The 144,179-nt window shown below is 35.3% G+C and overlaps 1 protein-coding gene across 1 annotated transcript; it reads right to left on the bottom strand.

The window, feature by feature from the left end:
* Window positions 1-56,384: 56,384 nt before the first annotated feature.
* Window positions 56,385-143,526, bottom strand: DNTT (DNA nucleotidylexotransferase). The gene is made up of 11 exons (XM_064662981.1): window positions 143,309-143,526; window positions 139,881-140,055; window positions 133,117-133,239; window positions 123,251-123,421; window positions 121,900-121,971; window positions 118,621-118,744; window positions 117,993-118,125; window positions 88,689-88,791; window positions 82,196-82,459; window positions 80,680-80,763; window positions 56,385-60,429 (listed from the first exon to the last, which is right to left on the bottom strand). The coding sequence occupies exons 1-11, from the start codon at window positions 143,509-143,511 to the stop codon at window positions 60,343-60,345; spliced, it is 1,539 nt and encodes a 512-aa protein (XP_064519051.1). The 5' UTR covers window positions 143,512-143,526; the 3' UTR covers window positions 56,385-60,342.
* Window positions 143,527-144,179: the final 653 nt, after the last annotated feature.

The following is a 144,179-nucleotide window of genomic DNA, read 5'->3' as shown; positions in this document are numbered from 1 at the left end:
AATAAATTACAGCTTACAAGTATTATTATGGTGTATGAGGACTTGTCCTGTGAAAATTTCCTGACATGGATTAATTTAGCCACTTTACACATCTCACCTGCTGAGACAAATATATATAAATATTTGTCTAATATATTTGTCCAATTCAACCTAAGGAATTCTCTTACTACTGTAAAGTAGAAGTTTCCAATAAACCAGTAAAAGTTTAGCAAAAAAAGACTTCACAATGAAGAGGTTCTTTCACAAACTTTGATGTTATGTACCTGATGTTAAAATCGATTATTTTATTTAATTAATAAAAGTTGAAAAAAATTTACTTAATTCATAAAATTTGCAAATATTCTTCTGCACAAAACGTACAAACCAAACGTCATATCTTTGATGACTCATATGCATACATGATGTAGAATAGAAGCACACATTATTCCTGGCTGCTGCTGCCATTCATTGAAGAACATTTAGCACACTGTTTAATATTCAATTTGAACATTACATAAGCATTGGTCAACTTTTCTGCCTTAACTTTCCATCTACTCTTGACACTGTGTTTTGAATACTTTCTGAATATCAAGTAAGAGAACACTTTCTTTGTAGCTGTGTTGTAAAGGTAATTGTTGCCACAGGTTATTCCATTCATCAAAATAAGATAACTGTCTAGATATACTCTATCATGCAAGAGAGTCTAGGGACCAGTCAGTCAAGCTAAGGAGCCAATCTAGAAGAACTGCTCTTTTGGCATAATTATATTTTGTTTCTGCCTAGTTTTATCAAGTTCATTTTAACCTACAGAAGAATACAGAGGAACTGAAAGAATTGACAAACTACACTGGTTTTAAAAACTCTTAAGAATCCTAAAATACTTTTACAAATATTAATTAATATTCCTACAGATTTAATATTATTCTTGGACATCTCTCTCAAATAATAGAGGCCACTGGAGCCCATAACATTGGTATAGATAGTGAAGCCCAAGTGTGTTGGTCAGTGTGCTGAAAGACTGCTGAAAGTCTACTGTATTTCATCAGACTATTTTACTTACCAAGTCTATCGAGATTAGGAACTGTTTGCAGTGAAAACTCAGAGTTATAAATTTATGCAGCATGATTCATAGTAAAACTCCATTGCAGTTTTCTAAAAAGACAAATCAATACTCTAATGCACTAAGCGAGTAAATTAATGTTAAAAAGCGACATAGCATTGTTTAATAACATCAGGCATGCAGGCCAGGCTTGTGCAAAAACGTTGACCATTATATGTCAGCTACTGAATAGCTATGTTCAACATAAAAAATTGAAATCTATCTGAAATATTACTTAAGTGCTTTAGCTTCTTGTCCTTGAGAAAGGTAGTCTAAACCAATTACAATATTTGAGTATTTGAGTGTGGAGTTATATCCATCTTATTTCATTTTTATGTGAAAGGAAACCTTTTCTGACAACTTATTTTCAAAACTCTATTTCAAGCATTTGTTTATACTGTAATTAAGAAAATTAACTATCTGTAACAGTAAATTTCATGGTATTATTTCAAGAAAATAAAGAAGTTTTCAGTAGTTACTTCTGCTAGCAGTTATTCTACCAAATTATCAGTTAATAAAAATGCGGTAGAAGACTATTAAAATCAGAGAATAAATAACTGAAGAAACACACATGATGTATATGCTCAAACACTTATCTGATGAATTTTTAAATAACTCCAAGAATGGTGTTTTCACAATCCCTCTTGGCAATACCCCACAGCTTAAACACTCTGACTGTGATTTTTTTTTTTTAAATTATATTCAACTGGAATTTTCCTTGTAGTTTGTAATTGTTGCCTCTTGTCTTTTCATTGTGCATCTCTCAGAAGGGATAGACGGTGGGCAGTTGGCTCAGCACCTTTTTTTTTCGCAGCCTGCATGGTCTTATGAACTTGTGCGTGTCTATTTTGGTATTCTTTTTCTTCTTTGATCATCAAAACATTTTTTAGTCAAAGAGTAACCTTTATCCAGGTAAGTGGATTTAAATATTGCCATTATGCAAGCATTCAGTGGTAAGCCCATACAGGCATACTGCAACAACACACATATACTGGCAATGAGTGATAAACCATGGAAATATCTCATCATGGCTGGGCTTCGTGAACGAAGATTTGGGGAGGGCTCTTCCCACGTTTGTCACAAGCGTGTTGGTGGCTAAAAAGGCCAATACGAGACAGGCATGTCCAATTGCAAAAGGCACAGCAGAAACACTCCTTTGGTGGTAAATTCTAAAAGACACAATTCTTTCTGCGTTGCCTTTTCTCCTCAAGAGTGATCCTGTGTGCCTTCTCAAAGGAAACAGCAGCGTTATAGATGGTGTGTCTCCAGGCCTCCCGATTGGAGGCCAGAGTAGACCAGTTATGGTGATCAATATGGCCAAGGTTGAGATGTTGTTTCAGGGAGTCCTTCTATCTTTTCTTCAGGGCTCTCTTGCGGCAGCTGGCGGCAAGTTCACCATAAAGCAAGATCTTAGGCAGGCAGTGGTCCTTCATCCTGGAGACGTGTCCTGCCCAACAGCTGTGTTCTCAGCAACATGGCCTCAATACTTGTGACTGCTGCTTGTTCTAGAACAGACGTATTAGTCACATAATCTGACCAGTGGATGTTTAGGACTGTACAGAGACAGCGTTGATGGAAGCATTCTAAGAGTCACAGGTAGTGGCGGTAGATGACCCATGATTTGGAACCATATAAATATCTATATTTCTAGTAATTATCTCACTCATCTATTGCTTTAGAATTCAAAGTTTTATTTCATAGGTCAAAGTTTCATTTAGGTTGCAATTTCCTTTAGGTTTTGTGTTTTCTTAGGGCTTAAACCAAAACCACTCTCCTCCTTCCTTGTGATTTTAATGGAAAGAGAGTAGGAACTTGAGCTTTATTTCTGAGAATAATGAAGAAATTCAGGTAGACAAAAGTGTACATGTATTAAAGAATGGGGAGATTCTCAGTCTCCCTGTCTAGTACTGCTGTATTTTCTGGAACTTTGCCAGACAACATTTTGTTGCAGAAAAGCAATTCAAAATGTATGAAAACCTTTGCTATCCACGACTACCTTCACACTCAATCTCTATTTAAGTGCAGATGCAGAGCTACAAAAAGAAATCTAAATCTATTGCAAATCAAAGCAACAAAGTTGCAAAACAAGTCTAAAAATATGTCTGCTGTCAAGCTGAGTATGTAATTAATATCTTTATAAAAAGTATATATACTGATAGATGTAAAACCAGGAGATACTTATAAATCACTTTTCCTGGCATTTATTATTCTTTCGATCTTTCATAGTTTATTGATGTCTCATAGAAATCCAGTATAATATATGAAAATAGAATATATTATAACTATATTCCACTACATAATGTAAATGCATTCCAAATTCTGGATGTGATTGTCAAAAATATTTGATTTGTACTGGTAACGGTGTGAACTTGCAGGGAAAAAATAGAAAATAAAATATTTCAAGGGAACAAGAAAGATCTGCGAAGTCTGTAAACACCTTGAACTAAGCTCTGAATGATTCCTCTAAAAGATGTACTCAAACAAGATTAAAATTGCCTCTTTTCAGTGTTTCAGAATGGAATCAAAATACTGCAAAACTTTATCAAGTCTGTTTATTATTCTGTGCCTAATTTTTTGTAGAATTACACTTCAATTCCAAAAAAGAAATTTGAGCATAAGATGCAAAGAATTACATTGCATTCTTCTCTTTGCCACCTTCTAGCACTTACTGGCTTAGAAATACAGTGTCCTTATGATTAACATTGTCAGAGCTCTTTAAGGATTTGTACTCTGACAGTCAAACTATCCCTTGTTATCATCTTAAACATTGTTAGATTCTTCTGTCAAAAAAGTTATAAAACCCCAGAAGGCTGGACTGAAATAATTACATGGCATACATATATCACTCTAATGATAAAGAAATATGCCTCAGGATGTAGTTAAATGGAAACCTCTTGCACCGGTAGAAAAATGGCAATCTATTAGGTCATTCTTACTTCTACTTTAAGTGTATCAAGATCCTATTCTTCCATAATAAAGAATGCATTTTTGGTATTCTGAATGAAAATTAATTGCTAAACTACTTCCATACCAGAGCAGCAGATTTTCTATCATTATGACTTTAATGTATTTACAATTTAGGTTGCAAAAAGAAAAATGGATTAGTTACAATGGCTATAAAATGAACTGTGAGTAAAAGTTTTCCAAGTCTCTCTTTTAAAATCATACACCTTTCATTTGTTTTAAAACCACTTACCTCTTACTGTATTCTCTGTAAAAACAATAAGAATTAACTTTCTGTCAAGGAACTGGACTGTGAAACATAAAGACCAGTAAACAGAACGGTTTGATCAGAAAAGTTTCAGAAAAAGTTTGGAAAAAATTGTTATTTTCTTTTTAACAAGAATACTGGCAGGTTTGATGATTTTGCACAAGCTCAGTTTAGGGAAAAAAACCAAACTAAACAAATCAAAACACTTCTTCTATAACAGCAACATTTTTTGGATAGGACTTTTCATTTGTTTGGCTTTTTTAAGTACACAGCAAGTTCAAAAATTCAAAATCAAGGAACAATCATTTAACAAACCATAATGCTTTTACCCACATAAAAATTTTTAATAAATTTTCATAGGAATTCTCAATTGCTTTCTTTTATATTCCACAAAGAAAAGTTTGAAATAATAGAATAAAAATCTGAATTTCTTTTGGCCCTAGTTAGTGCCTACCTCAATAGTAACTTTGTGCATGACCTTGGGAAAACTTTTTAATCTCACTCAGGTCTGTCTGGGAAAATAATAGTTCCTCACAAGTGCTAGAGACTGTAAATTAATTGATTTTCTGAGATGTTCTTGTATTACAGTGGTATCAGCACACCATACCAGAAATCATTTGAGAATAATTCTTCAAGAATTCTAGTCCCACAGTTTTTTCAATAAAGCCATGTCGAAACAGGTCTCAAGCACAACATAAATGGAGCACATTCCTTTTTCTGGCTTTCTGCCAAGACTGGATTTCACCCTTGGTGAATTTTACTACTTTTTTCATGTTACTAAATCCATAAGACAACAGCGCTCTAAAAGAAAGAAACCCCCCACAATTTTTGCAATCTAATCATGCATTCACTTGCAAATTACTGAGATGATATTTGAAGGTAAGAAAGGATTGTTGTCATCTGTTGTCACCTGACACTTGAGTCATGTAACATAGTTTTACATAGTTATAAACATGTCTATAATCAATCCTGTAACTTTTAAAATTTATTTTAGTAAAAACAAACAAAATCAAACCAAAACATAAAACCACCCCTCTAGATTTAAATATTTGAAGCAGTGAAAATGCACTCACTGCTTTGCTTTCCCAAATTTCCCTGGTAAAATTTGAATTTTTCTAGCTTCAGATTCCAGCTACCAAATCTTCTGTCTTTATCAGCTAGATTAAAGAGCTCTTTACCATCTCTCCATGGGAATACCAACATATATTAAATTGCTTCTCAGTTTTGGTGGGGTTTTTTTAATAAAAATACTAGATAGAACTTCTTGTCTCTCATTCCCTGCCAGGTTTTCTGACCTTAAATCATTTTTGTGCCTCCTGAAGGAATATTTTCCAATGTTTCAGCATCTGTTTAAAAGCACAGAGGGCACAGCTGCAATGGTCTCATTAATGCAATGTAATACAGTATCACTTATTTCACTCAGTATTTGTCTACTTGGAAACATGGAACTTTGCTTGCTACAGCATTACTTCGGTAGATCTTATATTTCTGGCTCTGTGCTATGATCCCTAAGCTATTTTGGTACCAGTGCTTTCTCAGGAATAGCTCACAACCTTTAAGTCATTTACATTCTTCCTCATAGAATAACATGATAAAAAGGATTGGGGGGGCACTGGAGTGTGTGCAAGTTCTATCTGATGGCCAGGCCATCAACGTGGAGATTTGCTTTCTTGTGCCCGTGTAACCTTGGATATGTATCTTCAAGTTGAGATCCTTAACATTATTCACATGTTGCAATTCAAATTTCAAAGTCATGAGACTTGTGACCCAGGATTGCTGCTGAGACACCATCCCTGTGTAACTTGGCCCATGCACAATTGAAAATGTCTATGTTTGTCCACTGACTGCAGATTTCTAAATTCCTAGGACCACCACAACACATACAAACCTTCACACACTGCTAAATTAAATTCACAGAGTTTTTCAGATGTTATACCAGGGATTTATTGTTCCACTTCTGCACATCATGAAACAATGGTTACTGTGATAAGAAGTTGGAGTAATAAATCAGTATTGCCATCAAGAATATACTGGAGGCAGGTGTTTTATGTTGTATTTAGTGTAAATTAGGGTCTTTAAAAATAGTCTACAAAAATCTTTGATATAATTTCAATACAATAACAATTAAAAGGAGCTAAAACAAATTTATTTCAACCCAGAGTACTTTAAAATGAAGCCAGGAAAGATTATCAACCATGAAATACCCAAAGACTAATAATCAGCAATTTTTAAACTTTATGGACTAAATATGCCTATATCAGATCTCAAAGAATATCTCATTCTTTAGGAATTTTCTGTAACAAAACTTTTCATTATAAAAACAATCAAGAGAAAGGATTATTGCAATCAGATATTTTGTTCCTCTGCATCACACAGACAGGAGAATTTCCTTGAACTGATTCCAGTGAGAGCTTCAAAGTCCTTCATTTCCAATTTTATCACCACATTTGTGAGTCCTCTTTGAACTTCACTAATATTACAGCATTTTCCTCAAATTATGGGTTCCAAAAGTATTCCAAGAACAGCTATTGAACAGTATACAAAGGTAGTATCCATCTTTCCACCATTTTTTTTTATTATTCTGCTTTTATGACTTAAATCACATTAGCCCTTTGAATTTGGCATCACTACAGTGTTCTACTAGTTTTCTACACTGGCTCTAAATAATTTTCAGCATCACTGATTTCCAGCATGCCATCTCCCATGTCATAGGGGGAGCCAGCATTCCTAGTTTCTAGATGGCTTGACATTTGGACATAAGAAAATCATGTTATTTGCTTCTCTTGATAGACTAAGAAATACCATACAATTTTTTGATGGAGATGTTATAATTAGGATTTTTATAATTTTAATTAATATTTTATTACAATTAGGATGCTTATTATAATTACTCAATGGAGACTTGTGATTAAGAACTATGTAAGGAAACTAAAAATTTTCTTGTTTACATGTTTTGTTTTCTGAAGCAGTATAAAAATGATATGTAATTAAACAGTATCAAAAATCTTGCCACAAAGGGAGCATTTTGTGCATGTTATACAAGCGATGAATTAATGTCAAAGCAACCTGCTGTGCAGTTCCCTATTTTTTCCCTTTGTAGTTCATAATAGAGCCCAGTGACATTACATCCCTCAACAGCCTGAATAGGTTTAAAAAATTGTAATAGGAACACTAAATCAATTCAATTTGATTTATTTAAACAAGACAAAAACCCTGAGGTTTTCATGCAGTCGTTTAAATGACAACCTCCAGAGTTAGGACCTAAAATAAGCAGTGGGGGAAAAAAACCCCAAAACAACACAAAACCCAAACCCAACAACAAATAAAAGTAGTTTAAAACATATATCCAATATGCAAGTGTTTAATGTCCATTGTGGTTCATCTAGGACCATATAAAAATGAAAAGTAAAATGCAGATCAGTAAATACCAATGAGCTACTAGTTAAAAAAAATTATAACTAGGACCATACCTCAGAAACTTGAAGTCTTACTTACATGTAAGCATTTTTCTATAGATAAATCTATAAGTAAATGTAAACTAGTACAGATAAAATCCTCATATCAGCATAATCAGTGCAGTCTATGCATGAGTCCTTGAGGAAATCACAAAGGTAAAAAGCAAAATAAATCAAACAGAAATTTGGCACTCTGTTTGAATTTTAAGTAAAATGACTGAAAGTTACACTGTCTACATAATCACTGGAATGAATTTACAGCAATTAAAAACAGGACACTAACCTAAGCGTCTTTCATAAGAACGTCATCTCTTCCTAAAGTAGTTAAACAAATGCATCGAAAGCTAAAAAATAATGTCTATTATGAAACAAACACCATGAAACCCCTAAACCTATTTTCAAAAAAAAAAAAAGTGCAAATGGCATATTTTACAAAAAACATTTCAGCATTCAAAGTCAAGATGAAATAGAAACACCTTGCTAAATCCATTTTTTAGACAGTCAGTTGCACAAGGTTCAAAATACTTCAGCTGGAAGGTCTGTGACAGATGGCCCACAAACGCAGACTGCAAAGTCATCTGCATAAAAGCAACACTGTAATCTACAAGGAATCACAAGGGCCACTAATGTGTCTGAAGAGAAAAGAGTATTATAATACATGGAACCCTCTGGGGCACCTTGTTAATTATTACAGGGTCACATTTCTGTGTAATGTTTTGTTCTTTACTCTAGAGCTAATTTTCAGTCAGTTTGGTGTATGTTTCTCAAAGCCCAAGGCCAAAAAAGAAATTACACTAAAAACTTGTGAAGGACGATGCGATAGTTGTTATTAGTGGAAATTAGTTTGCCTTTATTGGTGGATAAGTAGAGACTGAGAACTTGTTCCAATTAAGAAACAGCAGATCATGTGAACCAGAGGGCTAAGTTCCAGTCCAGGAAAAAGGGGAAAAAAAATCCCATTCATGTTAATGGCAGTTGTGCCATTCATTCGTAGCCTGAATTCAGTCAGCAGCTTGAGATACAAAATTTAAACCTTATTATGTCATTCAGAGTTTTGATTTTAGGTCATGTGTTCCATGCTTCCAATCTAAACATTTTTCTAGTTAAAACAAATAGCTGAAGAGTGGTTGCAGTGTTCCATGTGGAGAGCAAGCAGTATCTGCTCATATTGTAATGACAAGATCCAAATACTCCACACACTCTTTGGGAACATCAGGGCTGACTCTGTTGCTGATTTCACATTGTGTTGTAACCCTTGAAAGTGTGTTCCTCTCCAAAAGCATATGTGCCCTCATGCCTTCAAACTGTGCCATACAAAAGGATGTAGGACATCCTATATATGCTGTTTCCTACAACAGGATAAGGAAAAATATGTGCACAGGATGAAAGGAGGGAAATCTTCAGAGTTTTCAGCGTCCAGAATTTTCAGCATCCTGAATTTTCAGACATTAACTCCTACTATCCTAGGAGTTAGCATTAAAAGTAATGTTCTCTCTCTTTTAGGTCATGGGGAGTTACAGGCACTGAGAGCACTTTGCCCCTCAGCAGGAGAGAACTACATTTATAGCACCCATCTGGGACCTTGACTGTAAATTGTTTCTTTTCCAGCCTCCTTAAGATAGGCAATAATTTTGTTGTGACAGTTCAGAGAATCCATATCAAGATAAAATTCAATAACATTGCAAATAAAATCTTTCTGAATATTAAGTATAAGACCAAACCTTCCTTATTAAACTGAAACCAATGGACCCTTATCACTTACTTCACTAGGAGCAGTAAAAGTCAGGTAAATCTGTTTCTACTAACAGGTAACTTAATTAGTCATCCAACTAATACACACAGTCTGATTTGTAAGACAAAAGCTACATGTGGCCCTCTTTTAAACCCCTCCAACTCCATTTCTTCACTTTCAGCTGTGAACAATTTTTCAAAAACGAGGTTTCTGCATGCTAGAGACAATATTCAACAGAAGATTATTCTTGAATCACAGTTGTCTTTCACCAAAACTTAGATAATTTTGCCTATATTTTATCACCATATCATCAAAATCAAACTCTACAAACATGGATCTTTGGAAAACAGAAAACCTGAATTTAGTTGTTAAATAATGATCATCTCTCATGCCAATCACTGGTATTCACTCATATCTTTCTCAGTTATTATTTCTGGATTACTGTCTGCAAGACAACGTTGGACTGATAACCTAACAGGCATTATTCACACAGATCTGAATGCAAAAAGGGGCCTTGAAATATTTTTCTTTTCAAACAGAAGTGGAGTTAGAAGTGACATTGTGCCAAGTTGCTTTGAACTAGTTGAGTCTGACCTCTCTGCTGCCAAGATGACAGTTGAATTGATGAAACTGCACTTTAAAGTGGAATAGAGAGCCAAACTGGAAACCTACCAATTGATAAATATGAAGAATATTAGCTACTCATATTAATAGTTCAATTAACTCTAATAAAATGAGTTGAAATGTTCTTCTTACCATAATCAAGAACAACGTTTAAGAGTATGCCTCTCTAGTCTATTATTGTATTTCAGAAAACCCTATGTCAATAGGTAATATAAATAGGAAAAAAAGGGATCAGTTTACTCTTTACTGCTCTTCTCTGGCAAAGATTAAGAGCTGAAATCTTTTAGAAGCAACATATTCTGTGCAAGTTCTCCTAAATTTGTGAACATCAGTGCTCTATTTCCTTCATTTTTCTCAAGGACTCTGGCAAAACCTGGAGTTCCTGCATAATAATACCATATGCAGCCTATGGCTTCTCAGGTTAAGAGCTTTGGAAAAGGCCAAAGTTCTCTCTTATGTTATTTATAATATCATTAGGTGTATTTTTAGTGAGACATTTTTAGCTTAGCTTTTTTTTTCTGAAGGATTAGAAGCAGTGAATAAAATGTACTATGATGAGAACTTTTAAAGGTCATTGCTAAACACAATCAACTGCACCTAAAAGAAAATTGTAACTGTCATGTTATGTATAATTTAAAAAGAACATCTACTAAACTATAATAAAAGACACTCTCCCTCATTATTTCTTTAAAAAGTGACTATCTGAACAGTTTCAAGAGTTATCAGTAGTTCTCTTTGATAAATGTTTTAATCCAGAAGATGAATACAGAAAATACTATCGGAAGATTAAGTGTGGCCAAAGCCATGAGTATCCACACATATATAATACAGTTTCTGGTTTATATTGGAGAAGGGAAAATTATTTGATTCCTTTTAAAATTTTTGAATAATGTGCATCGCACATGTGTTATGAAGGTGGAAAATAACAGGGTATTGCCCTTGACAGAGGTTTTCATTGAAACACTGTATATAGCTTGGAAAGTGCGATGCTGTCTATATGAAAAATTTATGCATGGACTACTAGGTAATAACAGTAATCACTGTTAAAATACAGAAGAGGACTGCTAAGAATGAAGAAATACACATTTCTACTTGGTAGCTGGGGAGAAAAAAAACCCTAGCTTTTAAGCAGTTAATCCTCTTTTGAAATAAATTATTCTTTTTGAAATTGCTGAAAAGGTTCAAAAACCTTGTAGTTGTATTTATGAATCTCAGAATAAACACAGGAGGTGGCTGACTTAAACTGGAAAGCTTTCATGCCTAAAAATTCTTGCTTATTAAAATAGTTAGTAGCAGACACGAAGAGTTAAGCAGAAGGAGGATGATCTTCTACTGATCTTCTACTAGGGATCTAACCTAGATGGAAAATGTGTGCATTCCCACTGGACTCCTTTTTGTGCTCTTGGGATGCCAAACTAATACTATCCCAAGTTCCAAAGACTCCATATCCCCAGAGGTGGAGCACAGCACAAAAACATATTCATGCAGACAATTCTAAGAAGCCCCAAGGCTATATTCCACAATCTGTGACCCCAAAACCTGTAAGGACTATTTCCTGGTACCCGTGAGCATAAACTCAACATTATTCTACTGCATTGGCTTATAAATTCACAAGGCGGTCTGAGATTCAGTCTTTGCACAGTGATTACTCTAACTAAGCAAGTTTTCTGGCCTTATGAATACTGAGTGAGAACGTCAGATGTTGACACAGTCATTAACTCCTTGCTGTAAATCAGGAACTTCAGCAGAAAAGGTACACCTCAGTAGTGAGGTGAGAGCAGATAAAATGTGCAATGCACCAGGGCTCCTGCCTCCACCCCGGCTTCTTCTCCCTAACAGTCTCCTGCTTGCTGGGCACAGCCACACAGCCCCAAATGAGTCCAGTGAGCACACCAAGCTTGCAAAGCTTTCCCTTATCCAGGCAGCCCTGGCATGGAGATGAGTCTAAGCACAGGATCCCTGCTCTGTGCTGCAACAGATGTACTGTCTGCCACCACATGTTCAATTCACTAACAACCTTAATGTTCTGGTAGTTTACTCAATATTTCTCTTTTCTATTATTGTACAAGCTCTGCATTTCCTTCTCATCTGTTCTTAGTATAAATGTTTAATAGTTTCAGTAAATTGTCCAGAATAGAATTAGGAACCCTTCTGCTTCATCATCTTATCTGACAATATTCAAAGCAGCTCTTAACACAGATATTACATTTATGTGCCTGAAGTTACAGTGTGAATACACACTTTAGCATTTACTCTCTGTAAAGTACATTTGAAGCAAGGATTGGAAATAAGCACACAAAATATGCTATTCATTCTTAGTTGTCTCTCTGTTAAAAAAATTCATTCATGGATAAAAACATAGCATGTAAGTGAGCCACAACATATTATAAACATTCAAAGTGAATATCCAACCAACCAGTGTCCTAAAGCTGTTCAACCCTACTGCTGCTATTTGCTGAACAGATATTATACCAGACCACATTCAATCACATAAATTACAATACAAGAATACTTATTAGAGAAAAAGGAGTACTTTTACAAGATTTATTACATTCATAAATAAGTTTTATTTGCCTCAGTTACTCTAACTGGGCAATAAGTATCTGAAGACAGTTAAAGTTAACCAGGAAATAAAATAATTTTGCAACAGGGTTCTGGATTGTCTAATTAAGGATGAAGTATGAAATTAATTTTTTGAAGGCATAGGGAAATAATTATTACATACTTGTGCAATGCAAAATTAAAATAAAAAAAAATAATCCCCAAATACCATACAAGTTAACATCCTGCAGATCTAAAGTGTCTTTAAAATGAATATAATAAAACATGAAGAGAAAAAACATGAACAAATCTGCCATACCAAGCACACCTCTCTTAAAACATACTTCTCACTGAGGATGTTGAAATTACAAATTATTGAAAGCTACCCAAAAAACATTCACCAAATGCACAGTAGGATTGAGGTGAGTACTCAGAGTCAAAGCACAAAGAGAAACTTAGAAATACATTCTGACACTGCACTTGAAGAAACCTAGCCTAGACATGTAGATTCCTGTATCAGTGAACCACGGAACAGCATTTGGAGGAAGAAAAAATAGCATTAAAATGCTTTACAATAAAGGACAAATCCCCTATGACAGAGTCAATAAGAAAAAGAGTAATTTCTCCCCAGATACAAAGTATTCAGAAAAATGCCATTCTTTGTCTGTGATGATGAATAGATTTTTGCTAGCTAGGAGAGAAAAGAGAGAAAATGAAACAAGGATGTTAAGTATAAAATGAAAATTTTTCCATGATTTTTTATATGGTAACCGCTCTACCTTTTTGAGAAGATCCTTCTAAGAATGTGTTATTGAGGTACCCAAATTCCTCGTGTATTTTATTTATCCCATTCGAAGGGGAATATTCTTCACATTCAGCAAGCATGTAGTAACTTAATGCAGATGTAAACCACTAATAAATGGACAAAATAAAAACCACACATGAATAGTCCAGCTGCACATTACAAAAAAGCTTGTGATAATTTCATGCTTAAGCAACCACTGTTTTCAGTTTGCCAATAGGCTACTATTTTTTGTTTAGGTAAAAGTATGGGTTTACTCTACCTTGCTGTAGGTAAACATCCTTTGGATATTCAAAAAGAAATTTTATCAAAGCATGTTTTAAAAGTCATATTGAATTAAAGAGTAAAACAGCTAAGAATATAAAATCCAGAAACGGTTTAACTGAGAAATAAATTACATATTGCTTTTAGCTACATAAGGTTCCTGCACCATCATCAAAACTGGTTTTCCCCCAAGCAGTCTGTCTCTAGGCCAAATAAAAGGGAAGACAGGAGTCCCTGCTAAAGAAGGAAGCACTTCTAAAAAAATACACCGCACACCACAACAAACACTTTGACATTGTGGTGGAACAGGAAAGAAAACACTCGGTAACCTCAGAAATAACTAATGCAACCATGAATAGAACAACTGGAAAAAAACAGATGCCAACTTGTCAGCCAAGCTATAACTGTTTTTCTAGAGTAGTCAAGTAAGTATCTTTAAATAAATAAATAAAGCATCAGTAAAGCATCATTGACAGCATTGTCTGAACATTCTGAGTGAGTAAAGGAGTTTCTTCATTAAAAAGAAATAAATAGGAATTTGCCATGGTGCTGGGGAATTGGGAGTTATTCTGATCCTTTGAGATCCCAAGCAAACCTCTAGAAGTTTAGAATTCTCTACATTAGAAGGAAGAAGTTGCAGAATATATCAGGTAAATGCAGTGCTTTTAAAAATATTTTTATTATTTAAATGTGCACTACCTTCTCTTGCCCCTTCCCCCTGAATAATTTTCTGTTTTATAGGTTATTTCCTGTATAGATTGAAATTAGGCATATTTAAGGTTATTTTTCTTATTTCCTTCTCAGAAAACAAAAAGGACTTTGCAATATGTGAAGTTATTGTCAACAAAACTGACAAAGAAACCTTTATGAACATAGGCTCATGTTCTCAAAAAATATTGCATTATTAATTCCCAAATTATTAAGAATTAGGCACTTGGATATAAATTCATTAACTACATCTTCAAATATGCTTTTTGCTCCTGAATGTACTACTGAATATATTACTGATTTAAGAGGCCTGTGAACTGAAATAACCTCACAGAAATTCAACCACTTCTGCAGGTGTTGGCTTCGAACTGGAAACCAATAATGTCAGGCTTTGCAGCAATGTAAAGTGGAAAATCACAAGAGAGAGGTATTATATTCTCTACCTTATAGACCTCAAGGTTGTTAGAGCTATATAGAAATCAGCTTTTCAGAAATAATAGGAGATTTTATGCTAACGTGAAGAGAAACTGCCCATTATTTTAGAAGACATAAAATAGCTTCAGAATATACTCCATACCTCTGTCAGATGAGAAATACATCATTTGCATTCCCAATAATACTGGTTTCTTTTAGTATGTTTCTATTGTGATTTTGTAACTTGTTAACTAATTTAAAGTAATTTCAGACCTTAGAATAATAATATTGTGCAAATATTCTTTAAATTCTTGGTACTAGACATACAAATGATAATTATGCTATTTGATATGTATGGTCTGGCACTTCATGTTTTAAGCAGATGAATGTGTCCTAGCCCCTAAACAGTATACACAGAAGAAATCAAATCAATGCAAATAACTGGGCAATGGGAAACACTATATAAAGAATGATCCTCACAACCTAACTTTTCTGCCATTCTCTTACTGCTATTCAATTTCAGCCAACTAACTGCAATGCTGTTTTATTAAAATCAACTGGGAGGAGATCAAAATAAATTTATAGTTAGATATTCTTGTCTTAGTTCAATCAATTTTAAATTTAATTCAAGTTTAGTCTTCTAGTATTTCTAATTGCCTCAGGAAGTACACTAGGAGAGAGTATAAAAGGCTATGATTTTTTTTTTCTGCTGGTGGTCTTATTTCTTGTAGTTTACCCAAAAAAAGGGGTTATTAGCTGTTCAAAAAAATTACTACAGTACCTTCTGAAAGGTACATAGTGCATTATCCATTTTCATTTTAGCTTATTGACCATTCATCTGCTATTTAGTCATTATATTTGTCTTTTGTTGAACTGAATTTAAGTGTCATTTAGTCATTTTGATTTCCACTTGGCACTGGTAGAGAAAATGACAGGTTTCATTACATAAGTAGAACTGTTATCCATATAGTTATCTGAAAATTACTGCAGGAAAAGCTGCTATTTCCATTTGCCTACTTTTCACACATGCTTCAGGAAAAAAATAACCCTCCAAAGACAAAGATTTTTGATGTTGTTACATTTACACATATTTAATTACATAATTTCTCTCTTGCTTTTTTAAAATAAATTCTAATCAGGAGAGGAGGAAAAATAAGTGGTATTAACTAAATCACACGATAGTGAGAAGGCAACTTATGGAACTGCACAAATCTACCTAAATCTGTTTGCTTCAGCTGGAGAGAACTTGCAAAAATTCCTGCTGAGTAGCAGAATAAATTTCACAAGATAGAAAGTTTGTTGTGTCTGAAAAAAAATCATAATATTATTGTCATTTTATAAAAGAATTACCATAAAGTGCTAAAAAAGCAGAAGCAGGTTGTGAAACATTCTTTAGCTGTGGCATTCATTCACACCTTCTTCCAGTTCCTATACATTAATGACTAAAACTAGGGACTGGGAAATGAGAAGCTATGTCTTTGTTTACAACTAAAAATGAACAGGATTGAGAATTAGAATTACCATCACACACAATAGTAGAATACCTGAAAAGATACTGATAAGATTTTGTTTAGAAAACCTTAATTCTCCTATAATTCTTACCAGTGAAAAATCCCCCCTTCAAAACCCAGCACCACATCATAAAAGCCCTAAATATCAGAAAAATCAAATAACAACAACAAGTCAAACAAAACCACCCAAACCAAACAAAAACAAATAAATAAAAACTCAACACAAAAAAAAACCAAATCCCTGAACTCACTGTGACTGAAACAATACATTTGTTCAAAAGCAATACTGTAGAAAACTGACATCTTTCATTTTACGAAATCTGTTCAAATCCACTCAAAAAACCCTTACCAATTGTTAGCTCTATTATTTGCTAGACCTTTAACAGAGAATCCTGGCAGGACTTCTGAAGCACTAGCTTGTGGAAAGTCATCTCAGGAGCATAAGGAAACTTATGGAGAAGTTGCTAAATTCATAGGAGTTTGAGAAATCTATTTATTTCCCAGAAAATGAAGATTCTCAAAGGAAGATCAAGATGTCTAAATAGAGCTTGCAGCTCACTAAAATGCACATTTTTTCTAGAAGAATATCTACACACATAAACAAAAAAAACCACCAACCAGGTATTTGAGGTGGCATCTCTGTGTCTTGCAGACAACCTAAAGTTAAACATGCAAACAATGAAATCATCATGCTACTCATTGAAGAACGCTTATGTGCACAAGTCTGCTGTAAAATGTTATTTATTCATTATTTTTAACCAAAAGAAGTGCTTTCGACCCATGAAAATAAACTGTGAAATGTCCTTTAATAATAGGAAAATGATTGCCAAAGCTTTGCATGGTAAGAAGCAGACCATGAAATTAAGAAAAGAGGAATTTTAAAGAGCTGGCCTTGAAGATACAATATCAAGTAGCCTGTGGAAGGCAGCCTTAGAAGAGAAAGCAGCATTGATCCAGGGAAAGTTCAGTTGTCAGAAGGCAGCACAGGCCTGAAGTTACAGCCCATGATGACGGTCCACTGATGTAGTAGCATGTACATCACATAGGGAGTCCTACAGGGTGGTATAACCAAGAATACAATTAAAAGATTTGAAAAAAATGCGCTTATATTTGTTCAAAACCCATCTATGCATACTGTATAGTTTCTCCATGCACTCTAGTGAGCTTACATTATGAATTCCAAGTTGTCCACAGTGGACATCTAGACAACTTTCACAGCACAAACCTTTGCTAAGAGGGCAGGCTTGTCAGAGAAAGAGAGGGACTCACTATTCTCTCAAGCAACACCTGTGTGGTTCAGCCTCACTGTACACACTGATCCACACTGATTCCAGGTATCCTGTGCTCTCCTGGGTAAAGTGGATAGACAAGACTTCAGTTCCAGGTGAACACAGTGGTTGCTTGTCTACTGGAAAGACTTGAAATACTTTAAGCAAAACATGCAATGAATATAATTAGTAATATGGGACCTTCAGTCTCTGCCTGCTGTACATCTGCAGGGCATCAAAGGGGAAGCATGGGTGGAAAATGAACACAATTGTGAAGGCACCAAGGACCTCACAGCAATACTCCACACAAATGGACAAAGAATCTGTTATACCTGATCTTCATCATTCATAAAAATTGTCAAGGCAAGGCATGGAAACAAAGTCAAGACTGATTTTTGAATATGCTCTGTTCTGATTAGCTCTAGGAGACGATTAAGATGTGGGTGCCTGAATATTTTGTAGGAGCTGTGCATAGGTCAACTTACAGTTTGAGCACTGAAATAAGCAAAGTAACACACTAGCACTTGTTAGTACAGTTCCCCTTGCTAATGATAGGTTTCTTCTGATCTACTTTTTACTTTCTGGTTCTTCTTTAAGTTTCACTTTAGGTAAAACCAGCTACGGAGTAACAAAGTAAGCACACGCTGAGAAGATATTGAAGTATGAATGATGAAATCAGCTCAGAGGTAAATATTTCAAATCAGCATCACCATATGAGCTTACAGGTAACAGTAACCAGTGAAAAAGAACAAAATGTTTTGAATGGCTTATGAATTTTGAGGACAGGATATAAGTTATTCTAAGGATTTATTTTAGTGTTGTTCTTGGCTAGTGTAATTTTACAAGATTAAGGATCACTGCAACATATGGAAAGCAGCAAATAAGCATGACAGGTCATATCAGACTAACACTGGTATGCACTAATAGGTGTAGTGACTAACTATAACTGGAATTTCAAGTTATCAGTTTCCAAGGGTTTACTATGGCAACCTGGCTCCTTTCTTTCCACAACATATTCCATTCTCCATTTCCAACCTTTCACCTTAGCTGGAATTGTCCTTTCTAGAAAATTCACTTTTCCCATAAAACTCAAGTGTTTTAAAACAGACTTCCTCTTCTAGATCAAGAATAGATCTTCCATTTCACCACGTCCTTTCCATAATACTTGTCAAATGCTCAGCCACTTATGGCTCTGCATCTCTCATTTAGTGCAAGACAGAGATGGTATGAAAATGAGAACACAGTAGACATGAACAGCCATACCAGCACCAGTTACCACAACATAGCATAGAATGTAGTTGAATTTTAACATTTATTCCACTTCTAAGCTGCACTAAACCTTTTTTCAGGAGATATAAATGAGCTGTGTCTTGTACATCATCTCCTGTGCAAGACATCAAGGTTGTTCTGTGTGGTCCTTGCTCTACCCTGGTAGAAAACAGACTCTCAATACTATTATAATTTCATTTGGCAGAAGGTAAATGACACAACATAATTTCATCTATAAATGTACTTTACATAAGTACCTTTTTTTACCCTCTCCCCACAAAAACATTTATGCTTATTTTGTGTATGTCACACTGTCCTTTGTTTTCTTCAAAAAGCAGAAACTTGCTGCTATGGCAACAGTACTTTTGGTAATAATCTGAGAAGAGCAAATTTGCAATCAGGAAAAAGGAAAAAAGGAAAAAGGGCTCTTAAATGTAAAATATTTCACCCAAATTACACTAACAGTTTGTCCATTAACATTAGATTGCCAGCTGTATTTTCTAAGCCTCAAGGTCTGCACAGGTGTACTAATCATGACAGAGTAATCATGCAGTTTTCCTTAGCTGTACATCAGTAACACATTCACAGTGAGCTGTATGAGAGGTAGGCATCTAGTTGAAGTTAACCACTGGACTCCCTCTATAGTCAGTGCCAGACACCTCTAGATGCATTTCATCTGAAAAACAGGTGGGATGAATCACTCTTTGGGATGCCTACCTTTTCCTCTGGGTAAAGAGGCATTCAGATAAAGTATGTGACTTGTAGAAAGAGATAGTTAAGTAATCTGAGAATCCCTCAGAGTCCATCTTCAATAATCACTGTCATTCACACAGGATTTTTGGTGCTGTCAGAAATAACAGATTTTTAAAGTTAAATATTTGTTCTGATCTCTCAGGATGCACAGTAGGTTTCCCTCTCATATTGTTAGTTAATTCTTCCTGAGCTATTGTTACCAAGTGTTCTTAAAGCAGTTTTGTTTTTGCTTAGTGGAATGTCAACTAAAAATTTTTTCTATGTATGTCACAAATACAATTTGTGTTACTCCAAGAGAATTGAAGCCTATATTAAACTGCTTATCTTCATGCATTTTGCTGGTAAGAGATTAATATACATCTTAGATGTTATTAAGTTGGGCTCCATTATTAGTGGCAACACAGAAGTATGAATTTCATTGGAATATAATGTTTTCCCCCCAGCCTTCACAATTTACAATCTTTCATGATTGTGGTATTTTGAATTTCAAAAAAAAAAACAGACGGCAAGAAATTCCATAAATAAGAGTTAAAACAATGGTCCAACAGAAAACTTTTTGGTGAACAAGCTACAGCCTATACACAAGAATCTGAGGGTAAGTGAGGGAGACAGGGCGAAGTCATCTAAGTTAACATAAAGTAGAATTTTGTTTAAAAGTACTATCCTTTTAGAAGATAGGGAATACTTAGAATGTAGGGCACTTGCTGGGTACATGAAAAAATATATGCAATGACTAAAGAAAAAGTATAAGTATATACTTTAACTTAAAAGAGATAATATGACGTACATATAATAATGAAAAATCAGTATCAAATTGCTGTAGACTTTAAAGTAAAAAAGAACTTTTAGTACTTAATGAATTTTCTGAGTAATACTGACATATGATATCTATGATGATGCCTTATGTCTTCATAGTTAGGAAACTTCCACTATGTCTCAGTCATGTCAATAGTACTATGAGGCTTTTTAAAATGGGTACAGCTGAGAAAGAACACCAGAAACTTGAAATGTAAAGCAAAAGTTTATAATTCTCACACATTTTTCTGTAATCTTATATTGCTGTAATTTTGCAGAATAAGTTGAGTGAAAAACAAAAGGTAATCTAGGGTAATACAAAAAAGTCTGTTTAAGAGTACCTAAATATGTATTATTGGACAGTTAGATGATGACAATATAACTAAAAAAAACACAGTTTATTGCATATTTTTTATTAAAATACTTGAATTACTAGAGTAAGATTTTTTTGTTTTTTAGAAAACAATAAATCACATTTCATGGCTGTGACTATGCAGTTGTCAAGAATACATGTTAGATGGTATTTTATGCACTATAATGCAGTATTTTAAGATGTTTACAGATACAGAACTAATTAGTTGATCAGCAAACATGAGAAATATATGTGTCTGTTTTGGAGGGATTAGTTTGGTTGGGTTTTTTTTACAAAAAGAGGCACTGAAGGCAAAGTAACTTCCCTGATATCACATACTAGGAGAAAACATAAAACAATTCAGCCTGTAACACAAGCTCATTTCCTTTATTCTTTCAACTCTATTCAGAAAGGATCTGTCTTTCCTTTAAAGAAATCTACAATAATTTCTGACAAAAACTCTGCATCTTTAATATTAAAACTATATTTCTGAGGAACTGTAAACATTAGAGCAAAAATTGTATTAGCATTGAAAAAGTTAAAAGACAGTTCCAAATAATCCAGATTTTTCAACAACAGAAAAGTGTCATAGAGGGCAAAGTCTGGACCTCTAAATTTGTGTGAGGGATTTTAAAAAAATTATTTTAACACTCATAATATGCATTCTAGTAATATGAATTCTAATGAGCTGATTAAAAATGAAAATAGCAGACCCACATCCAAGGGCAGAAAAAAATGATTATTATATCACACAAATTAGGTGTTGAAAAAAACCCAAAGCATAAACAACCTGCAAAGCCTAGGTGAGCTTCTCTAAAAATTATCTGTGACATTCTACACTAACAACATAATATGTATAAAAAAAGCCATTAATGTAATCACTAATTCTTTTTTTTTTTAGTAGAGTTCCACGAAACAAAATACTGTTTCTTTCTAAGTTTTATTCTTTGACAACATAATTTTTTTTAATGAAAAACTAAAAAGCAGACAACACAGATACCCTGTTTAAGCAAAAGTGTACACTGAAGTTTCTAACTTACCCTGAAGGAAAAAACCCAACAATAAACCCCACAATTGTCTGAGGTATATAATACTACCACATTCATAAGACAAGTCTGATCCATGGATTAAACAAGTTGAGTTGGATTGCTCTTGGATCAGAATTCAGCAGTGCAATTCTCCTAATTCTAGGATAGTCCTGGAGAAAACACTCTGTGTGTATGTAAGAATAAGACACTGTGTGTCTGTGTGTACACTCATGTATGTATGGGAGAATAGGACAGCAAAACATTTTTTGCCTCTAAACTCATGTCTTAACAGCCTTAGAAATTTTAGGAATATTCACTTCTAGGATATTGTTTTCCTTCTACACTGTCTGTACTATGTACATTCAGCTATTACTGGATGACAGAGTGAAAAAAAAACATTTTAACCAGTACAAACACAAAGGTTCAAAACTGAAATTAAATTGGCCAAGTACTTTAGTTGAGTGCACAGGTAAAAGTGGAAGCTTGCATGAAAGAATAAGTCTGTAAACAGTGAAATCTTTGAGGCACAAGCCATTGCTTAGTGAAACCACAGTGAAATCAACATAAAGAACAAGAGAGGTCACATCCATCACTGAAATTAAAATCTGATACACATGAAGCATCCCATCAGTCAAAAAGGGATTATTTTTCAGATTATACCAAGCAAAATGTATAGAAATGAAGAAAAACATTCAGAAAAATGTGAGAAGGAAACCATCAGGGGAACATACGGTGCCTAATACAATGGTACCTAGGCCCTACATAATTTTTAGATCCTATGAAGGTCAATGACGTACAATTATCATAATTGTGTTCGAGTATAGACAGCACATAATTCAGAAGCTTCCTCAGGACAGAACTGGAGAACCCTGAAAAATAAGACTGAGTCAACAATAGAAAAAGAACTTTCTTAAGATTTGAAGAGCAGTTATGGGGAAGTCCCACAGTTACTCTTTTTCTTTTCAACAAATTATGCTCCTTTCTTTAAGGGCAGGAACACAGAGTACTTTGGCTACCCCACAACTAGTGGGGTAGAAGATGAGAGGTTCGGAGCTTTGCAGTTCTGAAACTCTTCAGCCCAGTCTAGCTGCTCAATTTTTATGATAAATCCCTGTTGCAAAATCTAAAAAAAGAAAAAAAAAAAAGAAAAAAGAAAAATTTCCACAAGATGGCTAACTTGACATTAAAACTTGGCATTAAAATCTAGACTCATAGCTCATCTGTCAGAAAACTTCAGTCAGTAGTCAGAAGACTAGATTTTATCCCCAGGTAGGTCATGAGTCATTTTAGAGCTCTCTACCTCACACACACTCAAACTCAGAAAAAGATTACAGCAGAGTTGCATAACTATCATACCAGATCAAGCAAATACAGGCTGATTCTATTTCATTTTTCTGACTACACTTGACATAAGTGAATGGAAAGAAGGAATCAAAAGGACCTAGTGAGAAGAGCTCTGGAGAACTGGGGTTTTTTACTCTGAAGAAGAAAAGGCTAAAGAATATAGTTGTTGCCTTCCACTGTGTAAAGGAGAGTTGCAGGTAAGAGTGTAAAAGCTCCTCTAAGAGATGTACGGTGAAAGGACAGGAGGCAACAGCTATATATAATTATATATATTTAAGCACAGGAGCAGTTTCCAAGAGAAGCCACAGAATTCCCAGTTCCTGGAGATATTCAAAACTCAACCAGAAAAATGGCTGTGCAATGTAACCTGACTTGTAATTCAGCCCTGCTTTGTTCTGTGGCGGGGCTAGATGACCTTCAGCATATATCAGAACCTAAGTTTTTGTATGATTCTAAGTTGCAGCAGACTTCAATAATTCTATGATCAGGTATGAAAATACCTTCTAGGGGCAGAAGAGGGGAGTGCATGAAAACATTCTCCTGACTGAAAAATATATTTTGAATATTTCTTCAACTTCATTTACACTTACAGCAAATACCTTACAGTGAACTGTATCATCTGTGGAACAAATGATGTCTCTCTATTAGATGATAAACTCCATTTTAAAGACAATGTCATAACCAATACAGGGAGCATAATGTAGTTGTACTGTTTCCCAAGAGGGACAATGTGATTTCTGGAATCCTCCCAATTGTGCTGTTTCTGAGAGAAGGTGTGGACTGCTTCTCTTTGATATTTATATCAGTGCAGGCTTTAGATCACTGGGTGATAGCACCATTTCTACCTAAAAAATTCCAGTCAGCACTGATCAAATTATTTTTATGTTTTCTTCCCTACTATTTTTGGCACAGACAATGAAAATACCATACAAGAGGGGAAAGGAAGAATTGTAAAGTGAAGGGGGATTATGAGCCTGCTCCTATTACCACTAGCCCACAGAGTGGGAAAATAAATAAGCTGATCATAGCCCTGAGGAATGTGGAAAATGGGGTGGACACATGGCCTCCATAAAATTCTGTAGTAAGTGCAAGACAACACCTACTGCCATAAGCTTGTAGGCCAAATTCAGCAGGTCAGCAGTCAGCAGAATTTTACTACACAACTCTTGGTAGTACCCTTAGATCATTGTACTATTAGTCATCAGGTGAACAGGTAGTTTTAGCTAACTTCAGGAAGTAAGATAAAATAAAAATCAACAGTAGATGAAAAAAAAGTAAGAAAGAAAAAACAATGGTGAAGATGTATCATGTGGATGAGGCCACTGTATAAAACAAGCTGGCTGTAGCTCTTTGGCATTTTGGAGAGTTGGAATAAAGTGTAGATCTATGAAAGAGCTGAGACACAGTTAAACAGAAAATTTAGAGCTAAATACAAAATATTACAAAGTCCAGTCTTCTTTTAAAAATAATAATAATAAAAATTAGGTCTGTCAGCTTTAAAAGGACATAGGAAGCTTCAAAGCCCTCATTCACAACAGTGGGAGGCAAGCCTATTTGTCATGGTCCAACCAGCCACTGCATCATATCAAGCAATAAAGGCAATTCTCAAAGACAAGTGAGCTCGTGCTGCTGAGTTAACACAGTATTTTTTAGAAAATGAGTTATCAACCCTGCCCAGCATACCTGCAAATCTCTGTGAAAAAGTTTACTAATATGCAGACAAGCCACATAAACACTTTTCTACAATTTTGGCAAATTAAAAAAAAAAAAACTCTGAGTAATAATACTTCATAACTACTCAGGCTGGTTTTTTCTCATGTTATTGAGTACTACTGATGTAAATTTCTATTTGTACATGCCTCTTAATTTATAAGTTTGTATACCAAGCAGTACAATCCAAACAGTTTTTAGTATATTATATTCTATTTCTGCTTACAAAGATTCCAACTTTAAAGAGATTAGTAATAGGTTTAAAGAAGTAATTTTTTTCCTCTATTTAAAATTATAGCCAATAATATTTAAATTCTCAATGCTGCAAATGGTTACTTGTGTATTTCAAAATAACTTGGAAGCAGTTCTCACATCTCTTCACAGTTCCTAATTACCTGCACAGAGAAGAAAGAAGTAAGAAAATTCACTCTCTTCACTTGCCAGTCCATGCTACAGGAGCAGCAGAGTGGGTAACATAACTAGAAGATGGAGGTCAAGCAATGACCTTGCACAAAAGTGCAATAGAACATGACTACTGAATGAACATGAATGGCATAGTGCATTACAGCTGAAGTGGAAGTGTCCTGCCATTATCTCAGATGATGGTCTCTGGCCTGTCATCGTTGCCTTGATGGAGGTGGCAGTAGCTGCTGTTTGAGGAGCACACAAAGCCAAAGAACCAAATGGCTCCAGCTGGTTCACAGATCAGAATTTTGAACAGAGGGGTCTTTCACCACCTGTTCCTGAACAGTCAGTCACTCAGATGAAAGTGCTACTACATGCACCACCACACGATGACAGCTCTAAAAATGGTACTCAGCTTCCTTCAGAGAAGAGACTAGATCAGCCTATAGCCCACACTATACTGAGCAAAAGGCAACCAGCAGTGAAGATTCTAAGAGAAGATTTATTCTGCACTCTGGTTTTTGAGCCATCCACCACATTTCGGCATTTAGAGCGATCTGTAAAATTGAAATTAAAGTTCTATTGCAGAAAATGTGATCATCCAACTAGTCCTTCCTAGTTACAAATAAGTTTAAAGGTAGCAGTCACACCACGGCCAGTGGGACTAGAAACTCTAGAACTACTGTATCGTAGACCTACTCTAATGATAGGGGCAAGTCATCTTCAGGAAGTTTTGGCTAAGTCTTTGCCCTTTCTGTTTTATCTCTATTGAGGTAATAGTCTCTGTTTTGGATTTAAAAAATAATCACATTTTTAAGGTTAGTAATTTGGCTTTCTTCTCAATTTCAATATCTGAAAATAAATATACTGTATTGTTCTTAGGTTTTGTTTCTCAAGGCTGAATGTGCATTTGGTGTTTTAGGCAAGGGGACAACACGGTTAAATAGGGATGCAAGTTCATTGTTTCCCCAACTATTATTTGAGGACATTCATTATAAAGGTATGTCACATTAATGAACAGTGTGGTTCACACCACCCACATAGAAACGTTATCAGCAACAGCAGCCCTGCAGGTCTCAAAATTTCTTGTCACTATGGAATGTAGAATCAAATTAGCAAAGCTGTGCTCAAAGGTTGAGATTCTGTAAGTTTTTAAACATCTCAGACAGAAATTCGATTAAGATTAATTCAAGGCAAGCAAGCAATTTTAGAGGCGTTGGAAGCAATTTCCTTTCACATCATGGTTGTGTGCTGCTGACATGAATGCCTGGAGAAAAATGTGCTAAGTTACCAGAGACAAGATCTTACTATGGAGAGGGAACTATGTATGCCCTTGTAAGTTTAGCTTTAAAATAATAATACTAAGGTAACGAATCTTGTAAAGAAACACAGAATATTCTTCAGGCATCATAAATAATTGACTGTAGTGACAGGGCATTTCAAATACCACAATCACATTTTCAAGCTGGTTTGTGTCATCAACTTCTAAAGGTGAGACTCTTCAAAAGAATTTGCTGGATGAATAAGATTTAATCTAATGCCATTTTAGAAAAATGATAGCTGTGCTCATCAAATTATTAGTGCACTGGTAAAGCATTTTGAATCTAAATCCTTCACCACTTCCATTTATTTTATGATGTTGAAAAGGTTATCCTTCAAAAATTGTCAACCAATTCATATAAAAGATTTAATGTTTTAACGATAGATAAGACGAAAACATGTCATTATATCTTTGAAAGAAGATTGACTCTAACAATGGGAAAATTATCATTTTCAGAAGATGGAAAAAGAATACATGGCTTTTCACTTCAGCCTCAATTCAACACAGGCAGCCTAAAGCTATGTAATTATTTTCAAGACATAAAAACTTCAAGGAAAAAGAGACATAATTTTTCCTGTTGAAATAATCTTATGTATTTAAACCTAGAAATGCTTTTTAGCCACTTTCAATTAGTACTCCCTTCCCCATCTTTTTGGGTTTTGCTTGCTTTTGTGTGTTTTGTTTTTTTTTTTCAGCAGAGATGCAGAGTCCCACATAGCTAATTTAAAGGTACTAACAAGTTGTTCCATTTCCTTAGTACCATTCAAAAACTTTTTAAAAGTAATTGGTAGAACAAAATACAGAATGATGAATACAAAAACAACCTAACAGCCTGACAGTCACTCCCATACAGATATAAGAGACTGACTTCTAATGCAACAGGGAACTTGCTTTAAAGCAAAATAAGTAACCATAATAAGAATAACATTGTTAGGAAGTGAATATACAAAAGTGAAAGACTAGCATTAATAACATGTATGCACAAAATTCTGAGAAAATCTTGAAACACATACTAGTGCTATAGCCATACCAATTCTTTCGCATCTGTCCCTGCATAAGGATTAGCAAAGATATGAAATAGAAGTGTTCTCTTTCACCTTCATACTGAAATCATCCTAACAGTGTTTCCTAAGTGGTTAGACAAACAGGTAACACAAGCTAAGCACATTCTTCAAGGACAAGGTGGGACTTGCAGATTAATTGCTCCAGTTTGCAATGGTTGAAAAATTATAACACCATTTCTTATCAAACTCAGAAAACTTACCTTATTTGCCACAGGCAAAATTGAAGTGAGAGATTTCTTCGATCACAGTCTGTCAAACAGTGAGCAGTGGATTCTTTGTGTCCTCAATATTTTTAACTAGGAAAAATCTCTGTAGTGTTAAAATATAATTCAAATTGTTCTGATTTCTTAGGTCTTGCGCTAAGCTTTAGCCCTCACCACTCTTAGCATCAATCCAAAAAGTGCTTTATTAGAACTACAACAACAAAACCTCACAGTACAAGAACTGTAACTGGACAACATACCTTTTCAGACTTAAGATTCACAATTGTGGAAGAAATACACTGGTTATCTCCTTCCTAATTTACTCTTTTGTCCAATGAAAAGCAAGCTTTTGACACATGCTAAATCTGATAATTCTTATTGTCAGAAGGATGAGCATTCTAGTATGGTTTGATGGAAAAGATAACAGTGACCTCTGTCAAAGAAAAGAGGAGTGTTGACCCCTTCATGCCACTAGTTCTGAGTAAGACGGTCATAAGAGTCCAAAATTGAGTTAGCTAGCTCCAAATATATAGAAACATAAAGGCACACAATCATTTTGGTTGGAAAAGACCTCTAAGATCATGTGTCCAACTGTTAACCTAGCAGTGCCAACACTAACCATGTCCTAAGTGCCACATCTGCATGTATTTTAAATTTAATCCCTTCCAGGGATGGTGACTCAATCATTCCTTGTGCAGCCTGTTCCAATGTTTGACAACCCTTTTGGTGAAGAAATTTTTCCTCAGATCCAATCTGAGGAAAAAATCTGATCCAAACCTCCCCTTGAGGCCATTGAGGCACAACTTCATGCCATTTCCTCTTATCCTGTTGCTGGTTACTTGGGATGAGAGAGTGATTCCCACCTCAATACAACTTTCTTACAGATAGCTGTAGAGATCAATAAGGTCTCTCCTGAGCCTCCTTTTCACCAGGCTAAACACCCCCAGCTCCTTCAGCCACTCCTCATAAGACTTCTGTTCTGGACCCTTCAACATCTTTGTTGTCCTTGATGAACTATGATTAGACAATGGAGATGTATTAGATAATATGAATGACTAATAATGCTGTAATTATGATTTTCTAAAGATTGTCAGCGCCATCTAAAAATCAGCCCCATTCTTTACAACTTAATTTTAGTGATAAATTTTTCCCATTACTATATATGTCATCTATTTTCTACAATCCTTTGTCAGCATCTAGGAAATCAAATGGATTTTGAATTACTGGAATTAGCGTACAAATGCTAAAATGACAGTCTCATTCTTGGTGATGTGTAATTCAGATCCAATATCATTCCTGCAATTAATGCTTTTTTGAACCATGGACATAGAACAATTAAGTTTTCAAAATACAGAAATTGATTAGTTCAGATTATGAGGTTTAAAATAAGAATAAGTGGATAAAATTAAATGGGTTTGTGCTATATGGCACTAAATTATTGAATTAGTCCTTCTGGCTTCTATGACATTATGACAAGATTGGAGATAAAATGACCCTAAGCAGAAAACAAACAACAGCGTTTAGGCAGAGGCTGGAACATCATAGATTTACACACACACACAAAATTGGACAGGTTCCTTCTATAAGAAGAGCAAGACCAAGAAGATGAGAGTAACAAGCTTTGGATGCAAACATAACTGAAACAAGAGAAGGACACGAGTTATTTATTCATTTAAAGGACAAGTTCAGGCACTGGCTAAGGTGGGCAGTGTTGATCATCATACTGATGATCAACAAATTTACTGGCACAAGGAACAGAAGCAGGAGGATTCAGTACCAGGGAAAATTCAGAACCAAAAAACAACTTGAATGAGTCTGTTTATTGTTTGTATTCCCTTGAATTCTCCTCCATCTCGATTTGATAAATGCTATATGCTTGAACCCAATTTTCCTCCTAATTTATGGGAGTTCTGTACACTGATTCAACATCCTTCAGTTCTGAAATGTTATCTCTTCTTAAGCAGTGTTACGAGAGGTTGCCAACTCCAGCAGCCCCAGGTTCTCTTAGAAGAGTTTTTTTTCCTTTCATTTCTACAGAGCAAAGTAAGGCAAGGAGGAAAACTATAAGCAGCAGAAACAGAGAATGAAAGTAAAACAATTAAGTATAAAGTCTTAACTAAATAAGAGCAAGAATTAATTATATTCTTCCTTAAACACTTAAAGGTTGTGCACACCTAACAACGAAATCCAACAGTGGGAGAAACAGTATTCCTGTGGAAATTCTGATAACCTCTTGTGATGCTACTGATCAACACCATAGGAAATACATTCAGTTTATACTGAGGAGAACAATCAAAGTGTAAGGGAGAGCAAGTAGAGGATTTCCCGGTTCCAAATTTCTAAGTGTACCCTTTTCTAAATTCTCTGCATTTCCTTGTATGGAAGCTATTGCAACATTTTGATCGTTCTGCCTGTCTCTCTCAGAATCTTTTCCAGCTCTACTACATTGTTTTTGAAATCGGAGCAGAGCTATAGTCCCATAGTTACAGAGATAAAGCATGAATGTAGAGTCTAGTACTTCTATGTTCTTTGTTCCCTACTTCTCTCCATTTAATTCATAACACTTTATGGTCCATATTGGCTTGACATATTCATGGACCTACCATAATCCCCAGTTCTCACTCCTGTGTAGTAATGGCCAGCTCAGAGCCCATTATTTTGAATATGATATTTGGACTTTTCACTCTCCTGCACGATTTTGCATTTATCTGGATTGGATTTTATCGTTTCACTCTTCAGTCTCGTGTCTTGCGTCTTGCTGTATGCTTCTGAAACTGCTTAATAATTCACCTTTTTCTTTAACACCCTGAATAATCAGTAAACCAGTAAAGCCTTCAAAATATTTTCACCTCGTTGTTTATGCTTTTTCACAAAGCAATTTGTGAATACTTTTGAAGAGCACTGGTGCAAGCACAAACTTCTGAAGGATTCTGCTGGTGTTCTGCCTCTACTGTTAAAACACCTCAAGTGAAATAATGAGTAATTTCTACAATGCAAGTGAATTTTCAGATAGATACTGATTGTATGTATTTATGTTTGCATAAATGTTAGACTTGATGTAATCCAAAAACTTAAAACCTAAATATTATGCTCTGGTTGCATTTTCCTAAGCTTTTCACGCAGTCTCAGTGATGTGAAAAAGTTAACTAATACATGATTTTGACGTGTCTTTGCCTGTCAAAACAACAGAACAGCTCCACTCATGGAGAAGCTGAAACTGTTGATTGAAACTCAGATGCAGAATCATCTATGAGATAAATGATATGTAATATGTGGCAGAAATCTGTTTCTATTTGGAAACATGATGAGAAATCAACATGAACATCACTTTTCTAATCATGCAAAATTGCCAGGTTGATTTTCAAGTCATTATCCCTGTAATCAGATAAAAAGTTTTCAAAACCAAATTGTTCCCATTTGTGGTCTCTTGATCATAGTCTGTCTGGACTATTCTAACAATACATTCTGTTTAGAATAAATGCTTGTACCATCTGCACTGTAAATGAAGGGGAAAAAAAATTATTTTAGACCGGCTTTCATAAGCCTTGACTGACTGGCAGTATTCCTCCAAGAACTCAGCTTCCCTACAAGCACAGGGAAGCATTCCTCAGATGTCGGTTTACTCACTCATTTGTATTTGAGGCACAGACTTTGCTCACCACTGAGATAAGCAGTTTCTACTTTTATACAGGGAAAATACGTTCTCCAGCATAAATGATTCAAAGTGCACAAAGAGGATTGCTTCAAATATCTTGAACTTGAAAATAAAATCTCCCAATTGCTCGTGTTCCTGAATTCTTTTGTTAAACAATGACACACACCAGTAGATCCTGATCCCAGCTCGGGGGAACCAAATATTTCCTCAGTGGCCTGCATAAATTGTTTGCTTTTGTGTGAAAAATTTTAAACGAGACAGTAAGAATAATTCTTTGAAAGATCAGGTTTGTTTACAAATCATAGTTGATATTGTCAGTGAATATATTATTTGTAAAAAAAAAAAAACACAAGGAAAAAACCCACAAAACTACCATAAAAAAACCCCAACACCCATTTTACTATTATTTCAGAAGCAGCATAAATTTTTCTATCCATAGTGGATTTCATTGTAATAACTGCTCTCAGTGAATGATACAGAGAAAAGGGATCATTGAGTAAATGAACAAAAATATAAATTTCTCTTACATGTAAACTATAAATACATGTGTTTAAAAGTAGTTTTAAGAAGTCAAATATATTTATATACATTACAGATTTATACTATTGACTGCTTACATCATTAGTTCAAAAAACAAACTAGAGATGGCAGTAGTAGTGGTAACTGGCGATCAAGAAGCAAAGACATAGATTGTCCTAAGAAGCAAACAGTCTGAAAACTGTTTCAAATACTTTTTTCCTGCCTTTGGTCAGCCAGAAAGAGATGGGTTTTGACTAACACTTCATTTTTGGCTCAGCCTCTTTATCTGGGTACAAAACCAGTCTATTTTCCCTGGTCTTTTGAATTTTCCAGGTCTATTTAGTGCTATGAACTTTCTCATGTAGATATGTTATAGAAACCATACCTGTTAAGGCCTTCTACCAATTAACTAATAACCTAGTCTTGCAGTACATAAGCAGTTTCCCTAATACATCAGTGTAGCAAAGGCCCTAGAGCATATGTCAGAACTGTTCTTGCTTGCTTTCTTCATAGCAGCCTCTAGAAACAGATTAATTGAAAAAGTGTAGGTCAGAGAAATGCATTTTGAATTGCAGAGATCATAAAGACAGAGCCATGTAAGAATTCAATTCTGCAGATCAAAGCTTAATTCTTATCATTTGTTGTACACAAGTCAGAACTAAGAATCCAGCATTCAGCTTTATTTTGAGCATAATCTAAAGTTAGACGACAACTGATTTCTACCATTGGAAATAGAACCTCATGAAAGCAAGAGGTATCCAAGGAGTTAGGATGCTCAAATATGGTTCTAAACTCAAATTTGTCTTAAACCATTTGATATGAAGCTGATGTGGGACTGTGAAATATTTATAACACCTACATTGCCAAACTTAACTGTTTTAACTTTTTCATAAGAGCCATAGGGATTATAAAGAAAATAGTCAAGAATAATATTTTGCATGTAATTTAATATACTGTGGTACAGAATGATATACAATATATATACAGGGTAATCAATGATATGTAGAACATGAAATGAGTAGCTATGTTCTTATATGTAGAGACACACAACCATGACTATTTAGGATTATCCTGCTTATGTTATGCTTAAAATATAAAACATTAACAAGAATATGTCAGAGGCACATATGAAGTACTATAAAAACTGTAATGTGTGAAAATCTCTAGCCACATACAAACCATAATCGTGTTACTGAAAATTGTAACGTTTGTCTTTCCAGCTTTCATTATTAAAGCTGTGATTTTCTCAGCATGTCCAGTAGCAAATTGCACTGTTTTGAAACTAATAAAGTTAGTGACACTGCTATCTCTGGTATTACAGGAAGAATACTAAAAATACTACTAATAAGTAAACTCAGACACATCTGTCCAAGTGATTTCTGCCGTCATATTTGACATTTCTAGTGAGAAGGATTAGAAGTTTTGAACAAGGTAGATTTCATGTCTGCAAATTTCAAAAAATAAAATGTCTAATTAAATAGATGGTTAGCAATTATCCCATTTGCTTCAGCCAACAGAGGAAGTATTTACAGGTTTGTAATATGAAATATTTACCAAGGATAGAGAATTTGTCATGTCTTAAGAAAATTAGTATCCTCCACTGTACCACAAACCAATTTCTAGCCATACTTCTAACTGCAAAGGAGATTATTTTTAACTACTTTTCACATACAATATTTCTAAATATCTCTAGTACCTGCTGATATAATTTTTGGGTGCTTTTACTTCTAGAGAAAAATTTCTGTTTTAAATTAAACATTATGGTTGAGTATTCAAAGGCACAGAAAAATACATTATAATATTTAGTACTGCCCAAGCATTTCAAAAGAATGCATGCATAAGTCATGTTGTACAACTTCTAAGAAGCAGTAAGTCTCTCCTAGATCCTCTTCAAAGGAAAAATAGAGTGTGTAAGCCATATTAAATATTCTTTTTACAACAACAATGGATTTCTCCTCCTCTATAAAACAGTACTTTTTACTAATACCAGGATATTCAAGTTGTAACAATGCACTTATTCACTAATTCATCCAACCTCTATAAAGTCCAAATTAATCTCCGAACATGAAAGACAGTTGGACTACAACATTTACAAGAAAGTGTTCAAACATTTCCAGAAGTTAACAAACTATCACTTAAATGAACGTGTTTTGTGCAAAATTGCCTATCTCATTTTCTTCAAGCTGATAACCAACTTTATAATACTTCCAAATATAGTGGTCTAACACTCAATTTTAATTCTAATAGTATTTTAATTCTAATATCACATTTACAGTGGTGAGAGAAAGTAACTAAACGAATAGATCGATCAGACCATAAAACTTTGTTGAAATCTTTGTTCAGTTTCTGTATAGACACCTACAGAACTATTTCCTCAAATGCTTTTTTGATTGCTTAAAGATAGAACATTTTAGGCAATTCCATAGAAGTGGCTGAGTGAGCTGATGAGAGGCTTCCTATATAGTAGAGGCACTGAACAAAATTCTCTCAGAGGTTTAATTGGAAAGTTCATCTCCTTTTCCATCTGAAATGATCACAGCTCTGTTATGACTGGAAGCTTCCAATGGAGTTACTCTTTTTTAGCCAAATAGCTGCAGTTTGCCACTGTTACCACTTGCCTTCCCCTCATCTTCAAGATCACCTTGCAGAGTGTCAGCTCTTTGGGAAGCACTCCGTGGTATATTAAACCTGTTTATCTCAGCACACTGGTAATCCCAGATAATGTTCTCTTTCTTTCCCCTATTCTGGCCTTAGTAGAATTCCTTCAGCACTAATAGCTGTGGCCTCTCATGTTGTGCATATTATTTTCAAGCATGAATACAAACATCATTGCCACACCAACAGAAATCACTTTTTAAATTACTAGTGTTTACAAGCCTTCAACCCACCAGAATTGCATAAGATTTGTGGTCTTTGTAAGAACATAATGCACTACTTTGTGGCCCAGCTGTACTCATTCGTAATTGTAAATTGCTTCGTTAAGTTGAAAACCTAAACACCCTACCACCTTCAGTTTGTTAAGCAAAATACAGATTAAATAATGAATTCTGCTATGAATAAAGAAAGTTGTATTCTAAAACAAACAGAAATTTCAAATTATCTCTCAGAAGGACTCATCAGTACCTAAAACAGAGAGATTCTGTAAATATTACTAGTCTTAAATTGAGGAACAGATGAAAACAGAGCCTCCATATTTTTTAAATTGCAAAAGCTAATCTGAAATGTATCTTAACACAGGTGTGTTTTTACAAAATGACCTTATTTGTGTTAAAGAATCGTAAAAAAAAAACAACACAGAAAAGAAGCAGTGGTCCTAATAACCCTGCATATCTAAAAAAAGCATAACACACAAAAATATAAAACTTCCAGCTTAAAATAATCTAAGTCTAAATACAAACTAAGTCTAAAATACAAATTTTGTTAAAAGTTGACAAATCAAATGCAATGAAGACTATTATTATGTCCTCTTTGTTCTTCTTTATGACATTTTCATTGATGTTTTATCGAATCTGCATTTATAAATTAGTGTTAAAATTTTTTTAATGGTATTATTTGACTAATAGTTTTACATTGTCATGATAATAAATAGTTATTATTCTTTGTTATAGAAGAATTACAATCATACAATGGAAATTAACCTATGAAAATATAGAAAAGAAAAAGCTTCAGACTAAACATACACAAAGATTTCTCTAAGTCTAATTCTTCCTTTGAAAAAAAGCAACAATGACTTAATAATAGTAACTGTAAAAAACACAGAACAAAGTAGTATCTAAATGGGTGTAGAAAAATCACCCTCTCCAAGCATCCTAATAACTCAAGCCAGAACATTTTCAAAATTTTAAAAGAAAACAGATCTTTTAGATTAATGTTTCTGGTCTATTTAGAGCTTTGTGAGCTAAATGTGAAGAAAAGTGCTGAAAGTTTTAATATGCTAGCAATTTATCAAGAAAAAAAATAAAAAAACCCTAAATGAAACAAGTATTCTTAATAATGTATTTGCAGATTTCCATAGACCTTTTTCTGCTCAGGTGTTTATCTGAACCTTCTTCCTTTATTTCAATTACAGACATTGCCAAAGTGTGTCTATTTACATGCCAAAAAAATCAAACCACTCATCACATAGTTTGTATTTTTCACACACCAAATTTCAAACAGTGGTATGTGAGCCAATGTAGTACTTCTTCAGTCAGACCTGTCTGCAGAAGACAGGAAAACAACTGTATGACTGAAAGCATTTGCCAATAAAGGTCAAGTATTTGTGTTTGTGCAACCTGAACACTTCAACAGAAGGCTCTGTAAAAATCTGAATCCAGTCTCAAGTGTAAAAAGAAGTCAGCATGTATTTTGCTATTTGTCTCTTGCATACAACTTTATCTACAAAAGAACTGTAAAGCAATCATAACTATTCACTGTAACAACTATTTAATTTGCTTTCTATTTACATGGGAACAAAACCAACCCTTTAAAAACTGTCTTCTTTACAGCGTGACTCCAGAGATCTCAACTGAAAAGACTCCAACCTTCATCTCCAGGAATGTGGTAAGTATCATTTCCATAAGAAGAGAATATTTCCTAGTTTATTCTGCTAGTTCTAAATGTTCAATATTCATCTCTCCTACAATGATTATGCTTTCCCATATGGTCAGAAACATGTTTCAGAACCTCTAGTACTAAAACTTTCATTTATTGAGCTCCATAAAGAAGAAAAAATGTCAGTAACCTACAAGTGTAAAACTTCTTTCAGGTTATGCTTGTATAGATTACAGCCAGATAATCAGACAGCCCATAATCCAGCCTAAAGGTTCTCTTCATTTGATTATCCAAAATCATCTTAATTCTTTTTTTCAAATGCAACTTTCTCCAGAAGATAATACCTTTGTTGCTTCAAACTGGTATGACATGATTCCTTGTTAAATTTTCAGTAAATATAACTGGTTTTACAGCCTCTCTCTGCTGCCTCTAATCTAGCAATGATTCATTTTTCCTTTCCAATCATGGAAGAACTGTTTAAAATGTCAGTGTGACTTTTTTTTCCAAATAGAATGCATTGTTCTATACTTCATTCTATTTATCTACACAGCAGTGATAACAACATCTACTCAACTGTTACTCACTTATTAAGACGTTTTAGAGGCAGTGGAAGCTCTGCTGGTCATTGGTGTTACTGATTCTACTGCTGTTGGTAAGGGGAGGAGCTGCTAGCCTATCCTACAAGGAAGTGCCAAGTCTGCCAATTTAGAGAACCTGCAGCAGCTGGAAATAGTAATTATGGAGAAAGCAAGAAGGGTTTTCCATTACAAACTGTTTCCTTCTCATGGTCAATCAGCATTAGTAAATAAGTAAATACATATAAGCATGAAGTCTGGCCCATCTTTAACGCAAGGAGAGTTTTCTATATTGACCCACTGAATTCATTGAAGTTGTCATTTTGCCCAGGACACGATAATACACTGATGACCAAGAAATCAAAGCGGTGTTAAATTATGCAAGATAAATGTAAAATGCACCTTAAAATCCACCCAAGGCCCAGGTTTTAACCTACCCAATCATTTCATCTATGCACAGTGAAATCATCAGAATAACTTTTACCACCAAAAGCATTTGTTTTTACTTCTACCTTATTTCCACCATCAGATTTCCCACATGATAACACCCAATTTCCGAAAGATTTTTTTTTTCTGGTCTTTATTATGTATCACAGCTTTTTTTTACAGAATTTTTACAGAACAGTATGTGTAAGTATACACAAGAAACAAAACCACACAATTTCCTACAATTCTGGTTTGCAAAAACTTGCCTTTCTCCTCACCTGTGAACTCTTTACACATATAAGACTCATCAAAGCTAACTGATCTCAGCTCTGCTTACACAATTAACTCTAGATGCCTGAACAGAGGAGGAAGTACAAGGCCAAACAGTAGCATGAGGGAGAAGAAAATATGTTACTTGAGTAGAACAAAAGTAACCTGGCTGAAGGATGAAGAAATAATTTCTTGACAAGATCACAATTACCTCTCTAATTTGAAAAGGGTTTTTACACAATTTTTGAAATAATTTTCATTTTATTTTCAAAATTCTTCACCCATCACCTCTGCAAATTAATTTCTTCATAAAGGAAGTCAGAAACAAAACAGAAACAAAAGAGACAACATATTATAAATATCTTAAAAATAAATGAAGATGATTCTATAAAGTCTGCATTAAAAATCAGATCTAAGTTCTGAAAAACTACATCATTTTGTGGCATCACATGCAGTTCCTTTTGTCATTTGTTGGTTGCAGTTGGTAATTCACAACTCTTCTGGTAATTATATGCTGCATAAATATTTCATGCCAGAATAATTATGCAATCTCTATTTGTCTGACAGTGGTTGCCATGTATATAAGTACAATTTCCTGCTCTCTGTAGGCTAATTTGAACAACCCAGCGTACCTTGACCAGCATAGGAAATACATGTATTTTGTATGTATCCGTGATATAATTCCTCTCAAAACTTACAAATTTAAATTATCACATCTGTTGCTAGCCAGGCGTCTAAACAAAGCAGAAATCCATGTACATTTTATATAAATGTACACTCTGTCAAACACTGCTCTTGAAAATATATATTAGAATATTGTGCAAGTTTTGCAGTCAGTACATCACATTTGAAGTAGATGAATTCCCACCGAAAGACTTCATTATTTTCTTAATTTCTACTGGGAGTCACAGAGGTGCCCTTTTCTTTGTCTTTCACAAACAATTAACCTTTTGCCATGTATGCAATTGGTTGAGAGCACTCCTAAGTGGCTCAGAAAATAATTTACAGCAGAAACTGTACAAAGTTAATTAGTATTAGTCTAAGAAGGTTATTCATATATTATCAAACGAAGACAGTGGTCATCATGACCCTCATGGAAATTTAAGCTACAGCTGAGTTTTCTCATCATCAGCTGCAGACTAGAAATGCTAATCAGGCTCAAGTATAGACACAGGTCTTGTAACCATGGCCATTTTAAGTCTGAATGTTAAAACTTGTCAAAGTACAGGTACTTAAGTACAAGCATGTAAAGTAAATATGTTATTACTTTCTTCTTACATAGAAAAAACCAAACCCAAAACAACTACCCAACCAAAACCAGGAGTACTATTCTTTTATTTTAACTTTTTTCTTGTTCTCTTTTTTTAAGATCAGTCCATTCAGTTCTTACACATTCTTTCTGCCTAAAAATAAATACCCTTTAGAATTAATTATGAGCATGATTATTTCCAAAGGCAGAATCAAGGCATGGAGAACACAGTCTCAATTTTAAGTTTGGTGAGCCAGAAAGGGAGCTCTCAGTGTGCTTATTACACCACCTGGAGTGCACACTATTCCATCTCCAAATATCTGTACTGCTTGCCATGGAAAGCTAGCAATGTATCCACACTTCCTTTTGGTACCTATTGCAAGCATGACTATCAGCATTCACTGTATTATATGGTATCCCTTTCTACCACTGCATGCCTTATGAACTCATTTAAATTCAACAGACAATCTCACTTACAAAGTAGACTTATATTACCCTTTTGGGGACATACTTGTGTAAGTTAATGACTAATTAAAGGCCACTCAGAAATACGGCTACAATGGCCAACCACCTTCCTGGGCTCCATCCAGACCACAGTGTCCCCAAGAGGGGGGGATCTCCCTGTTTAAAAGGAGATCTGTTTTGTTTGCTCCCACACATGGGTACAATTTTGCTGGGAGGATTGAGACAGCAGCTGGTCTCCAAAGAAGAGCCACAGCCGGGCCAGGTCCTGACAGGGATTCAGTCATGGCCATGTCACCTACACCCGTGCTGTGAATGCTGTAAAGGTGCCAGCTCTGCCCTGGCACTGTGGGGCAGACAGGACAATACTAAAATCCTTTTTTCTAAGGGCAGGAGGGAGAAAAAAAGAAGAAAAGCATCTTCTGCATAGACTGCTCCTGTGCTGGCACATAGATGTGTGTGGCAGTAGACTGTGAGGCAGCCACTGGAGCACAGTGAGCCATTTCTTCATGGTGCCAAACACCATAGGCCAGGGTTGGCCTCCCTCACCCTCAGCCAGCAGCACCTGCTATTGCCATTGGTCCTGGCACAGCCCATGGAGACCCGGCCACACCATAAGCCTCAGCAGTGGGAGGCCATGGGCCATTAAACAGAGGTCTGTCCCAGAGCCTGTGAGCAGAATAAGCTCAGGGGCTGGTTTTAGGTGGTATAAAGCTTTAGGTAAGGAAGGCATTTGAACAGGGTAGCTAGAAAACACTGGGTCAATGGTACTCAAAGGTACAAGTCATCACCAGAGTTTTATAGAAATGGTGAAAAGACTTTTGTTCTTGGAATAGTGATTTATTCAGCAAAGGTCTCCAGCCCATGCTGGAGGTCAGCAGGAATGATCCCGATAGCCACTTTTGGTTTTATGATCCATCAGTCTGCAAAGTTCAGTTAAACTTCAGCATGTGATGAAGGGAATTTGGGTAGCTGGTCAAAAGAGTTCTGCTCTGCAGATGATGTACAGTCATCTTGTGGAAAACTTCTCATTGCTGATTAGAGAGCCTCCTAGACTCTTTTTGCAACTCACTTCATATCTCAAAACCATTTATATTACAGCTTAACTAATGCCTACTATAAACATTGTCAAGCTGAGTCAGTATCTCTGTGGTTGTTCATTACTTGAAAATAAAAAAAGACTGATCCCCAGTTACAGGAAAACTCAAAAGATCTGCCATATTAAATCATTGCTTTAGAGAAAGAATTAATCTCTTTTTAAAAGTAGCAAACCCTTGGAGATTTCCTTTCTGACTCTCCTGAGTTTTTAAAGATTAAGTATAATAAGGATTTTTTTTGTACTTTTCCCAGTTTCAAACTTAAGAGGAAAATGTGATTTTGAAAGTTAAACTCTGATTCTAATATAAGAATTACATTCCACTAAAGTTCAAAAACCAAATTAACAAAAAGACAATATAAAGGAATGAAAATCTAATATAAAATAAATCTTTTAAAAAATGGAGAGAAGCATAGTAGATCAGCAGAGTACAGAACGTGAAAGGAGAATAGTGGTTTGGAAAATTGGAAAAAGAAGATAAAATTAGGTCTTGCTTCAACCTAATACAGCTGTAGATTGGAGGTATTTGCATTTGGAATAATTTCTTTTCCTTTTTTTTTTTTTTTTCCTAAAAGACTTCTCACTTGTTGATCACCTCCAGAAGAATATGAACATTTTAAATGGTTTAACCATTTGATTTAGGTGGTATAATGGGCCCTGAAACTAGTAACCTGCTCTGAACTCAGATTAGGTAGTTATTTTTCTGGTTTCAGACAGTAGTTTCCTTTGTAACACCGAATATGTGAAAATGTGCCATTATACTAATGGCAGAGGACTGGCTAGTTGCAAAAGTTACATTCATAAGCAACAGGTTGGATGAACTAAGGAATATCTATTCAGGTTTCAGAATAAATAATTCAGGGGATGGTTAACAGTCCATTGTAAATTAGCACAAGAAATCCCACTGATTAGGGTGGCTTTGGCTCTAGTCCTAAGGCTTTAATCCTACCATTTACAATCTGTGTTTGGACCTCCAATCTCCTTATGTGTGTTCTAGCTCAGCCCTGTGAAAGCAATAAGACTTTGCATATGTCCATGCATTTTAAGATGAAGCATCACACCTAGTTTATGGGGTTTATTGATTTATATAGGTGTCAAGTTGGATACCTGCCTGTTTTGTCTGTCCTTCTGAGCAATACACCATTGCAGATTATGAGTAACAGTGTTATTACCCATCTAGAAATTTAGCAGGGGTTTAAAGCTTCCCTGGCTTTTCATGGTTGTTTTTTAACACTCCATCAAACATTTGTTTTGCCTCCAATTTATGTTAAGTGCACATTTCTATTTTATGTAGTAGTAAAAGAGAAAAACATTATTTATTTACTCTTAAGGAAATAACCACATATTATTTCCTGGCAAAATCATGGTAAATGCTCTGGATTAACAATGCTGGACTACATTGTTAATACTTAGGAAATACTTGTGAAGTCAATAAAAATATTTTAAAATGTTTGTTAAAATACTTACACATGCTACAGATCATTTTGTTCCACTGCATTCCATCTTTCAATCCATTCAAGTCCAGTTGAATCAGATGTAAGGAAGATGTACCAGGCTTTCTAAGTTACCTGTCAGAATGAGGGAAGAAGGCATTAGAGAAAGAGCAGCAGACAGGACATGACTGAGGTGTGTACTATAGTCCTTGGAAGAAGACCGAGGGCAAACTACTGAAGTAATTACCTGGATTAAACATCCAATATTGTCATGAAGAACTTGCTCTCTTTATTCGCTTAAATCAGGAGATGACGATAAAAATAGATAAGAGCTTTTTGGGAGAATGTCAGCTAAAACCTATTGGGAATCACAGAATCTACAGCATAAACAGAAAGAGTGCTAAATGGATTGTGGATTGAATGTTAAAAAATGTAAGAATTAAATGTTCTCATGTTTATTTTTAAGCATCTTGCAAAACAGATTTCATCATTAGTATTTTCTTTCATCCAGACAAATGCATTCTTGTGCAATGTGTTTTATGTACACACTTCGGCAACACCATGGGTAGCAAAAGGTACGTGAAGTATGTTACTGTAGAAAAGTTAGTGCAGAAACACTGAAAATGAAATGAAAGTGCAGATAGTACTAAGTACATCTTCAGATAGTCAAATCTGAAGGGAATCTATAGTTTTTCTAGTGTCTTTGTAGAAGGCACTTCAAATTTTTCCTTCATCTTGCCTAAGCAAACTTTCATTAAAATAGACCTTAAGCTGGGATGTCAGTTCCCAACAGGAGTTTTCTGTGGATTCACTAAAATAAATCTACTAGTTTTTAGGATTTTAAAGTATTAAGTAAATTAAGTATTGTAAAGGCTACACTAATTTTTAGGCTTTACTACTACTTGAAATCCATGTACTCATAAATTTCCTATTTGTGGTAACAAATTACAAGTAATGTTTCTTTCCACTTTTGGCTCTTCCTTTTTTCCTAGCTGCTTTAACATACAGGCATTGTTTTACCCCCTAAAGCCATACACATGCTGAAGTTAAACTTAGCATGTAATAGAAACAGAATTCATTGTAGCATTTTTAAAAGTAATATAAGCACCTGAATGACTTAGCAAAACAAAGCTCCAAGATTTCCATTTATAACAATGCACCAATCTGGGAATGTCATGCAAAAGGTTTTATGCAGAATGTCAGGAGCCATTTAAGCAAGCGATTTCTTGCCTGCACTTCATTTAATGTAAGACAGTTGCCAAGTAGGTCCTCATGTTCTGAAGTAGTGCGAGAGAGCAGGTTGGTCCAACTCCTTCAAAGCACTGGAGCATGCATACTTGATGTTTGACAGTATTTGTACCTCTCTGGTATTCTCTTTCCATCCATCATTATCATCAGTTCATTGCCTCCCTTCAAATGTGACAGAGTACATCTCTTGTCTGTTTGCAAAAAAAAAGTCACTATACAATGTATCCAGAGTGATTTATGAGGTCCGAATAAAATAAAGGCACTGAATAACCAAACACAGACACACGCAGCAATATCATTTAATCAATTACATTATCCACTTTTATGATACATTTGTGAATTGTGTTCTTTTTGCATGTATAATTAGAAGGCAGAACAGATGGTGAAAGCTTAGTTTAAAGGCCTTAGATAAAGTTTTAAAATAACCATTGCTCCCAAGTGATGTAACAGGATATATTTTTTGTTAAGCTATGTCTTTGCCATGGTCTAATACACTAGATGGTAATGAGGCTGTAAAAACATTGCTTTCTGGGGTCTTATTCTACCAGAGTTCATTGTAATGGAATGTGAACATGGAGGGGAAGATTGGGGATGGCTCTAAGGTGCATTGACATCTCTCTTTAACTGTAAGTCTAAGGAATGATGACTGAACAATCAAGAGGATCACCTCTGAGAAGCCAGCACCACTTTCAGAGAATGGAAAATTATATCCTAATATGTAAATATATTAATGTTTTAGGCATGTTCCATGATCACATATGGATGTTTATCAGAATGGAACAAAGGAAAATACCAAAAAAGGGAGAATTATACCCAACTCATTAGAGACTAGAATAACTAAGGGTAGAGCACAGTGTCAGCTCATCTTACTATAACCCTGTGCATATTTTCTTCTCTCATCACCATACAGCATAACCTGCATCTAGTTTGAAACATGAATCTCAAAATATAAAATACATTCTTAAAGCAAAACAATATCTGGGCACCTCTTTACGTGGATTTTTTTTTCCTGTTTTGTACATTTTCGGTTAAACAGAAGTATCAAATTGATTCATTTAATTTGTTTCCTCTTATCAGCTGTTCTTCACCAGTTTATATTACATTTATGCTCCCTGAAGGCTTTAGTTTTCGTACTTGCTTGTATCAGAAAGCATTCCTAAAAGAGATCTGGTGGCAGTTTAAAATATAACAGCCTTTTTCTCACTGGTTTCATTTGAAAGCAAACCTGTGCTTCTGTACGCTTGTCTTTTCATGTTTGTGTGTAGTTCACTTCCAAAGCAGGTTAAAGAAAGATAAATTCTTCCTAAGGAATAAGTAGGTCTAACAAAGAACCCATGTAAAATAGCTGTAAAATAAGTATTTCCTCATGTACAGAATGCCTAGGTCAACTCCTGACTGCTTTACACAGTCTAGCAGCATCACAAAAGAGACATAGTCTCTGCACAGCTTTTCCATTCCCATAGCACTGCAACACTGATGGACACACATCTGGAGCAGGGAAAAAAGAAGTAGGAAATGGTGATTTAGTCATTGTGGTATGTGACCTTGGCTAAGATGCAACTGCATCTTGGAAGGTTCAGCCACCATTGCAGATGCTGAGTAACTTGATCAATGTGCTGGTTCAACAGAAAGACGGCTCTGGGTGGAGAAATGAAATGTGTTGATTTTCAGGAAGAATTATTGGCTACCAATCCAAAAAGTGTACAAAAGTTTTTGCATGCTTACTTAAATCCCTGTGGTACATCTGCAAAATACGCTAATTTTCCTTTCAGATCTTTTTTAAAGTCTTACAAAACCATGAAAACAAACATAATACACTTGGGTGAATCCTCTTTTAAAATAAAGCCCATTATATCTTTGCACTGATTATAGAACTGTGAAAGCAGAACATTTGGAATTACACTTGCCAGTTTTCACAACTTACTGTACAAAAACTGGGAAGGTTATTTTAATAGTTATTTAAATATTTACAAAGATATGTTGCATATATTTATACAGTTGGCAGTGATTTACCTTTTGCTGTGTTTTGTATGCTAGCAAAGAAAAAACAAACAACAAAACAATCCAAGTAAAAACCAGCAGATGCTGATTCTGTCATTTTGTTATTTTTAGGATTATACTGATGACACATTCATTTAAACGGTCCTCAGTATATGTAAGCTCTGTTTATGAAAAGACCAATAAATAAATAGTCCTACTGTTTATTAATTTCACTGAAAATACAGTGTAGTGGTTGTTCATTAAGAGCCCAGAAGCTTCATAGCCTATAATAAACCAGGATCTTTCCAGTACATAGCTTTTCCTGTACCTCTTATACAATCTACCTAGTGAACAAAGACTAGCATATATCTTGATGCCATGCCTCCAATATGCTTCTCAGTCATATTATTCATTTCATAGGATTGCTGAAATTACAGACATACCAGATATTCTTGAAAAATGATGTTATTTTCATAAAGGTTTTTAATACTAACAATTATTAAGTAAAGGAATTCTTATCACCAGTTTTTGTCTAATTGAGCATGTTGTATATTCAATGCACTCATTCAGCTGTTCAATATTGTATTACCTAAATATCATGCTAAGAAAGCTCTACACGAATGGAAGAATTTTTAAGGGTGAAAAATAGAATATTTGTCTTACAAAAAACTCCAGTGTAGGTTTTAATTCATGGTAATTGAGATGTCTGGGTTACGAAACTCTGAGACCTGTCAGGCTTCTAGAATAATTTGTTAGCATTCTCCACATGCGATGGTCACAATAAATTCATGGTGGATTTCCATCCTGCTTTCTATAAGTGGAGACTACTTACGTCTCTGGAGGTCTTTCTACAAGCACAAGACAGATATTGCAGGATTAAAAAAAGAAAAAAGGCAACTAGATGTCACATCTTTGATCTTTTAACCCAATTAAAATGTTAGGGAACAAATTGTTTAACCTTACAGTAAAAGGATCAGTGATCTTGGAATTTTTTACAAGGGCAATCCTTGGCTTTTTGTTCCTGCAACAGTTGTTATAGAGCACTGTTAGAGAATTCCTTGAAAAAGCAAATATGATAGATTTTAAAATGTGCAACAGAGGTTCCTCTTGGGACGAAATTTTCTACTACTGACCTTAACAGAGTCTGCTTAACAGAAAAACTGGGTCTGTATTCTTTAAGTTTTAATTTATAGTTCTACTATCCGTGACCAAGAGCCTCTTTTCCTAAGATGAAAGTTACACTAACAGAACAGCCACCAAAACTTACAGAGAAAATAGATGCTTTTTGCAGACCTTTTCTACCATTCTTTCTTCTTTTTAAGATCTCTCATTCCTCTTTCCAGACCTATGTTTCAGTTGTTTCCAGGCAGCCTCTTTCATCTCATTGGAACTGCCTTGGTTTACCATCACAGCTTCCAACTCTCCTCCTCACATTAGACCCACCCTAGGACCATTGGTACATATGGAACTAGAAAATAGCAGATTTCTGAGGAAACTATACCCAGCATCTAATCCATGAGCTGGCTTCCATTGAATTCTATTGAAACCAAACAAATGTTTCTTATTACACATTATAAATTCATATTGTATTCACACTTCCTGGTTTCTTTGAGAGTGATAATGTTTACAAAAATTAAATTAGAGTGACCTGAAAATGTCTATAATTGACAGAGCAGTAGAAAAATCAGAACATAAACAGAGACGAAACAAGAGCAGACATGTAAGAAAAGCTAAAACCATATCTTGTGGACACCAGGTGAAAATAATAGTTTACCATAGTGCAAGATCTCTGTTAGAAATACAGTCCACTGTTAAAACCAGAAATCATGGTATTTCCTGTGACAACTAGAATGCCAAACAGCTTATAATAATTTAAATTTAACTGCTGGGTATAATAAACACACATTTTGAATACATATGTAATATTCTCACCACGATATCACAGTTTCTTCAAAATATCTTGGTAAATAGCAATTGATGTTCTTAGGTAACTGCTGCTCTGTTTCTTCACCAGTTGAAAATTATATACTTTATTATTTATGTTACATTCTTAGCTTTAAAAATTGTAAAAACAAAAAATAATCAACCTGCCATCTTTCACATTTGAAATATCCAACAGTTTATTAGAACCATGATGCTCTGAAAAAAAAATGTAAATTTTAAACATACAATTTTAAATTTTAAAAAATAAATTTTAAACATAGAAATCAAGGGAGGTAGCAGTACTCATGACTTTACTGTTTGCTGTTAGTGTAATACCAAGAAACAGAACTTGTTGCCACTTCTTAAATGGAGGGTTCTTGAGAGCCTTAGATCTACTTTGACATTGCAATGTGACATTTTTATCTTGAAACAGACTGAGAGAAGAGAAGGACTTTTGTGATCACAAAAACATGGCAATTTGCATCTCACCCTACACTGGAAGAGAATTCCTACACTGTCCTGCTTATTGAAGCCTTGCAAAAAAGACAGGTTGACTGCTCAGTGAACTGAGACCTAGAAAGTCATAGCCATTGCTTTTAATTCCTTACAAGTCTAACTTCACACTTTTATTTATAGCAACTAGCTTTATAGCAACTTCCTCTCTTCAGGCCTTATTTACTAAAGCATTATTTAAGAAACTTTTATTTCTCCAGCTCTTCTATATCCACTTTCCGCTGTTGTCAAACATATAGACAGCCCTTCAACTTGGCCTGTCAACTGCCAGCACCTCCAATCTCTCCTAGGAAAGAGCAGCTTCTTACAAATTCTATTATTGCCTCCCTCCTCACATCCCCTTTGCTTCTTGAAATTCACTCCCTCGTCTGTTTTCTCAGACTTTCCTCCTTCATTCTAAAGACTGTCAAACAAGATTTCTGACTTCTTCAGATTCCCAGTGATCAAGTTGTATTTTGCATCTCCACAGCAGTCACCAACACCTATGATTCAACATACACTTCTCTGTTTCCTGCCAAGTGTAAAAAACTGCCTAAAAAGGTCCCAGATTTATGGAGTGCAACTTGCATTAAACAGTTTTAAAAAAACCTGATCATATAGCTACAGTTTTATTTTTGTTTCCTTGAGATGAAGTACTGCCTTAAAAATTTACAAACTTTATTGTGGATAATTTTATATATCTTTTAAATTTTTGTAAAATGTTTCTGACTGCCATTTTCAAGCCAAATTGTTTTGTTTTGGTTGGTTGCTGTTAGGACAATCACTCTGTAAAATTTCAATCTTTGTAAGATTTCAACTCAATGTCTTTTGCCTCCAAAACTGTATTTCCTTTATATCTGCCTAGAATTATTATTTCAGAATTATGTGACTGAGCAAATATAAACATTTCAAAATACTTCCAATACTTTATGCATTTCTTTGTGTTCTTTCAGTCATCACTGTACCATGGGACTCTAATGAGGAGATTTAAAGTAGTTTTTTTCCTACTGCCTATATTAGCCTTGTCTGTAATATGGAGATCAGTGGTCAGTTGCTGACCCTAAGCTGTTGTGGGATTTTAAATTTCCTACAGACCATGAGACGAGCTCTGATGTCTCTCAGAGCATTCCATTCTTGGCCCAGTACTGCTAATCTACATGCTGGCACTTAAAGGACAAAGTAGCAATGTTTATGTGCCCCTGCATGGATGCTGATACTCCACTTATCTTTCTTTAACACCTTCTTCCCTCAGGCATTTTTATTGTTCTTAGAAAATTTGTCTGATCTCCACTACCAGATATGTTGTAACATTTTACATCTAAATTCAACCAAAAAAATAAAAGCAGATTATTCTTACTGGCAAAGGTTGGTAAGATGTTATTTTTCTCTTTAGTACATAACTAATCCTGTATTGAACATTCAGACCAAATACGAAAAAGAGAAGAGAGCTGCTAGTCTGGTGATTGATATTTAAAGCTTATGTCCATTCTGTTAACTAATCTTTATTTCAGCCAAGAAAGATAGACTGCATTTTAATTATCTTGATATTGATATCTTGGGCTATGCTTTTATTTGTTACAGCATGATATCTGTGAACCTGTCCATATTTCCAAATCTGCTTTTTGACAAATCGGAGCTTATTAAAAAAAAATGTTGCCTGTGTCTTCTCTGGAACTTTTAAAACTATTCATATTCAACAGTATAGTTCATCTCTAGTTGTACAGAGGAAACCTGAAAAACATATCTGCACCGCTATCTTTTAAAACAGAGCAGACCACAAGTTCCAGAAGAGAGTGACAGAAGGAAAACTTGAAACTAGGTCTACTAAGAGAAAACATATGGCTCACTTTTATCACATATGATGGGTTAAAATCAGGTACTCTTGCTAGAGCACTGGTTGTACAGCTGGGGAAACCATATGCAGCAAAGAGTTTAGTTCACACATTGATCTCTTTCAGTGTTTTGACTATAAATACATACGATATTTTTCTTGCAATGTAGCAATAAGAACTGCTACATCTACCCTTTTTTAGTGCTTATTTTTGCAAAGATTTTTCACTAAGTGTTGGGTCAGTCATTTCTGTTGCAGGTGACAAAATGTGCTACCTAACACTAACAAAAAGATTTGTGAGGCTCACTTCAGTTACCCTTCTTCAGGATAAAAGCTCTCTGATTATGAATACACGGAGTGAAGAGTACCACAGGTATTAGCAGTACCACAAAGACTGATGAGTTTGATCCAAACAAAGACTTAAAACATGTTTTGTCTACAGCATTCTTCCATTGCTATCTGTGGCCTGAAAATGAATGAGACCGTGCTGGAAGACTGAAGAAAAGAAACAAAGAGATGCAAGGACAGCACTGGAGCAAAAAGCTAAACAGCTGTTTGAAAGCAATGTGGAGACCAGCAATCAATGTTCTTGCAGAATGGAATTACAGAAGCCCAAGTCTTCTTGAGCAAGGGTTCCTATTCTTCTGGATTACTCCAAAATGGAGAAACACCAGCATTGTGAATACCACAGAAGAGCTTATATTCTGTTGTGAATAAACATTGTATTTTAAGATGCTCTAACAAACAGAACCTGCCAACTATCACTAGCACAAACATTAGTTTGACTTGTTTAACAACAGATGGTGATAAAATCCTTCTCACAATGTGGAGGGGAGGAAAAAAGGTTTAAACTGAAATAAAAATCCTGGCATTTTGGTAGGGTTTCTGCCTTTTTAGATATATGTTCAAATATGCATTTCTGCATACTTAACAGTTTGTTAAATATGTGAAAAGCTCTTTGTGCTTTCCATGAGCTGACAAGAAATGAATAGAGAGTTGTCCAGGAAATTTCCGCAGTACTCTTGGTGCTATCCTTTTCTATGACAGCATATGGATGCAGAACAGTGCCATTCTCAGACTTTTACCTCTGCCTCAGCTATTGCATTCAGTTGTGAACAGAAAAAGAATTTCTTTGTCTTATTGCTTAAAATGTATTGAAAAAATTAATCAGGGAAAAAAACAAAATACATTAGCTTTTACATGGGCTAGATTTTATAAGATTAGATTAGATTTTATAAGGGCTACCATGGCCCTTAGAATTATAAAAATAGTGCCAATTTTCCATTTTTATATCAGTGCAGCACATTAAAAATTATAAATAGCATCAACACAAGAATGTAACTATATTTTCAAAGATGCAACAATCTTTTTTATCATTCATACATGTGAAAATACATTTTTCATGTTCATTATTTTCATCATAGAAGCCAGAAAATATAGCCAATTCCAACAATGTCACAAATTGCAGTGTCATCACCATCATGAAAGTTCAAGCACAGAAACTTCTACTGTAGAGAAGTATATTCATCTATGTCCATGCTGTTTTAAAGCATCTCATAACTGTTGATGATGATTGCAGCAGCCTGTCAGTGACTGGCTTCAGCAAAAGCCATCTGGATAGGACATGGCACAATAATTTCCTCCATTTCAAAACATACTTGCAGCTGAGCTCTTCCTCTTTTCAAGACAAGAAAATAGTTGAATGCTTCTAACATAATATATTGTCAATGACCAATTTATTTATTCCAGACAGTATCTGAACATATTGCATACCACATAAGCTCCACAGTTTACATTTACCAACAGATGTTTTTCTTTCTGGAGCAGATGGTATATTGAGTGTACTGTGATATAATTCACATTTGCATTATCAGTGATGAATGCTAATGCATTCCATAAATTGAGTTTTGTGGTTTGATATTTTTAATAACCGTACCATCTTTGTAAAAATCAGTTAGTTTGATAATACAATCAGGGAGGCAAATTTCTTCTCTCAGTTGCACAGAAAGGTAAGATTTTTCTTATATAAAGGTAAGATTTCTTAAAAAAACCCACAAATAAAAAGAAAGTTGCAAGAGAGATTAACAGTTTGTTATTATCCTTGTTTGGTCTGCACATGCTTACTCTGGGTTTGGTGGCTAAATATTCAACTTCAAAGATGGAACAACTTTTGTAAGAATTCCTAATTTTCTAAGATATGAGCTAATTTTGAGTAATACATTCTCAGCAAGAAAACTAGATAAACTTACTTTATGAAGTCCTCACAGGCATTAATAAAGTGGAATAATTGCAAGTCGAACAATATGTTGCCAGATAATATTAGTAACTTCACTATTCTTAGGCATGGTGGGTTTTTTTTAATTTAGTATTCTGCTAAATTTAAAAAAATCCAAATTGTTTTGGATTTTATTCTCAACATAAATTATTTTTCCCATTATTTTAGGATTCTGGAATCTAGAATGTCACTAAGAAGTATCTGGAATACCCTGTTAAGTAACTTCCTGAAAGAGATTGATCAAATAAGATGTACAGGTCCCAACAGTATTCTGTTTTTACAGTATCCAAGGTATCTCAGATTCACATAAATGAACTCTCTCTTTGGTTACTTTCTATGATTGCAGATTTTCCTTGAGTCAAACAAACTTCCTATTGTCAGATTACTTTTTCATCCCACATAGATATTGCAAGCATAAAGCAGTTCTTTTACTGGCATAAACGAGGCCAGTCTCCTTTAAAGGCAATAACTTTTCATCAGTTTAAAATCAGCACAATGTAAGCTGAAACGGGTCTCCTGATCCAGAAGCCTCAAGTCCGGCTTGTGCTGGGTGAGAGCAAATATCTCTTAATAAATGTAAGTCAAACATTGCCCAATACTGTGATGCTGTTAGGTATCTTATATTTGGGTTTACACAGTTTGCTTGGTTTTGTACAGAAATGACTAATATGTCATAAGGGACTAAGGCAGTGTTATACAAACTGTGAAAAAACCCCCACAGATTAAAGAAAGGACACAGCAGTGAAAAGACCACTGGTTGGATGTGGCACGGCAATTCCTAAAAATAAATTTTTTACAATCAGAAATCCATACAACAGCAGGAATATGAATCACACATATAAAAAGCTAAGAATTTTAGGCTTAAAATTCTGTTCCCTTACAGAACCCGGTGGCATACTATGATTGATATATCAGCATAATCATTTGAGATTGCTGTCCCTTTCTGCTTTTAGATAAATTATCTGCAGTGAAATTCAACTAGTACTCAACATCATATGGCTGTTTGTGTGATCTTTTTGAAGAGCTAAAAAGGGAAAATGAACAGTTGTCCTGTTGCAATAAAAATAACTGTCAATCCTATTTGTTGCTTTTAAAAAGAATTGCTGAGATTATAGATTCTGGAAGTTGGATACTTTTGAAGATATTATTCCCCTTTCCTAACAGCAAGAAATTCTTACTCGTAATAATGGGCTCTCACAACTAGCCCATATGATGTTTTTCATACTGCAAGTCATTTGTTTTTCTTGAATACTATTCATTCACTGTAATATACTTAGCACTCAGGTGAGCCTCCATTATTGTTTTACAAATATTACAACCTTATCTTAAAATTTGTAACTCATAAGAGCTCATTATTACTAATTTTTGTTATTCTTTCCCATTTGACTGTGGTTAATTTGTCCTACCTTGTACATTGAAGTTTGTTTTTCAGGGATTTAGTCTGTACTCACCTTATTTGGCATGAAAAATATTTGCTTCTAGGGGGATTTACTACACCTCATTGAGGTTCTTATTTTGATTTCTCGGGGACTGGAATAATTGTAATATTAAATTCATCATTGATGGCTCTGATAATCTTCATACCTGTTCATCTCTCCCTCACATTAGAATAATGTTTATTCTCTGTTCAGCCTTTCTCCTTTTTAAAAACCTGAAATTCTTGATTTGCTAGTAATTTTGTATGATCATTAAACTTCAGTTCAAATGTTTCTTGGAGGCATTTTTTGTGTGGTTTGCAAGCTTTAATGAAAAGTCATTTGTCATCCAGTGCAGATTGTCTTAGAAGCCATCTGTCACTAAATTTCATAGTGGAGGGTCCCACTGATCCACAGTTTCTTTCTCACTTGGGTGCTTTTGAAAACCTTTCCCTGTATACACACAGGTACCAGTGAGGCTTGCAGCACATTTTAAAATTTTTACTATTACTTTATTTGCATCTGACAGAAATTTGCTTAAAGATGTTCAATATCCCCACTTCTGGTCATATGTGGCCAAAGGGAACCACTGGTGAATAGGCAAATAAAGGGGTTGTGAGTCCTTCAACAGGGAGGAGGAGACCACTTGTTCTGTGATTTACAGTGGAGTTCTTCAGATACATGTCCTCTTCCCCTCATAAAGTCAGATCTAATGGGGGGCAAGAGGTGAGACCTAATGGGAGAAAAATATACATATTCCTTCTGTAATTATGATGTCTTGCCCAAAAAGATACTGATAGTTGTGGTATTTGGCATCTTTTTTAGTGCTAGTATCATGAAGGATTCAAATTAAATCATCCATCATTTGTCAAGAGCCCTGCAACAGCTACAGCCCTGCAACTTGTCTGAAAGGGTTTCCAAAACAACCACTTCCCACTCACATAACGCCAACACAAAATATACCTTCTAGCAGACTTTAACACATTTAAAAGCATACTGTAAAAGGCCAAAAGGCAGAAAATTATGTCTCTGATACCTTAGTTTAGTTTAAAACATAGAACCCAAATTCATATATCATAAAATAATTTAAAGCAGAACCAAAGGACTTCAGGATCACTGGAAGCAGTAGATCCTAGCTATCCTCTCAACATTGTCTCTTTGATCTTTTGAGTGTCAGGGGAGCGTAAAAGCAAAATTTCTTAGCCACTGCACGTTGAAGTATGGGATTCATAGAGTACAGTTATGAAAGCCACAGGCCCAGATGGTCTTTCAACCCTTCCTTAGGCTACTAAAAATTGAACACTTTCAGACTTGTATCATCAGCAATAGTTTCCAACTGCAGAAACACTCCCACATAGTCACACAATTAAATAACCTCATCAAGCTCCATATTTGAAGTTATATGTACCCAGCTATGAAGACAATTTCAAATCATCTCTCTTTAAATGTTTAGAAATATACAAAGATTACTATTTTATTTTCAAAGTGCTGGGACAAGGTTTTTATTATTTACTCTTTTTTTCCCCCCAGTGTTGCAACCACCAACTTGGAATGCAAACTACACAACCCCAGCAGAAAAATCACTTATTCTTTAAAAATTGAGACCTTCCTTTCTATTTTCTATTTTATCTTAATGGACAGCTTTCTGAGGAGAAAAAGATACTGAAGCTAACAGAAAACTTAGGATAATTTGGACATACTATGTTCATGAATATAAACAAATACATGAAACAATGCTAGAAAATATTTCTTTATTTAATAAAAATGTTTCTGAGTTGGTTTCAATGTAAATGTTGCTACCTTATAACTTCAAATTGTGGCAAAGGATCTGGGAAGTTTCGTCATTTCCAAAAATCCCTGTGAATTAGCATTTTGATTTTGGAGAGAATGAAACACAAAAAGAAAAATACCATGTAGCATTATTTTTTGCTGCACAGTCACAAAGGAACTAGAATCAAATGCCTTCAACAATAATAATAATAATAAAGTAGCTTGTTTTTTAAACAAGTGTGTCTACTTACAAAAACACAGCAAACTAGGAGCCTTTGTACTTACCCTACACATGATCTCTCACCCCATGGTCAGTCACCAGCTGCAGGTATGATTGATTCTCATCAGCCAAGTGATATAACATTTCCCCAAGGCACCTGGGCTTGTGGGATATGTGGTTTGGTATCCCCCACCAATGCAACTCATATGGATTGTCTGTATTATCAATAGTATTTGAGAATGCTATTTGTTTGGAGGTATTAGCTGAAAAATAGTGTTAGATTTTATGGGTTGCCTATAATACACATTTATTGAAGAAGTCATTAAATACATATTTTTAATTAAGTATTCTGAAGGGGTCTGAGCAGCATTCATGGAGCCTTTTCCAGTTATCATTTGACATTGTGTGAAGTGATACTTCTGATTGGCTTTAGCAGAGGATCGTAGGTCAGGGTGGCACAACATACAATTCCATTGTATTCCACGTAACCTTCAAACAAGGAAATGTGTTGTGGTTTAACCCCAGCCAGAGCCAAGCCCCACACGGCCACTCACTCATCTCCCCACCAGCAGGAGCAGGGAGAGAATCGGAAGGGTAAAAGCTGGAAAACTCATGGTTTAAGATAAAGAGAGTTTAATAGAAAAGCAAAAGCCACATACACAGGCAAAGCAAAACAAGGGGTTAATTTCACTGCTTCCCATGGGCAGAAAGGCGTTCAACCATCTCCAGGAGAGCAGGGGCCCACCACGTGTAATGGTGACTTGGGAACACAAACATTATCACTCCAAATGTCACCCCTTCCTCCTTCTTCCCACCACTTTATATACTGAGCATGATACCATATAATCTAGAATATCCTTTTAGTCAGTTGGGGTCACCTGTCTCAGCTGTGTCTCCTCTCAACCTCCCATGCACCTCCAGCCTCCTCATCGATGTGGCAGCACGAAAAGGCCTCAGCTCTGTGTACACCCTGCTCAACAATAGCAAAACTTCTATATTATCAATGCTGTGTTCAGCACAAATCCAAAACACAGCCCCATACCAGCCACTGTGAAGAAAATTTACTCCACCCCAGCCCAAACCAGCACATCGTGCAAACCAAAAAATGCAAAGACCAGGGAGATGAGGATCAAACAGAAGTTGACAAATAGTTTGTGAGGTTCATGTTTTTAATGTTTAATGTTTAGGCTGACATTCTAGCTGAAAATCTCTGTAATGTCAAATACAGGAAAGAAGAGCTGAAATGGTGGAGTGAAATGAAAATGTGGAATAAATTATAGATGTAGACTGATTTGGGAATCTAAATATCAAGAGCAGGCACTTTTAGAGCAATCCCCTTGTAGACACCTAAGCATGATGTGAGGTAAAACATGCACAATAAAATTATGGCAGAGATATAGTACATCTGAAGATACTTCATTTCCTCATTCAAAGATCCAAATTTTTAGTTAAAAATAAATGGACCAAATCCAAAGTTAGAGTTTGACAGACCTAATACTACAAATCATACAAAAGAAGCTTTAAACAAACATCAGACTATTCATCCTAAATAAATTAACCACTAAAAAGGGAACTCCAACCATGTCTGTCAACAGACCATTTTTCCTAAGGAGCCTCATCAGCTAAACGAAGTTACATCTGATGCATCCTGATTAAAATAAAAGACACTTAGTGCACCCACACAGCAGGGATGCTTGGTCCTCCTCTTAAGGAGGAAGGTTTTCAGAGCTCTGTGTCTTCATTTGTTTATGTGGCTTCAATTAACCTTTCAGACCCAGGACTTGATTACTTTAACTGCAGTTTCCAAAGAGAACTGTATAATAGAAAGAAATAGCTGTTCAAAAAGGGAAAGATTGCATTTCATATTAAGGAATAAAATGGTCTCACCTAAGAAAGCCAAACAATTCTGCCCATAAACTGTAGAAAACACATTTCATTTAGGGATTATAAGGCATGCAGATCTTTGGGCTTGGTGGGTTTTTTTTAACATTCTGCAGCTTGTTTATATATAGTAGCAACAGTTCTCAGATTTCCAGTATTTTGTAGAAAGTCCATGTGGCTTCAGCTGTATTGAGTATTTAGGTTGCTTGGATTTGCAATTTTGTAAAGCTGTGTAGATAGAATTAGCTCTTCCTTCAGTATATTAGTCCTTCAGACATTAACTATATTACTACTCACCAATCTAAATATATCTCATTGCTTTTGCCTTAAGAGATTATTTGACAAATTATACATTACCATAAACCGTGAACAAAAAAAATAACGGTGGCTTTCTTTTTAACTTTTACATTTTTTCCCAGAGATAGAAAATATCAGAGATACTGAAAATTTTTAGAGAGTTAGTCTGTAGATGCCTATAAAACCAATGATCCTTCTCCACTCGCTACTTGCCAAATTGCCTTGGCATAAAGCAGGGGAGGAGGGACAGACATTTTAAAAAAACAGCCTCCAGGAACTTTATAACTGAATTAGTTTGATATGATTTGTTTCTGATTAACAAGTTATCAATAACCTATCACTTTATTTTCCCCTAGGTGCTTTAAAAATATAGTCTATTAATCATCCTAGCAATTTAGGAAATATAAACTGCACTGATCTAAAGTTCTCTTTTCCTTTCCTCCTATTACAAATACTAGTCTGTTCTTGTTACAAGTGTTTGCCCTTTTTCAGGCCCTGAGGCGTCACCTGTCCTTCATGAGTTCAGAAGTATTGTTACCATTGACTCCAACAGTTCCACTACACTGTAGGGAGTTTTCACTAGCTGATGGATTCAGACATGCTCAGCCGATAAAGGTTTTATTTCCTTTAACCTGTTTCATCCCAGCTCTCCTATATGACTTTTATCTTTTTTAATTACAGTCTCAGCTGACTAGCACCATCAAGAACCACTGAAATGATTACAGGGCTGAGACTGTTCAGAACTGCAGGACTAGATTTAATTGATGCAAGAATTGATGTTATGATTCAGAGTTAATTTACTAAAAATGGAGCTTCTGCTTTTCTGGTTCTGCCAGTCCATGCACGATGAGTTTGGCTGGTGCTATCAAGGATGATCCTGCATATGGTGCCTATAATACTAACTGGGGTACCAGCTTCTTCAGTGAAGGTATTCATAACAGAAACTATCTTCTTCGTGGTCAAACCAGGATGAAGATAGAAGAACTTTGTTCTTCTGCTTAACCCAACCCCTCATTTAACAGTTCCACAGTATTCTTTAATAGTTGACTCAGTGAGTAAGCTGTAAGATGTATTCTAACTAAAGCTCAGAAAAATTGAGGGAAATAAAAGAATAAAGGGATATGCTGTTTTCTTTCAATCTTGAAGGAGCCGCCAGAAGTTGTGTTGGTATCTTCTCCCCTATAGGTGGCATAATTGTAAGTCATGTATAGGCAGACAAGACGGAAGTTATTTATTTATGTGGAATTCAGAATGTTTCGTATTTCCTCTGTGGCTTGAAGTATGGAGAAACAGCACAACTGGAATGCATAATTTCTGATAAATGTTGGCCAGATAGAAAGAATATTCAGACAAGGCTTTTGTTCTCTTGCACTAGGATTAAAAAAGGCCACTGGCATGTAAGTGTCAGCACCCTGATGCAAAACACAGAGAAGATACTTCACACTTCAGCACCATAATGCAGGAAGCAATGCCAGTGCTTTATAGTTAGAGTAATTTAGAAAGTAGCATTGTATTTTCAGCTCAGTTAGCAAAACTGCACTTAAATAGGATGCTTTGACACAGGCAAGAAGAAAATTCCTGCCATTATCACATTTTTCTACATCCCTGACTGAGGTTTTAGAATAGTTTATGATGCAGTCTTCTAAAATGAGTAAACAAATTCAGTACATTTTTTCTAAGTATCAAATATTGTTTGAATATGGGAAGCCTTTACTGTAATAACTGTTGTGCATAGCCCTGTCACTGCCATTCTTTCCCCATCATTTCAAGAGGTGTAGTCAGCCTGAACTGAGAAAAAAAACTTTCAGACTTCTAAGAAAGAAAATTATTTGACCATTCTTGGTGTTTTTAATCACCTTTATTCTACAAATGACAATGACTTGTCAGTGAACAGCTTCATGTCCTAAAGCAGTAAATGTCCTTGTTCATTAAAGGATAACTGTATTACAAATTCTTCATTATCATTACAGTGACAAAAGCTACCTGGACATTTTCTGAAACCAAAATACCTTATAGGATTATTTTTATTTCACATCTCAGGTGAACTTCTGACTAAAAAGAGGGTATACCTTTCTAGAGCAGCCAATAGCCATTCCAATGCATATATATCTACTAATAAACAAATTTCCTGCTATCTAAATTGAGCACAGACAATGAAAAGCTTTCATCTTCGAGGGTCACCAGCCTGGCAGTTGAAACAGTTGTTTTCATGCAGGTTGTAATTCAAATTCCTGATTGAGGACCATCACATCACATAACCTGAATCATCTTTAGTCCACATCAGTACTCCAAATTTATAGTATTTTTCTGAACAATTGAAGCTTAGTACTGAGTACTTTTCTTTTCAAAATCCCTTTCTGTGTAATGTTTTTTTAACTGTCACTGAATTATCAACTTCTTTACAGCCTTATGTAGAAAAATATTACAGCTGAAGCCTCGAGTTGCTGAGACTGCAAAGTAGCTCCTGCCTAGGTCATTAAGCCTTATATACAGTAGCAATCTTACATATGGATTCAGTAAAATACTTAAGAAATTCAGTTAACGATAAGTATACCTTTCAGTAATTTCTTGACTCAGCTTAAATGTTTTGAATTATTTAGGTATTGTCACAGCTGACTATTTAAGAAGCAAGTATTGTTCACAGGAATGTTAAATTCCTATTAGAAGCAAAAATCTCACCAGTTTCAAATTTTACCCCAAAACAAGCCCTATCTTATCACTTCCACATCGTAACTTCAAAAACTAACACAGAAAAGACTGGAAAAGATTCTGAAAAGCTTGAACTCTTCTAGGAACATTAGCATGTGTAAATGACTTCTAATATATTTAAATTTTTTAGTTGTCACAGAAACACATATTGTATTATATATCTAAATTACACTGAGATATGGGCAGAAAGACCATTGATGTCAATCGACAAATGTACTGTGGCAAATCATTTTAAGCATTCCTTTCCCATGGTTCAACATAATCCAAGCCAAGATATGCAAAGATTTCTTCCTCACTTCCAGCTTTGAGAAAGATCCGCTGTGAAAAAAATTAAAAAGGAAGTCAATAAGGGTGTTAGACAGAAATTTCAATTGATGTTTTTTGCTGTTGAAAAGGAGTTAATTTTTGACAGCTCTACCCATGGTATTCTCTACAGAATACAGTCTTCATCAGTGTGCCAACCCTGAAATGTGAAAGCAAGTTAAAAAAGAATGTTAATGCTGCTTGATGTTTTCAGCTATAATGACTAGTTTAGAACTTTGTTTTGATTTAGTTTTTCAAGACTCCGTGCACAACTATCAGGACTAGAACTCAAATCCAACCTTCATTTCTCTTCCATGAGAGTAAATAGATTGACTTTCTTCATAAAATCATTAATTTTTTTTTTAATTAATACAGTAATGTTCTCTATAAGTGCATTCAAGCTGATTTGATGGTTACACTAAACACGTATAGCCAAGCATTAAAAGTGTAAATTTTTTTTTTTTACAAAAACACTCCTAATGAATGTTTTACAGGAAAATCTAGTTTTGTTTTTTTGTATCTGTACTTCTGATAACACAGGATTGTATTTTTACACGGGAACAATCACAAGCCTACCTTCCCTACAATGACTGATATAGTAAATCACACAGTCTTATGCATTCCTTTCATCACTAAAGTAAAATAATAATAAAAACATCTGCTAAGATAGGTGAATATTAAAACACTGTAACATCACAATTTAGAGGAGTTTGGAAGTAAGAAAGAATTCATTTCTATTGCAACAGAATACTTAAGTCTCAATCAGTGTTCAGCTTTGAACAATCTCAAACTCCAGCATCATAAAAACTTCAGGGTTAAGCTTCATAATATTCTAGATTTGCTTTCTACTGTGAAAGAGGATATGCTGTCTAGAGAACCCACTAAAAAAAACTTTTGAGTCAGGAAAATCTCTGACTGCTGTAAAGTATAGGAACACATGTTCCAGCACCTCTGCTTTCTCTGCTGCCAAGCAGTGCCTCCAGGAGGGCTATGCTGTCCAGCATACCCATGGGAATGGAGCAGGAAAAGGAGTCAATAACTAGATCAGAGCAGGCCCATGGTATGGTGGAACAACTTCTGGCACCAGAGATTCACAACTGTGAACTGACAGATCAATGTTGTGTCTGCAATACCAAAGATTGCTTATAAATCATAGATAAATGATATTCCTTTTTCCTAGGAAGTTTTTCATATGTCAGATTCTGGAATAAAAGGAACCTACAAATAGCATTGACCAGGGTAAAACTGATCCATTTTCCATATAGTAAAGAGCAGAAATAAAATAAAAGGAGAGAAGACATTGATAACTGCCAGTTGGATAACAGTACTGGGGATATTTTGTTTCTCAAATATCTCCTAGGGAGGACAAGATTTTAGGGATTTTTTTCTTTCTCTTTTGTTACTACTAAGAACAAGAGGACAATCATACAGCTACAGTACTGAAAAAAAAAAAGTAAAACAACAAAAAAAATCTTACACTCATAGATAGATGATATGGACACTCTTTAATAAAAGCTCCTCATATCTGTGGGACCCCATTTCTTTTGTTCTGTCCCTTTATGTTTTCCTCCAAGCTAAACTCATTTCATTTGCTTGACAGGGAAAAATTTTAATACAAAGTATCTGATGCTCAATACCATTCTCAGTAGCTACAAGCCGTGTTTCTAAGTGAATCTCTAGCTGATATCTGCACACTGCTTTAGTGATGTGTTATTAACGTTAATCAAAACCTATGATTTTCCTTCTATGTCCATCTATGCAGAGCTTATACAGTGTTTGCAAATACGATTATTGCGTTCACTACTGTTCCTTCTTGATTTTTCTTTTCTTTTTGCTCAAGAAAAGTAGTGAACTGCTTGTCTAGTTGTGATTCTTTTTCATCTTCTTACTAATATTCTGCAGATCCAAAACATGCCCCATCAACATCAATCAAATTTACAAAAAACAATGCTCTGGAGAAGCTGGTATTACTCTTCTCTTATCCCATTTAATCAATTCTGTTATTTCAATGGATGTAAATATTACATTTGTGGTTGCAAACATGACCATTAACTACACCTAATGGAGAACAGCTGCCATCTAAATGTTTTCTTATATTAATTTGCTACCTCTTATTTATCATTTTGGCATTAATGATCAATAATACTTTAGATGAAAGGAAAGCAGAGAGTAAGACACAGAAGACACCACTTTATGATGTACTAACTCTCATGGCCAAAGTTCAAACAGCTATTATACTGCTATTGTCACTTGGTTTCGTATCTCATTTTAATATGATGAAACCAACAAAACTAAACCATTACTTAATAAAGTAGAATTCTAGTTTTAGTTATATAAATCAGCAATGGCCAACAGCACAGCCCTCTTGAAAAGCACACATTTAACTGGATTCCAAGTAGACTGATATCCTACTGTTTATTACCAAATGACTTGGTAATAACAGTATGTTGCAAATGCCAAACTAAGTAATCTATTTTACTTGAATAATACTATAAATATCTTCCAGCCTGTCACTGTAGCATTTCATTACTATTTGTCCCACCTTGAGATGAACTTAAAAAATTTGTTTGAATACAAATACCTCAAAATAAAAGCTAGTACTGTACAGTATTCTTGATGAAATGGGATTCGATGGTTCTGAACCAGCAGAATCTGCTGAAGAGTGAAGTACTCCAGGTCGGAATGTACAATGTGTGCAGATGTGCAATCCATTGTTCTGAAGATGAGATATGTGGTGGAAATTTGGCTAAGTTCTTTCTCTAAATCCTTATAATCCTTGGTATTAGCTGAGAAACAATAATTAAGTATGAAGTTTCCTAACTGATTACTGACAAAGTTCTGCTTTATACACTATTTGAACATTTGTTCTTGAATAAGTCCCAGCCAAATTGTGCCCTTTTAAAGACAAATAATTTCTTTTCATACCCCATTTTTCCTACTCTTTTCTTAGTTCTGATTTTTACTAGCTTTACAGCTGTAATTCAGAAAGAATGCAGTCATACTTTAGTGGATTTCATTATCCTTTGGAAAACTATGACATTGTGTAGGAGTCACACCCCCTCCTTTTGCAAAAGACCCTGAAGGGCCATAATCATTAAGGACTGTCTGGACTCCTTCTGACATACTATTACATCAAATAAATTGGGGGAGGGAGGCGGGGAGGGCACGAAGAATATTGCCAACAGTATCTTGTTAACAATTTACAAAAACCTTTGATACAACTTTGCTTCTAGACAAGCATCTGGGATGTCATTAACATACACATTTATTCTAACATTTTCTTTGTTTCCAGGATTATGTCGCATACTTTAAAATGGCAAATTCTTACACAGGGTGTTTAGGGATGTTACAATTTAATTTTTTTGCCTTCTCTTACTGATTTTCATGTTGTTTTACATGTGACACCTATTCACATCAGTTTAATTACCTTAATATTTCCTCTTCTTTTTAAAATCATTAAAATGAAAATACAATGGCAAAGTGATCATATTTAACTTTGTAGTTCTTCCAGTATACTGAATGACAAATACCAAGCAGTCTAAACCCCCATTACTTTACACGTCTGAAATTATTACAGAGGCTGTAAGCACGACAATGATAAATGAGCAACAGAAAAGAAGAGGACAGACTGTCATTTGCAAGCTTGGAACTTAACTGTTCATTGTGCTTGGACAGAGTCCATTCTAAAAATAAGTTTTGTGGATAAAGTCAGTTGTAGATGAGTGATGATAATTACAGGACTTGCTTAATCAGCCATGGTAAAAAATAGTACAATGCACCTTAAATTTCTTACACATGTATTTGTCACTTTAGTGACATATTCACCAGTCATCACTTATGCCAAGTCAATTGAAGATTTTTAATTAAAGGTAATTGGGACTAATGAAGAGATGCTGCTGCTTAGATTCCTTGCAATAGCTTACAAGATGCTAAAGCCCTTCTTTAGATATGAAAGGCCAAGGCATTCAGTGAAGCAGTGCACCATAACACCAGACCCACAATTGATAGAGTATACTGTGATGGCTTATTAGATTGAAAGTACCATGATGGTTTATTGGATTAACAGTACAAAGCTATTAAATTGCACACACTCCCTTTTTGTCTAATCCCACTCACCCAAATAGCGTTTGTATCCTTGAAAAAATATCTGTTAATTAAATTAATAAAATGAGCTTGCAGAAAGAATTGTGAAGGCAGAAACATAAGTAATCCATGAAAAAACAAGTATTTTCCATACGATTAGCAGTGGGAATGTTCCTCTATGTTTACCTGATCCAAGTGTTATCCTCTCTGGTCTCTGTCCCTGGGCCATTTTCGCTATAACAAGTGTTGATACACCACCACAGCACACAGGTCACATCAGTACTGCAGAAACTTTTATAATGTATACTTTGCAATGTAGGTATGTGTTTCATTATTTCGTGACTTTCAGTTTATACTGACCTAAACTCCTGCATAACATGCCAAAAGTATTCAACTCTTGAGACTGTCTGATCATTGCATCAAAAATGTCTGCATAATCACACGTCCACAAAACAATACACTGAAGTCTTTTTGTTGTAACATTTCCTGCAATCCTTAAATTGACTGCAGCTATCTTCTGTACTCAATGGTCACATTTAATTGAGTCCAGTGCAAGATTCTGACAATAAATGGGTAGTGCATTAAATTAATTCTCATCTGTGAAAATGTTAGAAATAACCATATACAGAAATAAAACCAACGAGTTAGAATAGGTGCAAACAACCACCACTTTTCTGGCAGAATTTCTATGAATGCTATAACAACCATCATTGAAATTTTTCTAAACAAGTAGCTGTAGTACATAAAATTGTTTCCTAATATATGGTTATTAAATGTAATATGTGACAATAGCCCTAAGCAACTTCTTCTAACCCACAAAATACTGAGGCGAAACTAAATAAATAGACATTTGAAAGCTTAAAGTAGTCACATTTTCATTTATTGTATGATCAAATTTGCAAGGAAAATTGAAAATTTGGGGCTTGTACTATGAAATTCTTTAAAAACAGAAAAGTGAGCTGCCTGAAAGGTAAGAAAAGAAAGAAAGAACAAAGAGATCAGAAAGCAAAAAATATGTTGTTACATCAACTGTTCAAATTTTGAAAAGCTGAAAGTGTGTAGGCACCCACCAATGGTTTATACCTATACAATTTCAGTTGCTTCCTATTTTTGAGTGTTAAAAGTTCCTGTGACTGACAGTACACAAAGTCAGTGAGGAGAAAAGTAAGGTCTCAGTGCAAAATTAAAGATATCCTAATGCTACAGGCTTTTTCATTTGACTATTTTGAGCTGCATGAATTTCTGGTGAACCTTAGCAAACAAGCCTTATGGTATCACGCAAATTCACTGCTGCTTTCCACCTGGGAAGCCTGTTCTGCCTCACTAGCCTGAATATCTCCATTAGCTCACAATCAAAAGAAAACTTGAAAACACTGAGGTCACAAAAAAAGTCAACCTCTGGCAAGGAAAGCATAGTTTTCAAACAAAAACTGGAGTTCCAAGGCCAACCACGGAATGTGCTGAATGCAGATGTCTAGGAATCCTTGGATGTGACAAGTACAAGGACCATTGTCAAAGCAACTGAGTCAGGAAAGCCCAAGAGAAGACAATACAGACAGGGCGAACATATGTTCTGTTTCAGAAATCTTACATCTTCTCTCAGAAAGGTCAATCATAAGAGAAGCAATCAGATTATGTAGACTGATGGATGAAAAATTACCCAAATTCACTCCATGGCACAACTAATTGAAGATTCTATTTATTGACAATTAAGTTATTACAAGCTCTAAAATAAACACTTTGAGTTGTATATATCCTTGATGCCCACCAAATTCAATTAGGTCTATCTTGGACTCATACATATGGATATGCTAGCTAAAAATAAGTAAAAAAAAAAAAAAAGGAGGAGGACAAAATGGAGAATGGCAGTAACAGCTAGAAAAAGACTAAAACCAAACCAGCATGGAGGAGTTACTGAATGGTTAACTTGACACGACCTTCTAATGGTGCCTCCTATGCTAACACTTCTTACAATACTGAATATGCTGATGAGCTTCTGCAGTTCAGCACTTCACATGGAGAATGAATGCAGCATATATGACAAGACAGGGAGGGAAAACTGAAGAAAATACAGTGAAGAGAAATTTTCAGTGGAATTTTAGTTCAGAGATTTCTGAATTGATTTTTTTTTTTCAGGTAGATGTAAATTCAGACTCAAATCTCTAATATAATGAGTCAGAATATTTTAAAGAAAATTTACAGAACCACACAAATTTACTCCAACCACCAGCCAACCAAAAAGCAAAAAAGGAAGGGCACCTAGAATAGAAAGCAGTGAAAAGAGAAGGTGGGGGAAAAGCAATTGCCTAGACAAATTTATCTGGGTCTTAATAAAGACCTGCAGCAGATTGAGTGAAAAGTATTAAACTGTTTTTTAGCTTTTGTTTAGCCTGCAAAGTGATGCAGCAAAAAGAACAGCTACAGGGGAGGGTGAAGAAGAATGTTGCAAACTTAAAGTGTTTCAATCACTTCCTGTTCAAAAATTGTTTATTTCCAAAATATTCCCACCTTCCTCGTTATCAAATGAAATCACTTTCTGGAGTAATTTCTTGCAGAAAGATCTTATGGATTAACTGGTGCAGCTACTAGCTCTAAATAGTATAAGCCACAAGGTCTGAAGAAACCTATGAGAAAAACGCATAACTCCCCATAACAGTAGTGAGGAACTGATTTCAAAGAAAAGTAGCATCTTTCTGAGATAATTTTTATGTCATTTTGTCTATATTTGAGTTTACTAACCTAAAGACAAGCATCATTACTTGGTTAGGATGATTCATAATAATACAAGAGGTGTGAGTGAAAGGCTAGCCTCTGCCACGCATGTTTCTTTAAAATCTTCCCTAAACACCTAGCTCCATGCTATTTTCTATGCTTACCATGTAGAACTTCAGTCACTGAACATCACCCTAAATAGGAGTGGGCTGTGATTTATATGCTGCATGTCAAAAAGGAATATGCATGGTAATGCATAGAGATTTTTACTAAAATAACTAAGAGGAGCCCCGTGCTGCCGTCAAGACTTAAAAATTACTGACGTTAGTAACAGAATTTGGTGACATCAATGTTAAGCCACAGGGACCATGTATCTCTTTCTTTTCAACAGATGGATTTGCACCACCTCCATCCATCTATAAATGGGTGCAGCCCATGCACCAGGATTTCCATCTGTCATTCAGGTCTGTCATGCTGTGCTTTGCAGCCTGTATTCAACATTGCAACCAGCTCCATTCCTTCTTTATTGACTTGTAATGACCAAGATTGAAAATATGTTTTGCAAACACTGATCAGGAAGCCATCTAGTTTCTCCTCCTCCTCCTCTATGCTGCTGTTAACTTCACAAGAATGAATGTTGTACATCTTTGGTGGAAAACATAAATCTGCCTCTGAGCTTCAGTGTATCAAATAGCTTTGCAATTTTATACCCATTACAGAACCAGAATTTTGTAAAGCAGCTGTAGAGAAAGCCTTATGGAAGACTCATAAATTCCTGCAGTGCTCTGAGTGATACGAGGTTGAGTGCTTTCAATCTCCAATGAAAGTGTGGGAATACAGCATAACACCAATCCATAAAATAGTGGCTACTTCTCTGAAATCTCTAGCTGAACTCGTTAGGGTTGACAAAGTGATAACAAGAATCACTGTAATCAGTAACTTTCATAGTGAGCAAAAATTGTTTTATGGAGAAGGAGGGGAAGGAAGAGAGATGATAAAAAAGGCTAATTAAAGCAATTTCCAGATAATTATATAAGAGCTTTCAAATAATTGTATTCAGTTATTTTCTTGGGTAGTATGAATGCTGCCAGAAAGTAACATGGAAAAATGAAACTTCTTGATGGTCCTCCATATTCATACTGCTATCCAGCCTGAGAGGGACAGCACCTCATTGTTATCACTAGTCAGTCAGATACATTCTCAGCACGAGACATCGCTTGATGAAAAAAACCATGATAGAAACAAGCCCTAAGGAACTGTGTAGTAATTACCCATCAGTATTTAATTTCATTATGGTCAATACACATTTTTTACATTTTGTGGATTGCTATAATAACTGAGCATCTGTCTTCTAGTACTTTCCTAAAACAATATCACTAACAGCTTTCAGGTGTTCTTCCTTCCTTGTTTTTCCCAGTCTTTTTCATTTGGGTTTTTTGGAGAGGTTTGGTTTTAAGACTGGCTGATGGTGATTTTTGTTTTGCTTGTAATTAGACATTTTACTAAATATTTATGCTATGTTTATGAATGAGACTATCAACAGCACAAACAATTTTATTATAGGAATAATTATAGAACATGAATGCTGAAGTACTAATTGAGCTAGCAATGTGAAGTATGTCATCAAGTTCAATAATAATATTCCACAACACTATGTAGATGCTGTGCATTTTCCATTTGATAGTATCATAACAGTTTTCAGTAGCAAATAACCTGAAGTCCCTCTGACAATATATTATCTCCAAATTTTTTCTCTTTAACTGGTGTTTTCTGTAGTAATATTCACATCACCAAGACTGCTTTAAAATAAAAACTAATCTGTTCCTAATCCAGCTACAAATAAGATGATAAATAAATCAAGAGAGAAAAAATTACTCTTTGAAATGACATTATAACAAACCATGATTGAAAAAGCAGTATTGCAAGCATTATCCATTGACTCGATACCCTCAGGCAAAATCATGTGTAATGGTACTGATGCAAAATAATGCAGTGGAATTTATTCTAATAATTCTGGGCATGAATAATTTTTGAAGGTAATAGAAGCCAGAATCATAAATTCTCATTTCATTTTACCACTGGACATGTCCTGTGCTTTTAATCAGAAATACCAGACTGGAATGTTTCTCTTAAACTTGTCTCTAACTCTAGTTATAGGTTTATTGATATTAAATTTCTGAACAGTAAATAATAAATTAATAAAGTAAAAATAAAAAAATCAGGCTAATACTAGGATATTCTAGGGACTTATCCTATTACTATTTCATAACATGGCATAACATAATATCTTCATGTTTTCTTCATGAAATCTACTTATTCCAAGTAGTTTTGATGAAGGAGAAAGAAAAAGACCAGTGCTGAAGCACTAGCGCTTAAAAAAATTAAATATTAAAAGACATTATCTGTTGACTTAACATTACAAGCACTTTTTCTACTTGTTAAAATTTAGTTTGTAAACAAGACCATGCTGTACATAAAAAGGAACCATTTCCTGTTTAAAATGACAGATGTATGGTTACTTTTTTACAAAACACTACATTGTTATGCATCCAAGCTCCAATTACAATTTTAATAATTAAAAACATTCCACAGTAAATAAAGAGTATAATACATTCCCATCCAGACTACAATAATACGTTTTCAGTTTGGGGCACATAAAGTGAAAAGAAACTTGGAACTTCCTATCTGATAACCCAGGTAAAAATTTTAACATATTACACACTGTTGTAAACAAAACCAGAACAAGAACTTATTGCCCCCTGCAGTTCTCTGACAATCTCTGCACTATCACAAAGTCCTCAAAAATATTCACAGGGATTATTTCCTTTTCACTGTAGCTATACTCATGTTTTACTCTATGTTATTTGCAGTATCTTTAGCTCGTCAAATACTGTTAAGTTGGTTTATTGTATTTTGCCTTATAAAGCTTCACATGACTGAAGGAAACAAGAAAAATGCAGAATCCTGTTTTTTATGAAACTCAGTTGAGAATAATTCATATAGGATTATTATAAACAAACCACTCCAGAAGAACATTATTGAGATTGCAAAATCAAAGACATGCAATTTAAGAAATCTCAGAATGTGGTTGATTGAATTTTAACCTTAATTCAATTTTCCTATGTATATGCATAGAGACTTCTTTTTCTTCAAAGAAATACTGCTTATTTCAAATCCTGTAATACTCTTAAGCTTTGTTCACTAGGCAGGAAATGTATTGTGCTACATGGCTAACAAATATTTGCTGACAGCACTGACACAACCCTGAGTTGCAGGCCAATATGGGATCAATCGGTCTTAGGAAAATGAGCTTTTATAACCTCTATCTGTTCTAGCTCCCTGTCTTCACTACTTCCCTATACAAGTTGTTGATCTCTCCCCTCTGATTTCTAATGTTAATTCCAAGCTCTACTCATGCCATATTCAGAGTTAACTCAGTTATTTGGGGCAATTGAAAGTTTACCCATTTCTTCTTGCCAGCTTAGAGCATTAGCCTGATGAATTTAATTTATTTTTCAGTCCATCAAACTTCCATTCATATCTCTTTCCTGTAATTTTTTTTTCATGCCCCTTTTCAGTCTCTTCAACCAACCCAGATGCCTGCAGCTGCTAATTAAATATATCCTTTCCATTCCTCATAGCTTTTTCCAGCCACTCTGCACTTCCTTATCAAATCTGTACATCCACCACAGACTTCCCATTCTGACTCCCACTCCATGTGCCTTTTTCCTCTCTGGCCCTTGGCTCTTTCCTTTTCCAGCCTCCTCTCTACCTAGTTTCTTCTCAATTAACTTCATTTTTCTTGTAACAGAAAATATGAGATTATGTTACCTGCCCCACATTGTTACCCCGGCACACTCGCTGAATAATTGAATTAAAACAACTGAAAATTGTTGGCTCTGTACTGCTCTAGAAATTAAAATTAATAAAAAAGTATAGTCGAATTATTGAGGATCTGCATCTACTTACGCATTTTGAGAGAGCTCTTTTCATTAGCAATAAAGGTTTCACTGAACTGCTCAAAAAACACACCAAGCAGAGGAAACAACAATTAGGTATATTTATCTTTGTGTTAGATGTACAGCTTCCTATTAAAAAGATATTAAAGGTAGCTAAATATATGTATATATATATATGAATTACGTGCACATTTTGTAAAAGCAAAACAATCATATGCTGTATGTGAAACATTTAAAATACTAAGAGAACATTGAGGAGAAGCACAGTTTTGAAGAAAATGCATAATAATTTTTTTATTTAATTTAATAATTTTATAATTTTTTAATTTAAGGAAGAAAGTAGATTATTTTGATTCTTAAATTTAAAAAGAGACCAGGTACTAAAAAGAACAAATCACCCAAATCACATACACAATTTCCACTTTCCTGAGAGAGAGAAGAATTGGGACATAAATGAAGGTATGTGGAACTGTTTACAGTGACTCAGTGTTTAATTATAGTAATCACAGAACCAATTAGGTTGGAAAATACCTATGAGATCACTGAGTCCAAACTATGACCAAACATCACCATGTTGACTAGAACCACGGCAGCAAGTGCCATGTTCAGTCTTTTCTTAAACACCTCCAGGGGCAGTAACTCCACCATCACCTTGGGTAGCCCAGTCCAATATCTAATTGCATTTTTGGTGAAGAATTTCTTCCTAATGTCCAACCTAAACTTCCCCAGGAGCAGCTTAAGACTGTGTCTTCTCAACCTATTGCTATTTGCCTGGGAGAAGAGGCCAACCCTCACCTTGCTATAACACACTCTCAGGTAGTTGTAGAGAGCACACTGGAAATCAATATTATAAACTTTGGATCTTTATGTTTACTGTATCTTTAATACAGTCATTGTTGCAGACATCTAAAGCAAACTCTGCAGCTGCAGAATGTTTAATACATCAAGATGTTCCCAAGGCTGATTATATCACCATTATAACTCTATAATTTTAGAGCAGCATCTGACAAAATAAGACTATAACATCCAACTTTTAAAGAATCATAAAAAATGTTTCTTTAACTGTGCAAGTACTTTTGCAAGCATCTTTTTTCAATGAAAGATAGTGTGGAGTACACGTTCTTGGATGACACAAACCAACTTAAAAAGAGTAACTATTGAATAGACGGTTAAACACATGAATATTACACAACTTTATGTAATAAAATGAGGTTATAGAACAATAGACAGCTCTTCTTCCTGGTGATACATGTTTTTGAGAATTATCATATTGGGTAGTGAAAGAAAAGAATCCGTGCTTGGAAAACAAAGCTGGCTTTTTATCTGGAAAGTTCTGGAAAGTCCAGATAACTACCCGGCCATCTGCAATCAATTTGGCTTCCTCGGAGCTGTTTCCATCCTCTAAGCCAAGCCACCACATGGACATATGAACATAACTTTTCACACCAACATGGTCACTGTCAGGTAAGCCATGTTTCACAATAAAAGCCACTGGCTTGTAACTGTAAAAGCCACAACACAGACTTAGACTCAGCCAGAATAAAAATTGAATATCATGAGGGATGCTAGAAGATCGAGTAAGTTGCCAGGCATGACTGGATGGGCTACCTCCTGCAAACATTGTGGTTGTCTGTGAAGCAGCTACTCTGGCAAAAGATGGGCAGTAGCAGAACTCAGCATGCTTACAGACACTCTGAAGCCAGCTCATCAGAGCATTACAGTCATAAAATAGTAATTTACTGAGACTGTAATCACCACTGTAATTTGGCTTTAGAGATATATGCAAAGGCAGACAGGGTAAGCCCTGTCTGGAAAGTTAGTTAGGTTTTTCCTAAATAGGAATTCATTCTTCAGGCAAATGGCAAAAACTGTGCAATAGTGATGATGACTATTGAATGCACATGAGCTTCACAATGTGGAAGAAATCCAAAGATAAATTACCCCTTTCATGCTTATAATGGTTTCAGGAAGAAAAGTAAATATTCTCAGGAAAAAAGTAAATATTCTCTTAAAAAAGTTGGGATCACAGAATCTTACTATATTCAGTGTAATTGCACGGCAGTTAATAGCTTGCAAAGCTGGGTCCCATTACAAAGTTTTTGGTGCCCCTTGTGAGTTTGTTATTCAGAACAGTTATATAAACCACCTCTCTTGTTATTCAACAACTAAATAACATTTAATGACATTCAAATTCACACAAGGTTTTTTAAATGCAAAATTGTCATCAATCATCAATCAGTCATCTGTATAATGTCATATTTTTTCCAATATTTCTCTAGTAGAAAACATTAAGGGAGCTATTTTCCATCTTAAATTTACATAGGACATAAAATTAATAACTGCTTTCTGCTCCAATGACTCTTCAAAATAACACTGAGCTCATGACCCTTCTCTTACAAAAAAACATCAACCTACAATGTCAGTGCAAGAACATTCATATGCTAATAATTCAATTAGTCTATTATACTCTAGGAAACCCATCTATTCTTTTGCAAAAAAGCAATGTTAATTATTTACATCATTTCATTTTGCTGCCATGAACTGCATAAAATAATAATTGGACTTAAAAGTGATTTTCTGGAATATCGTGGAAATATATGGGTTTATATAAGATAAAAATCAGAATTTAGAAGACAAACTCAATCCTCAGAACCCACAACAAGTTTGAGGATCTCCAAGGTGAGGGAGAAAGACGCTTTCTACATGGCCATGATCTAGCCATGAAGGTGTCCCGTGTGCCAACCCTAGAAATGTCCTGCCACAAAACAGAAATTGAGAAAAGTACTTGAACCAATTTAATGCATCCAGCCCACCCCCCACCCCCCCATGGCTCATTCAGCTTAACTTACATGCTCAAAAGATAAAAATTTAAGGAAATATATCACTCAGAACTTCTGGAAAAATTGAAATAGTTCCTGATTTATGCAAAGCTGGCTCTCAGTAACTGCTGAATAGTAAATGGCATCAAGAAAAATAAATATACTCTGAATGAAAGGAAAGAGCAATAGGGAATCCCACTGCACCTGAAACCCTATGAAGTGAGGAAGTTTTAAACCACTTCCTTTACTCTGAGGAATAGTTTCCGAATAGTTACCAAAATGTAAAAACAACAACAACAAAAAGAAGTTTATTTTCATAGAGGTTCTGAAGTATTTGGAAATGGTACTAATTTTTAATTAATTCAGATAGAGGGTTTAGTTAGGAAGCAGTAGTAAAAAAGGTTGATAAATCCTGCATTTTAAAAAGTCAGATTTATCCACAGTATAAGTGGTAGGGTTGAGCTTTGCATAGAACAGTAGATCTTTCAGAAGCATCTTCTGTAGTTAAGTTTGGAGCATCCTCACAGCAAGCTGTACTGAGAAACACAATATATAGATTTTGCTCATTGAGAACCACTAGAATTCAACTTCCCAGGATTCCCAGAGAAAAACGGTTGTAGGGAACAGCATTTCTACTTAACACATGTATAGTCACACAAGCATAATATCCCATTACCTTTTGAACAGATGTAATCAGGAAAACACTAATGAATTTCAGTTTGTTGGAATTTTCCTACTCACCTAAACCTGGGTGTGCCATAAAAATGATGTAATTATAAAACTATTGCCCTGAAAAAAACCCCACAATTCAATAGCATCTAGTTTACCAAACACTTGAAAAAATCTAAGTGTATTTGAACTCCTGCCAGCTTGCATATCTTCTCAATAAGTTACTTGACAGGCTACTGGGAGTCTGAGTTGAAATAAGTCATTTTAAATACTTCAGAGCCAGGATCCCCAGAGTTTATTGGCTCCATGAGCCTGGAGCAGCCAGCCAAGTGAGCACCTCAGAGCTTGCAGCCCCAAGAGCTGTCTGATCTTTGGATGTTTGCAACAGTCTGATCTGTGGATTGTTTCCAAAGCTGAGATTCAGAAAGCAAATCCTTTTGCAAAAAGCGTCAACATATTGACTTTCCTTCTGATTAAGAGAACAAGCAAATTTTCATACTTGAAATTCTTCATTAAACATTTGTTTTTTCTCCAAGTTATAGGGAAAGGTAAAATGTTGAGTGATCAAAATCTTTTATCAGACTGAACTAGTTTATGCTGCGCTGGTCAACTACTTATTCTTACTGTCTCTTTCCATCATGGGAATTAGGTTTTACTGTCAGGAAATGAGATCAAGGAAGGCTAAATGATCTGCTTGAAACTACAGAGAAAACTTGGCTACACTGTGACAAAGTTGCAAGCTAGTAGTCAAATTTCTGGACCACCCTTCTTCCTTAGGCCATATCACAACAATATGTACACTCTCTTAAGCTCACACAGTCATCAAATGCCAAAATCCTTTCTCGTGTTGCCTTCTGACAAGCCAAATTCGGATTAAAAGAGGGATCAGAAATCATTCAGAGAACAGAGAACATGAAAGCCTGAAAGTTGTTTGAATATGCCCTCTGATGTCACACATCTGAACTGGTACGTGATTCTTTGATTGCCTGTAATCTTGCCAGTTTACCAGCCTGACACAGCACCCAGTTACAAAGTGGTTCAAGAAAAGACAAGTGTACCAGGCAAGGGGGGACCTACTGCAGAGTACAAAAAGGCGTGAGTGGGGTAGGTGGCCTCCAGCCATTACTTCCAGGCTGCACATGATAACATGCCTTCCACACATATTAGCAGCTGTTCTTGATAGTTTTCTCTGTGGATCCAAAACACTAGCAGTATGTGCAAAATTTACACAGAAGTATCAGAGTGATTTCGCTGTGCCCTTGAGACATTTCCAGGTTCAGAGCCCGGACAGCGCACAACCCTGAAGTACTGATAGATAAAACATCACATTGTTTCCAGCCTGCTCCTTCAACTGTATATATGCACACACACTGAAAACTGCAGTTCAGACGGGGTACTGATGGACACATTACATTAAAAAATGAGATCAGCATTTGCACTCTTACTAGCTCCTGATTAGGTCTAGACACAATGCATGTTGTAAAAAAAAATTCTTTATAGTGTGTTAAGGGATAATTGACCCTCAAGCCAACACGGAGGATTGTCAAAACAACCAGTGATCCCACAGTTTCCAGGTTAAGGACCTTAATTTTTCTGAGGAAGAAGCTACAGTTCAGCTGATGAATTATGGTTTGCATAGAAAAATTAAATTCTTTTTTCCAAAAGCACTTCTACTTGACTTAGAGAGCATATTGTTCATTCACGAACCAGGAAAGTTTTACAATGAGAATTTTATTGGCCTGTTCATAAAAGTGTCATGCCAATTGTAACAGCAATAATATTATAAGACATTGGGAACACACAATTTCTCTTTCTTCCTCATGACTGATCAACAAACTCCATTCTATAAGAGTGGGGATCATAGTAAGGTTTGACCCCCAGTTGATGTAAATCACAGAAACTACATACTTCAGGTTGGTATATACCAGTGCTGATTTCCACAGCTTTAGTACACACTTCTAAAGAGACACAGATTTGGACATCCACTCATCTGTTTATGTAAGAGAGGTTGACAGATAATTGATAGGAAATTTTCAATTTTTTTGCCATAATTTTCCTACCAAAGGAAGATCTACAAAATGCCCTTTTTACTACAGAACTGAAAAAATCATTAGTTTGATAATTACACACTGTCTTACAAAACCAACAAATATATAAAAAGAGTCACACTAGAAAGAAAAAAATAAATCAAGGCTGAGGAATAATTTCACAGTGTAACTTTGTAATGAGTCCCAGGAGAAAATATCTGTTCCTTTTGTTCCCCTCTGCAAAGCTACGTAATTGATTCCTAACTGTTGTGTTAATGCTCCCTATTCCTGTCAGAATCCCTTTGGAAATACATTAAAGTAACCAGGACTCTCTCCTGATGCAAGTCCCTTTGAACGCTGGGATCTGGGATTCTCTGACACACATCACATTTCAGGCAGTGGGCCAGTGCAAGCTTCAGTGCCAAAGGGCTGATAAATATTAATATAGAAGCATAAAGTATACTGAATTATATATTGGAATGTAGAACAAATCAGGAAACTGTTTTCTTTTATAACGAATGACATTCTCTTACAAACACTGTTACATTCCATCTGAAAAAACCTCAACAAAGTGTATTTGCTATAGCATGGTTTATTATCTTCTTATACCAGCTTGCAAAATTTTAAACGATGACAGGCAAGTATTTTCAAGTAAAGGATTTGGTCTTCATCAGGACCAAGAATTAGTTTGACTCTCCCTGACCTTTCTATCCCTTTTGCTGTACACACACACAGACTAATAAAAGAAGAATGAAGCAGAAAGGATTTGGCCCAGCTCCCAAATTATATCCCAGTCAATAGCCCAGTGACAGTTAAGAGAGTTGTGTGCAAAAGTTTGTCTGCCTGGACAGAGCAGGTGACATAAGGTAACCTCTCTTCAGCAAACAAGGAGAGAAATATGGAAAAGATGTGATTCAGTTTTTACCTATGGTGTCAAATTAACCTTAATTAAGACTGTGTTGAGGGATCTTGAGTAGCTTGCACAAGGGATATCTGCTTCCTGATTGTTTTTAGCTTCGAGAAAAGAAGATTTCCTGCCACGAGGAGAAATGTCCTTATGAAAGACATATGCTCATGTTCCAATCAAATTTTAAAAGGTGGTACAGATAAAACATCCTCTGTTTTAGTATTTTAATTTTTAAAGAAAAGCACTAGAATTACCATAAAGTAGATTCTCTACTCTTCATGATTGAAAAAAACCCAAAACCAACCATAAACATTTCATGATTTGGGCATATGTTCCCTTGTGTAAAATTGCTAATTATTTTTATCCCTTACTTTAAGCTTACTAACCTGCTGATGCTAAAAATTAATCAACCTTGGCAGCCACACAACTTACTGCAAACTTTTCCTCTTCCACTATGCATCATCATCTCAAATTTCACAGTTACAGACATCATAGCTGTATTCTGCACATTTCTGACTACATTACACACTGAATAGCAGTGGGGAAGGCTTTTTTATTAAAAATGTCATTTCTGGGACTAACGTAATACAAAATTGGAAAGCTTAAAATAATTTTTAAAATTATTTTAATTTAACACATTAGATTATAAATATTAGAATACTTGCTGAGAAATTGTGTCCCTGCTTCTTGTTAGAATGACACTACTTGATAAAAGATTGCATGTTAAGGAGATTATAACTTCAAGTCCTGCCTGGTCTGAAATTTTGCATACTGCATATGTGGACTTTCTTTGTGGAAAATTTCAGATAATGTAATTTAGCTATTTTTGAGACTGCAGCAGAAAGAAGAACAGCATTCTGCTGTGTCAACAGATTAACATGACTTCTTGTTTTGAAATCTGTAGTACATCTGTGGTTTACAGCAAAAAAATAAAATGTGGAAGTAAACTGGCTGCGTATGGGATTAAATAAGAAATAGTAGACTTAGATACTGTGTGTGTGTGTCCATGATGACAGATGGACATTCGAAAGCAGAGTCCCTCCCAGAAAGGGACAACTGAGCTATTCAAGTACTTCATTTGATATATGGAAATCCTAGATTAAGGATTTTATGGTCAAGATACTTGAAATTTGCCCTGAAGGTTTGGTCTGCTTTTGTGGGTTTGATTTAGTTTGAGTTTTGGGGTTTTGTTTGTGTTTTTTTTTTCTTTGCCCTTGCCAAGAACTCCTGTGTTATAATAAGGAATAAGGAAAATCTTTTAAGTTGCAGTTCACTGAGGAATTGAAGAAGTGTAAGCTGAGACTCAAACATGTAGAAGGTGTGGAGACTGAGTTAAAACTAGAGCTGATGGTTTGGGGAAACATGACATGGATACACATATTTCTTCGTATTTTTCAAAGTCACAAGACAGATACTACACAAGAGAAATTTCAGGTCAGGCACTGCAAACAGGGGGCCCTTGAAACCAGTGAATTTTTTGGGCCTTAAATCTTTCTCTGCCTCAGCTCTTTACAAGAAAATTTGGGAAGACAAGAGCATCTTTCTTCCCAGAGGACATTGTGAAGATAAACTCATCATTTATCTGTGAAACATCTTGGCTAGTCCAGTGAAATACATATGGAAATTCACATTTTCTTTCCCAGAAGGACTTGAATGGTACACAGATATAAAGCCTAAAGACAATAAAAAAAAACCAATACTGATTGATGTTGTTAATGAATGAATGGTGTCCATTTTGCATCTATGAATGTCTCAGGGCTCCAGGTAAAAGCAGTAGATATGATACATACTCATACACCAAGCAGGAAAATTTTGCTGCACACAAAAAAATAACACTGGCATTTCTTAAATTCTCTGGTTTTCCCTAGTGCAGTTATCTGTTACACCCCAAAAGCTACATAACAGAGCACATCATAACTTGCAGATAATAAATCTGCCATAATGTCAAGACAGAGTTTATGTTTTGAATATTTTCAAAATATATAAGACAGGCAGAAATAAACTGACATCATTCTTGAGTTTGTGAAGTAACTTTCCCCTTGGACATTTGATAGCATATTTATCAATTATGCGATTTTATGTTTTCATCTTAAGCATCTAGTATTGACAATTGTTGGAGACAGGATACCTGACTAAATGGATAATTAGCCTAATAATTTCCCCAGATTTCTACGTGAAATGAGGATGCTATAGCATTTGAACCTGAAAGCACATATGGAGACAACTGAAATGGAGTGATGGTTTAGATCACCATAAACAAGCAATGAGACAATACTGCATGTAAGTAGGGATGCTAAAAGCAGTCTCCATTCTATAAGGAATATATAGGAAAGATTAATGTAAAATCTTGACATGGTACTTTTGCCTTCCCCTATAATGACATCAATAAACATCTTCAAGATTGATTTTTGCTTATTATTTAAATGGCCTGACACAGACACTAATACAAGTACAGACATTAAGCCAGATAAAAGCCAGACCAGTATTACTGCAGCCAAGAGCATTAATACCAGAAATTATATCAAATACTACCCAGACTGGCAAGCCTGACTAAACAGAATTCTACAGAGACTTCTGGATGCAGGGCTTTAAAAGCAGGATGATCCCTGATCTCCGCTTAGTGTTATACCCCGCAAAAACTTCCTCAAGACTTCCAGCTCAGCCTGTAGCCATCAATATCCCCTCTTCCTTTGAAATATTAGCGCAATAGTAGTTGAAATTGGTCCTGAGATACAGTAACGTTTCCTTCTGAAATGGGACAGTAAAGTATTTTTTAAAATACTTATAGATTAATTATCCTCCATTTTGTAAAGACTGCATAGTTCTTTCCAATCACCATTGTCTAATGTACTTTTCTTGTTAAATTTCAGAAATTACCTCATCAATGCCAAGAAAAGGCTTCCAGACTTACTTGTTCAGATTTAATCAGGTTCTGTCAGTGCACCTAAATCTTGTGAAGGTGGGACTGTTTTACCACAAAATAGATAATCAAGCTAAAATATTCTATATACTTGAATATCAAAAATAAACAGGAAATGCCGGCTCAGAAATAAAAACACAACAGCTTTACTTCTGAGAATAAACAGTACCTTTCTCCTGTCATATAACCCGTGGTTATCCAATATCATCTTCCTTTCATGACTAGCATATCTCCGCAAATCACGTCCAAATTCCTGGGAAAGATACAGCAACTATCAGCCATTCTGACAAACCAAAATCATTATCCTTTGTATAAGAGTCCTAACACCAAACCATATAATCAACAAACTTGTAAAAATTACCTCTATTAAAGGACTGCGGACTGATAAAACTAATGATCTGAAAGGACAATATTTTGATAGGGTCCATCACTTCAGTTGGTTAGTTGGGCACACTATGAGAAAGTAAGCCTTTGATGGGCTCCCACAGACTGTAGGTGAATTAGCTCAACAGGAAGTAGAAGTTCAGTGAGGCAGAGAAAGATGAAGTCATTGCCCACTCAACCAGAGGGCCTCACACTGTGCATTTTTAGTATAGACACCCACCTAGAGAGTTGAGAAAAGGGCTGTTAAGTAGCCAGACACTTCCAGGATAAGAAAGGACCCCAAAGTTTGCAGAACTTAATCCAAGGTCCAAATAAACACATTTTGTTATCTCAGAAAGAAATGTGACTGAAGTAACTCATAAGCCCAGCAGGAGAACACATCAATTTCAACATTTTGCCTGGTCTAAACCCTCCTGCTTCCAATTAACCTGGGTAGAACAGAGTGGCAATGCACCTGTACTGCTTCCAGCACATCAAAAAGATCATTCAGAGCAGGCTCACGAGCTCTCCACTGTACCATGTAATCACTCCCTAAGAAAATGAACATCAGAAGGCAAGCATGTAGAACAGATTAAAAAAATAATTCTGTGTGGAGAGAGATTAATCATTTGAGGTTTGAGTTTGCATTTAGATAGAATTTTTTATTTTGAAAATAGTGTACTATTTTATATTATGCCAACTGACTACAGTGCTCATTGTGAAAACAGCTGTCATTTCAAGTTTTCTTAACTTATTAAAACATAAATCAAAATATTCTAGTTCAAAAGTAATGTGCAAATTTAAAATTTTTCCAGTGTTTACAATTTAAAACAGTCAATTAAAATGCAACTGAAACAAAACATTTTATCTAATCTGAAAAGAAGGATATCAAATTGCTTTCAATTTCCTACAAACCAAATTAAGTTCCAACTCAGAACATCTATTCCTCAAATGTTTAATTTCCTGTAAAACTCTATGACACTTTCCGAATCATCTCTCTACTCGGTAACCATTTAAATTGCTTGTTAACAGAAGTATGATACAAAAAGACAACATGACTGACTAAAAATCTAGCCCTCCAGTCCATGAACCTAAACACTAAGCTTCAAGGAAAATAGATGTTAACTCCCTTAGAGAGACATCCATAAATGTCAGTGATGAATTCATCAGCTCCCAACCTATGACCAGGGGTTGATGACAACATGAAATGTGATGTTTGGAGATCAGGAACATTTTTTTAAAATCCATGAACTATGAATGGTCCTGCAACAACAAAAATAGGTTATAATGCTAGGACAACTTAAGCTGTTGTGGTTACTTACCCTGGAGCCTGTCCAACCTAACAGAGCATATGCATATTGCTCAAAGGGGGTTATGACCAGATCCACACGAATTGCTTTCCAGTCTTTGATTTCTGCCATATCCGATTTTTTTGACGTGTTGTAACTGCTGTTGTCTACTCCTGGTTGATATAATTTTAAAATTGTAAAACACTTCTGAAAATTATCCATGGCATCAACTTTTCTGCTTGGTAGCTGTTCTTCTACAAATGTTGATTCAATGATATCACAATACAGGAGTAAGCCCTAAAGAGAAGACATTGCTCACATTGAATTGCTGGACTGGTTTTACTGTCATTCCAGGGTTTCTAGACAGTTGCCTCAAAAATTCATGTAAAATGTAATTTCAGTAAACACAGAACTGTGCCATGCCAAATCTGGGCTGAGCAGAGGCATGAAATAGCAACAGCTTCTGAAAAAATATTAGCAGATCATTTGAGGGAAATCTGCACTGAGAGACATCTGACAGTAGTGATACCCTACCCTGTACTAAGGAGACAGTATTTGCAATTCTTCCCCCCCACCCTTTTGTCCTATGCCTTTTGTAGTTATGTCAACAGAAATTTCTGAGTAAGGATCAATGTATTCCCACATGGCAGACATCTGGAAAGGCCAATTATTCCAGAGCACAGTCTTTTTGACAGATTCCAAACTGAGCATTTGGACTGTATCTGTTGCATGAGGTTTCCTTGTGACAAGGTCTGGAGTCTCTAGAGAGATGCAAGGGCCCTGACCATGTCTGTTCCTTGAAGGGAGTGCACATCTCTTTGTGTCTTTAGATCAATTTTTTTGCGTCTGCTTTAAAATTCCTCAAATGTTTACACATTCTCCTTCCTCCAGACTAGAAATTCTTATATTAGTCTCACCATCAAAAAACATGGTCAAGAATGCCTCCTCACTGTTAATTAACACATCCCTTAATACGTAGTAAAGAATCATATTAGTTTTGTGTGGGTTTTTTTTTTTTTAATTGCAATATTGAACTGAGATTGTATAGAAGTGGTTGTATTTGATGGCTGTCAGTGGTTAATTACAATGGTCCCCAGATCAGACCTTTTATGATCACAAGTAACACTGAACTGATTTTTTTGAAAAATACCTCCATATTAAACACCAGATTTTGATTATTTCTTTTATATAGTGCAAGTGTGGTAACTTTACAGGATAATATGTTAAATGCCTTAGAGAATACTTTACAGCAATAAAGTTACTTTCATCGCTCAGAGCTATAATTCTGACCAAAAAAAAGGCATAACAAAAACACTTAACAAGATATGATTTCCATGAAGAGACACTGATAGGTATTGTTACATTTTCAGCCTCCAGGTTTTTGTTGATGATAGTCTCAAATTAACGATCCCATTATTTTACTGGAAAACTGTTACAGGCTGTTTTGTGGGTCACTGGGCTACCTTTTTAATGATGACTATTTGATTTGAATTGACATTCTTTCACTTTGGGATTTTTCCTGATTATGAAGATTTATTATAAACCGATATGAGAAAACTCTTTATGTAGCTCCTTCTCTTGGATTACTAGTTTCCAAGTCTGCTGAGTTGAAAATGCTTAATTTTAGCAGGTGCTTGCTCACATCCATCTTTAAAACAGCAATTTTTTCTTAATTTTACCCCAATGTCACAAGGCACTGATGCTTGCAATTTCCGAATATAGGCTCAAAACAGCTGTTGAATGTTAATGCTTATTATCTCACTCTTTTTTTGATGAAACTATGCCTGCCTTCAGATTAATTTTGTTGCTTTTAATACTAACAAAAATTATTTCAATCTCATTGGTCACTGGCCATTAATTGATGACTTCAAGCTTTGGTTAAGCACTGACATTCTTCCATTCTCTATAAAAATCTTTTAGCTACTTAATCAGTACTTTCTTGACTTTCCCTTCATTTTTTTTTTGCTCTTTGAGATTTGGGGCATTACCTAATATATCCCAGAATGAATCTAAATAATTTATTTCCCTAGACAGAAGCTTAACTAGATTGAGTTTTAGCAAAGTCTTATTTTGTAGCTCCAAATACCTACATTTCAAGCACTTGTATGGTGTTTGTAGACTGTGTGCTCAGATTTATACCAGTTTTATACACTTGCCACAGCCTGTATCAGTCTTTGTGTACTCTTTGTTTACATGAAGTTGAAATCTCCTCAATTCTGGTGCAAGAAATTAGGAATTAAAGCTCATCTTTAGATGGACTACAAAAGGAATGGAATTCCTACTGTAGGTGGGAAGCCTTAGCAGGATTTTTGTTTCTGATCACTTGGGAAATCCACCAAGATATTACTGCACACAGTGGTATCTCTCTTCATGGACAAGCACGAAAGCACCTAGGGAGTTTTTTGTCTCAGTGAGATCTGGGGACAGTCACACATGGCCACCAGTACCCCATAATTGGACTTTTAGCCTGCAAGCTCTTGAGGAAATAGTATTATCTATTACCTTGGCATAAAACAATCAGGCTTTTTAAGACACTCAGGTTTAACTTTTACTTATATATTATATCCTCTGCTTCATCAGTATCTTAATTCTATCACTTAGCTGTATTATCATGTTATAGATGATGTCTTCTAAGCTTTTTCAGAGTAATTTTTTCCAACTTTCTACTAATTACAGGAATATGTAGTTGTAAATGAAAACAGGGTAAATTTGACATATTAGTCTTTGCCCACATCAAAAATGAAGGAATTCCCTTTACCTAAAGCCATCCTGGATAGAACACTCACTAAAGATCCTTCCTTTGAGATGTCTCACCTGCTTGAAGAGTACGAATTCTGCTTGTTAAACCAGTGTTTAAAGATGGGTGTCTTCTATATATCTTTTTTTTTGTTTCTCATCCTCTTTTCATATTTAGGAATTTCAAGGTAACGCTCCTTGTGGTCCATGAGATTTTACATCAAGCAATCATGAAGAAATTACAACAATTCAGAATCAGAACCTTCCTACTGCTGTTTCCCCTTGCTGACCATGTTTTCTACTTGAACACATTTCAAGTATTTGCAGGTGGCCATGGTTGACATGTGTGACTATAAAGATATTTTATGACTACCTCTCTCTGGGTTATTCTGTACTGTTTTTTCATTATTTGTTGTCTGGGCAATTTCTAAAGCTGATAGGAACCACCTTGAAATAGTCTATTTTAGGTAAGAATTTCCTCAGCTTCTACTGAAGCTGAACCAGAACAAAATAAAAAAAATTCCTAATACATCAAGAAGGAAGGTGAGACGAAATGTGTTCACATAGAATCTCTGCATCCTTTTGCATCCTTTTATCTGAAACAAAAAGTTCTTTGCTCCATCTTCTTAACCATTTCTGTGTCTTGCCTTAGAAACAGGTTTTGCTGCTGCTCAAATCCAGTTGTCACTCAATAATGAATGTGCTGCTGTGTTGTAAAGACTGTTTCCAAAAATCTCTTTCCAGCAATAGAAAAAAATGAGACTCATTACTTGCTCCTCACCATCTTCTTTAAAGGGACATCAAGCCTTCCCCTTCCTGATCATATCTATTCTAGAGGTCAATTCTAGAGTTTAAATTAGACCACTAATATACTAAAATAAGTAAGCACAGGCAGGCATTTACCTTCCTCATTTTCCTAAAAGCCAAAAGAAGAATGCAACATTATACTTACATGAATACAGGGGGGAAAACTGAGAGCAGGAATGCCTGTAGTAACAGTATCTCTTCCTTTGTTGAAAGTATGTATATAACAAGAGGAACAGTGCTAAATATAGCTATATGTTTTCAGCAAAACATTAAAATATTTTTTCACAGTATGTGAATGAAGCTACATCGACACAGATGGCTCAGTCTGTTTGCCCACAGACTTTCAAGCTCTAACCCTCAGAGGTAATTTCCTACTTTCTTTATGACACTTTTTGGAACCATTAAAACCGTAGCCTGTGTACTGCATCACAGCTTTTCCATTTTGCCACTCTGCTTTGAAGACTTTGTCCTCTCTGTTCGTCAGCCCATTTATTTGTGGTGATGCTGCATCAAAGAGCATGATGGTGTTGATTTAGCCACTTTGTTTTCAGCAGCTTTCAATGGAAGGATCCTGTTACATTGAATTTTTCAGCTAAGAAAAAGGCCCTTTAAACTATTTAAATAGGCTGAGGTCCATAATTTAGAAGTTAAACATTGTGGAATCCTTCACTAAGAGCTGCCAAAAGCAAGTCAACATCGTGACCTCAGTGATGTACTTTGATGAATTTGGGCTTTGAAGCAGTAGTACAAAAGTAGAAAGCTGTGAAGCAGACAACTGCAAAAAGTATAAAAGTACTTTAGTTTTGGGGTTTTTTTTGTGTCTTCCTCTCCCCCTCAGAAATCAAAGGTAATAAAAAAGGCAAGAGGTGTATAATTCCCTTTTCTTTTTTTTTGCATTTTGATTTTGCTGGAAGGTTATTTTTTAGTAGAGGCAGTAAAAGCCTGTATATTACAAGTACCACAGTGCAGAGGCAGTAGAGTTAGCAGTATAAACCATAAAAAGTCTGGAGGACAAACAGAACACAGGAAGTATTTGTCCACAGCTTTAAACTATTCCCAGCTTGTTTGGGTTTTGTTTCTATGGCCATTGTGCATCTCTGCTTCTGACGTGTTCTTCATCCTGGGATTTCTAGAGGAATCCTCATATTTTTATCAAACTCTTGGCCACCCTTGACATCCCATAATCTGCCTGCCCTCCCTTCTGCCAAATTGTATCCTTAACAAGAAAATCAGAAAGAACGATTCATTTTCTATTTTTTTTCCTTTCAATTCCATTTAATGAAAGCAGCTCAGTGGTCAGACTTCTCAGATCAGCCATTTTTCTCAGTAATGTAGGTGGAGAAGAAAGTATGAAAGACTACACTCAGGGCAGGCCTTGGTCTGTCGTCACGTTCCTGTCTGCTGTATTATAATAAACATGATTTCTGGAGGATGCACATATGGTTTCCTAGACATTCAAGTGTGCTTAAGAAGGTAAAAAGACCCCTTCCAAGAAGAAAGGCAACTTTTCTCAGAGTAAAGAAAGTAGAATGACTGCAAAAGAACTTGTACATAAATACTAAAATGATAAAAATAGAGTATCTCCTCTAATGATTAATTGCTGTAGCTTCATTGCTTTTATTTGGAGTACTCTACACTGTACCTGCTAGCAATCTACTCCAACACAGACACTTTTCATACAGACTTAGGATAGAAATGAGAGAAATATAAAAAATCAATAATAATCTGTTAACATTTCAAAGACCAAAAATCAACTGAAGGAATAGGAATTCAGATAATGTATTTTATCAGGAAAAAACAAGTTCGAAGACCTTCCATTAAAGCCAGCTGAAAGATTTTGACCACCTTGAAACAGAAAACTTTATAAAGTCAGACAAGCTTTTGTCTAGTCAGATGTTTTTAATGTCTTTCATGTGTTAACCTATTATACATTAATTAAAGTACACAGCTCAAAATCAATTCAAAAGCATTCTCTCCAGGCTATCTGCACTGAAAACTGACTTGACTTAACAGTGAGGCATTTGATGATTCACCTCAAAGTGGTGGCCTTTTACTTGTTGCAGTGTACTCCATTCCTTTGAAAAGGACCAGCAGCTAATGTTGAAAAATATCTTAGCTGGCTAGAAAGGTAGAAGAAAAAACAAAAATTTATTATTCCCAACATAATATATTTTTCTGACCCGGGAATATTTTTAGCTACCTTCATCTATTATAATTCAGACACTTCCAACTTTAAAGTTGCTTGAAACTGAAGAAAGCTGAATAGAAAAAATAAATAAATAAAACCACCAACAACCAACTAACCAACCAACAACAACAAAACAAAAAAGCCCCACAGCCTTAGATGAACAATTCCTCTATGAAATCATAGAATCATAAAATCGTTTGGGTTGGAAGGGACCTTGAAGATATGTGCACTCTTCCAAACACACACATCAAGGGAAACTATGTCAATTTTCCAATATTTCCATGGAGGCCAGGAAAATTGCTAATTTATGGTTTGAAAGGAAGCCAGAATTCCAGGGCTTGGTACCCAAGCTTTCAGACTTACTCACTTCACACCACTATGTCACACAAATCCATTACACTTAAAGCTGGATCTCCCCGAAGTAGCTTCTCTTGGGAGAGCCTGCTCCGATCACAAGGAGAAATTAAACAAATACAGTTTTGTTTAAAAGTATAAGAACAGTTTTTCTGTGTCACTCAAAATTCTACCTAGCTTGACTTCTCACCTCTGACTAATTGCTTATTCTTAGGGTAAGAAATAGTAAAATGTGTGTAGGGCTCTTCTGATATAACCTTCAACTCTAGCATACAGAGCTGGAGGATGCACCTAGATCATCATGATTAATAGAACAATAACTAATTTCAAAACATTGCAGTCGGTTGTAAAAAGGACTATAACATTCTTTAAGCAGTGTGTAGGCTTAATTCAGTAGAGTTTAAAACATCTCTCTATGGCCAAATATTCTTTAGTTCATACCTGCTTTTTCCATAAGTCAACAACTTTATGCAGAAGTTCATAATCTTCTCTTGGTCCTGGATTGGTGATCAAAAAATCAATGTCATGTCCCATCTTCTTACCCCTAGAAGCAATAAATAACAAGAGACTAAAAGAGTTAAGTTCCTGTTGAATTTCACACTGCTTTCAAAGAGAATATTTTTGTTGCATTACAAAATGAGTTTGCAGAAAAAAGTGATAGCAGTGCTACTTGAAACACAATCAAAATGGAATCTTCTATTTCTATTATGGGGTCCATCAGTGTTCTTTTTTAAATAATAATTTAAGCTTTTTGATGTATTTCCTCTCTTTTTTGACTAGATACTACAGATCCATTTGCAGATGTTAAATCTCTCTCCATCTTCCCCTTAAGTCCCAGAAAAGAAGGTTTTAGTCATCTCTGGATAAAAAAAAAAAGCATAATCAAAATACCATGTTACATATTATAAATCCAGTGCAGTAACAGCAGATAAACTTACCAGTCTGACTACCACAGGCTTAAACATTCTTCTTAGCTTTTGATGGACACTTTAATGTACAAAACTGTGATTATGAATAATTTTATTGTTTCTTTTAACAGCAGATATAAATCCTTTGAGTATTTTGCATTTTTTCCTCTTTTAAAATATAACAATGCTTTTTGCAGAGATTGAGACTGGTGGGGGGTTTTTTGAGGAAAGTTCATCCTTAATGTGAGTAAAGCTTGTTTATTACACAATTAAATCCATGTGCACAAAGTTTAATTGCAAATGTCTTAATGAAAAATTATGTCATGACCTTTTGTTTTTCTCCACTGAAGTCTAAGCATTCAGATTGCCTTTCATCCACTTACCAAATGTTTTAAACTAAATTAGGTTAAGATGTAGCTATCATTTGAAAACTGGCAAAAAGCATATTATTGGAATGTTACCCTTCAGAATTATAAAATGATTAAGAACACATGAAAATTTATCTTACAGTGCAGTTCATCTGAGGACTGTAGAAGGTTTTCATTTTGGTCTAAATAGTACAACAAGAACTGCATACACATCGATTTATTGACTGTAATCAGGCCAGTCTCATGAGAAAGGAGCAAAGGAAGTATTTCTTCAACTAGGTGCATTATGGAAGTGGTGGAGTAAGCACACAAAATCTGGAGTAGTAGCACCTAAGTGTAGCACATTTCCAAATGTTTTTCATGTGTTTACAGGAAAATCTGCTCTTGCTGATGTTCACAAGGGTACATGATGTTATAGCTCAGGTGTGTTTCAGTCAACACCATGTCAAGTATTCAGAGAATTTGTGAACTGCTATACAAGCAATGAAAACAAAAACTCTGCAAAATAAAAGATTTGTTTTTCTTTTTTTCATGAAATAACTTATTCTCTTAAAATAGTGCCTGAAACTAAACCTGATTTCCTAAACTCGGAAATTTGTAGGAACAGAACTGATAGACAAACTTGTCAACTGCCATTTGTGTGACAGGAAATCTTCGAACTGATGGACAGTTGAACAGCATTAGCAGAAAGATGCAAGGAGATGAAAGTCTAGGTTTTGCATTTGACAAGCAGTCTAACTCACTATAATGCAACTATTGTGCCATGTTTGCAACAAAGTCAAAATTGCTTAAACAGGTGAAAATTATTTCAAAAGAAGTTTCAAACAAAACATCAGTCTAGGCTTAGAAACTGAACAGCAATTCAAAGTCAAGGAATCAGAAAACATTTAGCATTCCATGTAACACTTTCTAAGTTGTTTTGTAGGATGCCATTCATTATCTCTCAAATTACAATAATAATACAAAGCTCTTACAAAGCACTTTTTACTTAGATGTCTCAAAATGTTTTTTTTTTCAAAAGGAAGGAATTTACTGTTCTTATCTTAGAGATGCAGAGTAGCATAGGAAAATTTGCCTAAAATTATTAAAAAGAAAAACAACAAAAAACCCAAAGAAATTAGAAGATGATAGAATTGAGAGCTGATTCCCAATGCTTTCTCAATATATACATATTTTAGGTTAACCACATCTAAAAAATCCTGCATCGATCCAGCCATAAAATCTCAGGAAACCCAAGGTATTTCACTGGCCATCTATTTTCCAAGACAGAGAGTATTTATTTAAATTGTTGTTTTTTGTGAAGAGAGTTTAAATCTCATATAAAAGCACACAATATAAAATATTTGTTATTGTCAGAGTTATATTTCAGGTTCTTGTTGAACTAATACACATTGGATTAATTTCTGACTGAATCTGTAAGGCTGTTACTGGAACATTTAGTCTAATTTCCACTATTACTCTTTAACAAATAAGTTATTTCATCCTAGAAGAAGGTATTACTTTCCCTAAAATAGAAAAAATAATGTAGTAAATTAAAAACCTGTATAATATATGTTGCTCACAGTTTGTAAATCATGCAAAAAGGTGCAGAAAAGTGTACATAGATTCAGACCATCCTTCTATTGAAGCTGAAGGGAAGATGGCCATAAATTTCAGCAGAGTAGGGTTTTTCACACACACAGACATATATGTATGTATGCATTTGTGTGCGTCCACATACAACCATATAAACATGAGTATTTATAAAAATACGTAAAGGGCACATAGAAAGGGATAGTACCAAGGTGTTTCTGTCCCCAGCTCAGAAAGTATGTAAACACATGTATTTCTAGCTAACTGTATACCTAAAGATTAGATGTGACACAGGACTTGATTATATACAAGTTAAACACCATGGTCCCAGATATATGGTCTTCAAATGCGTTATGAAATCCCAGAATGGATCTAATGGAGTGTCTCAGAGATGAAACCTCAATCTTTTGTTCCTTCCTGAAGCTCACCAAGAGCACTCTGCAGGCTGCAATATTTTTCAAATCCCCACTACATTCAAAAGAGCAAGTTCCTTGCACAGGGCTACAGACAGGCTCTACCATGATCTAGGGACTGAAGAGACTTAAGTAAGCATCATTTATTTAAAACAAAAACAAACACTTTCTTTGAAAAACAAACACCAAATTGATGCTATCACTGCCTGGTTTTGTCTTGCATTTGGTAGCCCAGTATTTAGTGCAGAGATTCCTCATCTTTTTATTGCCTTATTTTTCTCAGTTAGGAATATTGGCATTGGTCCTACTCCACAGGAGGCGTCTCCCTCAGTCTCCTCTCCTTCTGCCTTCTTCTGGGGTACAGTTCCAGGACCAGAGTTCAGAGATAGCCTTTGGGTCCATGCCAGTGTCCACAGGTTATTTACTTGTTATTAGCTATTGAATTAAACTCACTCAGCCAGGAAGGAGAACACCATTTGATGTTTACACAGCCAAGTTATTTGTCATTCACTGGCTGTTAAACACAAAACACAGAGCCAGTGCCTGGTACAGGAAGCAGAGTCTTAAGAATTTTCCTCTCTAAATAGGCATCCCAGTCAGTACACGACATTGCACACTCTCTTTCTGGATCTACAAAGCCCCCATTTTTCACTTCAGGATGGCATAAATCCATTAATGAATTGTGGGAGATGCAGGGATTTGATTCTGGCACACCACTTTTTACATAATCTAATCACAAGGATTTTATATAAAATTTGAGTAGTATTTTAAAAATAAAAAGAGCTGCAATGGCATTTTAGTAAAAATAATACACACCCTCTTAATGTGCATGAGAATTACTCAGACCATGTCTACTTTCTAGGCCTCCTATGAGATGACAGTGATAATCTGTTCAGTTGCTACATTCTACCTGGTTATAAGCAGGATCTGAGAAATTACTTGCTTATTCCTGGAAATGCTGGGGTTCTGGTGAAACAGGAGCATAGAGGCCCCCAGGAGCAGAGCAATTAGGGGCAGGACTGGGGATTTCAGGTTTCTTAGGCTCTGAACCAGAAAACACACAATCAAGTTTTGGATTTTCTATTCAGATCCACTTACATCATCTTTTTCTTTTCTTTAAATCCAAACCTAAATCCTTGCTAGAGCTATAAGAAAACCAGCACCTTGCAGAACTGAAATTGCAGCTTAGCTTTTGTCCTAATCATTTATTCAAGCTTGAAGACTATAAAAGACAGTGCACTGTTAATTAACTGTTCAAGTCTTGGCTGACTAGACTTGCATAAAGCTGGTATATGCTTCTCAGTAGTCAATTAATTATCTTTAGGGTTGTCAGAATTTTCTTTTTTTTGTTGTTGTTATTAGATTCCAAGTCATCAGACATTACAATTAAAACCTAAACATATGCATGTGTGGCAAAGAATAATCATATTGTCTGAATCTACAATGGCAACATCTACATGATTAGAGATTTAAGACATTTGCAGCCCAGTGACTGGTGCAGTGATTCCTCATCTTTTTATTGCCTATAAACATTTAAGAGAAGTATGTGTGCAGAGTATTTTGAAATACCAAGATAGTACATAAGCCATACCAATGACAATTCAGATAAACTGACTTTAGCTAAGGAAAGATGGACTGACATTTCTCAACTACTCACAAAACTTCACTAATGGAGGAGCTTAAACCAATTTTTGCAGCAATGAGTTATGTGTCAAAAACCTGAAAAAACACTTACTAATCTTTTTGCTTACACAGAGTTCAAGTGGATACAGAAGATGATACTGTATTTCCACGTGTGTTTGCATCAGGTAAAACTGTAAGCTGTTCTTAACCTTACAAATCCTTGAAGTGTGTAAAATACAAAGTAAACATCGACGGCTTATAAGAGTAACTGCATCTCCTGCTCAGACATATTCCTAGGAAATATAGTCATCAAAGTAAAGTCACAGACAGCACAATAGCTTTGGATGGCTCTGTCAAAAATGATTTGTTATTACCTTTACTATTGACATTGTATTGTACATAGAAATACTACCCACTTCTCAGTGTTGCCAAAACATGCTGGACTTTGCCTGCTAACCAATGAAAGGTGTTTCTCCTTTGAAAGGTTGCAGTCTAAGTCCTAGATTTGTTCAGCACCATCTTCCCTACTAGCTCCCTTCAATTGTGAGGGCCTGTCTCCAGGAGCAGCCCCTTTCTGCAGCTATAGCCAGATGTATCCAAGTCTGCCACTCTTCACAGTATATACACTCAGTCCTGAGTGTTTTCCAGCTAAGCTTGCTGTACTGTAGTTTTCCTTCACTGGCTTCCTCTATTTCCAGTTTTCTTCTAGGTCTTTATAATTTTGCCCTACAACATGATCCCTCCCTTTCTTCACAATATGGATAACTTATTTTTTAAAATATCTTATGCTCTACTGCAGTGACACTGTCAGTCTTGTCTGCTTAGCATTCAGAGACCATGGGAATAGTAAGAAGGAAAGCACAGATTTCAATATTTTCTTTGTTTCCCTGGCATTCTTTCCTAGCTTGATTTTACAGGCTCTGTATTAGACACTTTTTTCTTCTTGTGCACACCTCACTTATTCTTTTTCATTGACAGCTCTTTAAAATGTACCTGCTAGTTTTCAAGTTCTAGAATTATATTCCAATGCACATAAAAGCCTTCTCTTATTAGACAATCCAACTGTTACCCTGCTGCGGAATAAACCAGAATGAATAGGATATTTCCTGGATAAAATTCTTCGGTGAAGTCCCTCAAACCATTGAAGTGATCAACTGAAGGACCTACCTGCAGTACTAGATGATCAGAAAAATGACTTTTGACTTTAAAACCTTAAGCACTGTACTAGATTTGTCTTTAGTTTACTTAGGCTATTTGGTAATGGGTCACTGTGATGTTTTGCTTTACAGACTGTATTTTCCTGTTTTCAGAGGTTCACACTTCATTCAAAGTGAGATTATAATAGTTTTTACAAATTCACTTCTGCGTGAAAACAGTTTTCAGGTTATATGATTTATCTCAGATCCCTCCTTGTTGGCTAAATAACAAATGATTTGCCTGACTTCTGATTAAAAATGTAAAGGGAACTTTGCTGTTGGCTAGAAATTTTGGACCAGGGATCCAATTTAGTACCACACTTTCCAGGGCAGTCTAAAATAATGTTTCTTCACAGCTACCATACTGTGCAGTTCAATTGATTCTCAAAATCACCTTAGGAAGAGCACTTGAACATTCTTTTTGTGGAAGATGGCACTTAATATTCAGAAGAAGAAAAATATTTTTAATAGCTGCTCTGAAAGATCATCAGAGATGACAGTGGCCCACTGGTCCTGCAGTCTCAGAGTCTGGACTGGACAAGCTGGACAACCTGTATTTCTGTCTCTCAAAAAACACAGATAGAAAATTTCCAAATAATTTGGGGAGGGGGAATTTGTTTGGTTTTGGGTTTTTTTGTGTTGTAACCATTGCAGCATAGCCATGACTACATTTATTCAGCAAATACTAACTATTTCGTATTCAGAGAAAATTCTTGTTGGCATAAAAGCATTAAAAGTGTTGAATGAGGTTCCATGTGTGTTAAACCCTTCAGTGTTTACACATGCATTCTGAACTTTACACATGAGAACACTGCCACTGACATCAGAGCCATTAATCACTTGCATGAAGTCAAGCATATATATTTAAGAACCTGGAAGAATGACAACTAACAGGTGCTCATTTCCAATGTCTGATCAACCATAATAAATAATAAAGAAACATAAATTTATGTGGGGTTCCTGGAAGAATTAAGCAAATTATTGCATATAATTAATTACATAATAAATCTTTAAATCACTCATTTGACTACATAGTGAAGCACAGTGAAGCAGGGGCAAATAATAGTTAACAGAAACAGATCTGGCATAGATATTCCAAGCTTCTTTTATGTGACTGAACCTTTTATTCCTGTTAAAATTGTGGAAAAATATTAATTGTGGAGGAAGGCATATGAATTCTCAAGCATTAAACACTGGCTAATGTTCTGAATTAGTCTGTTTGATGAAAGTGGATTGTATTTGCTGAAACAGTACATTTATGATAATATTCAGATGTTAATCAATGTCTTACCCATAACATTTGCAGCCTTTACACTGAATAACAAAAACTGTAACTCAAATAGCTTCCTGAGAATGATTGCTATGAGGAATGACAGCGAAAAAAATCAGTCCATCAGGAATTGCAATGCAACCAATATTTCCATAAAACTGGAAAGATTTTTTAACTATCACTCCCCTGACCATTTATTGTATATTTGCATTTTGATACAGAAAGTTAGGAAAATCAGTAAAAGTAATCTCACACCAGTACTACATGGAGTTGGCCTTAGCATGTGGAGAGTCTCCACAAAATATCAGACGATATAACTCCCTTCCTTCCAAAGAGCTCAGATTAAAAGCATTGCAGCTGAAATTCATTTGTATAGCAAGCTAGATACTAGCTAAGATGCTGGAACCTGACATAAAAAAAAAAAAAGAAAAGTCCTTTATTTGTTGAAAGAAATATGGGAATTCATTATATATTAAATTAAGCATCATCATCTCTGCATTCTTCTTTTGGGAAATGCAGGGAGGACAGCTTCTAGACAGACATCCCCAAGTGATCTGAAAATATGTGAGGCTATTTGAATATTTCTTGAATATAGATGAGCAATATGCATAAACATCTAAGAAGAACAAATGCAATTGCTGAAGTGACGATTGTGTGGCTATGGAAAAGAAATTAAATGTTGCAGAAGATTACACATAGCTGAAGAAATGGAAAAATTGTGATATAGCATAAAGATCTTTTGTTTCAGCAACAAAGAGAAAGCTTGGATAAGTAGCAGAATCACTCCTTTCAGACACAGCAAACAAATAATTTATAAGTACCATAAATGCATGTTCCTGAGGGAAAACCATAGTGGCCTCAGTGTGCATTCATAGTCAAACATGCAATTACAGCTCTAATGGAACATGCACACACATGCATATACAGTGCAAACACTTCTGTCTGTTCTGATATCAATGCCACATTTTTACTCTAGGGAGGTATACCCTGTGCTGGGTCTGATTTAACTCCCACTGTACCAGCAATGTAGAACTATTATTTGACATCAGTTTAGCATGGTAATTGTCTCTAATAACTGCAGTCCTGATTAAGTTACTTCTATTACCTGCCCCCAATCAGCATGTGTTTTCTGAGAGGAAGAGGAACATAAACTTTTATTCCAAATTCCAGGTATTCCTCATGCTTGTGGATTTCCTTATTAAGCAGTCTTTGCTGAGACCTCAAACAAGGGGTAGACCATTTCTTGCAGCCAGATATTAAAGTAATTCTGAGTTACTGTCACTCAAACTATGAAGAACTACACTTTTTTTATTATTATTAACCCCAGATGAAGAGAAAAAAAATCTTTAAGCTTAAAGTACTGGAGTGTGACAGTGCTACAACTATTACACTGAAGGTAAAATCCAGGACTGTTTTAACAGACTAAGAAGAAAACGTCTACGAATTGCAAAGTAGTCACAGATTTCATTCAGCCAAGAATAATTCTTGGTTGTGATACTATAGACTTTCAAAACATTAGAATCATAGAATCATAGAATCAACTGGGTTGGAAGGGACCTTCGAGATCATCAAGTGATCCTTGATCCACTACTGCTGCAGTTACTAGACCATGGCACTAAGTGCCACATCCAGTCTCTTTTTAAAAATCTCCAGGGACAGAGAATCCACTACTTCCCTGGGCAGCCCATTCCAAAGTCTGACCACCCTCTCTGTAAAGAAATTCTAATATCTAACCTAAACCTCCCCTGGCACAACTTGAGACCATGCCCTCTTGTCTTGCTGATAGTTGCCTGGGAAAAGAGACCAAAAAAATAAAAATTTGCTTCTCCAGGAGCATCGTGGATACTAAAATACAAAAAATCCAGCATGGATCAGTTCCCCAGGGTGAGTTCCATAATGTTCCATCTTCGGGTATAAGTTATTAGTGGTTTAATAAAATAGAAATGTAAAATAGACTAATAAGTAGAATTCTCAGAATAATTTGCCTAAAGAGAATTTACTGAATTCAGAATTTCGTCAGAAATTAATTATTCCAGCACATTTTTTTTCCTGACCTTTTCTCAGGTCTGAAATCTGGACCTAGAGTAAGTGGCTTTATTGACTCTGAAGGACATTGACCTTTTTTAGTTATATAATTAGTACACTGATGGGAAATGAGCAGAGTCATATCTGTGCTAGAGTTCCTGCAACAGTTATTTCATGTTGAAGGACTTCGTTGAATGAAAGAATTTATAATGTTTGCAACATGGTTGTTTCATTTGCAATAGGAACGGAGCAATAGCTAAAAAAAGTTAGAAAATTATATTGTGACAGAAAGTGTCTTCCAAATTACAATAAAATGTTATAACATTTATTTTAAGTTATTTCCTCAGAAACTCTCAATTACATATTGTCACAAATACTGTAAAGAGTATTAACAGCATAAGTAGTAGCATAATACTGTACCAACCCACTGCTATCATAAATGACCAGCTAAACCCTGCGCATCACACATAAGCTGGTCTTCAAATCACTTTTAGCTTAAGCTCAGGAGTTTTTCTTAATATTCAAGTCAGCTCCACATTTTCAAAACAACATTTAGATTCAACAATGTCAGTGCAATGGTGGTTCACATACATATAGAGTAGGTAGCAAAAAATAAATGCTCACTGAAGTGCAAAAGCAGCTCAACCAAAGTTAACAGTCCAAAAACACTGACACAGAGAAAGCAGAGACAGTAGAATGCAAAATGCAATTGTTCACAAGCCTGACTTGCACTGTGCAGCGACTACTTTGTCAGCGAAGGGAGAGGGGAATAGGGAACATTCAGTCAGAATAAACTAGAGGCTCTCAAGCTTGCCAAACTCTATCATCAGCTTCATTTGTTCTCTCTGTGCGTGATCTTTATACCTCCACCTTAAACATGATGAAGACATAAGATTGATGAGGATGCCAGAGGCAAGCTGCCATTTTATACTTCATAAAATTAGATAGAAGGCTCATCTATACAATTTGTCACAAGACATACTAAGCTTCCCAAAGATCACGCTGATTCCAGAACTGAAACTCAGGAAAGTCTTCAATTGCAGGACTGGGGTGGTAAATAGGAAGACAGAGCTGTAGAGATTATCAGTCCTTATGCAAGGACTAATTACAAGTCCTAGATGATAATTTTGACCACGGTTATTAAAAAATAACAACCAAGAAGGATCCTCCCATCTTAACACTGCAAGTATCTATGACAGTTGTTATTTGTGGTATTGCCCAGAATGAGTGAATGCCAACAGTCAGTCCCCACGTTTCAAGATAAAGTAACACGTCTGAATTCACAAGGAAAACAATAAACTCAGATCTGATCAGCGGTCTGTAGAAGATAGATACAGGTATGGGAATAGCTGATTTCTTGGGATAATTTCTGCTCTCCTGATTGTTACTTGGATTAGATCATAATTGCCTTTGAAGGTAGTTTGACACTACTAGTTTCCAGTCAGTGTCAAAATTAATTCTCCTTTCTTCCTAATGCCACATAACTGGTAATGTATGATAAAATCCCTTCCAAGATGAAAATGTCAGTGTGGGAAGATATTTATACAAATATTTTGTAACTGGACTCTTATTAAGTCACCCTACTGCATTTGGTTTGCACCACCTGATAAAAATTGAGAGTTGAATATAACTGGAAATCTAAACCCAGACTGACTAAGAGCCTGCATTCCATACCAAAGGAAATTCTGGAATTCCTGTCCCTTGAAGACTAATGCTTCCCTGATAGTACATTACAGTGCTCTTCTTTAATATCTGTGAGATGGTTTAATAGGATGCTGATTAATGTCTGAAATAGCAATAATCTAATTAAATTAACTGAAATAAATTCTGCCACCAGCAAAGACAATTAAAATTAAAACTGAAATAACGATATATTTAACGGACCAGATACCATTCAGTTATGAGAGATATTCTGACTTATTTTGAGGCAATTTTTGGGTAAAAAAATTGCCGTTGTAAATTTGTCTGCAGAATTTAAGAATAAAATAATTTAGGTTCCAGTCTCTGAAATGAAAACATAGTGAAAACTAAGCCACTGTTCCCCTGGGCAGCTATAAATCAGGCTTCTACAAAGGTCTGAATTGCCTAAGATAGCATAGAGCAGCTTCTTCACCCAACCAAGTAATTCAACATAAACCCAGCTTAACTATGTAAGTATTTGGCAAAGATTCACTGGTGTCTTCTCTGGAAAAGGTGCTTAAGGGTGGATACTTCATTAAAATGCCATTTTTCTTGCCCAGTGTAACAGTAATTCTAATTCACTGGAGGCAGAACCCATTTTCCATGGCTGTGGAAGCTATTTATTTTATTTTTGAAGTTAATCCAAGTCTGCAATGAAGCAGCATTGGGAAAAATCCCTTTCCCTTTAGGAGCAGAAACTTTGTTTAGACGGCATAAGGGAATGTAACTTTAATACTAGGTACACAAAACAAGCACTTTTGGTTTTTCATTTATTCAGCAGGACACCACTGCTATTGCACATCAGCAGCTGCTGTTCAAGGAGACTTTGAGGGAAACACCTAACAATGCAGAGAATGAATTACTTAAAAGACCTTGTATCAAGTCAGGATAAAGAAGCAGAAGGGACCACATGTCTGGTTATTTCTACAAGTTTTGTTGTGAGGGTGAAAATCACTGAAGTGAAGAGAACCAGTGCAAAACCTGTGCAATACCACTTACATTTACTTGAAACGTAATTTCACCCTCAGTGACTACATTGCCTCAAAAAAGTATAGTAATGCGTGGTACTCATCTAGTCTCATTAAATGCACCTTCAAAGACCAAGTATGTCATGTTACGCTTGACTGTGTGTGTCTTTTATGACTCAAAAGGAACCCAGACAGTTTCTCAGAGTATAAGACACCTGAGCACTCCTCTTCTTGTCATGATAATGGGATTTCTTTAAGCTTTGCTTTAACAGATATTGAATTTAATGCAATAAGAAGAAGACATAAATGAGAAAACAGTTATTCAACTGAAGAACTTAAAACAACCAGCAGTATAGCTAAACTTACACTTACTCACTGATCTTAGAAAGCTCTATTAGATTATCTGTATTAAAATTATTTAATGGGTTAAAAATACTATGATGGAAAACCTTGAAAATATTTCCCTGCCTTGTAAAAGCAATGAACGGTGAATGGTGTGTTTATATATTGGTTTCTGTGTACCTTCAGTCAAATGGTTATTTCAAAGCATATTTGGTTTAAAATAGATCTGTGTGAGGATTCTTTTATACACAGACATGTAAGAAAACATTATATTGTGGAACTTTATGGTAATTTTAAGAGAAGTCAAAATTTGAAGAACAGATGGAAAAAAATTGATCACAAACAAAAACATTAAAAACAAACTGGTTCACTACTTTTGTACATATTATCTTGAGGAGGACCACTTTTATATTGGAGCTGACATCATATGGTATGGAATATTGCTCTGGTCAGTTTGGCCCACTTGCGTCCCATCCCAGGACCTTGCCCTCGACTGAGGAAGGAATGTTACAGTGCTTATGCTGTGCTCAGCAGTAGCCAAAACACCGGTGTGTTATCAACACCCTTCTAGCTGCCAAGGCAAAGCACAGCACTGTGAGGGCTACTAGGGGGAAATGAACTCCAGCTCAGCCAGACTCAATATACCCGCACAGTAAATAAGTTATTTCACTATGAGAAGAACATATTTGTCTTCTTTCCATGACATAGATTCCTGAATGTGGCTGTCACCAATTATACCCTGACGTTGATAATTTATGCCTTTTTGGCTTGCACAGAAGATGACTTTTTGCTCTTAATAGTTCTAGCCTCTCTGAATCCTCCAGCTGAAGCAAATTCACTATTCACCAACCAAAACAAAACTATGCTTAAGCTCTGAATCACTGCAAGTGCTGTCTCAATTTCATATAAATAACGCAATTGTACCTGGAAGCTCTCCATATAATTTCAAGCCTTTAAAGCTTATGAAATGTACCACACCAATCTGTCGCAGTTTTATTTAAAGTCATGAAATACATTGCTGAAGTTTTGCTTTTGCTGTCTTGGCAAATCCTTTAAATTACACTTCATTTCAATCAAACATTTCAAATGACATCATATAAACTTCCTACATACACAAATTTTGCAGAGTGCTAATCAATGACAAAACAAAACCTCTTTCAACACTGTTTGAAAAGATGTACACTCCAATAAGTATTGATATGGATTTGGGATCTCACATATTCAGCTGAAATTTGAGGTATGCAGATTAATTTAGTCTTAAAACATCTATCTAGTTTTGCATATGCAAACTCCACTGTCAGCATATTCTATGATAGCATGGAACAAGCTCTCTCACTCTCAAAAAACAGTCTGTAAGACAGTAGTACAGCATTTTTGGTTACTAGAAATTGTAAAATTTTTATCATTCTGAAACCTGCAGCAAAAAAGAACATATTCCAATGTGTAGAAAGTACTGAAAAATCAGGCTTGACTGGATAGAAGGTAGATTTTTATTATTTATAAAAGCAGGCATCTCAGACTAGACCTGCTCAGACATCCTGAAATACCTAGTCTCTTTTGGCCTAATTAAAAGCCTTAATGAAGATTTTAGAACTATGCAAACTGTGAGACAAGGAAAATCAACTACCTCTAATTATGAGAGACTAAGAGATCAGGGTACTCAAAGATGCCGGATGTTTTAGTGAACATTCGGAGAGTATTATGTATTTTGGAAGAACAAATAAAGAAACCCAAACAAACAAACAAAACCACAAAGAAATAAAGGCAAGGAAAACTACCTCTCCCTCTATCAAACAATCAATATGAAACGATGAAAGAGAAGATTAAGATTTTTAGGACTGCTATCTGACTTCTTTGGAGATAATTGGTGACTGGCACTTTTCAGGACAGACTACCACAAACTGGGAAAGAGCTGGACCCTTCTAGATCTGGATTATTCATTATATATAGATATTGCTTTGTTTCAAGACCAATTCAGGTGCAGTGTCCACATTCTGCTGGTGTTCTGCCAGGTAAGGAAGTTGGCCACAGTTGGTTGTAGATTAAACGTGTATTCCAAATGCCTAAAGGTACAACAGAATGGTTGAAATGCACTGACATTCTGGGATTTATAAGTCAGAAAGCTTTCCAGTTTTTTGTTTCCATCTCAGCTGGTGCATAATCTGCTCAGGTGCCACATTTCAAACAGCAGTAGTTGCAAATCAAAACCTCAGCTAAGCGAGATAAATATTGCTAGAACAATAACTTAGTGAACTCTTCAACATCATTAATAATGCAGCAGAGAAAACAGAAAGGTCAGCTGCATTCAAATTATTTACTGAAATAAGGAGACGAAAGTCTGCATTTCTAATCTTGAAAGATGTATATAAAAAAAATGCTACTAGTAATACTTTTTTTTTAACAAGAAAAAAAAAGATTTTGTCACTAAGGCAGTTTCCATTTACTAGTTTAGATTTCTTTTTTCCCAAGAGAAAATTGCTTGGTTCAGAATCACATTTCTATTTTACTTACTCAGAATCTTATAAATATATATAAGCTAATATTTAAGATATTTTAAAGAATAAGGGAAAAAGTATTTTTCTATACAGATACTATAAAAAAATTAACAAATAGATTTATAGGAACCAATTTTGATGTATTGAACCTTTCTGGCAGTAGATTGAAAATGTGCATTGAATCCCAGTTCATTTTAATTTGCTCTAGCTAATTCTCTTGAGAGTTTCAAAAGGATTATTCCCTTTGTCAGAGAAAATTCTATCAAAAAGTTCTTTTTCATGCATGTCTACTTCGGCATTTCCAAAAATCAAAACATTCACTTTAAACAATTTAAAACAAGATATTAATGTTCATGTGAGGAAGGAAACATGCTTTTTCAAAATGTCTGCACAATATTAAATGTTCAGCCTGGGTTTCACTTACTTGGCAGTGATGGGACAATCTGTAGAATCAACCTACCATAAAAATAAAGGTTTCTATTTGCTTCCTGCTCAGCTGTACTGGAAGTTATATAAACATGACAGTTTTTCTATTAAAATTCCTTGAAGTGAGAAATAGATTGCTTGCATCCACTGGAAAAAAAAAAATACAACCGAAAAAAGACATCCCCCAGAAATTCTAACATAAAATAGGATCAACACATCTGTTTCAGCTGGTGGTATGATGGCTGAAGAGTGTAGGTAATTGTTCACACATTTCAATTAGTGACAAACACATGAGAAGCCAATTTATGAAGTTGAACTTCCTGGCATTTTGTGGCAATAGATGTAATTCTACTAGAATTGTGATTACTTTAAGCTATTTTATCAATCTATTCTATCTAATGGTATATAATACACTGATTTCAATTTAAACATTTGCGTGGTTGCTAGCATACAGCTGCAGGATGGCAAGTTTGAGTCTAGCCTTTCTACTGAGATGTGAAAGTTTTACTCGAGTACTTCTGAAAAAAATATGCACAGTTTAAACTTCAAGCATGTGTACAATCTGTTTAGTTATAAGAACATTGCCCTCTCACTTGAATTTTTAGAGTGAACTGTTAAATCTTTCCAGGACTGGGCTGGCATACAGATTTTCCATACACTTGAATACCCCTACAGCAAGTAAGGTAGGTGGGAATTTTACAGAAGTATAATCCAGAGAAAATGGGATTCCTCTCCTTTGATACCTCATTTGGATTTTGTAATATACTAATTTTGACTAAGGGAAGAGAACTTTACTCTTAATCCATGGGATACACTGAAAAAACTAGACTTTTACAGAGAAAATAACATTTACTAATAAAATGAACGGATTTTACACCATAATTATGGCATAGAACAACTATGATCAGTTTTCAAACACAAACTGAAATTCTAAACTTGGCTACTTGGTCTACATCAGTGGTTTGCCAAGATAGCTGTATTGTGTGAACACACACGCTGTTAGCCAGCAATTCCCTGAAGCTGAAATAGTTACATCCTTTGGTCTAAAACAGGTTATTCCATTTGAGAAAACAATTTAAACTATGCTATCAAAGGAACACTGCATCTCCACAGAGAAAGGCTTCCAAAATATTCTAAAAGTATAAGCACACCAGGAAAGCCTTTTAAAGTATGGACAAGCCTGTCATTAAATCTAACTTCTAACTTAAGTAAATCTCTCCATTGTGAAATCTTGTTACCCTCCTTTACAAAATTCCCTTGCTCAGCTTCAAGATATGATCCTCCATCAGCCTAAGGAGCTCATGAAGTTGATTTAGTTTATTTAATTCTAAATTGAAAACTTCTCTGATTATTATTAATAATTCCCAAACCATGGCAAGGAAATACTGTTTGAGACTGCAACTTCTTAGAGTTCTCTCTGTGCTCTTTTTCCTATATATATAAAATATTTAGCCATATATTTTCAGAGAGTTTCTCAAAGAACCAGTCATGTTATGTTTCTCTTAACTCTTGTTCTGACTTCTTTCTGATTATAATCCTGACTTTTTCAACCTGTACTGTTTTGTGACCTCAAGTAATGGGATGTTTGAAGGACATCTTCAATATGGGTACACAATTTTTTCAGGTGAAACTGTGAAGATACATTCCCTGGGTCACCATTTCTTGCCAGTTCAATTTCTCAAATAATCAGTTGAAATTATCCTCCTATTTTGTCATGATTCAGCTGAAATAATTGTCAAAGCTCTCACTAACCTTTCAGTTAGAATGTACCAATACGCTGTTCACTTTTCATTTATGATATTAGAATGGTGGAGGTATGACCTACATTGACTGAGTCTGGATGTAGTACTATTTATAGTAGTGATAAAAATGAGTACTCTAACAACATCAAGATATTTCATAAGCAACAATGAAATGAGGATATTATATCCAATGAAGATATTATTACTAATGTAAACAAATTAGGTGCAACTGGATACAGAAACCACTGCAACAGGATCAAATAATCAGGAATGTTTGCTGTGTTTACCCCCTAGAACTGTGTCTAGGTGTAAGATATTCCAAGATAAAAGGAAAATATTCTGCCTTCATTGATCATTAGCATAACATACAGAGTGTAAGGTTATTAGTTTGTGATTTAGCATGAGTTTATAAAGAAAAAGCAATCCATCCATAAGACTTTAATGGGTTTGGGGTTTTTTTGTTGTCCAAGATAGCCTCTAGTAGTATCACAGAACAGCTATCATAGCTGGTGGTTACAACCAAGTCTATCTTATCAGGTTTTGCTATTTAATGCTGAATTTCCATTCTTCAAAAAGATTGCTCAAAACATTTCTATCCAACTCTCCCACAACATAGCAACAACTCATAATATATTCCACCATTCCCAAACTTAAAGAAACTACAAATACTATTTCTAACTATATCTTTTAATTCAGACATTTCATGTATGATTTATTGTAAACGTTTTTAGTCTTTTCCTTGTTATCCAACATGTAGAAAATTTCCTGTCTGACTCATAACAAAAAAAAAAAATCAACCATCAGTTACCTCCTGGTTATCAAGTCCCCACACCACTAGCATGATCATGTCACACTTAATTAAAATGTTATGGCTACACTTGCTCACAGGGATCTGCAAAATGTATCCCCTGGTTGCCAGGTCACTGATGTTTGCAGCTTTTCTCATTATTATCTGCCAGGAAAACATCATTCTTAGCTTGCACTGTCAACCATCCTTACAGCAACTAACTAGTCTATAATAAACTTTGACTTCTCCTAAAGAATATATCGAAATAAGTAAACTGTGCTATAAATGTCCTGCTTTCAAGCCAGGTTTCCAGAAATAAAGCCATGGAAAAAATTATGCAGTACATTACATAGTATAATTAGAACTGATTTTTTGATCTCGACTCTAAACAACAGGCATTTGATCTTGCAAACCCTGAACTACCTGGTGTCTGAGCCTGCAAAACCTTTTTGGAACCACAGAATATTATCATTCATCTTAGTAATTGTTGAGTAGAGTGCAAAATAGATGCCCTGACACACTCATGAGTAAAACATATGAAAAAACAAAATTACAGTAAGAAATATAATCAAAAACACTGATACATCAGAAACCTCTCAGAGGAAACAACACATATTCAAGAAACACCACACAAGACAAAACGTATTATTTCTATTTCACTTAGGCACAGGCATCAGAGCTCGTAGGTAAAGAGATGCTTAAGTACCATTGTCTGAAACAAAAAAGAAAGAGATTCTTGTTTTCTGGTGCACTTAGAAGTGTCTGGTGGAAAGCTGGCTAAGCATCATTAGCACTACTCTGTCTTAACACATTAATTAAGCCTCTTAAGCACAGCCAGGCCCTATCCTTGGCCTATTAATGGTACCTTACATCTGACTTTACTGCTTGGAACTCAGTCTAAAACTGCTGCCAGATTTTTGTTTCAGTTACCCTTTATGCAGAGTTTTAATTTAATTTTCCTTTAAAAAGAATGCCGCTTTCTTCTGCATGTTTCTCAGTGTTACAGACAGTGTTACTATCTGTCTCTTCATTCCATTCCCACCTTGAGTGGCCTGGATTTTGTAAGGCATCCTCTTTTTAGCAGGTGAACTGCAATGAAATTATTTTATAGATAAAACGCAAGGAAAAGAACTACCTATCGAACTAGGCATCTCCATCTCATCAAGGCCATGTACGTCTGATTTGACCTCTTGTTCTTTATGTCTCTCTTTTATCTTTTTATTTTATCTCAAGTCTCCCATCTCTTTTTTTTTAATCTTGCTTCTTCATCATTCCCTGAATATATTCCACTATCTTAATAGTCTTCTTTGAACCTAATGCTCTATAACTTGTAGATTTTTTACTTACCACTTTTATGTAGTATCATGAATATATTTTCCTCTATAGCTATTTATTTGTGAGAGAGCTTGTAAGACTCTTAGTGCTCATCCATATACAGCAAATACTTTTCAAGTCATATATTTTGAATATTACACTTGAACATACTTCCTGGCCTAAGTATTAAAATTGATCCATTTAAATTCACTGGCTGAGATTTCATAAATCAATGAATGATTAGCTGTATTCATGTCAAATGTTTACGAGAGACACTCCAATTATTGTGACTCTTCAGAGCAGCAATTCAAAATATGATGCCTTCCCACAATATCTGTGTAAAAGGCAAAAAACCCCAAACATTAAAATATCACTAATGACTGGAAAATATTTGCTAGTGCTTGATTTTGCTACAAATTCTGAGTGATAATTACAGCTGATAGTTTTATTCTCCCTCTCTCTCTACTCACTCAATCTATTATTTACACTGAGGGTTTAATAGAGTTTGTCAAAAAAATGAGAGAAACGAGAAGGATTTATGTGGGCAGTTAAATATAAAGGAGACAGAAATGTTTTAATTCAAGTTGTCATTTCAATTTGTTGGCTAAAACCTGTATCAAAATATTTCAGTGATCTTGAAAAGGTATTGTGACACTTCACAGAGGTTTTTGTGCCTCTGACTACCTCTTCCATGATGCACATACCCTTGTCTTTAGGTGAAGTGACACAATATAAGTATGAAATTTCTATTGCTGAGGCTAATCACAAAAGAGAAGTTCTGACTAAAAAAACTCATTTTGCTAAGGAAATAAAAATCATTGAATTATAGCCCCTACCAGAAAAGAGAATTACATTTCTCAACAGTTCTTCACTGAGAATTGAAAATTTTCACTGAAAACAAAGAATACTTATAAATATTTTGATACATATATTCCAGATAACCCTAAATATAAATGCATAATCTACCTCATTCAATAAAAATGCATAATCTACCTCATTCAATAACTTTGTTTCTGTGTATAGAGCTATTCTATAACACCACTGATAAGTTCTGGCCTGCAATATTCCAATTGGCAGCATCCGCTTCCATCAAACCTCTTTCCCAAAGAGCAATATACAAATTCTTTTATCGCCTACTATTAAAAAAAAAGAACAACAAACCCACAAAAAACAAAACATTGCTGAAAAGCCACTAAAATAAGATTCCAAAGAGAAATAATCAAATATTCACTGAATTTAGACTCTTATACCTAGTGAAGCATGTGTTAAAATTCAAAATTTACTGAAAATTAGTTATTCATATTCTCCCCTTGTCATATTCCTAATATGACTAATATCAGTAACACGAAAGAGTCTGCAAATTGCATGAGCCACCCTTCAAATTAATTGCAGCACATATAACACGACTCCACTACAGAATAGTTCTAAGGTTGCCATCACTGATCTTGCCTGAGTTTTCCATGTAAAGAATTACTTGTCATTCTCTCTAGAGTTTGAAAATGAAGCTCTTTCAGTCTATGAATACATCTCTTTACATGTTAATGTTAGGTACCAATTATTTGCACAGCTTCCTTTTTAATCAGAACAGCTTTTATTCCCCCATGACATATCATACTAATCTACTCCCAAATTACCAAAACATTCAAAGAGCAACAGTTCAACTTTACTGTAGGAAGCAGGTTTTCCAGCTTATTAAATTACACTGATAAATCAATTTTAGTACATGCTATGTAACATACAAGCTGCCTCCCTGCCTCAGCCCCAGGTTATATGTTATAATAATACCTGGAGCAGTTGGATTTTTTTTTATTTTTGGTGAAATGGTATCCTGTTCAAGCTGTCTCAGAACCACTGCCTATGTCCTGTGCAAGAGACCTTTTGTGAACTTATTTATGTTTTATGCTCACTGAAAAATTATGTACTTGTATATTGGAAGAATTGTGTTCAAGGAAAGGCAAAGCATTTCCCCTTCCAAAACACCAGAGGAATATTTTCAATATAAGGTTATACCAGCACACAGTAATTAACGTGTTTAATTTTCATAATGCAAATAGCATCCAGTACTGCGTATGCTGGTTGTTCTAAAATGCCAAATGAATACTTTTCAGTTAACCCAGCATTACAAAAATCACAAAAATTTTTATTGCAAACCTTTTAAAATGGGACCAGTCAGTAGAATATAGGTTATTAAATATATTTCATTGATATAGTTGTTATAGTTACATAAATACATTTATATTTATATAATTATAAATAGTTGCATGATAACCCCCTTTTATAACTTTTCAAGACATTCGCTTTGGCAAACTTGTCTAGAAAATCATGTAAATAATGCAAAATCTGTTTTCACATTTTGGAATTCTAATGGTATATTATCTTAAAGAGTGGCAGTGCAGAAACCACTGGAGTTTGGAGCTGGGAGTACTGTAATTCATACTGACAGCTGTCACTGCTTCTTTCCACTTAGGTGAGTCTAATGAGCCAGCCGTCATGAGAGATTGGTATTTGTTTCAGGGCTAAGACTTCACATCAGGAGAAAGCAAGTTAGTTGTTAGCTATAATCTGGCACACATACAAGCAACTAACGTAGCAAAACTGAAGTCAGTGCTAAAATCCACCCTAGCTAATGACAACACCATTCTCTTGCATTTTGATGACCAAAGCCACTGGAAAAGATACATCTACAGTCCAAAGCACTCTCAGCCCAGCTCTTCTACATATCAGACACCCCAGATGGCTTTTATTGTCTCCCATGCTGAGCAGTAAACCCAGAAGCTTCTTTCCCCATGCCTGCCCCGATACATGGTGAAGGTTTTATCACAGTAGGTCATCTCTGTTATATAGTGAAGGTTTTGAGAAACTGTCATCCAAAAATGAGAACAAACATCAAACAGAATTATGGAAACATCAAAGATGCTTTTGAACAAACTATGGTAGATTTCTAACAATTTCTATTAGTGTATAAGGCAGTTGTAAACTCTAAAATAATCCATGAAAAAATTAAATTACAATAATTTTACATTAATATAGAATTAATCAATTTACAAAACATTGGACATCTACTATTCAAGGATTAGATTATCTGTCAGAATAAGTTTATTAGGGGATTCTGCATTGTTAGCTCACTATTTGTCACAGCATTTCATAAAATATTTTCAGTGTGTGACATCCTGTCAAATAATTTTCATCATTTCTCAGTCATACATCTTTCCTAAAGTCTTAAATAGATTTTTTGAGTTCCTCTTCCTTAATTTCCATTCACCGACAAAACAAAGATGCTGTGATTTTTTTTGTCTCATCTGTGCACATTATCACTAGCATTGTTCAAAAAGTGTTGTTCTTTTGACATTGCATCTCTATAAATGGATTAAATGAGCTGTGAATATCATCATTTAACCAATAAAAAGAGATCTTTATTTATTTAGAATGTATCAGATCTGCTTCATCTAAAAGGCTAATTGAAAAGGCTATTCAGGTCAGTTGTGATATTAGAAGACAACTGAATCACATTTAATGCTACTTAAAGGATATGAACGGGCTAAAGGAAAAATTAAACCATGGCCATTAAAATTTAATTTGACTTAGTGAAGCCATTAACATTTTGATTTTATGCAGTGGCAAGCATTCTAAAAAGTTTTCCATATAATTCCAAAACCTAGAACTGTCAAACAGTTGACCCTTATGAACCAAAAATGATTGAAAGTGACCTTAAAGGGCAAACCAGAAAAAAAAGCAAAACAAGAAAACTTTGAATACCATTATTAGCTGTCATTCTATTCTTTCTTCATATATACAGCATCTTCTATTAATTGCACATTTTGTTTTTCGTTTTAACATTGAATATCAGATTTGGATATCAAATGAACAAGATGAGAACTGTAAAGAAATGACCCATTTTAAAGACAATACCCTATCTCACTTCTAGTAGTGTACTTGCAATATACTGCTTTGCCACTAAAAGTTTGCCTTCGCAATTTGAAAATGTTCATGCCAGTACCCCTTATAATCTGTATAATGACAAATATTGTTAATAGTACAAAGCAGTCATCAGTGCAGTAATTTTAAAATTTTTCATCAGTTTCAAACAAAAGCTAGAATTAAAATGGTAACAAATCTGATCATGTACATAACTAAAATTTTGGATTGAGTGCCTGACAAGGAAATAGAAACCCCTACTTTCTGTTTTCATTCTCGTTTTTTCCAATTCAGTTAGGGGAAAATAAAAAAAAAAAAAAAAAGCTAATACAGGAGACTTTACCAGTCTCAAAATAATACAATCTGAGATTTCATATCTTGCTTTATAACATCACTTGCATTGCTCTGGCTTACTTCCTAGTAGCCATCATCAGTCTTGATATGAAACAGAAAATACTAAACACCGTAGAGATTCTCACAAATACCTTCCAGGAGATGTAGGGGGTTCATGTAGGTTATCATGAAAAGTGTAAGGCTAAGCCAGGGAGTTTTCTGGCTCTACATACACAGCGGAAAACTTCTGGCTTCAGAGAAATCATCAGCATTGCCACCTCCACTCTGGACCCATCACTTGAACTAGTTTTAGAGATAAGAGAGGTATATAGCTAAACGGCATCCTTCAAACAAGCTGAAAAACCTGTGGAAGTGGTAAAGGTAGAGTAGAGTACTTCTAGTCTATTACTTTGAGCAGAGTAGGGCACGTAAAAAAATCTCACATCAGCAAGTTTTCTAAAGGCTTTGAAAGAAAGTACTCAATTATTTCATGGATTCTTACAAAGTTCTTTTTGTCCACAGCTCCCAGATACCTTATTCATCAGCTTCTACTTCATGATTCATCAGGGCTAATAATAGATGAAATGAGTGGAAAAATAATCAAAGCTCTAATGACAAAAGGAAGTATCTGAATTACTCCAATAGATTATCTTCTAAATTGGCTTGCCTAGCTATTAATTTGATTTTCTCCTTTCCCAACTTAATTTTTAATGGGTTACAGAAAATTAAAAACAGAAACTAATGATGATCTCTGTTCTTTGCCAGTTGCAGTGCTTCTAACTCCAGTCACAGAATATTTTTACTCACAGCATCCCAATACCTCAAGGTCAAACATTTTTAAATTTAGGGAGTTTGGTAAGGCAAAGCTGTTTTACTAAGCTTTAAAACCAACCAGATCAGATTAAAAGCCTCATCCAAAATGGACTACAGTTTGTCAGAGGAAAAGCCATGCTCACAAATGAGAGCCAAGAAGTCTCTTCAGTCTGTTGCTGGAATAATTGCTAGATTATTCCAGGATCTGTTTAAATTAATGTGTGTGCAAACTACCATATCAGCTCCAACAGTCAGCAGCCTGCCTATACAGATATCTGTTATAGCAGATTTCTCCATGACAAAATGAAATAGCAGCAGAGAAAAAAATTTACTTCTTATAACAGCAGTGAAAGAAAGTAAGTAGAAATTACAGTATTTGGACTTGATAGTTGGGTACAGCTTATATCTTCCCTTACTACTGTTTGTTTGTTGGAGTAAAAAAACCCCACAGAAATAACTGTATCTAAGAACAGCGTAAATGCAAAGGCACTCTGTAAAAACAAAGCGTAAGCAGAGTAAGCAACCTCTGATTAGGAGTTTGCCTAAAAGCTTAATGAAGGAATCTTTTGTTCAAGTGTTCTATGATTTATCCAGAGGTTCAGTCAGAGACCACATGACGAGCTCGGTTAAATAAACCACAAAGTCTTGAGTATATACCAAAAGGTTGGGAAGTATAATACTCTTCATACACTCAATCTTACATTCTCTCATTTATGAGCATGTGCCAACAGCTGGATAAATTTGATTCCAGGTGCCATATAGAAGTTGCATCTCTGAAACAAAGGTGCCACAGTAAAACTGGTTATTTACCAGTGCGTGAACCTGTAAAATAACCTCTCAAAGTGTTTCTTTATCCCAGCTATTTCATTTTACTTTATCTCCAAGACAGAAAGGAGGGATATCTTTAAATTATTGTCTTGGCACAGAACAGGAAAGACCAGAAAGACCCATGTCATTCCTTTATGCATTCCTTTGCCTTGTAGGAAATGTCACTGCACACAGGCAAGAAGCTTTTGCACCGTAATATAAAAAAGCATGGCAGTGGTGCCTGACAAACACACTGACCCTGTCCTTTGCTCTTTTCACTGCTTTTTATTAACAATTCTTATCTACAAATGTTACAGAGTGTCAAATCCTGATTCTAAAAGATAATATAAAACTCAAGCAAGGAGATAGTGATCTATCAATCAATTAGGCTCATGTTAGAACAGAATTAATAATGAGAGTCTGAGACAAAACATTCCCTGAAGACTTATGCTGCATGGAGGAATTAGCCTCCCACCAAGACAAATAATAGACAAGAGGCACTAGTTATTCTGCATGATGCATTGCCCAAGATACTTGGACAACTCCTTAGGAACTGCAATAACAAAAATTACCTAAAACAAAGTGTCTCCTTAGTCTACTTCACTCTATCTTAAGGCAAAGATAGGAGAAGCCAACAAAAGTGTGTCTAGGTAAATATAATTTGAGAAACTCAGAAGTGAAATCATAATACCAAGAGGACGGCTAGGTAATTTTCTAAAAAATAAGTGCCTATTGATGATACAGTAACTATGTCCTCACATCAAAGCAATACACTGCTGCTGCTGCAGAGCTCACCACAACTATTTCAGTGTGCTACACGCAACACAAGAAAATTGAAACATAATTTGTAAATAATTTGGGAATCATATGAACAGGCTATCAGAAAACCATTCTGAAAATGCAGTTTTTCTTTATATTATATATGTATATAAATACTCTCATAACTGTATGTAATTCTTATTCCAGATCCTTTTCTGAATTTCTCCAGTGAACGTATTGACATATGAATAATCAGTAAAGAGATTGAAGTCATAAACTACATATAGTATATAATCCTCCAAGCATTTTTGCTCTTAGGAAGCCCTCAGCCTAGATCACCTCTTGTGGTAAACCCAAATATCAGAAGCTAAATCAAGTTAGCTAAAACTCAGGGTCTTAAAAAACATGGTGATAATGCTTCAGTGCATAACAACTTTTTCTTGAAGTTATTCTGAAGCCATATATTAATAGGGAACTACAGGAAAAATGGGAAAATTCCTCCTGTTTCACTGTCATGAAACCTACTGTGAAGTTCTCTGTCTACTTGTCATTACTAACAATCCTACAACAATGCTAATATTATTAATAGCATTAACACATTGCTAACAGGAATCAAATTTTCGGTAACATGCATTGATATACAGAAGATGAGATAATGATATTACTATGGAAAAGTCCTTAATTCTCTTCATAGTATAAAATTACCTTTTTAATAACCAGGAAAAAAAATTGTCAGGTCCACAATTTAACTCATTGAAAAGTGATAACACACTTTAGCCTAAATTACACTCCTGCCTTGGATATAGCCGAGACAAACACAGTAATCAGGGATGTTGCATGCCAGAATAAAGTTTCTTTTCTCCCCATCCCTGGGCTTCTGTTTAACTCAATGTTGGAAGGGAAACTTCACCCTTAATGGCTTTTGCAACTTGTAATATGAGGTGCTATTCCCCATCTTGGAATTTGTTTTATTAACTTAAATCTCAAAATAAGAAAGGCTGAGCACTGAAAATAATGCCATGCCAATTCAAACAGACTCCATGGCAAATTCAGTTTTTCTGATAACATTGTCCATGGTATGATTTATATTGCATTATCAGCATATTCAGTACTTCCTTCTCTGCAGTCAAGCTGACACCCTCCCTAGATAGACAATGAAACACATTCCACACCATGTGGGTGTGATTTATCTATTTCATAACTACAATTGCTCTATTTCTGTATTTCCATGCATTTCAGTGTTATAATTTCTGTTTCAAAATGACCCAGATAAGTGTTGAAAAAGGATGGAAAAACAAGAAAAAGAAAACATTCTCACAACCTCTCATATGAAAATATGCTAACTGAAACTCAACGAATCTGTTTTACAGGCAGTCAGCTAAGGGTTCCTGTAGGAAAGCAACAAGGGATAAACTCATGCAGACTTCAATAATTTATTAATTCCTGCTCCTGAATGATTTCAAATTAGGAAGATATGGAATGGCTGCCATCACAACCCTTTTATTTTTTACAAGACTAATAAAAGAAGCCATACAGAAGACTAAAGGTGAAAACTAAATCAAACCGAAGAAAAGTCTATGAACAAGTTTGCTCAATTTAAAAAAAAATGAAAAAACAAAAAACAAAAAACACAACTATTATTTACTTGAATTTTATACTATTCTTTCTAATTTTGATTAAAAGAATTTCTACATCATCTGACTTCATGACATTTCAGGAATTTAAAGGAAAAGATCTAGTTTCATTAAATATATCCAGCCACATGTGTGCTTAATAGGTTTGGGAAAAAGAATGTAACTTCCCTGTTCTGTACCCTGTTGAATGTCCATGGCTGCAGATCACCATGGAAGTTCTGCTCCTTGCAATTCATCCAGTTCTCCTACATAGTAAATTAAGGTTTATGAGACACCTGACTTTCAACTCTGTGGTCAAATACGGAGGAAAACAATCAACTGCCAAACTTTCTCCAAGTTATGAAACAGGTATACAAAGCAAGACAAGACTAGATCCTGGGGAATTAATATATTATTCAGAGCAATCAGGAGCTATTTTTTCCTCTTATGTTAGTAGTGTACAGGGTGTATTAGGAGGGAATCAAGTTGTTTGATTTAGCAAATTGGCCTATTTCTTTTACTAAAATATTTATATAATCATGAATTAACCAAAAAAATAATTTGTTAATTGAAAACTGTGAGCTACTTAGCTTACACATACTTCTTGCTGAAGAATACTGCCACTACAAGAGACAGGCAAAAAAGAACAGATGTAATCAACTCTGTTGCAGCTCAGCAATTAAAATATAGGTGCCTATATAGTTTTCTACAAATCCTACACCATAGCATTTATGTTCCATAGTAGTAAAATAACATTTAGGACTGAGATACTGAAACTTAGTTTACCATATTCCTGTATATTTAAAGGCATGCAATTAGTACACAGAATTACTTACTAGGCATAATTAGATGCTTAAATAATGAAGAAATGGGGAGTTTTCAGTATAATAACCTGCAAGTCTCTGACCCATCTAGACATGTGTCATCAGTTACATGCAAGTTACGAACAACACAAGGTCCCTGAATCCCTCTTTGCTTTGGTGTGAAGAGATTGTCATCACATGCCTCTTAAAGGCTCACAGAATGATGATACTTGAGGTTTTGAATACAAAATCTAATCTTGTTCTTATAACTCTGGTCAGGGTTCATACTTATGCCTAATGCTTCTGATTGACCACACTGTTACATAGTAATTACGTAGCTGGAGGCTGCAAATGTTCTTACAATAAATATGGGACATACAAGGAATAATTATAAATATCATAAGATAGCACAAAGATTATAAAAACATTCAGCACAATCTTTGTGCATGTATATAGAAATTACAAATTACATAAGGTCTTAATTTAGATTTGGCTGAGTCTATGCAAACCTATCTGGGCTCACAATATTAAATCACACAGGTGATACATTAATTATTAGCATTCTTCTCTTTTGCACTCATACCAGTTTTAGTTGCATAAGAGTTACAGAACTGTGTATTTTGAGTTCTAAGAGAATACTTTAAGTATTTTTGAAAGATATTTTTATTTTTAAAATATAGTCAAAGTTTTACAAAGTAACAAACTAAGCAGCAAGAGATCTAAGGTGCTGAGTAGGGCTTTCTGCTTTATGAGCATGACATGTACTATAAGAAGGACATAATGGGGGCCTGAGCATAGAGCAAGAAAACCAAAATTTCTGAAGACTATTCCCAGTCTCATTACTTTGCTGTGTGGCTTTAAGAGAGCTCTCAAGTAAGTGATGAAAGAACAAATTATAAATGTTCTGAGCAACAGCTTCAGGTTTGGTTTCACAGAGCAAGGCCAAAAGCTTTAGGAACAAAAATCAGCCAGGAAAGAAATTCTGAGATCATTCCATCTATACAGAGGTTAGTGTATATTTGGTTTAGTCATTGCTTTATGGTCATTTTAGTAAGTGTTTACTGTAAAGTATACCTCTAACACTAAAAACTGCCTCAGCACATTTCAACTCATGTGACTTAAGATCTCTTTGAAAAGAAACCCAAAACCGACCCTCTCCTCCCTCAAAAAAACCCAACCAAAACAAAAAATCCAAGACTGCCTTAAGCCTATTGTATCTTTCCTTGAAGTATGGCATTACAGTAGTCTCAGCCTCGGGAATTCAGATCCAGTGAAAGAGAAAAAAAGATGCCCAAGTACAGTACATGATCTAAACATCATTTTTCCATCAAGCTATTCTTAGATTTTGCCCTAACAAACCAACTATTCACAGTAACAAAACACAGCAATCTGGGAATGTCATAGAATTGCCCTGTGGTTTGAAAAAACAAACAAGCAAACAACAAACCCAGGAAAAAAAAAAAGTTGAAAACAAACTCTTCCCACCAAGCTTCTTTGATTTTTCCAATACACAACATCTCTTTTTCATGTACCTGAATAAAACAGCCAAGCGATTCCATTTGTTTTCACTCACCTCCTGAAACCACCCGTTATGGTAACTAAAGCATCTGGTAGAAAGGTAGATACAGTATTCTTGACAATCAAGGTTACTGCATCTGCTTCTGCCTTAGATACACAGCTAACAAGGTCCTCATAGTAAAGAAACCCTGGAAATCAAAGGCAAAAAGTGCTGATCACTCCATGGAATTATCAAAATCTACACTGCATTATGCAAAGCCCATGTGAATAGCCACCTCTCATCAGGAAGTTAAAGAACACAACTCATACCATGGGCAAGGGAACCCTATCTAATGGCAAGAACTAAGAAATGCTGCATCATGAACCTGAAATTATGGGTTCTGGACTTTCCCAATTTTGCACAACCTGTGCAATAATGAACCATTAATAGTTTTGCGTATGAGAGATTTCATTTGGTATCTATGCAAGCAATTTAAAAGTATGCATATTCCTATGTTTTGAATGACACCATTTTTAATTAGCAGCTCTGTTAATCCAAATATTATTTCTACCTAATAATTCAGTATTCCCAAGACCCTGCAGCAAGCAAACAGATGTATAAATGACTTTTGTCTCCTCCTGTGATTCTGTTATTAAGTTCTTAGAGCACTGACATAGAAATTTTTGTGACACTTTCACCTTACCTGCTTTCTGCATTTTTGACAGCTTGAGGGTCTTGTCAGCTTTTAACTCTTCCACCGTTCGCAAACCCATTCTGTACCATTTCTCAGATGTCTTCACTCCCACTCCAAAGACTGAAGTAAATTGCTAAGGTCAGTAGAAAAACACACATTTCAGTGTTGTTTTCTAAAGGGGCAGTAGGTAACAATAAGGTTTCACAAGGAAAATAATGGGCAGAGTTAATCCTACATTGAAGATATATAATAGTGTAATGCAAACATACAGATTCAGCTTCCCTTCTTTGCATAGCTACATCGAACGGAGAACTGGTTTTATACATGGGCAATTCTTATTAAAGTGAAATCTAAACAAGAATATAGTAGTAGTCCCGCACCTTTATGTAATTTACCTAGATGTACTCTTTTAACTAAGGTTTGAAATAAGAATAGTATTTATTTTTACTCCATTTCTTAACAGAAATGCAAACAGTAACATTAAGTAGCTGTATTCCCCTACAGTCCCTTCATAGAATAAGAGGCGTCACAAGACCATTCATAATTTGACTGACATTATGATTTTGTGTTATATACACTACCAGCTCTCAGTTGTACAGATGATGTTGGTGTTGTAGCACTACTGAGAGATGGGGTCAGTGGGAACCCTGGCGATCCTGAAATTCTGCACTGAGGACAATTGGGTCTCAGTGCTACATGGAGAAAGATCATAAGAACATAAAGACAACTAATCTATTCTTGCCCCATCCTTGGAATTGTTCAAGGCCAGGTTCAGTGGGGCTCTGAACTACCTGGCCTAGTAAAAGGTGTCCCTGCCCACGGCAGGGGGGTTGGAATGAGATGATCTTTCAGGTCCCTTCCAGCCCAAACCATTCTATAATTCTTATACTCCATTCTATAAGACATATGTTGAAGGTCACTAACAATATTGTTTTCCAAAATGGGATTTCATTTCAAGTAAAACCTGTAACTTTTGTTTTCTTGCATATTGCAAACAGCCTTATGATTTTCAGTCTTCACATGAGTCAAGCGAAATTCCTATACATCTCATAATCTTATTTGGAGTACATATTTTACTATTTTGCCTATTGGGAAAAAGAAAAACAAAACAAAACAAAAATGCCCAAATCTACCAGTCTCTGAAGTTTCTGTGTTGTTGTATTCCATTTATTCCAAAGTAATTTTGTACACTAAATTATTCCCCACAAAAGGATGTAAAGCAAAAATGTCACAGTTGTAAGCATTATTCAGTGGATCAATATCGCGGATGAACAATAAATAGCGATATAAAAGCAAGAGGGAAAACTTTCATGCTTGCCTGAAAGCACATTTTTTATGTTCAGTTTGTCAATAGTTTCTTTGTACATTTATGGAATTCAATGATTTGCTGTGTAAGACACAAATAACTGCTGTTTTCCATTGAATCTATAACCTCTGAATTTCAACCATGCTAGCTTCATTTTGTGTTTTTATAAAGAAATTAATTCATTGGAAATAATTAAGATAAAGCAAAGAGAAAAATTAAAATAATGGATAATATTAAATAGGAATAACTCTACAATTGATATATAATGGATGAAACTACCTCTTCTTTGTCTGAATCATGGGTGTTTATGAAAGAATGTGCTTTTTTAAATACATTGCTATCTTTTAATGTTTTTGCTAGTGCTAAAAGATTTTCAAAAGAGTCTGTTACTGGGTTTTAAATTATTCTAAGAGACCTAATTAATGTTGGGACAGAGAACTAAAGAAAATGGATTCTGCGCCACTGTTCAAATTTTTAGGAAAAAAAAAAACACTGCATTTTTTTCTTTCCATACAAAGATCCATTATTATTTGGTATATTTATAGATGTCAATTGAGAGATGCTGCCAGCAGTGCAGCACAAGTAGCCAGTAGCCCGTTTCTTTGATTGTGTTTGCAGCCACTGCTTTTTTTCAGCTCGTGAAATAAATTACATGAACTCATTTTCTGGAGCATCCACTTCTATAAGGAGCCAAACTGACCATGCCAATTCAAGGATCATATATCTAAAACACAGACTATAATTTAATTCAGTCATTTGATAACTATGGTCCTGGGGCCAGCAGTGACCTTTTAAGTCCTGATGAGTGATGCAGCAGTCACCACGACCATGCTAAACAGTAAAATCTAGGAATTCACTAATATGGGATTCTTCTTGGCTTTCTTAGAAACTCATAAAAATTGGCGGAAAAAACCGGCTACAACCAATTTAACCAAAATGTCAAGACATGTGCTTGGCCAATAAGTTTGTTGCAATTTTGCATATGAAACAAAACACAGGGAGTATTTGAGACAATTTTTCCCCTGATAGGTTTTTTTCTAATCTCCAAGATACTTTCTTAACCCCCACAATATCAGATTTAATGGCTGATCCTCAATCATGCAATAGTGCAATCATGAATTAATAAGCAAGTCTGGTTTGTGAATCCTGCCATGTGAATCTACACCTCTTTTCTGAATATTGCTAGAGATACGTTAGCAACTTTCACTGGACATCAGTTCATACGTGTATCACAGGTCAGAGAGAATGGAAGAGCCTTTTGATAGCTGAAGTAAAAGTGAGTAATGCAAGGGAGAATGAAACAGTCACACTTGATTTACTCTCTGTTTTAATTTTTTCTGAAGACAGAAACAGTATATTTATAGAGACTAAAACTGCAGATAAAACTGAAAAATATATTTGTTCATATATATATACATACAGTTTATATATTTCCAATGGAGAATTCAATGAACATTTCAGAAATGGGAACTGCAATATTTACGTGGTTTAGATTCCCTGCAGCTATGAAGTAGCGTGACTATGACTCTACAACCTGCCTAACAAAGAAATATCTCCAGTCCTCTTCCTTCTGCCTTACACCAAAGAGAATTATAATGGATTTGAATCATCTTTTTCACCTGTTTTTTTTCTTAATGCGAGAATAAGATGGTGTAGCATCAAAATGATAGTCAACTGAGGCAGAAATAAACCCAACATTCAATTAAACTTACAGCAAAGAGTATGCATTACATTAGTTCTCAGGAAAAAGGGATTGTTTAGTTCAAGCTTAAGAGCAACTACATATGCATCACATTAATTAAAAATAGAAAATGATTTCACCATCATTCTTTATCAGTTTCTCAATCTCCTTTTTATTTAAGACCATTCTTCCTTTGCACTTGATATCAGTTGTTCCTTTATAATAAAATCAATGGTTATGTCTAAGTTCTACTACAGGGAGGGAAATTTTAAACTACAGCAGCAAAACTCAAAGGATTTACCTTAAATGCCTTGTATCGCTCATCATTTAACACTTCTTTAACTCTAGAACTCTCTCCTTCTTCAATAATCTCCTAAACAAGAAAAATGTTACTTATAAAAATAACTTTAAAAAACAATTGTAAAATGTCACCCCAGTGATAAGATTTAGACAAAAAATCTAAAATAAAGTTTTATCAATCTGTACAAACATGAAAAGAATCCTTAGCAAACGTATTGTTTTACTGCATCAGGATCAAATTCTGGAATCTTTTTAAAGACAGAAAATTACTGAAGAATAAAGGAGAAACTGGAACCACAGAATAAATTTCACAGTACTTATTTACTCATAAATTTACTCAAGGATGAAGTAGAAATTGAGACCATGGAATACATTTCACAGTACTTATTTACTCATAAATTCACAGCCAGAAAGCAGTTATTTATCATAAACTATCAATGACTTGTCCTGAAAATTAGATTTCACTATTTGGTTTGGTTTACTTCTCCTAAAAGTAAAAGCATTGTAAGAACAAACATATTTTTTCTTGAGTGTACAGTTCTTCTAGTCTTTCTGATAAAAACTAAAACCAAAACAAACATAAAACCCCATCAATATAACCCCAATAAATCACTCTATTTTCTGTGGGATCATAACTGAATTCCCAGCTCCCAGGTAGTAGGTACAAAAAGCACTTCAGAGGCTACATTCTTAACTGATGGAATGAGGCAAACAAGGAGCATAACACTCAGCAATGACCCCTCCAGACAGCTGAGACCCTCTCATCAGCTGCCTGCTGGAATAACAGCACCTAAGATGTAGGGTCCTGAAAAGGCTAGGAAGTAGAGAAAAATGTAGGAAATACTCAAAGTTCCAAGAAGAATGCAAAGTTCATCCATCACTTGGATAAAAGGCTCTGCTACAACTATATATAACTGGCTATAGCAAGGTAGGATTTAACATTAAAGTACTAAAATATTTAGCAGTTTTGCAAAAATAGTATTTCTAATAAAGCATTCAGGTGAGCAAAGGGGAGTAGTCACGAGCAAAACTATTAACAGTTAACCTGTTGCATCCAAATCAGTGTAAGCCTTTAAAAATTACATGCAAAGTTGATACTGCACTATTTAACACTTTGTATTTATTCACTAGTTACCATTATTCCTAAGGGTGGGGATTCCATGGCAGAACCTCATGTTACTACAAAGGATTTCCAGAAATCATTCCGTTCTTAGCAACAAGGAAAATATATCCTTATTACAGGAAATACAGAAGGCTGTGTACATGCACACAGATACCAATGCTGCTCTCTGTGACCTCTAAATGTAGATCTGTAAAAGAATCAATTGACAGATAATTCAGAAGTACATTACCTCAATGACATCTCTGACTTGGTCTCCTATGCAGGGCAATCCTTGTATATCTTTCATTCTGGTTACTGGAAATGGAAGATATTTCAGCAAAGAAGCTGCTCTCAGAAATTCCAGGCAGAATATTTCATTTTCTTTGAACTCATAATTTTCAGCCATTATCTCAAAGGCATCCTGGGGTGAGGGGAGGTATAGAAAGAAAAATCAAAGTTTGATAAAAGCTTAAAATATTCAGTATACTCCTTAGAAAGGTTACTTTGTATTCTAATTCAGGAATTACTTCTTTACTCTAGCATGAAAAGAGAAAGTTCATTTAAAAAATAAAAAACCAGCCTAATTTTCTAACCACTTGAAGTTTTCCAGGGATCATAAAAATTTCATTTTAGAGACAAATGTATGAAAATATTTTGATCTGTAACAAATTTGAAAATCTTTTGTGGGATATGCTTTCTTTATTTTGTGCAGATCTTATTAAATCAATGTGAAATAGAGCCATAATTTTTAGAATTATGCTCAACCATTAATCCAGTAGGCCAGTATGTGACATCTGCACTTTCAGACACAACCAAATAGGAGTCTGTGGCAACACTGGAAACCACCACCTTCTTTTTGAACATGTAGCCATGCTTCTATTTAGTAATTTAGGAAACAAACAGACTTTTTCCTCATGTATAACCCATGCAAATAGAAACACATTTTCTTTATGGTTCTTCAGCCGTCCAAGGTTTGGTTTATTTGACATTGCACTCAAAAATACCTAGAGAGTGTCCATATAAATTTTTTATTTTAAACTATCCATATGCAATTTATGCAGCTTTGAGGTCTATCTCCCTCCTTATATAAATATATCTCCATCTATCTATCTTGATAGCAGCAATTTTTAGAAATGAAATGCAGGGAACAGTCTGCACAGTGGTGTAGAGGTATTTTTTTGTTGTTGTTTCCCCTTATAAGATACAAGGCTTTGAGAGAGAACAAATGCTGCAAAATAAGTTTGTGAATAACCTAAGAACTTACAAAGGTTTGTAGCTGATTAGCAGCCAGAAATCCAAGTTCTTAGTGAAACCTTTCACAAACATCAAAAATTTTCAAGACTACAAAATTAAGCAGTTTCTTCAGAAATGTTTAAAAATGTATAGTTTCCAGAGGAGACTTTCACTGTTCAGAATCTTTACCTAAAATGTATCCCACACTTGGCCATTCAGGATGCTCTTGTGCATGATTCAAATGGCCCAGGGCAGGCTAAGTACAGCCCAGGAACCAGCCAGCCTTGCAAAGTGCCCGCACTGCACTGTGTCCTGCCCTCCTGCCAGAGACCCCATTTCCTACTCTTCAGGCAGGCTCTCAAGAGCAGCTGGCAAATCCCAGCCTTGTGTTCCACTGCATCAGTTGGCTGCATATCCTTCCTGTTTTCCACCTTACTCTTGTTTGCTCTTTGACCCACAAGGCATTACAAAAAAAAAACCCCAAAGAAGTGGCTGTCAGTTTGCATCTGCCTGCAATTACCACTTCACGGAGCTGTAGCCCAAGTGCCTGTTCAGAAATGTTTTGGAATGAGTTACACCCCGTGATACAGATAGCAAGAGACAGCAAATGGCTTACCAGAGCAATGACTACAGTGGATAGTAGGAAGGAGTAAGATTAAAATTCTTTTTCCTGCCCTCAGTGTTTATGGGATCACTGTTCACATTTAGCCTCAAATTTCATTTAATTTGTAATGAATATATAGTTTGTATAAATCAAAATTATTCTAGATTTTGCTTTCATTTTTATCTTAGCATTACTGTGCTTTACATTCAAAGATAAAGCCAAGTAAAAACCAGCAGGCCCTGTACATCCTAAATGCTACATGTGTAATATCGCCAGGTGAGATATTACTGATGTGACAGCAAATCCAGTGAAGTCAACTCTTTATTACATATGTGGAATAGAGAATGGCATCTGTCACCGTGCATTGAAGGAATACTGCCTGATTTAAACCGCAAGAAGATTTTACTTTAGCTACCATCATTTACATTGTTAAAACAGAACAACTTCAAATTAAATGTACCTTTCACGTATTACATTTCATTGTTTGGTCAGTTCTAGAAAAAACAGACCATCTGACATGATGGGTTGTTTAGATTATAAACATTACAGTCTCGTTGAAGCAAAATGAAAGTTTTGCTCAAAATCTTCAAGAAAACATTGTCTTTACTGACCCTAGGATTTGCAAAACTTCCCTCTTAACAAAAAAAATATGAGATCTTAATGGGTTTGACAGTATCTCTCTAGAAGAAATAGGTACCTTAGCTGAACAAAACCACTTTCCTTGTATTTATCTGCACTAATGTGTTAAAGTGTATAAAAATAATCAGGGCTTGCTGCAGATAATTTGCTTTATTCTATATCACCAGCATGACTTCACTCCTTGATCTAAGAATCAGAAACCTGTTGTCTGTCGACGTGGAATAATCCTCCCTTTAGCTGCACATTTATTTATCAGCTACCCTGATCAGTAAGGGCTGTGCAATTCCATTTTCATAACATTTCATGAAAGACTTCATGAGAAAGACAGCTGTTTAGCAACATGCTTGATCTGGAGGTTTTGACTACCATTTACAATCAACTAGCCCTTGGGTACAAGGTATCAAAGGGAGAGGAGAGAGTGCCCCTTTGGGGGGGAAAAAAACCCAAAAAACAAAAACAAAAAAACCCCAACAAACTAAAAAAATCACCAAACCAATCTATTAGAAAAATAATGCACAAACCTTAGCTTCCTAACAGCTGTGTTTAAGCTCTTACAGTGGCTAATTGTTGGATTTATTCGACTGCTATTCTTTTTTCCACATTTAAGATCTTTATTTATGTTGTATGCAACTACATACTTTTTGGTAAAAGACAGGTGCACATTATAGTTTCCATTTAGAATGAGAACTAATGCAGGAAAAGGTGAAACTACCAATTTGAGGTCATGAGCAATAAGGATTCATCCTAGTTTGTACATGGAAGAAAAAACACAGCATTGAGAGTACTGCAAAGCAAATAAGAAAATATATTTTACAAGTGGGGTGACAGGAGTCAGATGTTTCCTCTGCTATGGGGTTTTTTGGATCTTCTCCCAAGTTGTTACTATTTTTATTCTTTATCAGCTTCAAAAATTCTTTCCTACTATGGCGTAGAAGATGCTAATTCTTGCTTCAAGTGAGATTTACTGTTCCACTCACAAAATTATGATTACTTTTGCTTTCTTTTTCTCTCTTTATAATCTGTACACATGAATACTCATGAAAGCAGTGTTTGGCAAGAGATTTCCTACTCCTGTTAGCACTAGCAGCATTAATCAGAGGCAGAACTAAAAAGACAGAATTGCTACCTTCTTGTTAAAATAGTCTATACTGATAAACATTGTCAGAAAATAGTTCTCAAAAGTAGCTGCTCAGCAGTATGTATTAATGACAGAGACTGGCAAAGGCTGCTCTTGATTAGGATGCTCAAAAAGTCTGGGGATGTTTTTTTCTCACTCCCTGCAGGCAGCCTCTCACAAGCACATCTAAATAGTTGTATTCTACACTGAATAATCAGCCATCGTGATAAATGTGCCTGCATGTACCAGCACCACTACTGCTGTAGAGAGGTATTAGTCCCTTTCCACTAGCAGGAGGGCAGTTTTCAGAAAAGCTGTGTCACCATCACTACTGAAAAAGACAATCTCGTGTAGCATTTTACTCAGAGGTTATTGACAGTCAATGAGAAAATACAATCAAAGCATTTTTTATGATTCTAGTTTGCATTTTTCAGTGTTTTCCTGCCTTTGTGAAGCTCATTAAGCTCCTTAAAATAAACAATTAAAGATTATTGAATATTCATTATTCCCTGTACAAAAAAACCCCATTGCCTGCAAATGCTGCAACTAATTACAGATCTGTCTTTTTACATAAAACTGCTTCTGACATTCTTTTTCATCAAGTATTATTTTATTTTTTTAAGAATGATATAGTTCACAATGAACAATATTCCAGAGGGAAAAGCATATAGAACTCTTATATTAGCTGAGAAAAATCTTTGCAATCTAGTAGATCTCTGGTGAAGTCTACGTATGGCGACATAAAAAGGAAAGATTACTGACCCCTCCTTTATTCTAAACCTACATATTTCTTACATTAAGCACCTTACCATTACTTTATCAATCAGATTAACATTCAGATTTCCCATTTAAAAGTACCAGTTAAAAGGAAACTAAATTTCTAGACATTTCCAGGACACGGTATTTTCATAATCTTCAGGGTATTCTGCAGGGTCTGCTCTAATTAAATGTGATAGTTGGGCTATATTTTAGTTCTTCAGTTATTGCAAATTTTACTTCTGTGTCTGAAATTGTGGAATGTATGTTTGTGAGACTTGGACTATGGAAAAATCTGGGGGTTAAAAGGACCTCCAGATTCTGGTGGGTCAGATCTAAAAGTACACAAAGATTTTGTTGAGTAGTGTTAAAAATAAGGAAGATGACAGATGTAGAAACTTTGGAAAGCTGCTTCACACCTCCCTGCCATTGTTTCTGTTATCTTTCATTCACTGCCTATTAGAACTGTGAACACTCCAGGGCCTGAACTGTCTTTTACAAAGTGCTTGTACAGCATCTCTTAGAAAAAAAGCTCCTATTTCACTTGAGCCTGTAAACACTACTGCAGCACAAATTAAAAAAATATGAACATACCACTGTACAGGTAAATTTAATTCACCAAAGAGCTAAACAGCAAAGTGTGATTAAAAAAATTAAAAATCCTACATGACACTTGTTTGAAAAACTATTATACTCTGAAAAGCAATTTGAGTTAAATTGCTTTCCCTCTCACTAATGGTTTTCTACTTGAAGTTTATTTAGTAAATTATAAATCCAAAGGATGGGTCCTAGTTCTCATAACAACAGTGTCACCAGTGTTTGATACCCATTCAAAACTGATCAAAGTTTTAGAATGCCTCTTTCATTCAAATAATTTTCTTCTCTCTTTCCCCAGTGTAAATCCTTACTTGTGTTTCAGTGGGAAGATATAAATGCCATGTGAACACTTTTTGGATAGACCAAGAGAGAAAATAAATACTTTCAGGGGCTTATTTCAAGAAGAGTTAAACAATTTGAGCCAACCTGTAGCCTTAAGTGACCTCCAACCAAATGAAATGATTCATTTTTTGTTCAGTCTGATTTTTTTTATCTGAACTGAAAAGCCCAATACTTGCCCAGATGCAAAGATTTTAACATGTTATCTTACACAGCCAGAGAAACAAAGAAGTTGAGAGAATAATGTAATAGCATAATGTGCATGATCTCGGGGTCCTTGCATTATCAGAAATAATTATGTTAACTTCAGCTGCTCCTCCTATTAACCAATAATATAAGGTTCATTCCTTAAAACAGAGTGGAACTCATGAGAAGTTTCCATATTTTTCCACATAATGTAAAAGAAAGCAATACAATTGTGAAAAAAGGTCTGCTGACACAGCACAAAAATGCAGTTAGTTAATCACATAACTGCCCTAGATGAAAAACAGTGTGATAAGAAATATAAAATACAAAATGTCTATTACACATATACACAAATCCAAGAAAGCAGCATAGACTTGACATATACATAAAAATTTGGGTTGCTGAAAGGTACAGCTGTATTTATACTCTGTATTTTAGGGAGCACACTCCCACTTACCTCAAAAATCAGAAGAGAAATTTACACCTAAGACCAAACCATCAGTTAATTTTGAATAGGTATATACTTTGTATACATTTACAAAATTTGCAGTTTTGAGGTGCAGTCTGGAGAATTTTTACTGAAGTAGGCTACGTCAGTAAGACACTATATGTTATTAAAAGTATCCATTCAGTTAGTGGTTTTCTACTGTACAGCTCCTAAGTTCATTATAAAACTAAAGTTGAGGTTCTTCTGAGGTCTATTTTAAAATGGAATAATAATAATTGCTTGAGTCACTGGCATAACTGATACAAGTTTCTGTAGATAGAAAAGAAAAAAAATTTTAAAGGAATATTTTTTATCTGACAGAGCAGAAAAGAAGCCAGGCGTCTTTCCCATGCTGAACATCCACATTCTCATTACCGTGAGTAACAGCCAAAGCAAAGTAACATTCAGTAGCATTAGCAATAAGCCTCAGAATCACAGAACCATTTGCCTCTGACTTAATTAGTTTCTTCTGTAAGAATTAAATTGTATTTTCCTCACAAAGAATGTCTTTCTGAATTTTATTGCAGTCTGGTATTAATATTCAAATCCAGCAACCCCTCTCAGGCACAGTAGAATGACTCCTTTCATTTTAGCACAAGAAAACACAATGCAGCCCCCAAGTGTAAATTTTCAGTGGGAGAGGGAGGCTAGCTCCAAATGAGCCAGAGAATAATATTGTAATATTATATTCCATAATAACATTAATGTTTAAGACAAACATAAAGGAAACATGCTAAGGTACAGACTCCACTGAAAGGATTTGCTCTTTTGTTTTGCAGCTTCACCCATCTGAACAGCTACAGTTCACCTGTGGAGTCAGGTTTATGCATTCAGGTGCATTCCTGGAACACCCAAATTAATAAAGCCTGTGGCAGTGGTTCTCATCCTACACACCATGAGGCCACAGGACATGATGCACAGTGACCCAAAGACGGCACGAAGCCCAAGTCTGAAGCAGTTGGGTTTCTACTCCGTGAACTGACACACAATGCCACTGTCTCCTCCTTGGCACACAATTTGACATACTTACTCTGTTCCTCACACAACAAACCTTACCACTCAACAGCTCATAAAAAATAATCTGGCTAGGATTTGCCCCATACTGAACATAATAACGAAATCTTGACATCTCCACAGTTTTTGCCACCCCTTCTGTAACTTCTTCCATGGTATAAAACCAATTTGTTACAACTTCCTGCAAGTTATTTTCTGGCTATTACAACAGAAAGGAAACATGAGACAGTTGAACACAGACATTGCATCTAGAGTATTAATCCACCACATTTTCCTCACGAGCTCTCACCAAATCTCTGCTATTTTGTTTTAATAAGTGGTCTTTCATGGGGAAATATATGCAGGACTCCAGACTAAAATTATCACTAATTATCAATTTCTACAGAAATCAAGTCCCCAGAAGTGCCTCTTCCAAGAAACAAGCCCATCCAAATCCTTGTATGCATGTCATTGCCTGTTAGTGACTGTTCCAACGTAACAACTCAAACTCAATGTAACTTTCTCAAACACAACTACTACTTATTAGAGAGAGGAATTTGATACAGCATATCAGGGCAAAGTCTAGCAAAAGGAAGAATCTAAGAGCTCATCCAAGAATGCATAAGCAAATAATAGCTTTGTACCTCTATTACAGTCAAGATCAGAAAGCAATTTTGTCAAGCTAACAAAAGAAAACAGAAAATCCGTAAGAAAAGGGAACAACCCTGGCTCATGAAATAAAGTTGTTATAATAAAATACTACCATCAACGCATAACTCAAGATAGTTTGGACCTAATTTTCAGGATGTATGGTATTGAGCCAGGGAAAATCTGTCATTTAATGGTTGGCTGCCCACAGCATGCACAAGTGAATTATGCCAATGCTTCAGTGCATTTGCTAAGTGCATGCACTGAAAATCTGTTGGAACACTTTTATTTGAGAACGTGAATTACAAGTTTAATATAAGACCAACAAAACAACAGCAAATCTAAAAATCAGACTCCTGTGACATTAGGCAGACTAACTGGCAGGCCTGCAGGGAATGGGCCAGCACTGGTAGTCCATAAACACCCAAGTCCTTTAGCTGTCATTGCAAGCTTTGATTGTGAGGGACAAGAGTAACAGCCCTAAGGATTTCCATTACAACTCTCAAGATGCAGATGTTAGGCAGACTCACAGGCATTATCAAGTTGCACCTCTAGAAATAAAATACAGCATGAACTCAGCATGCTGTCAAAGTATGAAGATGAAAAACTGACACCTTTATTGCTACAAAACCTAATTTCTACCCAGAAATGTTTGATATATAGGACAACAGAAGGGAGTCTCAGTGTTCCAATCATCAAACAGCCCTGCTTCTAATGTGTTCACCTAAATTAATTTATCAAATCCAAGTTGTACTCTGACATTAAGACTGCTGCAGTGATAAACCTAGAAGTAATTTAGGGATTGCCTCTGCGAAACACACGTATAACAGAAACCACTCAAAATGCATGTGCTCAAAATGTTAATCATAATTAAAAATCAACAACAACTTTGTGCATTCTAGGGCAATCATTTTACTTTACCATTATCCATCCTAATTACTTTTAATTTTTTTACATTCAGAATGTCTGACAAAATGTTATAATACAGAAAATTCAATAAGGAGCCAGACTCCCACATTCCACCATTTTCAAGTGTAGAACTAAGACACTTAATTCCTTTTTCTCCAAGAAGGCTAGTATTTTACATCATCTTTCAGTCATACAATGTTTGGTCTGACATTTTCCCCTATAGAAGCTTGTATTTGATCTTTGTAAACAGTGAAAAAGAATGACTGCCTTGAAGAGGTTAAATGGTAACATTCACAACCTTGTTTTTCTAACAGGAGGTGGGGCACAACGGCTGTTCAAAAGAAGCAGTTTGGGGAATGCTAGAATCACTGGGGTTGGAAGGGACCTCAAGAGGTCTCTAGTCCAACCTCAGGCTCAAAAACTCGATCATGTTGCTCAAAAAGGGACTTTTATTAAATAATTAAACAGTTTAACATATTTGAGTACCATAAACAGTACTATATAATTGGTATAATTGATGATTATTTCAGAGCATCGCTACAAGGCAAATTTTAAGTTGTTTAATTTTTAACTGTGCATTCTCAGGTAATTTTGGAGTTGCTTGTAGGTTTATCTTTAGTTCTGAATTCTCAGAGGTTTTAGTATTTACCTCGTAAATGTTTTTTATTCACAAATAACTGGTATCCATTGCTATTCTTTTCATATGGATCTTACAAATAATATTTACTTGAAAGATTTGTGTGTATTTATAGTCAGATACAAGGCAGAATCATAAAAATTATAAATAATAACAAAATAAATAATAAAGCTTTAGAAAAAATGAGGAAGTATTTAATGTTATAATCGAAACACATGCATACCAATATGCCAGATGTATTCAGACTACATTACATTAGAGTCTCTGACAAATGTTTTCTATTGCATAGTGGTCACTGAGTACCTGGAGCCAGCCAAGAGGAGACACTAGGCACAATAAAACTTAAGTGGAATTTAGACCAGAGGACTCAGGCTCTTTGCACCCCCTGAAATGTGTAATGTTATGAGCATTAACCAGGATATAAGGCAGTCTCCAAGATTTTTATTTAACTAGACAATTCGGGGGGGGGGGGTGTGTCATGTTAAAGTAATTAATATGCAATCTGTTCTCATAACTACAGAACTGAAAATCTAAAATTTAGAATCATACTTTGAAGCAAACACCTGAGCAAACTGGAAGACAGCATAGCAATTGTGAAGTACACTGGACTGACCTAAACCAAGCTTTTGCTTATCATCACTTTTGACTTGTCAAATAAGACTGTGATGAAAGGCTTAAAGACATTTTCAGATTATTGTTCTATCATTTATTTTAAAAATTCATGTGTTTACAAGCTATTAGTGTATTTAAAGATCCACTGTGTTAAGCTTTCAGCAATACTTAGAGGATGCAATTAAGCTTGCACTCAATTTTAATTTAAGAATGGCAGATTTATAACTTTTTTTAATTGTTATTGTACTGCCTGTTTACTAACAAATTTGCTGAGGGCATCATAGAAAATACTGATGCAAGTACTATATTAATTATTTTACTTATACTAGTTTTTATTTCATGGATGGGATTAGTATTACCGTGAATTTCTTGTTGTAGTTATTTAAAGTTGTCTTCCTCTGGCATGAATACTGAGATACTTTTCTTGCAATACATGATGGCACTTCTGATTCAGGCACATTCAAAGGAGATTGACATTGCTCCTAAAAAGAAAAAAAAAAAAAAAAGAAAGATTGGTGACACACCTGTCAAATAGCTTAAAAATACAAAAAATACATTTCATGGGCCCAAAATATGTACTTTTAAAGAGAAGGCAAGAGAATAGTAATGGTCCTACTATCCTTCTAGGAAAAACATTTGATTTCACGTTGCCTGCACTGACAGTACCTGTTTATCTGGTGGTTATTAGGATTTTTGATTTTCTGCAGTAAGTTCTTACAGAGAGTTTTCAATCACACTGCCATTTAAAAAAAAAGTCCATCTAAATGGTGCATGTCTCTACTACTCCTACTATTGCAGTAGGATTGAAAAACTACAAAGCTTTAGGAGCAGATAAGCTCAAAAGAACAGAAAATTTTCCTAGAAAACATTAGGTTATTCAATATAAGATTAGGAATATTAGATCAAAGAGAAAAAAATTAAAAAAAGATAAATTCTTAAATAACTGACTTTTTCAATCTGTAGCTAAATTCAGTGGTGGAGGAAAAATGTTTGTATGACTTGAAAATAGGGTTTTCTCCCCTCTTGCAGGTAAAACAATAGAAAACTTTTTTATTTGGATTTAATTTGCTAAGATAAATGTGCTATTTTGGGGTCATCTTAGAGTGAAGGAAACATTTACAAACAGCTACAGAAGAGTAATGTCCATCCTTTTCTCATTCAACAGACAGTGTTCACTTTGCAATGTGGTTTTTCGCTCAGTCAATTCCCATACATGCTGATCCAATTCAGACATCATTTTCAGATGTTCATTGAATCAAGGAAAAGGAGCCAGATGCCAAATCTTTAATGGGCATTACCTAATCACCAGGCAATCCACCTCTGAAGGATGGAAAGGGAATTCTCCTGAAAGACAGGATACAGAGACACATTCCCGCTGGCAAAAGAGTCCTGAGCATGAGTCCTCAATATGTGAGTGTCCTGACCAGTGAGGACCAGGAAAAAGACAATTTTGCACTGATTTTTCTGCTGCTTTATATACCCAATTCCTTTGCTTTCATTAAATGTGCCAAATCTGAAATACTTCAGAAACACACGGTGTCCTCAGCATTTCTGTATATTTTTTGCTATTTGTCATTTTGTCTGAAAACTTTGGGCAGATCTGTCAAAAACGTATTGCAGTGCATTATCCAAAGCCACAGGGAAAGGGTTCAACAACAACAATAAAAAAAAAAATCACAAAGACACATAGGAGAAATTTTTGCCCCAACAATGGCATGATGAGCCCTTTCTCCCCTGTATTCAAAGACACAGACAAAAGGCTAGCAAACCTATAAACATGTGCCTTCACAACCACACCCCCCTCCACATAATTTCATGCTAAATTGCCTTTGTATTTGATACAGAGTAGTTAAATATCAGCATTCACACACACACAAAATGCATTGCACAACTGAAGGAGCAGTGAATTATATGGTAGTTTTCGTAATATACAATGAAAGGAAGAAAGCCATTTTAGGTGTAAGACCACTCTTGGGAATAACCAAAATGGGTTTCAGTCAGGATCAACAACACAACTCATCCACTTTTGCACGCGTTCATGAATTATATTTTTCAATTGATTTTAAATCACATAAACTATGATTGATGAGTGCTAATATACTGCTTGAAAATATAGTGTCAGCTGCAAAGACAGTGAACAAACAGAATGTTACTGAATAGAATATATAACAAGCTGTTGTCTTCATTAGGATACAGACACACAAAGCACTGAGCCCTACACGCAGCATTACCTGACATTGTGGATGAAAGCAAAATTAATGCACAAAATTTATGCATTTAAGAGGGTGATAGACTGAGCATAAACATCTTCCTCCTGCCTTGGCAAAGATATTTGAGCATTTTTTTTAATCAGTAAGAGTTTTGTGTTTAACTAGAGGGACTCGATTATATATAACAACAGAAGAAACTTTGGAGAGAAAACAGCAAAAACATCTATCAAACAGTAAGTACTGTAGTCTGATTTTTAGGGAATATTATGATGCCTGTATGAGAACTATAGAGATGATCTATCAGCAGTAGAACATGAGCAGGATTGATATTGCTTATTGGTGGGAAAACCAGATGGGAAAAAATTGGTTGTACAGATTATGGGACAAACCTAAAGTTCCATCAATAGCAGTTACAGTGTAGAACAGTGTGGGGAATCCTGGAAACTCACTACATCAAAAACAATTTCCAGTACTGAGAAGAAACAACTACAGCAAAGAGAAAAATATAAGCATTAAAAATCCTTCTTTTTTTTTTTTTCAGATTACTACATGAAAATGAAATTATGGTACACTGCACAGGGGCAACCACTGAAAAATTTCCAAATGTGGCCTACTTAATCACTAGAGCTAGTCCAAGTTTGTACCCCATATCCAGGCTGCAGTAACGGTGAATGTCACTTGCTACTCCTTCACAGTGACATTTTACACATGGCATAAGCAGAAAAATCAGTCTGTATCACTAACATCAGTTTGTACAGCAGAGAGGCTTCATTACAGAATTAATCTTGTGGAGGACTACTTTGCCCTTTGTCAAATTATTTTTTTAACACACAAAGAAGTATAATGACACAGGGAAATAGCAGAGAGAAAATGAAGCAGCAGTGAATAAGGTGCACAGATACAACCAGCCAGCAGCTTTGTAAAGTCCAGACAGCATTAATCAAATAATAAAGTCCACTGATACCCAGCATTTTACGAAGAGGCGGCAGCCAGTTTATAAGTTTCTTTTTATTTTCTGGGAAACTCTGACTGACAGTATGAAGAATCTCTTCCATTAGTTGCAGCCTCTCTCTTTCAGAAGAAAACAGAGTGAAAGGCCTCAGAAAATGTTAAATATGGGTTGCCTGACACACGATAAGGCAAGGGATCAAAAGATGGCACTTCCTTTTCCTAATGTGGAGGAAAATCCTTTGTTCAAAGAAATAAGTCTCTTTTGCTTTCTAGGAGAAAAAAAAACAAAACAAAAAAACCAAACCAAACAAAAAACCAAACCCAACCAAAACAACAACAACAAAAGAAAAACAACAAACAGAAAACCAACTAAAAACACAAACAAACTAAATAACTATGAACTTTTGGGTCCTAACTGAGGAAAAGGCAAAAAAGATGGAGTCACAGCACAGTTCTTAGGGCTGCTGAATGTGCCAAGCCCGTTATGGTTCTCTTCCTTTCTTTTTGTCCCTCTGAAAGCTTCCCCTTTGCCTCTTTCTTTTCCATTACCCAGGAAACAGCTCTAGCACGTGGGGATGCCCTTGCATACATCTCAATGTCCATGTCCTGCTATTGTCAAGAAGACCCATCTGCTTGTGGTGGTAAAGGTGCCTCTGGACAAAGACGTACATTTGCCAGAGAAATATTTTGAATTCCCTTTAAAGCGGATGTTCAGCTACTGCATTTCCAAAAACTATTAAATTAAATGATGGCTATTAAATATAAAAGTCAACTGTTACCAAATGAATCAATAATAATTCAGACCATCTTAGATCTGGTCAACCAGTCTTTTATACTCTATAAATCATTAACATCAGAGCATCTCTCGGATCATTCGCAACCACAGAAAGATGTACTTTAATGACAATTGTAATTAGTATGTTAGCTAATGGTCTGTAACTCTGACTTTATTCCCCTTGTTTTGCATGGAGAAGGGCATTTCTTTCCAGTAATGCATTAAAACAAATGTCCTGAATGAAGAATGACCTTCCAAACAGGCTTCTTTAAGATCTGAAAGATGAAATCTTACTGCTATTGATATTAATGGGAATTTTACTGCTAACTACATATCTATATGTATCTAGATTTCACCCAAAACATCCCCCCACTGCAATCCATTCCTTTTACCTCAAAACCTTCATGATGTAGCCCAAGTTCAAGGTTTGTTAATTCACTTTCATTTCACATTTTACAAGTCTGACATAATGGATCAAATTTGTCTTCAGTGAAACTCCAATTAAATTGCATTATGTATGAGTTCAGTCTAGTACTTAAAAAGAAAATTAACCTTTAGTTCACACCTTCCTTTTTTCTCAAGGAAGAAAAAAAAAAATTAGCATGGTGACACTGCAACAATAAAATTATTTTTAAATTTGCTGCACTTCCAGAATCTTTCTGGTTTTTTTCCTTGTTTGCTTTACAAAAATGTTTGTTACTTTAAAGCAAATATATAATTAAGACTGGTCTTAACTATAAGCTTTAAAGTTAACGGTATTGCTGTCACTGGCTTCTGTATTGTACTCTACATTTATTAGCATGAAATTTTTATGTTGCAATAAAAACAGAAGCTCTTACTTGCAGAGCCAGTCTCAAAGTATAATAATCATCTCCTGACAGTTCTGGTACCTTTTGCAGAAGTTTATGCTTCAGTACTCCAAAAGGACTTGTATATAAAAAGAAAACTATGGCAGCGAACTTCTCATTGACTAAAACAAACAAACAAAAAAAAAAAATATGGAGGAATTTTGGAGAAAGACAAAGACATTTCTTGCTTTGAAAAGAAAAAAAAATTATGAAAAGACATTTCCTGAGGTATCTGAATTTAGAGATCTTCATGCAGTGCTGAAATTAAGAATGTACATAAAAAGTAATTCAATTTATTTTTAATGCTGATGTGAAACTCTCAGCAAAGTTCACAGGATTTCGCTCATGTTTCTGATTTATTTCTTGTTTAGAGAACTTCTTTGCATTCCCTGAATTCATATTTTTATGGCCTGTGAGATAACATAATGCAGTAGTTACAAGGATTCCTTTTTTTTTTTCTTTTTATATTAATTTCTTTGGTCTATTCTCCCTACAGCACATTCACTGAAAATATTATAAATATACTGCAAAAATATTTCATTGGAAGGATTTCAAATATAAACACATATTCTGTCATGGAATCATGCTGAGTCTGAGAGCGACAGCTGCATCTGGTGTATTCACTCCCCCCACACACACACTCCAACCCACAGTGTTATTAAACAGTAATTCTTTTATGTAAAAACCTGGAAAATAATTTCTGGCAATAAAAATGAAAGATGACTGAAAAAGATAATCAGGAGCTACAGTTTTTCTTGGGGAAGGGTGGCATTTAGGAATCATCCTTCCTAATCTAAACATCAGGATGAAGAAGCAGTCAACAGTGCAATATTGCTGTTGAATATTCAGGCATTCTCTGCCTCACAGGAAGCACACGCTGCAGATCCTGTCACGGTTCCAGCATTTGCAGGTACCACTTTGCAGTGGGGTCACCGTTCACACAGAGCCTAATCCAGACCCTCAGAAATCAGCAGGAATCCCTCATTTTACTTCACAGAGTTTTAGACCAGACTTGTAGCTCTCTTGCCACGTGAATTAATTTCTTCACCACTGCAAGTCCATCACTGTGAAGCTCAAGTACTTGCAGAACAAGGGCACAGGTTCATCCTGCTGCCACACACAGCCTATTCCCTGGCCCAGTGGCACGTGCTGTCACCATGCTGGGCACAGCATGCCCGGGCATCCCTACCAAACCCTCATCATTTACTGTTTGTACTGGGGGTATTGAATACCACTGTTTCTCACTATGCTCCAATCCAAGAAATTAGAGATGATTTTGTCAGATATAGATCAGAGGAAAACTTAATCATCCATTGCTCCAAGGTCAAACACCATTCATCAAATCATCAATATAATAAAACTTCCTTTCTCTTAGCAAAATTTTATTTGATGGTGCAAAGTTTGTAAATGCATGTCCACAGACTACAGCAGCCTTCATTTCACAGGTCCTTCAAGGACCTAGCTGTTAGCTGATCACCTCACAACAGCAAAAGTTTTAGTACTTTTGCATTGTTTTGAGGAGGCAAAATATTCCATCAAAAGCCCATTAAAATACACTTCTCTCAGTGGGATATGTACCATGATATTGAAGTATTTGAACAAATACCACAAGTACCAAAACCGCAACAAGAGACTCATTGATGGATATTTTGCCTTTAATAGCACTCTTTTTTTTTTTTTAATACAAGAATGGTCCATGTTTTATGATAACTTTTACAGGCTGATAAAGTTGGGGTTGTTCAGCCTCTTCAGGTTCTGGAAAGACCGAACAGCAGCCTTCCAGTACCTAAAAGGTGTTACAAGAGAGCTGGACAGAGAATTTTGACAAGGGCATGTAGTGACAGGACAAGGGGTAATGGCTTTAAACTGACAGAGGAGAGATTTGAATGAGATATAAAGAAGGAATTCTTTATGTGACAGTGGCAAGACAGTTCTCCAGAGAAGTTGTGTATGCCCCATCCCTGGAAGTGTTCAGGGTCAGGTTGGGTGGGACTTTAAGTGACCTGGTCTAGTGGAAGATGACCCTACCCATGGCAAGACAGTGGGAGTTAGATGATCTTTCAGCCCAAACCACTCTGTGATTGTGTATTACCAGTTTGTAACACATGCTGACATAGTAACTTCACATTACCAGACACTGATAGAGAAGGTATGGAAGATGTTTTCAATCTCTTAGAACTGTGTGAATTGCTCATGTAAACTGCAGGGGAAAAAAGTTCAAATTCAAAAAAATTCAGAAATTATATCACAAGTATATATGGTTTAGGTTAAATTAAAAAAGAAAATTGCAGCAGCTCATTTTGAATGTTACTGTATTCACACTGCAGGATCTCTCTTACCATGAGACGATACTTCATTTCTGAATCAACTGGTCTTCCTGCTTCCATGCAGGCTGTAAACCAGGAGATATCCAGTAGTTCAAACCTGGAGCTGTCACCCACAGCCTGTCCTTTCAGCCAGTCCAGCACCTCCAAGTAAGAGTTGTTCTCAGCCACAATATGAGTGACAGAGTCACTGTCAGGAAGCACACAAAATTATCTTTTTTTTCCCTGAATCCAACGGTGCACAGATACAGAGCTGTTATTTCCATATTTACTTACCATTTACTTCCTGAAAATTGTAGTATATATTGTATGTTAGGATGTGGGAAGCAGTTATGTTTTCATATCACCATAAATCTATTCCAGTCACTGACTCTGTTTTGAGGAAAGACTATAGCCTGACAGCTCCTGTAAGTGCAACATTTTCTTTCTTTCAGCATCATTTACCTTCCATAAGGCACTATCCTAATACCCATTCTTTGCAACTCTGAAAATATTTAGCTTGCACAAGCAGTACCATAATGAAAAGGCCACTTGATGATACCTGACAGCCCCTTCCCAATATTTCTCATTAATGAGTGAAAGCTTTGCAATATTAAGTTTGTTAATGATAATTATTTAAAGCTTTAAAGCTAGTAATATATTTTTGAATATTTAAGTTTTCTGTACTTACATGAAGCTCTTTACATATGGCACTGTCAAATGTTCATTAATTAAATCTTATGAATAACATGCTCCATCTAAACACCACTTCCTTGCTGCCAAACCTCTTACAAAACTGATAGTTTAGTAAATATAAAATTTGCAACTTCAGTTGTTGTTCAATAGACTATATGGTGTACATTGCCTAAAAGTATGGTAGCACAAAGGTTATTGAAGTAAATATGGGTTGGTGTACTAGAATAACACTGGAAAGGATCACATGATTAAAAAGACACACTTCTGTACCTGTCACAGGAAAATAATGGACAGGGACAAAGTTATATTTCAGAAAAAGATTACATACATACTTGGCATGACCTGTAATCTTTTATCTGGCCTACTGATATTTCTCAGCAATTTTAGAAAACTACTAACTTGACAGGAAATTTTGAATGATTCTGAATGTTCCCTCTCCCCACACATCCCATGAGGGTGCTGTCACACAGAAAGCCAGCAGAGATAATGTAGAAAATTCTTTATTTTCAAGGAATTTGTAGGACCTCAGTATCTCTGAAGTATATGTCAACATTAACTCCTATCATTCAACAGATTTCTAAACTTCTTGGGGGAAAAGCACAGACAGATAGTGTCACTATTTGACACTATTTTTATAGAAGTAAAGTTATAATTGTAACATAAATTATTTTGATGGCAGCCACCTCCATTTGCAAGCCTCTGTGACCTCCTGCTAGCCCATGTTGGTGACAGCCTTGTGCATATACAGTAAATTTCAAACAGAGCTGACAGATTGCTTTGCAACCCCTCTGTAACACCTGGAGAAGTTAAGCCATCAACCCATCCAAGCAGACAGGGCACCACTGGTAGAGACAGCTGGTTAGCAAGACTTCAAAAATTATGTGTGCTGTTAAAGGCAGACTGCACAACCTTTCAAAGCAAAGTACTTTCCAGAAGACCAATAATAATAAAAAAAAAAACCTGTGACCCTTGTTCAAGCAAATAATCACTGAATTGATCAAGTCATGAAAGCAAAATGAAAAGTACTGGAATCACTCCACAGAAAACTGTTATCAAATAACTCTTTGATGCAATAAACACACTATTTTTTGGAAATATAAGAAAGGTACTGAACGTAGTATACTTCAGAAACATGAAAATTGTCATGATATAGCACAGGTTTTTTTTCTCCACATAGTGGAATGTGAAGAGCAGAGTTCATTGAAAAAGAATAAATCCCAATTTATTTTATTCTAAAAGATTCCAAATGTAAATAAAGTGAATCTCCATTAAATACTGCTTGGTTTATTATTATTTAACCCTGCTAAGTCCTACTTTAATTAAACTGTCACATCTTTACTTGAGTAAAAAAAAAACAACACAAAAAACAGTTAGAGACATAGAACTTCTGTTTCCTGTGGTTTATTTCACTTCATATAAAATATTCATATGTAATGTATTTGTAGCAAGCTGCAGATCTGGGAACTTTGCCATCACTATCCTCACAGCAGCAGTTTAGCTTCTGTGTACCAGTTTCCTCTGGTACCTGTACAGCTGTGCTTTTTTCTTGGCACAGAACATAACAAATTTAACATTTCCTCTGGCATTTTCAAAACCAAAAATCAACAGTTAAATAGTTCTGTTTTATCCAGTAGCAGCTAAGATGAAATTAAATATAACACCTGCTCATGCAACTTACAGAAGTCTGAAATATTGACAATAAATATCTGTGTGTCAAAGCAGCCCAGATAAAGCCTCTGTTCAGTCCTCAACAGATTGTTAATGTGGGATTCAGAACAGCACACTTTATTTTTTTTCCCCAAGAATCCAATTAGTTTTGTATCAGATGCTAATTGCCTGCTTCTGTTCAATACCTACTTGAATCTTGCTTTACAAATTATTTTATCCTCCCTTCTTTCTCAGGCTTTCAAAGTTGATGAGATTGAAAAAATCAGTGGAAATGAGCTTTAATAGGGAGGATCCAGTTGTATACTATCTTGATACAGTTACATGATCAATATTTGGTTTTCCTTCAGCTACACATTAATGTAGCTTTTGGAAAACTGTATAATGATATAACTAGCACTCATGTAAAGCTCTGTTTGGATGAAGGCTTCCTTCAGAATGAGTTGGATTATTGAAACACCACCAGACAAATCTACAGGTGGAGTATATTTTCACTCTAAAATGCTCCATTTGTCATATTTTACTCCTAAGCTTTTTTTCTCCAGTGCTCTTCCAAATTGTACCACAGTGCAAGTCAGTAACATTGAGACTCACATCAGGGTACTACAAAAAGATTAAATACTATAATATCAGTCAATGACGTAAAGAAATACCCACCTCAACCCATCACATTTTCCATTCCTGTATATTTAGGGGTTTTTTTGTTTTAGAAATTGACCACGAAGTTTAGATTAATTTTAACCTGACTTCAAGGGGGACATAAACAATGGCTGATTTACATGAGCTTGAGATGTGGTTCATATGCAGAAGCATTAAAATTGACAGACTTAAGAGAAATTAGAACCACAGATTTTAAAAACAAAAAATCAGAAATTTTGCTAAGGTTTGTGCTCTCCCTGCTCTCTGCTCAGAAGACAACAGAAATGAACCACACACTAGGAACAGCCATTGAAATCCTAAAGCATCTTTATAGTGGGAAGAACAAAGTATATCCACCAAATATAGGCAAATACTTCAATTACAGTCACGTGTATGACTGCATTTATTAAATTAGAATGCTCCAAACAGCATTGTTATTTCAAAACACACAAACATTTTCCTACCTTAGCTCATTTTCTACTCTGAAACCTTTTCTTCTTGCCAGCTCTGTCAGAAACATCCTTCTGGTTACCCCCATCTTCCTCTGCATAATAAAAATTACAAACTTAGTAAATTTTATTTCATAACTGCAGGAAAGTTTTGGGGAATATAACCCCTTCTGTCTCTTCCTGTGGGAGATTACACCTGAAGCTTTGATTTTATCCATGATGCAAAGGTAGAAGTGCTTTCACTTGGGTTAAATGGAGATAACATGCTTTCTGCCAGGCAGCAGCTGTATTTAATGTCACCACCCATTGAAGTAATTTTCTTGTTTTCCTTCTGAAATCAAAAACAGGTGCTACACAAGCAGAAACATCTCTTGATCTCTACCAGCTGGGACTTCTTGCACAGAAATACTCCGGACAGGTGCAAAAAATGCTTTCATTCCTTTAAACAGCCATTGCCTATAAAGACTTTATCCAAATAATATTGATAATAGTAAAATTATCTCAAAACATCAACCAGGTCTTCAGCTGTTTTAATGGTCCAGTTCCATCAATTTCTACTTTCAAATCTTTTCCAAATCTCCCTTTTCCATATCACAGAGCACATTAATTCACTAAATTACATTCCATTTACTAGAAAAAAAAATTTGCCTATTTTTAGCCAGGAACTATATTTTAGAATACAACCAAATAACAGTATACAAATATGTTGTAGAATAGCCCACACACTAGTTACTCCTGTGTAATTAACTGGATTAAAAAGGAGCAAAGGAAAAATAGCTTTTGAAATTAAATTTACAATAAACCACCAAGTCCTTTTCTGTTTTGTTATTAAAGAAACAAAAGAAAAATCATTAGAGATGTGTTTAAATGTACCTTTACCACACAT

This window comes from Pseudopipra pipra, chromosome 8 (assembly GCF_036250125.1).
Source record: "Pseudopipra pipra isolate bDixPip1 chromosome 8, bDixPip1.hap1, whole genome shotgun sequence".
NCBI classification, from domain to species: domain Eukaryota; kingdom Metazoa; phylum Chordata; class Aves; order Passeriformes; family Pipridae; genus Pseudopipra; species Pseudopipra pipra.
Note: the sequence above shows the minus strand (reverse complement) of the source record. Positions and strands in the feature narration are given on the sequence as shown.

Excerpts from the sequence above, each read along its gene's own strand:
- DNTT (XM_064662981.1), bottom strand. The coding sequence starts at position 143,511 with ATGGATAAAATCAAAGCTTCAGGTGTAATCTCCCACAGGAAGAGACAG. Across the intron at positions 82,460-88,688 it reads TTGACTTATGGAAAAAGCAG|GGCTTACTCCTGTATTGTGA; the intron begins GTATGAACTAAA and ends TCTTCTCTTTAG. Across the intron at positions 80,764-82,195 it reads TAGGTTGGACAGGCTCCAGG|GAATTTGGACGTGATTTGCG; the intron begins GTAAGTAACCAC and ends TATCTTTCCCAG.